Raw genomic sequence first — 144,179 nt, 5'->3', positions numbered from 1 at the left:
CTTTTCACATTGGAAGGTCCATTAACTGTCATTACGAACAATATACGTTCGATATCTGACCCCACAAAACAAAAGTTTACACGCTTCGATACTAGCTAAGACGCTGCAACTAGACTGAGTAATCAGGCAGTGAGCGCGGACGCTTATAAGCGTCGGCCGCACTGGCTCGTGGCTTGTTGTGACGCATATAAACGTCAGCTGCAGCGAAAGTGTTAATGAAGTTCTGACTTCAAATAAGTGTGAAGAGATGTCTTTCATATAAAAGTCCCAGTCTATTTTTCTAGAATTCCTACAGGCCACGGTATGTTTAACACTCATTTCAACCTCAAATTTAACATACGTGTGGTCAGCTAAAGATAGCTCCAATGCCACATGCCACTGTTTGACACAATTACTCATTAGAATGGATTCAAAAGTTATCTCAATTACTTCTTCCCTTCTTATGTTCCTGAACATAGGTTTCCTTCCCCTATTCAGAATCTCCAGGACATCTTCAAGTAAAAATTCAACAACTTACCATGCTCACCTCTGCTGTTGATGTCACTGCTTCCCAACACCAGGTTGTGGCCACTGTCATCACAACCAGCCGACAGCTGTACAATATGCTGTGAACAACTGTCTACAAATCTCCTCACTTCCTGTGAAGGATTCTGTCCTCATAAGGAAGGTAAGCTGAGGCCAATACAATTTCCCTCATGCTCCCTTCCTTACACTGTTCCATCCTAACAGTCATTAAATCACTGGAACAGAAGTCTGTCATTGGCATGAATGAAATTCCATTTTTATCATAAATGAAAGTTCTGGAGTTCTGTAAATTCCTAGCATAAATCAACTCCAATTCTTCTGAGGCTTAAAACTCTCCCTTTGTATAGATACAGTTCTTAGATCAGGCTGAAATCCACCACCTGTCTTTCTAGAAGATGACACTGAGTGACAGTTGCCCCTGTGTTGCAAGTTTTTCTGCAACACTTGCAGCCTTTAACTTGCTGCCACAGCTGCTTGTGATATCTCCAATTAACCTGTCGAGACCTTCTAGTTATGCATCCATACCTTATACTGTACATATAGAAGGTGTTAGGGGTATAAGTGTACATATTGTGATCATTGGTACCCTAATATGTACCCGCTGAAAATGTAATAGTTGTTTTTTTTCTCTGTGTCTAACTGTCTTCTCACAGACATGTTTTCTGCGCAGTTGTAACTGCACCACTAAGTGGACTATGCCTCTCAGTATAAACTAACCATTTTGTGTCATTGCAGCCACACATCAACACACCACCTGCTGCCCAGGGGAAAATAAGCAATAATGGCTTGCTCTTACCAAATGTACTTCGAGATACTAACCAACCTAAAAACATTCTGCTCCTAATCACTAAATTATTAGTCTGCAAATGAGGTAAATATCAAGAAACAGCAAGTTTCTCAACAAACTGGAGTGTCTCAGGGGTCACATTCAGAAAGTGTTGCCCAGTGCATGCCTTCAATTTAGCTACATTCTTAATTGGAGCACTGAACACATCTTTCGGATAACTCCACAGCCGCAGTCAAACAGATTAACATCAGATGATCTGGATGACCAGACTGTAGGGAAAGGATGGCTGATAATCCTAGCATCTCCAAAATCCCTCTGCAGTAGCTGCTTCACTGACTGTGCAATGTGCAGAGGAGTGCCATCTTGCATAAAAATGATCCTTCTGTCACATCCATGCTTCTGAATGATTGGAATGAGATTTGTGTGCAAAAGACTCTCATAGCACTCACCAGTTACAGTACAGGTAATAGGAGCTGCAGGACTCATCTCCTTGAAAAAATACAGCCATATGATAAATGGTGCCATCAACCCACCCCACAGAGTCACCTTTGCAGAATGAAGTGGCACCTGTTGATGTGAGTGCAGATTTTCCATTGCCCATATTCTGCAGTTCTGTGTATTGACAAGTCCTTGGAGATATGGCATGGGCTTCATCTGTTCCACAGCCATTCGTTGTTCATTTCTATGTGATCAAGAAATTGCAGAGCGAACGCTTGTCTTGCTGGCGGCTCAGCAGCAAGCAGCTTCTGAACACTGATGATTTTGTACGGATAGCAAAGCAGGATGTTTCGTACGACTATACCAATTACTCACAGGCATGTCCAATGTTCGGACAGTTCACAATCCACTGCAAGTTTGCACACCACTGCTCGATCTCTCCTGCAATGCTTTGGCCACATCTTCAACAGACATCAGATCAACTACTTTCCTCCCTCTGCCACACTGCACTTCAAAATAACATTTTTTTTTTTCAAATTCTGTAATTATTTTCTCCAGACCCTTAGAAGACATCGAGCCAATGCCTTTTTTCATACCCCTGAGCGCCCAGAACTTCTGCTGGGCTACTGGTGCGCAGTCACCATTCTTGTAAAGAGCTTTATCAACAGTACACGATCCTTCATGGAGACAGTCATGTTGGATATTTTGGGCACAAACTAAGGAACAGCCATATGCGTCTGTTGGTGTGTATATTCTGACACTTACAACGCCATACATTGATCAAATCTTCATTCAATTTTCTTTTGTTCCATGATGTTTTCACCTGCATCAGTGATATGGTATTCAAATTTGATATTCTGAGCAGTGGTTCTTTTTCTACAGTGTTTTGAAACAAAAACTTTTAATAGGAAATACCCTGTACATCTCCTAAAACAGTTTTCAAGTTATGACATTTATTTATCTTTTGTTATTAACAAAAACAGTATTGGAAAATGATCTCTTACTGAAACTGGAAATATAATTCAAAATAAATTATCCAGCATCTTCATGTTACAATACGTCATTTCTATGATTTTTGAAAGCTGTGGAACATAATCAACACAAATTATTTTTTACTATTAGAAGTTACTCCAGTAGGTGAACATTAGTGACAACTGACACCTTCAGTAGTTTCTAAACCAATGAGTATATTAACCTCTTCTTTAGTGCAGAATAATTATAGGTCGTTGTCCTGCAGTCAAAGTGATTTTTGTGCAACTGACAAAGGGCCACCACAATTTTGTCCATGATTTTCTATAAAGAGAAGAGAGAGACAAGAATTGAGTTGCCACTCTGTTACATACTTGTGTATAATACCTTGAAAGGCACTCAGACAACTGAAGAACTATGGTATACTATCATGCCTCATCAGCCCAGTGGCAGCAAGATTTATTATAATTCCACATCAGACAAAAACATACACAGAAAGCATGTCTTGAAGAAACAGACCGGGAAGACAACTGATCAGACTATACCAACTGGTGCAGTCCAGGACACGATCAATTTGTTCATTTTAAATTTATGGTGTTTCATGAAAACCCATCTGATTTTACAAGACCATATCTTCTCCACAAAATAACAACTTTGGTTGCATTTTAACTTATGCATCAAAACTAAGGTGTCCCACGAGAAATGATTAATATTCACGGAGATGACAGGAACACTAATTTTAAGCAGAAACATATGTCCTATTCTGAATGGTTTCTGAGATAGAACACATTTTATGTACATTTGTTTTAGAGCTAGTGGTGTGCACCTGTGTGTCTTACCCACCCAACCTCCTTGACATTTTATTCAAGTCCCACCTACCTCATTGCTTTCAACCTCTTCACTCTGGATATCTTTCTGCCATTAAATTAGCCTGTTATGGTAGATGTGCAGCTGTCCATGGTGTATTGTGAGGGAAGCAGTGCTAGGGATTGCAAGTGTATCAAAGAAATCATTGGTTAACTGTGTTTGTACACATGCTGGCCAAAATATCACACATCCACACTAATGAATACGCAGGTGTGGTGTACATTTACGGCTTCTGCAATGGTAGTGCTCCTGCTGGTGTTGAAGAATACCATCAGCACTTGAATTCCTGATCATAGAGTGTTTACCAGTTTTCTGCATGTTGTGTGAAACAGGTATTCTTCCAAATTCCCATCGTTCTTCTGAAGGCTTAGTTCAACAACCTATGATGGAACAACAAGACATTGTTGAAATGGTGCAGTGTTGTCCTACTTACCAGCACATGGCAACTTTCTGCATGTGTCAGTGTTCATTGTGATCCTTACATGCAGAAAACTTGTACCCTTTCACACACAGCACGTCCACAATTCCACATAGACAACAACGCCACTCAACTCAAATTTTGTCACAGGTTGGATGACAATTGCCATTTGCTTCCATTAATGCTAATCACTGATGCCGTCATGTTTACGCAGAATGAAATCAACAACACACACAATAATCAGCAATGGCCACAGGAAAATCCACACGCTACAGTGGAAATAAATTTCCAGGTTCATTTTTTGCTTAGTGTTTGGTGTGTCATAAACGGCAATATATTGATGGTTCAGTCATTTTAGAAGAGTGAATGACGGAGCATAAATATTTGTATTTTTTGGAAAATTCATTTGCTACACACCTTGAGAATGTTGCTTTGGCAACATGGACTGCAATTTACTTCCAGCATGATGGAGTCCCTCCACATTTTATGTGAGGGAACATCTGAACCACACTTACCCTAATCACAGGTTTGGTCATGGTAGTACAATTAACTGGCCACAAAGATCACCAGACCTTATGCCATTAAATTTTTATTTATGGGGTTGGATGAAATCTGAAGTGTACCATCAAATGGTGAATATTCTATATGAACTACTTGGCTGCATCATGGACACTGCTGCCCTAATTTGGGAGCATACACGGGCACTCAAGACAAGCAATGCAACATGCTCTCCTAAGAGTGGACAAATCCAATGAAGTTATGGTGTGATATTCTAACATTTGTTGTGTGCTGTACAACAGCTGTATTGTGACAGGTACAGTAATGGTTAGAGATGAATGTGTTAAACATACGTATTTATCAATCATTAGTTTGTAAAATGCTTGTTGTACATGTGTAAACCTGACAAGGTATTGCATAATAATGAAAATAAAAACAAACAGTCCTGTTGGAAGAACATCCACAACTGAGCATTACAGCAGAGGTTGAAAATACTGCTTCAATAGTAAATTACTTTATTTTCACGTGACCGGTTTCGAACTGTTATAAGCCCATCCTAAGGTGTCATAGTTGTGCTCTGGTCCCTGGAGTGCCACATGTAACAGGCACCATGTGCAGCATATGAGCACAGAACAGGGAGTCCCTGTTCTGCGCTCATAGGCACCACACCACAGCTACAACACCTGAGGATGGGCTTATAACAGTTCGAAACTGGTCATGTAAAAATAAAGTAATTTACAACTGAAGTGCTATTTTCAACCTCTGCGAAAATAAAAACAATGTACAGTAAACGCGTTCTATCTCGGAAATCATTTGGAATAGGGTAGATGTCCGTATGAAGTTTTCTGCTTCAAATGATCATTCCTGAATATTGACTAATGCTCCTGGGACATCCTCCACAAGTAGATTTTGGAATTTCAATTTGTGAGAGACTCTGTGTCAGATAGGTTAATTCTAAACTCTAGATTTTTATTTTACGGCTCATATCATTTTTGCATAATCTTTCAGTGCTAGTGTCAATACTCATGTGTATTACGATATACTGTGTATTTTCGAACATTTGAGACTGACAGAAAAAAAATTGTACTGTATCAATTAAAAAGTTCATTTATACTTTTTAGAAACTTTTGGTAACAGTATCCTCATTTAAACACATGCTGCCTAATTTTATTGTATATTTATGTGAAAAGAATGTTTATTTTTGAGAATTTCCATACACTTGCAAACGTTTTGTGCTTTGTACAACTTTAGCAGTAGCATCCTTGTTGAAACTGAAACTACATGTGAGATTTTTTGGACTAGACTCATTATCAGAGTTGGGTGTAAACATGTAACTGGATCCTTCTACTGACCACCAGACTCACCCTAAGATGTAAATGAAAAGTTTAGAGAAAACCCCAGTTGGCTAGTAATTAAAAGTTCCCCAATCATACTGTGATCACTGGAGGAGGTGATCAACTGGGATAATTGTAATTTTGTTAGTTATTGGTGTGACAAGACATCCTGTGAAACATTACTACATGCCTTCTCTGAAAACTACCTAAACAAATACTTTGAAACATCACATCTAAAAGCAACAAACAGACCTGACCTCTTTGAAGATATCCACATTGATCATGAGGCAGCTGTAAATATGAACACCACTCAGGGGTTAGGCCTTAGGCCTGTTCCAACTGCTGCCTACTAGACAGTACAAGGAGTGATCTACGATTGTTGGACATGTCATCAGCATATCGCTAATCCCTCCGGCTGTTATTGCTAGTACATAAATCCTAATGATGCCACTGGTCTCACGAGGCTGACTGAAGCCCATTCCAGAGCTCGCCACATCAGAAAAAATCTGAAGGGGTACCAGCAATTAAACCCAAATCTTTCCACAATAGAAGCAGCGACGCTAATCATTCGGCCATGGAGTTGGTCTGAGGCAGTTGTAGCAACAAAAATTACTGAAGTACAAAGGGCAACTGAAACAGCTAGGAAGTTATATATTTTCACCAAAGTAGATAAAACGCCAGTAGGGTCATATGTTGATGAGGAACTTGAAACATTTAGTTCAGGATACTAGCATGTAGAAATATGGCTGAAGTTTAAAAGAATAGTTGACCATGCACTGGATAGAAAGGTAACTAATAGAACAACCCATGGTGGCACAGACCTTCCATGGCCCAGTGTCCTTGAGAAGAAATTCTAAAGAAACAGACTGCAGCATAATAAGTGTAAAACAAAGCATAAGATTATCAATAGAGATGTACTGAATGAAACCCATTTGGGTGTCACAAGGACAATGTGCGAAGCCTTCAACTACCACAGGAGAATATTATCAAGACATCTCTCACAAGACACAGAGAAATTCTTGTCATGTGTAAATGCTGTTAGTGGTACCAAAATTAGTGTCCAGACATTAATAGATGAGACAGAAATTGAAATAAGGGTAGCAAACCAAAAGCATACACACTGAACTCCATTTTCAAATGTTCCTTTACAATGGAAGTACCAAGTGTATTGCCCCAATTTAATTCTTGCACCACTGCAAAGATGAACAATATACATATTAGTTTCAATGATGTGGAGGGGGGAAAAAATGATGAAACCACATAGTTGAGCAAAGCTCCAGTGTCCAATGAAATCACTGTCAGATATTATACTGAATTTGTGGCTGAATTAACACTTTTTTAACCATACTAAATGGTTGATTTCTTGAACACAAAACAATCCCACTGTTGGAAGAAACCACAAGTCACACCTATCTAAACCAAGGGCAGGCAGTAGACACCATCCCTAAAACTCTCATTCAATATTTTTGACATCCATTTGTTGCAGAATCTTAGAACATATTGTGAGCTCATGTCTCATGAGGTATCTTGAAGAGAATAACCTCCTCCATGCCAACCAGTGTGGATACCGAAAAGCTGTTAATAAAAGCAGTAAGGTAGATGCAGTGTTTCTTGGCTTACTAAAGGTATTTGACTCAATACCGCACATACACAAATTATTTGAAGTACTATCGTATGGAATACCAAGCAAGATTGGTAACAGAATTTATGATTTCTTGTTAGGAAGGATGCAGAATATTTTCTTGGATGGAGTGTCATCAAGAGATACTGAAGTAACTTTGTATGTGCCCAGGAAACATTATTGGTACCATTGCTGTTCATGTTGTATATTAATGACCTTGTGGACAATATTAACAGTAACCTCAGAATATCCACAGTGATGTAGTTATCTATAATTGAGTACTGCCTGAGAAAACCTGCACAAATACTCAGGCAGACAATAATAAGATTTCATAGTGGTGCAAAGACTGCCAACTTGCTTTAAATGTTCAGAAATGTAAAATTTTGCACTTCACAAAATAAAAAAAACTTAGTATTCTATGACTACAGTATCAATGAGTCTTAGTTGAAATCAGTCAACTTATACAAATACCTGGGTGTGACAATTTGCAGGGCAATGAAAATCAGTTGGTAGACTGTGATTCATTATAGAACACTAGGGTTGGTTGGTTGGTTTGTGGGATTGAAGGGACCAGACTACAAGGGCCATTGGTCCCGAACACTAGGAAAATGCCATCAGTCTTTAAAGGAGACTACATAAAGAACACTTAAGTGACCCATCCTAGAATAGTTCACTAGTGTGTCTGACCTGCACCAAATATAACAGTGGATATTTAATGTATGCAAGGAAGGACAGCTAGGTTTGTTTGATGAAGGGGAGAGTGTCACAAAGATTATCATGAGTTGGCTACCTACAAAGTTTCAAGAACCAACTTCCAATGATGAATGTAGGAATACACTACAGTCTCCTATGTATCAATTCTGTGGTTATCACGAGGACAAGATTACATTAACTACAGTGCATAGAGAGAGACATTTAAGCAATCATTTCCCCTGCACTCCATAAATGAATGGAACAGAAAAAAAGCCCTAGTCACTGGTATAATGCAAAGTACGTTCCGGCACGCAAGTCACAATTGTTTGCTGAGTATGGATGTAAATTTATGTGATATTCTTTCTGTAGGGTTTGTGAAAGGCTCTGTCTGTGTGACTCTCCTTCCAACAGCTTTGTGTGAACTACAATGTCACATAGCAACAGCTGTGAATGCAGTAACTCGAGACTTGGATGTGAATGTATGGGATGAGTTTGACGTTGGTCTGGGTGTTTGTCGTGCATCTGATGGAGATAAAATTGAACATTTGTGAATGGTAAATGAAAATTTATATCCTAAATGTCACTGAAAAAGTGCCCTAACTTTGGATGGGCACACACACAAAATATTTGGTCTTACAAAATTAGACACTTTTTTTGAAAACAAAAACTTTTTAGTCCCATGCATAAATTACACAGCCTTGAAAACCTTGTGTAACAAAACAAAACTGTCCTTGAATACCTAGGCTTCTTGTATACCTGTAAGTCAAACATTATTATGGACCATTAAAGGATGCAGGATAGGACATACTGTCATCTTCAGGTAATTAATATTAATCAGTTTCACTCCAAGTACTGTAAAGGTCCTGTCTTACACGATTTCTCATTCCCTTCATTCCTTTAAAATGATTTGTGAAGAAGCAGCATTATGGTATGGCACTGATCATGGCAAAAAAGATACTTTATGCACCATGTATATTGCAGAGCTGCTACCAGATGACAAGTTGTATCTCACCAGTGTCATCCTCTAGGCTGGCTATAAAGCTGGTCTAGCTGCCTGTTGTCTGCTGTCAGCCTAAAACGCTTCATGGTTAATAGCATCTATGATCTACAAAGAAATTATTCATTAATACTAAAAGTCATAAAAATGGGCCCAACTTTGTATGTCCTGCTTCTTGGAAACAATTTTATTCTTTCAAATTTGAAAACCGCATCATACAGCTGGGAAAATGTTAGTTCTACTTTTCTCTGAGAGCACTTGCAAATGTATGCAATATCAATGAGCCATAGATACACCTATTATTTTTATTACTACTATTTTTACAACATTGCACATCACATCTAAACAGTTAAGAGAAAAACATAATTTCTTTTCCACAGAATAGGGCAATTATTTTGTTTGCTTTTTTCTTTTTCAGAAAGAAGTTTTCCTTCCGAAGTTTGGAAAACAAATTCTTTCATGACATCGTTAAGATTTATCACCCTGTCTTGATGAAGGTGGCATCCAGACACTGACACTGTCACTGTCACTGTCAATTCGACTTAAATTTTAAGTTGTCACAAAACACTGAATGGCCTCTATGAGGACATTGATATTTGAACCGTCATTACCAGAATGATCAGGCAAATAACTCTCTGAAACAATTCTTTAACCCTACCACACTCAAGGTTTAAGCTGTCTTTCAATAGATGATGCAATACATGATTGTATATCAGTAATTATAGTTCACAGTATTTTCAACTGCACGTGAAGTCTGCTACGTATACTCCAAGCAACTGTTAGAAACATTGTATAGATGGAGAGTTAGTTTGTTGTTGTTGTCTTCAGTCCAGAGACTGGTTTGATGCAGCTCTCCATGCTACTCTATCCTGTGCAAGCTTCATCTCCCAGTACTTACTGCAACCTACATCCTTCTGAATCTGCTTAGTGTATTCATCTCTTGGGCTCCCTCTACGATTTTTACCCCCCACGCTGCCCTCCAATGCAAAATTTGTGATCCCTTGATGCCTCAGAACATGTCCTACCAACCAGTTCCTTCTTCTTGTCAAGTTGTGCCACAAACTCCTCTTCTCCCCATTTCTACTCAATACCTCCTCATTAGTTATGTGATCTACCCATCTAATCTTCAGCATTCTTCTGTAGCACCACATTTCGAAAGCTTCTATTCTCTTCTTGTCTAAACTATTTATCGTCCACTTTTCACTTCCATACATGGCTACACTCCAAACAAATACTTTCAGAAACGACTTACTGATGCTTAAATCTATACTCGATGCTAACAAATTTCTCTTCTTCAGAAACGCTTTCCTTGCCATTGCCATTCTACATTTTATATCCTCTCTACTTTGACCATCATCAGTTATTTTGCTCCCCAAATAGCAAAACTCCTTTACTACTTTCAGTGTCTCATTTCCTAATCTCACTAGACAATTTGACTACATTCCATTATCCTCGTTTTGCTTTTGTTGATGTTCATCTTATAGCCTCATTTCAAGACACTGTCCATTCTGTTCCACTGCTCTTCCAAGTCCTTTGCTGTCTCTGACAGATTTACAATGTCATCGGCAAACCTCAAAGTTTTTATTTCTTCTCCATGGACTTTAATAACTACTCCAAATTTTTCTTTTGTTTCCTTTACTCCTTGCTAAATATACAGCTTGAATAACATCGGGGAGAGGCTGCAACCCTGTCTTACTCCCTTTCCAACCACTGCTTCCCTTTCATGTCCCTCGACTCTTATAACTGCCATCTGGTTTCTGTACAAATTGTAAATAGCCTTTCGCTCCCTGTATTTTACCCCTGCCACCTTTAGAATTTGAAAGAGAGTATTCCAGTCAACATTGTCAACAGCTTTCTCTAAGTCTACAAATGCTAGAAATGTAGTTTTGCCTTTCCTTAATCTATTTTCTAAGATAAGTCGTAGGGTCAGTATTGCCTCACGTGTTCCAACATTTCTGCGGAATCCAAACTGATCTTCGCCGAGGTCGGCTTCCACCAGTTTTTCCATTTGTCTGTAAAGAATTCGCATTAGTATTTTGCAGCTGTGACTTATTAATCTGATAGTTGGGTAATTTTCACATCTGTCAACACCTGCTTTCTTTGGGATTGGAACTATTATATTCTTGTTGAAGTCTGAGGGTATTTCGCCTGTCTCATACATCTTGATCACCAGATGGTAGTTTTGTCAGGACTGGCTCTCCCAAGGCTGTCAGTAGTTCCAATGGAATGTTGTCTACCCCCGGGGCCTTGTTTCGACTCAGGTCTTTCACGGCTCTGCCAAACTCTTCACGTAGTATCATATCTTCCATTTCATCTTCATCTACATCCTCTTCCGTTCCCATAATATTGTCCTCAAGAACCTCGCCTTTGTATAGACCCTCTATATACGCCTTCCACCTTTCTGCTTTCCCTTCTTTGCTTAGATTTGTGTTTCCATCTGAGCTCGTGATATTCATACAAGTGGCTCTCTTTTCTCCTAAGGTCTCTTTAATCTTCCTGTAGGCAGTATCTATCTTACCCCTCGTGAGACAAGCCTCTACATCCTTACATTTGTCCTCTAGCCATCCCCGCTTAGCCATTTTGCACTTCCTGTTAATCTCATTTTTGAGACATTTGTATTCCTTTTTGCCTGCTTCACTTATTGCATTTTTGTATTTTCTCCTTTCATCAATTAAATTCAGTATCTCTTCTGTTACCCAAGGATTTCTACTAGCCCTCGTGTTTTTACCTACTTGATCCTCTGCTGCCTTCACTATTTCATTCCTTAAATCTACCCATTCTTCTTCTATTGTATTTCTTCCCCCATTCCTGTCAATCATTCCCTTACGCTCTCCCTGAAACTCAGTACAACCTCTGGTTCTTTCAGTTTACCCAGGTCCCATCTCCTTAAAGTCCCACCTTTTTGCAGTTTCTTCGGTTTTAATCTACAGTTCATAACCAATAGATTGTGGTCAGAGTCCACATCTATCCCTGGAAATATCTTACAATTTAAAACCTGGTTCCTAAATCTCTGTCTTACCATTATATAATCTATCTGATACCTTCTAGTATCTCCAGGATTCTTCCATGTAAACAACGAGTTTGTTTAGGAAGACATAACAACTATCTCTTCAAAATCAGATAGTGGCTTTAGGTCCTCTTGGCCGAACCCTCAATCAATCTCATTTAAAATGAAAGCAAGAATTTCTGATACCTTTCTAAAATCTTCAATCATGAGCCCATTCTTCACAAACAGATGATGTTTTTGTGCCTCTCAATCTTGCTTTACTTTCCATTGCCATGGTACACTTGGATCTTTCAGATTTTGGTCCCCTAGAACACTCTTTGGATTCCTCTAACAGCATATGAAATGCTTCCTCAGTCCTGAGATTTGCACGTAGTGCTTTTAGAATGCCTACAGAATGTTTCAATCAGACTGCATTAAAATTTGGATTCTGCAGAAATCTGGCCTGTTCTTCACACCATCCAAACACCTCAACAGCAAGTGTCATGTACAAAACAGTCTCTAATTTTTTGAGCCACATATCATAGCCAGGCAGAGATAATCACCTTTCGTGTCTAATTGAGCTATGTGCATTCAATACTTTGGTCACGGTTTTTCTAGATATAGACATAGTTTTCACTGAAACGTTTAAAAGATTTTAACATTACAGGCCCTCAGGCCGGACACAATGGTACCAGTGACTGAACTATCGGATTTAGATTACATCGTCTGCATTTGCAATTCTGTTACTATGTCTTTCACAGTTATGAAGACATTATGCAATTGATCACAGCATCTCGAAACTTCCCCCAGAGCAAGATCGAAACAATCATTTCTGCAGTGGGTGTAAGAGTTCTTGAAGAAAGATTTCTAAATTCTTGTTCTACCCAAACATATTAGCTGCATCATTGAAACAATGGACACGTAGGAACTCCATGATCCTAGTGAGAGTCTTATGAGAATCTTTTTAACAATATTTGACATCATTTGTGCTCTGAACTATCTCAGATTGAATAAACCCAGAAAAAAATCTTTTACTCTGCATGTTTAAGGGTCAATGCAACACACACAGAGATCTTGCTTCCGGCCAGCTATGCCCATCATTGAATCCAATACAATTCTGTAAATTAGAAAACCTTATTTGCTGCACGATGTGTCTGTAGATCACATGGACAATAATTTCCATTATTTTGCCAACCAAGAGTTGCAAGGCTTCAGCCACATCTTCAGTTCTGGTAAATAGGTCTTCCTCACATCTACAAGTATTACGAGGTTTCCAGTGATCATTTCATGTCCTCTCAGTGTTTGCCCTGTCCACCACAGGAGCCTAAGTTAACTGATAATTTCTAGTAATGCGGTTCCAACTTTCTCCTGAGCAGCCAGCAGATGCCACATGGCTCGAGTTATCACAGGTGTATCTTATCTAAGCACTTTTTGTTGAAGGGAGTTACGGGGGGCACTGGCTGAAAAATGGGCTGAAAGGAGGAGGACAGGATAAAATGTAGCTGGAGTTACAAGACATTTAACATAGTTGATAGCTTCAAGGATGTGACTGTTTAATTCAGTCATAACCAAGATTTGCTGTCAAACATGTGAATTTGGGGAAAATAGGAAAAAAGGGGGGGGGGGGGGGGCGGGATCATGGCAATGGCCGGACTTTGAAGTGGACTGGTATAAGTGGCTCCTCCTACACCGGTTGTTACAGCATTGGATCTTAAGGTAGGTTGGCCCTGCTACCCTATACACTCTCGATCTACAATCTAGCTAGGCTCCACAGATGATTTTTAGAAGTGGAGGTGCCGTGTTTTGTCTGCTCGTCGAGATCAGTGAAAGAAGCATTTTAGGATCTTAAATGGTCTGACCATTTTCAGTCTACACAGCATACCATACTTGGTACCTGAAACAATTTTGATTCCAGTTCTCAGAAAAAAATGTGCATTTCTATACTATATTGGTGGAACTGATGTGCCAACTGCTCTATTCTACAGCACTTTCAGGATAGTTTGTTATCCAATCAACAGTGAAAAAAATATTTCACTGTTGTCTGGGCTGTGTGTCTGCCTTACTGTGTGAAAGCCATTTTCAGTATTGCAACCATGAGTAACATCTTCCAGAAATTCTATGACTCCAATATTTATGTGGTAGAAGTTGCCCTAGTTTAAGAATTTCCACAAACGTTTCTTTTACTCTTTATTGGGTGTTTTATAGTGAGCCAAAAAGCTATAACGTTCACTGCAATGGTCTGCATTCTAACCAACACAGCTTCACTCACTTATATTTGGTTACAGAATGACACCATGTGTCACAAAGATCTGGCTAACTTCTACAATTTCTTGAGAACTGTAAATTGATCACACGGTGTCTTGTAGAATTTTGTTTCTAATATTGTTCACTATGTCCTGAACATACAGTCTGTATGTCCAATGTAACTAGCGGAAAAGGGTCCAGTTAGTCATAACTTACCTCTTTTTAAGACTGCTTCACATGAGAAATGGCTGTACATCTACTTATACATGTGTACACTGTGAGCCACTGTATAGTGCATAATAGAAGGTTCTTCATAAAAATATTTGTAACTTTGTTTTATTTCATTACCAAGTGGAATGAGTGAAATATGGCTACCTTAGTATGTGTAACAGATACTCAATCTTCTTTACATTCTCTCTCCACAATATATGACTGAGGCATATGTTCTCTAAATTTACCAAATTTTTCACAACAACAACATTATTGTACCTCCAAAGAAGGCCAAGTTCCAAGATTGTCTTTGCCTCACTTTTGTAGTGCTAAATTGACCCCTTATGATTCTCACAGCACATCTGGATATGTTTGAACTCATTCTATAAAATTTCGGTAGTCCAGCCAGATACATTCCACTACTTCTGATATTTCGGCTGTATACCATCCAGCTATCTTCAGTGCAAGCCAGGTGACTGACATTCCAGCACTGCAGACTGTGCAACTGCACACGCAGTCAAAGATACATAATGTGCCAGAGATGATTGGCAGCAAAGAATTACAACATATGTATGAAATGTGGTTGTTATGTCTACTTTATATGGATTCAAAAGTTATGGAGCAATACCCAGAACAAGTCATATTAACACATATATGTGATTTCCTTTACAAACGCACTGCACTTTTGTAGGACCCTAACAAAATAAAGGCTTATTTTTGCCTTCACATCCACAGCTTTCACATGTTCATCACATTTCATATAGTATCTTAGTACTACCCCTAAATAATTGTACAACTGGAGGAGTTTACCATTTGTCTTGTAATGAGATACTATAAAGTTCTCTCTGTTATTGGCATTGCCTTGCATTTAATGCCATTTATTATAAGAGAACTCCTATTCAGTAAAATAAAGAGAATTATTATCAAACACATTTTCTTTCCTTGGAATCATCCAGTGTTAATACTTTCCTATAGACAACAAATTCACCAGTGGGTAGAGTTGTGCTCTGCCAAAGCTTAGGTTTGGCAACACACACAAATAACATATAAATGGCAAAATTAGCTGTAGTAGTATTGGTAGAGTCATTAGGGAAAGAAACATAAATGAATGTTTGAGGGAGAAACTGTTAGCTGATAACATCTTTCTTTTTGTTTGTTTTACATGTAATTACAACTGCAGATCATTCCATGTTAGTCCATTCTGTGTTTTATATAAACTGCATTTTATAAGTAATAACAATTAGTTGCTCAAGAAACTCTGCACTTTTACAGAACCAGAGCAATTACTTTTGATGCAAGTACAGTTTACATGCATAAACATAAACAATCAGTATAATTATTGTTGTTATTCGTCATCATGTTCAAAGGCAAGAATTTATTGTTATTACTGATAAGTGCAAAAGTAGCTTATAACTAACAGAAACATGTTTTACATACGTTCAGTGAAGTATTGAAGTGATGTCTGACTTTCTTTTATTTCACCTTATTTGAGGAAATTGCATTTGCTAGCACTATATGATAAATCTCTTTTTTTATTATTTTTACTGCAACATCCCTATGTTCCATATTACAAATCAACAATTTTTTAATAAAAGGTTAATTAAACACTGACAATTTCAATTTTGCTATAAATACTATTTATTTTTAAGAAACAGAGAAGAGGATAACTATGTAGAACAAAAATCTTCCATAGCTTACGCAGCCCTTTATATAACCTCATTCAGTTTTTAGATGGTTAACAGCTTCTTGTTTCTAGGTGAATTTAGTGAACTGCTGGTCACATACACAAATAAAGTGAATGAAATTAGGTCTAGGAAAACTACCATAGTCCATGTTTACTTATGATAGTCTCTGGTAGCCTACTGCAGTTTTACAACTCTTCTCAGTGAGCAATTAGAGTGTGCTGTTGAACTCGTCTGATTAATTATGTTGAGGGCATTAGCAGCATTCTTACATGTCCTTGCGGCACATCAAATGCTACTTTTGTTTTTACTGAGAGTCTTCAAGACTTTTTAAAGATATGATTATGTAGATCTTCATTATCAATTATTGGAAATGTGGTACACTTTAGAAAACGTTTCAAATGTCCAAGATGGAATATACCAGTTGATTTGCATGGTTCTGTGTGAGAAATCATCAAGTTGAAACTAGTTCATTAACTTTCAGGGTCTGTCACATTGTGTATTTTAATACATTTCAATTCCCCCCCCCCCCTTCCTCCCCCACATTGGTAGCACTTAACCAGTATCACTCTTGGACACACATGAAAAGTGATATTGATACTGATGTAGGTACTGCCATTGTATGTGTGGAGGGGTGGGGGATGGGGATGGGAAGGAAACTGAACTGTCTAACGAGGAATTTAATATTTTGATTTCCTGTCTTATCTCTTCAGTTTCAAAACTAAGCTGACCAATGAGATACTGGGTGGAAGGCTTGTATGCTTATTGACTAAGTCCAATTCTCCCAATAATTTTCTGATAAATCCTTTACACCAGAATCTGACAAAACAGTTGTAAGCTTTGTGCACAGACCTCCCTGCAGATGCACAAGTTGTCCTTATGGCATATTTTTGCCCCTTACATTCACTTTTGCAGCATGGATAGCACAACACATTTTCAACATTCTCTAAAATGGTACCATTAAACCAATGTCATTATTTCCTGTCTTATAAGCTTACTTGGTGTGTATTTACCTACGTCATGATTTGCGTGTTGCAATTTTGACTATAATTATTCTACATCTGGACTAAATATTAGTGACTGTATTACTTCTACCAAACTATTACATTACTATGAAATAAATCTAGCTTTTTTTTATCTTTTTGTAAATATCTAACATCCAGATTTATTTTACAGATATAAAATCCAAATGCTGAAAATTTTCCTACTTTTTACTTCAGGTTTTAATCAAGTCCAAGTTCCTAGTATCATATGAGAGTGACTTCACCAAGAGTAATGTGTTCGGGGACTTTGCCACCAATACTGCAACAGTTAACAACCGATATTTTAATATTCACTTTCTAAATTAGGTATCTACACAATTTTAATAATTTTTTTCCAAGACTTAAGGTTTTTTTCTGGGCACTTGAGTTCTGCCTAACCTAAGAACAACCTCCAAGCATTCCACACCCACTCTTCCACACCAGTGGCCAGTCATGGAATATAGTGCAGACCTGACTATCCTATCAAGTCACCAACCTGTGTGGATTTGCAGTAGAGCAGCTGACCTGAGCTGATCGCTGCACTCTGCATATGGCATAGCTGCTGGTAGATTGCTCTACAGAGTGGTCACAAATAAGCTAAGGCACAACTGCCGTTCGTGAACATCTGCTGACACTTAAGTGCAGAACAGATAATAGTCGGCAACTCCTAACTTCAGTAACTCTTGTTGCACTCTTCCCCAGCGGGACTCTCCCGTCCTTCGTTAGGGACTTCGAAGACAGTACCAGGGACCCATTTACATAGGTCATCGCCATGTGCTGCAGGCCTTCTTTCTTCCTCCTATGCATCCTTCAAGCACCACGCGTTGCACTATGTGCGGACATATCGTAGGGACTTTCCACTTGCGTAAGGCACATATTAAAACTTGTTTTCTTTTCCAAAAAAAAAGCAAAAGGTGGCAGATCACTCCCTACTTAATAAAATTCCTTGCACTGGGGAGATGTTGGACCACCCTCCCCGGCTGATCCCACCCAATTACCGCAGCAGGGCTGCAGCATAAGCGGCAGAGATGCTGGCTAACCCTGCCAGTGTCTCAGTCGCACTCGCCACATTCCAGGTGGCAGTTGCCTTGAAAGATTGGCAGATCACCGAGCACCAAGAGCTGATCAATTTGCTCGTGGAGGAAGACTTCACACAAAAACATGCACCACATACATAAGCACCTGCTACAAGTACCCTTACACATGCCCTCTTTTATCACCTCCAGTGGCTCAGGCACTGAAAAAGCTAGAGGTGGAGCTGACAGAGAACACACACACACAATACAGAAGAGAAAATGTGGTGGCAGGTCAGTCCATGCCACAAACATCGCAAAGACATACAGACAAGTGAGCCCACAAACTGACAAGACAACTGCCAAGTGCTGTTGCCAACTCCGTCAGCGTCAAGTAGTAACACCAACAACACAGGGAACGACACAAACCTGCGACTGCATCACACCCAAGTACACATGAAGCTACGCAGAACATAAAGCTGACTTCCCACCAGTCATTGTACACAACTACAGAGACCTTAGTCTCCTAAACAAAGAATTTACCAAAAAACACAACCCCACAACATATTATTCAAAACGCAATGGGGTCCATTCCACACTGTATGTGGCGAAGAAGACAGATTATAGGAATCTACTGAACTTTCTGAAAGAAAGAAAATGGAACACTTCACATATAGAACCATATTGGAAAAGGCACAGCAATATGTGATCAAGGTGGCAGATGCTCGAACCCTGACCAAAACAGTACACAATGAACTGGGAATGTATTCACATAAATCAAATGAGTGAGTTTGGCACAGTTAGATCGGTCAAATCACGCAACCTGCTGAAGATGAAGTTATTTCTTATATGGTCGTAAATGTAGAGATCCACAACATGCTGCATCCCCTCCCCCCTGAATTGCTATTGTGAAGGAGACATTACTTACGCCTCAAAAACACCTAAATATCCCAGGATACTGCATCTGTCATACCGACCAACAGATTGCAGGAAGGAAGGGGCACAGCCATCATCATACACAAAGACAAAGGACACACAAACATCAAGTTCCCTGCACTTGAGAGACTAGACTGGAGGCTACAGCCATCAGGGTGAAGTTCAACGGAGCTAACACCACACTGGTATCACTATACAACCCACCTAAAAACAGAGCAACACGTGATATCAGTACAATTTTCAACAGAGCACTGCAAGCAATTGTCACTGGAGATTTAAATGCATAACACACCAACTGGAATTCATGAATACGCACCTCCAACTGCAAGAAACTATACAAACATGTACTACGTCTAAATTACATTATACTGCGACAGGACGTCCCCTCGTACATGCCCGCACTGGCCCAACTCAGGCCATATGTGTTAGACATAGCTCTCATCAAGGGCACCACATACACATTCAACCTGTTGCTGAAAATGATCTAGACTCAGACAACATGCCTGTAATACTTTACATAGAAGAAACACTGTAGGACACTGAGCTACAAGCACACAAATGGACCATGTTCAAGGAAACACTTCATAGTCATATTTCAGACACTCACGAAATTAATAACATACAACAAATTGATGAGGCAGTGGGGGGTCCTTACTGCTGCTGTCCAAGACACAATGTCTTACGCCATTTCAAGCACACCACACCAACAGCACTCGACAGACCTGCCCCAGGAAATCCTGGATCTTATCTCACTGAGGAACCATCTCAGGTGATACTGGCAGCGTCCCTGGCATCTGTTCTATGAACTGTATGTTAACGGACTCCAGGGACTATTACAGGAGAAAATACAAACATTTAGAAATGATCAATGGGGGCAGAAACACACAGGGCTAGATGCCACATGTTCTGGTATATGGAAGCTAGCCAGACACTTCACCAGAGAGAAACATTATATTCCTATTCTACAATGCCCAAATGGCCCTGCATATTCTGCGAAGGGATAGGTAGAGTTTATGGCCACAACACTTGCAGTATCCTTCATGCTGAATCTGCCTCCTTCAGACCCAGTATTCATGCTTTAAACGGACCAGGAGGTTACAAGACTTGCAGCCCAGCCCATGTGCAATTAAACCAGATGTACTAGCACAAACAAAATAACTTGAGCTATCCTGCATTCCAATGCTAAGAAAGCCCCTGGTCCCAATGGCATTCAAAATGTGTCCTCCAGGAATTCACGCATAGAGCCATAGAACACACACATAACTAATGCCACCTTACAACACCAACACTTCCCTGACTTTTGGGAGTCGGCCAAGGTCCTAATGTTCAGGTAGCTAAGAGAAAACCACTTCCATCCACAAAATTACCGATCAATCAGTCTGCTGTGCTCTCTCAGCAACATTGGTGTGAGAGGAATACTAAAACGCATCACTAGGCACTACATCACTAATGACATTATAAGGCCACAGCAATTCGGCTTTGAGAATCACCACCAACACAACAACTCCTCCATGTAGCTGAACATGTAACACATGGCTACAACACAAAGTCAAAGGGGCTGTGTTCTTGGACATCTAAAAAGCTTTTGACCATCTCCGGCACAACAGCCTCATATGCAAACTAAGCCATGCTGGTTTCCCCAATGGGCTCATATGTTTCATACTCTTGTATCTCAAGAACAAATGTTTTAACACTGGCATTCAGACAATCAATCAACACAACACAGTATCCAAGCTGGAGTACCCCAGGGAAGCATACTGGGGTCCATCTTGTTCAACCTCTACATTAGTGATCTCCCTGCTACGCAAAACATAACGTTGGGCACCTAACAGGTGACACGGCCATCCTTGTGCAAGATTGGAAACTGTAAAACATAAATTCACAATTACAGACAGCACTCAGAACTGCCAAGACTTGGTCAGAACAATGGCATATTAAAGTAAACATCGACAAATGTGAAGCAGTTCTGTTCACATGAAGACCAAAACTAGTGCACAAACATCAACATTATATGCAGGTAACTCTATGTGCATGCCAAATACATTTCTGAGAGAAAGTTAGATACTTTGGTGTCTGGCTGGGCTGCAAACTTACATGGAGGGACAACATAGAATACATCCCCAATGGAGTGCACATGAGGCTAAAAAAAACTCTACCCAAGGCTCAACAGGTAAAGCACACTGAATAGGAGGGTATCAAGGTGCATATACATGACAATAATCAGACCACTGATGATGTACACAGCTCCCGTCTGGGGATATGCAGCTCCTACATGCATGCACTGCCTGCAGATCATACAGAAGAAAGTGCTATGCATCATTAGCAACGTTCCACACTACACTCACACCATGAATCTTCACAATGAATACCAGCTTGAAACCCTCAAGGAAGTATTCTAAAAACTCATCATATAACTATGTGGGAACTCTAGACACACTAAAAGTCCTTTCATCCTATCTCTGGGGATCTATGCTCACAACCATAGGTGGATGCATAAATGACCAAAGACACTATCAGCTAGGGTATAACCACTTATGGCAAACACACACACAAGCGACAACATCGGCAAGCCTCTGCATATCAGCAATACTGACTGGATATGCCAGCTACTATCACAACCGACCAACAGCCAACAGCAGGGAAGCCGACAAGCTCATGCACTAACACACAAACAAACCACCAACACTACCCTACACTATGAATCCAGTATATGACCTATCTGACACCAACTGATGATCAACCCAACTGTTACAGGTATGCTGATGCCCATCGAGAAGTCAACACCGTTACCCAGCTGCAGCCACCGAGTAACAATGCCTCACAACAAAGGTATCTGCCTGCATGATACCCACCACTAACTGCCTAACCCTTGCATGACCTGTCACAGATAGAAACCAATCCACTACTGCTTTTACTACCTGACACTACTTTTGCAGAAGTTTTCTCCCTTGTCTCTTGCCTTGGCCTTTTTTTTTTTCCTCTGCCCTTCAAACCACTACCCTTTATCACAGAAGCCACTGCTCATTCATGTAAATCTTCTCAAAGCTTGTTATATGGTACAGAGACTAGGGTAGGTAAAGCAACACTACCACTGAGGATTCAAAATGTGTGAAAAACATATCTGGACTGATGAGCTGTGATACAAGCTAATGACAGTAAAAGTAAATACTACCTCCTTCCCGAAAGAGCACCATTCGGGCAGGTAGTGGAGCTAGTTTGGAGTGGAGAATGTTTAGACATATTTCCAGCAAATGGTACAGGAATCTACTATATGATAATGTGCTGTTGTTTGTTCACACACAACACCCTCCAGGCAACTTTTACTTTTAGCAAGACAGCAGAACAGCCCTGTTTTCATGCACAGTGTTAAAAAGGTTTGATAAGTACTTGAAAGGACATGAGCACACTTGTGTGACCCTCCCCTCCCCCCCCCCCCCCTCCCCATTCCCCACTTTGTCAACTGATTTCAGTCACACTGAGCACAATTGGGATACCATTGTCTTCTAGATGTGCACATCTTGCATGCACCTGACCGCTCTCTCTGTCTGTAGTAACAATCTGAGCAGCCATTGGTAAGAAATTCTCCTCCACATTTTAGGTGTCTCATTGAGTCTCAGTGATTGTGTGCCACCACTGTCATCCAAGCAAGAAAGGATGATCTACAAAAGTAGGTATGCATCTATTATTCAACTGTTAATGAGTGTATCGCTGAAGGCTCTAATGGCTCACCAGATTTTAGACTGTGTTCCTGTAATATATGATCAAAGCAGCCATTTACTAGAAACAGCTTTTTTATATTGTTTAGAAGTGTGAGCAGTATCGTTCGTTAGCTGCACATCTCCATTGCCGACGCTGACACATCTATATGCTGTATGCTACATAAATCACCAATTAGTTTTTCAGAATAGGTAACGGTAGCATATATTTATCATGAAAGTCCTTTCAACACGTACACATTCATTAGAAGTCTTACTAACAAGTCCAATACTACTAGGAAATATTAAGCTATATGTTGTGGAATTCAGCACAAGATGTTATGATCTGCTGAATTCTCATCTGGATAAAAATATCTGAACAATTAGCCCTACCTCACTACATAAACCTCTGATACTGAATTGGATGAAAAACAATATACAATATAATCAGAACAAACACATCAATGGAAACAGTCAATGCACATTTCTTTCCAATATCACATTCCAATGATTAACAAGAAAAGTGTTATGATGCTGATTGTGTCATTTGTGCAAAAGTGACATGAAATCCATTGAAATGTACACAATGGGCTCAGAAAGGAGTGAAGTGGTGAAAGCAGGATTCACTAGAGCATAATGATTATCACTATTCCTTCCAGTGCTATATTTTGCAATAGCGCTGTTGTTCTAAAATTGGCTGGATTCCTACTTACAAATTTCTTCATAAGATAAAGGTGCTATTATATTGTGTGGTGTCTTCTGAACTGTTTAAACAAATGTCTGCAAGATGATGTTTGAAACCCATAGAGTGATTACTTTCTTCTGAGCAATAAATACATTTTGCTTTAGTTTAGAAACATACCACAATATTACACTGAAGGATAGCAATGGATGAAACTATGTAACATTAAGTTGACATACTCATTTCTGTTTTGATGAAGTCAACATTATTATCTGGTAAATGTTGCAGAACCTAGCATTTTGTAAAATCTGAAAGATGATTATCAAGTTTATTTCTCATGAATATGTAGCAGAACATTCTACTCTGGCTAATTACTTACACTATGTTTACTGACTAATGTCTTGTTTCTTTTTGCTTGTTTTCAAAGTTTCACAAAATGTCTTTTCAGAACAGCGGCCAAGTCCATCTGCAGAAAATTATTTATCAAGTTTCACAAAACTGTCATTAACAATTTTCACAAAATAATAATTACTGATCTTCTATGTTAGGCCAAAATGTGCTAACAATAGAACTAGCATCATCAGGAAAAATAACTAATTCTGTCTCTTGTTTCAAATAAGTCAATACGTCATTCACATGCACAAAAATACAGGGGAAATCTTTTTGGAACATCTTTTTAATTTCTTCTAGGTTGAAGAGATGGCCTATCAACAGGTTATTAGGTTTATATAGCATAGCTTTCTGCATCCATTTTCTTAGGTAAGATGTAAATCAATCATTTTGTGCAATTAATACCATAGAAAACACACTTCCCTCGTGCACAAACATTCTGAATAAGACAAACTTCACCTACCAATATACTCTCATTAAAACATTTAGTTCATGGTCAGTAAATGTTTATATAGCTGTCCTGGTAGAATCACCCTTTAAAAATTTAAAATGTAACTTGCTCAGCATTTCACTATCATAAAGGTGGGTAACAACCCTTGAACACATTACCTATGCAGAAAATTCTGTAGTTTTCTGGCTGAAATTTGCATTTAACCTAAAAACAAATGTCTGCTGGAAGCTAACAGCAAGATGCATTCCTCTTCACATTATGGTGTTAGTCCTTCAGTACTCCCTAATAATACATATTCATAATAGTTACCACAGCCATAAAATCTCTCTCACATTTATCTCGCCTTTCAAGTATAGGATAGTGAGTCTCGTATACCCCAATCAGCTGGAACAGCATCAATATGAAATTTTTACAGCTGCCATAGAGTCCATACAGCTGTGTTTCCATGTCTTGCAGTAAAATTGACCTGGGGTCTGTCATGCACCATGAAATTTCCACGAAACTTACATCTGTCTTTCACTAAGTGCTACTATTTGATACATTTCACACCTAACATTAAAATCATAACTGAAAGCTATCAAACACACATGCACATTAACATTACATTCCTGAATATGCTACAGTATTTTCATTATAACATTTAAAAGCTGTGAGCTTATTTAGTTCTAGCAAATAGTCAATCCTTAAATAACATAAGCAGGATTTTATTAAACAGAAAAACATTCACTACGTCTTTCAGGTATACTCCTGTAATCGAGACGATATCATTATTAACGATGATCCATGATCCATCTTCGATTCTCCTTATACTATGTAATACCCCAGATGACTACCTAATTTCAGAGATAAATTATCAGTATTATTCATTGTCAAATATTTTGACATTCCAACCACAAAGACTCCAATAATCAAAATACATTGTTTTCAATAACACTTTTATTGATTAACGAAAAGCTAAAAAATTAAAATGCAACAAGTATTGCTCAATATAACATTAATTCTTTGCACATACATTTCCTGCAACAGCTCAAAGTAACTTACTCTGGACAACTGGGACGTCGGTAATGTTATGAAGAGATTAAATGTAACAGCCCACAGTAACCTTAGTAAAGGTCTAAAAAAAAATTTAAACCCTTAGTACAGACAAAAAAGTTTTTTGCCTAACACACTGGTGATACTGTGATTAGAACCTTTTAAATGCTATAAAAAAGAAAACAATACATTTTATTTCATTTCAACAAAGTTAAAAATCATAACATATCCTGTCACATAAAGAAAACAAACTAAACAATATATGCTCAGTAACTGCATTCAGTCAGCTGAATATATTCATTCATGTTAACTCCTTCCCATATTAATTATAGCTAAGGAAATCACAATTCTCTGCAAGCCTATTATTTCTCAGTGACCGCATAAAGCCTTAAGCACTATATGTGAGGACTACCATATCATTACCAAGAAAGATGGATACTAATCGTGTACCAGAGGAAACTTGTAGTTCACTGTAAACACCATCATCTACGTGCAGCTCCATCTTAATGTTACCTGGAAAGGAAAAAATGTAATTGAACAACAGTCTGCTGATATTCATACACTATGTTATTTCCTTCAAGAGAAAAGAACTGTGAAAGAGAGAGCGGTGAAATACGCTTGACAGGATAATGACTAAAATATTCAGAAATATGAATAGAAACTGTGTTAGAGTGAGTATTTTGAGAGAGAAGAGCAAATACTGTGCAAAATAATTCTGTCTCAAATAGATACAGACTTCTCTTTCTAAGAAAAATTAATTGCTGTAAAACTTGGTTTACCACAATTATGTGAAAAGAATACCTCCAACTAAATGTTTATAAAACAAGACATGATGTTAAACACCACCTATACAGTAGCTAGTATTCTGTAGTACTCACCACTTCAAACAGGAACAACTTTGATGGATTTAAGAAACTAAATTAAGTGCAGCTGAAGTCAAAACAAACAACTCAGTGTATGATCCAAAAGAGGCTATCAGCTCATAGAATATTTAATATTTCACTATGAGAATCATTAACAATGAGTATTCCTGTTCAAATGTGAACCAGGATAAAAATGCTAAAATACACTATTGTCCATAATTAAAGATATGGGACATATAAAAACAGGCAGTAGAAGGGGAAACAGAAAATCAAGGGTAGATATCTTTAGAAGCTTTTCTGTTGTGTTCGTACCACATAAGGTAAGGTCATATTGCCTGCTTTATTTTGAAAAAAGAACTTAAGTATTTTGTATTATCTCTAGCAATATAGCTATGATGGAAATCTCATGGAAAGACACGCCACAGCACATCAGTAGCATGAGCTTTCTAGGCCTGCACATCTCAACCTTGCAACAACACAACCACAATCTCCAAGTACTCTATCAAGTTCCTGAACTGGGCTTCTGGTACATCGCAGGTTGCATGAAATTACCGGTTCCCTTGGCTGTAATTTGAATATTTCCCTCATGTTTTACAGTAAATGGCTTCTGCAATACTGAAAGTAATACAATACATATTTTTGAACTTTCAGTTAAGTAACTGCTGTAAACAACACAAAATTCTTTCCAATTATAGCATCTATTTCATTATTCTTATCATTGCGTAAGTAATGCAAAAAGAATTTTAAATATACTCTGAAGTTTCTATCCAGATGAAATCACAGAAACACATAAATATTTCAGCAGCATACTGTAATAGCATCATCAGTTTATTGGATGCACTGCACGTAAAACACCCGTTTGTTGCCACATAGTATGTTGGTGAAATGTCTTGCAAATTCTACAGTTTCATCTTGTTGAACATTTGAAAACTACTGGCTCTGTGATGACTGCATATTGCTTCCATTTAGATAATGCAATTCTATAAATTGAATTAAAGAAAGAAAAAGTTTCTTTAACTACCATAAGCAGTTATTACATTTTTATGTCAGTAACACACCTGTAATAAAGCAACTTTAAATTGCTTTCCTAACTGATAGGCTGGACATTGATTCATTTCAATTTGATATCTATCCAAAAGCTAGCAAGTTTTAATTTTTGTTAGTAAGTTTTCTTTGTTTTTTGTGTACACCTGTCAACAACTCCATGCTTCTGCTTTTCAATGAGTGGTCTCCTTTGCTCCTAAAGTATTTATATTCCACCAGAACTTCCCTACTGTAATTAAAACTCAACATTTGCTTAAGGTATATTAGGTACAGCAGGATGATGTTACAGCAAGTTTTCAGCCTGCATTGAGAAGATGTTTGCCAAAACTTTAATCACTCTTTGTTAGGTGGTTGGAGAGGGAAATTACTAATATCAAAAGTATCAAAAGTAACAAAATAGAACATGTATCATACAAAATTCATTATGGCAGAATCATCTTGTACTCAGTGAACACTTTCATAAGCCACTGCAATTTATTTACCCCTTTTTTTGTTAAATAATGAAGGAACTTCCTGCACAGGGCTTGCTTTTTCCCCAACAATGCAGCATATTTTAAACTATTAGCCAAATGTGCATCAATGACAGATTTTTCAATGCGCAATTGAGTGCCAAAACTACAGTGAGGTAACTGGAGTAAACAGATATCAAATGTAACATGCTTGTTTCCAAACAACACAAAAGTAACTTTAATTTTTTACTAATAAAATGATATAAGTAATCCAAGGAGTTAAGGTAACTACTGACCCAATAGTTTAATTACAAAGTTGTTGACAGTCACATAACCAAGGGAGAACTTCTGCCTGCTAGCTTTCCGATGCACCTGTTTATGTGCCAACTGATGACTTTGCAATTTGACTATTTGTTGAATTGCTACCTTTATTTCTTAAATTATTTATATCCCATCAAGGATTTTCCATTACCATTTTTAGATTACAAGTTTGCTTACTTTTGTGTGTGCACTTACATAAACATTTTGAACTTAACAATACCATGTATCTTTTGCTTCTTATTGATGTAATTAATGAAATTTTCAAATGCATTTTGATTTTTGTACTGGATTCAATTATGTTTCAAAGTAGCAGCAGATTTTATACTTTTCTGGAACAATATTACAGGTGTTCCTTTTTTATTAATAATATATAGTAAGAGTGAATGTGTGTGTGTGTGCGTGCGTGCGAGATAGAGAGAGAGAGAGAGAGAGAGAGAGAGAGAGAGAGAGAGAGGGGGGGGGGGGGGGAGGGACTTAGAATTTAAGCAGCTCTATTATTTCAGTAATAGGTTTTGCTGTGTCATCTTACTAGTGGATTTATTAAGCTTAACATAGTGACAATATGGCTGTTCTTTGCTGTACATTATTGGGTACTCTAAACAATTACACACTTATTTGACGTATTAGCAGGCATGTGAAACAAATAACCCAAGTTTCCACATTTTGATGACAAAATATGAGAATCTAGCCACTTATCACTGCCGTGATGTTAGCTATATTTTATCTAACTTTAACTACTTCCTAGCCATCAAAACAAAGAAAATCTCTCTTGTACTTAAAACAGATATTTCAGCTACATATAATGTTAGCATTTCACAAATATTTTGAAATATAACGCCTAATGGCAAGCGAAGTGGGACAAATTATTCTCTGTGTAATTATTTACAAAATTCTATACTACATTCTCCTCTTTATTACAACTGTGGCAGATTCTCCTGCTCCACCTCCTCCTACTCCTGTTCTTTCTCCTCCACCTTTTTCCCCATTCATTTAAGGGGTCAGCATCATTATATAGGTTGAAGCAATGTTACTGTAAGTGCATGGCCAGACAACCTTCCTAATGCTACCACTCCACCCAGGACAGAATTTTGTGTATGCAATCTGCCAATGTCTAGAGTAAATCGATGTTCAAGTGTGACAATATTTTTCTAAATGTTTGCTTAGTGTGTGGCTGAGGCAGGATATAGGTGATGTTTATACCAGACTGGTATTCACCAAGTTGGATGTGGGAAACCACACAAAAACCCCTTCCCTGCTGGCCAGCTCACCAGCCCTCATCGTTAATCTGCGAGGCAGATTCGATCTGGGGCAGGTTCACCTCCCTGCACCCTGGAAGCAGTACATTAACTGCTCAGCTATTCAGATGGGTCCATTTGTAGTAGATTAACTGGCAATTTTTTTCCTTTCTTTCTGCTATACTAGGAACAACCTTTTTTACAATAAAATTTTTATAACTGTGTTCACAAGTGCTAAGTGAAGAAAATACACTTTCTTTTTCACTGGCACTCAAAATTTTCTTTGGAAAATGGCAAAATCCTTGAGCAGTTGGAGATCAGTGGTTGACAAACATTTTTAAGTAAGCAAAAAGTAAATATTGTACATTGCTACAAAAAATTCCACCAGACAAGCAATGAAAATTAATATAAAATCAGAAAAAAAAATCAGGGGCAAGTAAGCACATATGTCAAAATCAGCATCCCCCGAAAGTAATACTGCACCTCTAGTACATGTATGTATTATTGAAGAGATTATTGTTGTGACAATCAACATGACAATAGCTAATCCAGAATCTGAGACAGCTGTAGTTCTGTAAATTGTGTATTTCAAATGTATGTAAGGATGTAGATATCGACCTTGTGCATACCCATTACCACCTGTTTACCTGAACCTGAATGTATTACGAGCTGTTTCCTCGTTTTCCACTTCCAGATGAATGTGACGAGCTGTAAAGGAAAGCCATATAGTTTATATTATAGAATCAAAGGTTCGTTTTTCCACTTTGCAATGTATCCACACAGAATTACCTTGAACTTGATCTTGATTTAGCTTTGTGGCTCTTTCCCTCATTTGTGGGAGATCTGGAACGGGAACGTGACTTTGAATGACCCCGCCTCGTTTTTGGACGATTTTCTTTGTCCTTTTTTTGTTGTTCAGAATCAGCATCACTGTCATCACCCCAACCAACTAAGTCATATTTGGACAGATCAGCATCATCCTATAATAGAACAGGACACTTAAAACATTTGAAATATGTAATTTTCATGCAGCCATGGGACAAATGTTAAAGATATGAAAATAAATGGCAAGAAATTAATATGCATTTAATAACCTGCTGATTAGATAATATTTATTAGCTACTAGGTCTTGTTTGTGACCATCATCTAGTAGATACAACACATATAAGCTGGGATGGTTCCTTTATCAAGACCACAGTTGACCATCTGTCCTATCCTAACAAAGCATGTTTTGTACGCTGTGTGTGTGTGTGTGTGTGTGTGTGTGTGTGTGTGTGTGTGTGTGTGTGTGTGTGTGTTTTACACTGACAAATCCTATATGACGAGTGATCCTTGGTTGAATAAAGATAATTAAATAAAATAAATAATTACAGCAAATACTTCCTTAAGATATTCCACAGTGGCAACATATTATCACAAAGTTGACTGCTTCATTGTCATTACGTGTAGTCATATTTATGATAATGACATTTTTTATATAAGCATTACCTATAATTATGAAATATCCTTCCAAGTGATCAGTCATATGAGCAAAACTAGCAGATAATAGACATTATTATGTGAACAATAGCTTTGTGTCACTTATTATGGCATTTTTCAGATACATTCCAGATACAGACCACTGTCTCCATAAAATTTCCCTACTTTATTCCACCACAAATTGCTGTGGCCACACTGAAATTTCCTTTAACAAAAAGGAAACTTCCAGGCACAGTCCCACACAATGTGATCTACATATTCTTGTGTTTCCTTTACAAATATGACACTGTTTAAGAATTATCACATATAACAATTGGTGTACAATTTTTTAATACTGCTATAATTACATTTTATAGAGTTTGTTATATTCACCTTTCACTTTTATACTAAATTTCATTTCTTCAAAATACTTTCAATGGTTTATTATAACTATATTAGGCCTTGCTGGTTGTTTCCCTTGACTGGTCAACAGTTAACAGTGTGCCAACATTAGCATAAAACGCCTTTGACATATTAATCTTCTATTATTTACGCCAACATATATGCATCAACTGACTGACTAAGAAGAGCTATGTTCTTTGCACAGGCAATGAATTGCTGCCTGTTACCTCAAAAAGGGAGTAGCGCTCTTTCATTTCAGCAAAAATTGACATTACAAACAAGTTCCTCTTTGAAACTGTGTGCTGGATTGTGGATCAGAACTGGAACCTTGCCTCTTACCAACATAACCTTCCACTTTTATACACTGACTCCATACTAATTACAACAAAAAGCTAAGCATTTGCAATATCCACAACTATACTTTATTCAGAACAATATTCACGACAGCATTGTGTGTGCAATTTCATCGAACATTCTTGTGATATTAATAAAAAAGGACTGCATTGATGCTAAAATAATAATAATTAATCATTATTAGTGAAATAATTTAATTTTCTGTGAAAATTATACCTCAGACAATACTCATGGAAAAGATAATGGAAATCTTCATCTTTTGTTATCTACGATACTTCTAGAACAATCTTTCTTCTTGTTCGAACTGTTGTAGTGATCCGACGCGATTGATGACTTGTAGAACTGAGGTCGGTAAAAAACTGTATTATGGTGCTAAGTAATATTTGAAAAACAGAGTTTCTGTGTCATTGAAATCAATACATGTGTTTGAACTTTTATTTTAATATGATTCTTGTCCTACATAAATGTTAAGTTTTCTGTTAAGCTACAATGGAGCGCAGCCATTAGCGCCACTGATCTACAGTGCAGATTATTGGTAAAGTTCTCAGTAATGAGTGATTAACATGGAGAAATACTTTTAAATGTTAATGAATACAGTTAACGTGTGCCTCTCAAATCAACAAAGTTCTTCTGAAATTAATGAGATGGATAGCTAAAATGACCATTAATATGTCAGCCTTGGATAGAAAAAGTACACGAAAGGACAAAATCCGCTACAAAGGAAAGAAAAACAACAAAGTGGGAGGGGGGTATGGAGGCAGGGAACATCCCAAAGCCCTCTGGGGCATATAAAGTGGTTAGAGGCTGTTGTTCCTTGTCTGACTGGCAGGTTCTTGGTCATTATGAAAGTCTAGTGACATAGGTCAATAAAATGGTGGAGCACATAAAGTAACACCCTTAGATTAAAATGATGAGAGATGTAGAACTATAAATGAATTGCAAGGTGGGATCAGGCCAATCTACCACCCACAGGCAACCCAAGATACTCTGGGGGTGGGGGCTGAGACTACAGCAGTTGGTGATCAGCTACCCCACTCCCATGGACTGGTAAAGGCCATATTATCCGATCTCAAAATAAGATTGTACAAGCCACACTATTGGATAAGGTGTAAAATCAGATTTGATGGTTTGACATCAATAGGTAATATTGAGGGTAATAAGTCAGCTAGTTCAGTGTTTCCTTTATAGGAGTACAAGTGGGTCTTTTATTTAAATGTGCACCAGTGATATAGGACTACTGGAACTACAATGACGCAGAGTGGCTTGTTTAATAATGTATGCCTGGGTCAGTCTAGGGCAGTCAGTGTGGAGTTGGCAGTGAATTGTAGAATCTTGGCAGGACATTCTGCATGAATACATCCATGCAGTTAGTCAGGTCCTGGTATCTTTCATTATAGGGCACCCATTTTAGTAGCCTCCTTGGCCAAATAATCTGTGAATTTGATTCCTAATATTCTGACTTTGTTAGGGGTACAGATAAATATAATCAGTTTTTTGATATTTTGGAACTCAAATACAAGGTCTTGACTGGATAAAACCAGTACATGTCAGGGGTAGTGATTATGACTTGTAAGCTGCTCACACTGTCACAGAAAATTGCAAAAGACTCGTGTGAGCAGGTACAAATGTATCTAAGAGCTCACAAAATAGACTACTAATTCTGCAATAAAAACACTATGTTACTTCTGTGGTAGTGCATGTTGTTCACTGCCACCTTAGTGTGTGAAGGCATAACATAACCCATTGGCCATTGACACATGACCCATCATAATAGATTTGCAAACATCATGGAATGTTTCACCATAAAAAGACACTCGCTACATCCTTTGGCCCTGAAGGATGGATTTAGACAAAGTTGTGGGGAACAGATCTTCCCAGGGGGGTGTTCACGAGAATGATCATGAGAGAAGGTTCACAGAAATGTCACATATAGCTAAGAGAACTTGGATTGTAGATACACCAGACCAAGGGCATTTCTGTGGAGGTCCCGCCCTTCTATCCAGGAACACCATTTGTGATGGTGGCAACCCTCATTACAAGTCTTTTGGAAGTAGTGCACTAGAAACTACTAGTAACAGGTCAAGATTGGGCTTTCCTTATGGTGCCCTGTAGTTGGCTGGAACTTACAATGAAGAACTGTGACACATGCCGAAGTTTTACAGGTGTAGGGAATGTGAAACTGTAGGGCCCATGGTTTCTGTAAGTTCATTAATTGCTGTTAGGAAAAATGTTACTTTTATTTGTGAGACTCCATTTTTCTGGGTACAGGGGAGATTTTGAGAAGTGTCTACTTGATCACGGGAGGACCAATGAGAGAAAAATTTCCACACAAAAATTGGGAGGACACGTATAAAGCCCCAACCATATATAGTAGCAAGAATAGGGTGCTGTATTACATTTGTTACAATTTGGAGTGAAGAAAAACACTAATACTGAGACGTTAGTAATGAGTGAACATCATTCTGATAGCGGATTTCAAGTGAATTAAGTGGCTGTTGGTATATTGACTCTACCAAAATCCACTTTCATATTTGGTTATACAATTAAACCCTTTGTTAATGCACCTCTGGGGACCCAAATATTTTTTCCTTACACGGAAGTTTTGCGTAGGTATACAAAAACATTGACTCAGAATCATAACCCAAGGATTCATTGTCACCGTTGTTGCCCCCCCCCCCCCCCCCAACAACAACAACAACAACAACAACAACAACAACAACAACAACAACAACCTTACTGTTCCTTAACAAGCATACCACACATCCTTTATAAAGGCATGCTGGAAAGTAATGCCTCTGAATTTTTTATTCTGGACTCAATATCGGCTGAGGTATTACATGTTATGCATATTACTAGGCTGTCTTTATTGCTTCAATGATACAAGTTGTAATCCTTTGGCATTAGAGGGCTCTGAATTGTAGCATGTAACATGGTGGCGTGTAATATGAGTATGTCAGTGTACGAGAAACACTATGTTACAATCAAGTTCCAACCATTGAAAACTGAAAGCATGAATTCAAAGAGTACATCCATGCCTGGAGCACCATCTCCTTCAGCACACAATGACAGACAAATTATAAGCACTGCGACATCTACAACAATCGAACGCCTTGTGTTCACAGTCACTGATAATCCTCCATACTTGGCCCCATCTGATTTTCATCCTTTGCCAAAACTTAAAGAACACCTTCGGGGACTTCATTTTGATAGTGATAAAGTGGTACAGGTAAGATTGTGGCTTCATCAGCAAAGTCAAACATTCTACAGTGAAGGCATCAACAAACTGATCTCCCGTTTGGTGAAATGTATTTGTTGCCACAGTGATTATGTTAAGAAAAAATGAAGATTTTGGATGGTTTGTTTTATTTAAAATGCTTTTAAGAGCTTTGACACAAAAAAATTAGAGACATTACTTTTCAGACTGTCCTCATACATCAATCTTGTGTGTGGAAGTCAGAACTTTGCCATCACAAGAAGCAAAATCCTGGAAATGCACAGTTTCAGGAACACCCGGGATTCTACTCCATTCTTGCTGGACCAATGTTGTCCTCGACAGCAACTGATGTACCACAACCAGCCTTCATGAAACAATTTGACACAGTCTGTTGTTTTATACAACAACAACAACAACAACAAACAACAACAAACAAGCACAGCCTGTAGAATGTCAAGTCATCACTTCCTTACTTTCTAGGAATCGAATTTACTTCTGGACATTTGCTACTCCGTATTTGGCTTTAACAATGTACTATGCCTAGGTCAAGAGGCCTGCAGATAACTTGTGCTGTTTGGTGGAAGGAACACAACATTTACAGCCCTTTGAATGTACAGGCCATCATTCAATAATAAGTACTATTTTTCTTCCTGTTGCACCCCTTTTGGCATCTAAAAGCCTTCTGACATATTCTGGGCAAAGCTGTTGTACTCTTAAGTACAAGGTAGCATTTTTACATTTATAAAACAACTGTGAGTTTTGAATTTTTCTATTACTAGCGGACACAACATTTCACATCACTAGTTACACATAATAGCACAGTCACACTTTCTTTCCTCTGTGACATTTTTCTCGCTGAACAGAATACATTTTGCAGGAAGTAAATTGCGAGAGACACCTGTTTCACCTGAGTTGAAATTGGCTGGGCTTATAACCCTATACCAATTGTGGCAATGTAATTTTCTTCCAACTTTCTATTTCCACAGACTCACAGTCGAAATATTGATGTACTCTCTAAATTCAGCAAGATATTTTTCCAGGCAGTTACCATGTCTTTGTTTACAAATGTTGCCTAACCAAAGGTATTTTGTTAAACAATTTCAGCACATCCCTTAAACCTACAACACCAACCAGTAAATGCAATAAAATTTTATCTTTTCATCTTTCTCTCACTTTCTAGAGCCATTGCTAGAATTACTGGTCCTTTTACAGGAATGGACACATCTACTGAATTAAAACATTTTGCACGTCGGCACTTCTGCCAGCTTTCATTTTCTGGTGTTTCTTTGTCCCTTCACAAGTAATTTGTTCAAGGTATTTACATTTACTAACAAAAACAGAAACATTGCTCCATCAGAGGGCAGTACATCTTATGAAGGAGAGTTACACTTTAAACAGCAAATTCTTTATACAGTATACTCTCTTATGGAAGTTCGGGGGGGACTGGAGTCAAGGATCATTTTACACAGGAAAGCATTTTACGAAGGAAGATTAGGTTTAACGTCCCATCAACATTGAGGTCATTAGAGATGGGGAATGGTCTCAGATAGGGTCAAGGAAGGGGAAGGAAATTGCCCATGCCCTTTCAAAGGAACCATCCCAGCATTTGCCTTGAGTGACCTTAGGATACCACTGAAAACCATAGTCCTCCCGAATGTGGGTCCTGTGTACAAACCACTGGGCCACCCTGATTGGTAAAGCATTTTAGACACAGACATCTTAATAACTGTATAACCTAAATTTTTTATTTAGCGTACATCATCCTCTTCCTCATCATCCTCTTCTTCATCTTCTTCATCACGGTCTACATCCAGTTTTGCTACTCTGCGTGGTTTTTCTGGAATCGACTCTCCATTCTTTTTCTTCTTTTTTCTTCCAAACTGCAAGAACACAACACACAAAATCAAGTCAGAATAAATGAACTTCATTCTATCTTTGATGATGGGGTAATCAGTGACATTAGCTTAGTATTGGCCATGTTCACATGACTTAAGCTATGTTACAGGAGTGAGTCAGAAATCTTTTTCCAAAATACTGTCAGTGATTTTGTGTCTGTATGTACGCTTGCCATACAAGTGAATCCGTAAATGAATGCAAACACACGTATATCCCAATGTTGACACTGTTTTGCCAAACAATTTGTTAAATATGTGAACGATTTTCAGGTATATTCAGTTTATTCTATTTGTCAATCACGGTATAATATATTAGTGTGAATGGTAACCTATTTTCATGCCATAGCATCTATTAAATTTTATGTTATGTAGAAAATCCAATGTGAATATTTCAATGTATCAACAGAAGTTCCTGATGTTACTTACACTCCATAACATACTGTAAAAGAAACAATAATATAATTGTTGATTAAATGTGCGCTTACAACAGCAAATCCAAGCTACTAATAATGTGTGCAGGGTTTTCTCACTCCAGTGACATAACTATGGTCATTTTTACTTTACCATTCTTAATTTCACATACGACAAAGCAAATACACTCCTGGAAATTGAAATAAGAACACCGTGAATTCATTGTCCCAGGAAGGGGAAACTTTATGACACATTCCTGGGGTCAGATACATCACATTATCACACTGACAGAACCACAGGCACATAGACACAGGCAACAGAGCATGCACAATGTCGGCACTAGTACAGTGTATATCCACCTTTCGCAGCAATGCAGGCTGCTATTCTCCCATGGAGACGATCGTAGAGATGCTGGATGTAGTCCTGTGGAACGGCTTGCCATGCCATTCCCACCTGGTGCCTCAGTTGGACCAGCGTTCGTGCTGGACGTGCAGACCGCGTGAGACAACGCTTCATCCAGTCCCAAACATGCTCAATGGGGGACAGATCCGGAGATATTGCTGGCTAGGGTAGTTGACTTACACCTTCTAGAGCACGTTGGGTGGCACGGGATACATGCGGACGTGCATTGTCCTGTTGGAACAGCAAGTTCCCTTGCCGGTCTAGGAATGGTAGAACGATGGGTTCGATGCCGGTTTGGATGTACCGTGCACTATTCAGTGTCCCCTCGACGATCACCAGAGGTGTACGGCCAGTATAGGAGATCGCTCCCTACACCATGATGCCGGGTGTTGGCCCTGTGTGCCTCGGTCGTATGCAGTTCTGATTGTGGCGCTCACCAGCACGGCGCCAAACACGCATACGACCATCATTGGCACCAAGGCAGAAGCGACTCTCATCGCTGAAGACGACACGTCTCCATTCGTCCCTCCATTCACGCCTGTCGTGACACCACTGGAGGCGGGCTGCACGATGTTGGGGCGTGAGCGGAAGACGGCCTAACGGTGTGCGGGACCGTAGCCCAGCTTCATGGAGATGGTTGCGAATGGTCCTCGCCGATACCCCAGGAGCAACAGTGTCCCTAATTTGCTGGGAAGTGGCGGTGCGGTCCCCTACGGCACTGCGTAGGATCCTACGGTCTTGGCGTGCATCCGTGCGTCGCTGCGGTCCGGTCCCAGGTCGACGGGCACGTGCACCTTCTGCCGACCACTGGCAACAACAACGATGTACTGTGGAGACCTCACGCCCCACGTGTTGAGCAATTCGGCTGTACGTCCACCCAGCCTCCCGCATGCCCACTATACGCCCTCGCTCAAAGTCCGTCAACTGCACATACGGTTCACGTCCACGCTGTCGCGGCATGCTACCAGTGTTAAAGACTGCGATGGAGCTCCGTATGCCACGGCAAACTGGCTGACACTGACGGCGGCGGTGCACAAATGTTGCGCAGCTAGCGCCATTCGACGGCCAACACCGTGGTTCCTGGTGTGTCCGCTGTGCCGTGCGTGTGATCATTGCTTGTACAGCCCTCTCGCAGTGTCCGGAGCAAGTATGGTGGGTCTGACACACTGGTGTCAATGTGTTCTTTTTTCCATTTCCAGGAGTGTAAAATCTTCACAAAAAATATAACAAATGAACTAAAAATATTTTGAGTGAGGTACCACATCATAATGTGAAAAACTATACTGGATAAACCAACATTTTGTCTACTGTTTCAGTGACGTACTCCTAAGTTTACTGTCACCAGGCTTTTCGAGTATAGTTCCCCCCCCCCCCCCCCCACCCCATTATGATGAAGTACCATACTCAGAAAACTTTTGTAAACTGACTCTAGCTGTGGAAGCCTATGCAAATATAACATTTTTATGGGGTAATATGTGCTGGCCAAACTGTAATACTTTACGTACAGCAAACATTAAAGTTTCAAATAAACCAAGATAACTGCTACACAAGATACCAATGTATGCTGACGGGGAAGTGTATTTCACTAACTGGGGGGAACAGCCACCTAGCCTCTAAAGTTATTTTAATCACCTTCAATTTATGTACATACACAGCTATTAACATTCTAGTAAAAAAATAAATAAACAGAAAGAGGACCCACACTCAGAATGACATCAAATTTGAACAGAATATTACCAAATAAAGGGGAAACGGTGTGGAAACAAATTTAATGCAAATCTTACCATTAGGTGGCAGTTGTCCAGAATATGCAAAATATAAGACGTGAGGCACTCGTCATGACTGTCTCACTGCCAAAATTGTGTGCTGCTGGTACAGTCCTTTTAAAAGAATGTTGACTGTGGACAAGTAGTTCTGCAGAAGTTTTGGACACACAACAGTATGAAAAATAGTACTGGTCTAATGTCTGTCGGAGAAAATGATGAAATTCAGGAAGACAGGTCTTTTCTAGTGCAATTTAGCAGATGGAGGAAAATAATTGATCCAACATCGGTAGAAGATGTGGCCACAGCACTGCAGCAGGGATCGAGCAATGGTTTGCAGACATGCACTGGAGGAGGAACAGCCTGAACTTTGGATGCGCCTGTGAGCAAGGTGCATAAAATTCTGCAAAACATCCTGTATTGTTAACCATACATAATTACCCATGTTCACGAGTTGCTTCACGTTGACCTGCCACTAAGACAAACATTTATCCTAGAATTTCTTGCTTGCATGGAAGTGAACAATGAATGACCATGCAACATTCTGTAGACAAAGACAATTTTTATCTCAAGAGCCAACACACAGAACTCCAGAATTTGGGCAACAGAAAATCTTTTCGCACATCAGCTGGTGCTGCTTCATTCTGCAAAGGTGACTGTGGTGCGGGCTGACGGCATAGTTTATCGTAGGACCATATTTTTTCGAGGAGATGGGTCCCATAGGTCCAGTGGCCTGTACCGTCACTCGTAACTGTTAAGAGTCTTTAGCACACCAGTGTCATTCCGAACCTTCACAGCATGGCTGTGTGGGCAGGGCCATTTTTATACAAGATGGTGCTCCTCTGCACAATGCACATCCAGCAACGCAGCTGCTGCAAAAGCATTTTGGAAATGCTAGAATTATCAGCCATTATTTCCCTACAGCCTGGCTGTCCAGTTCACCTGATCATAACTGCACGACTTCTGGCTGTGGGTTTATCTGAAAGGTGCTGTGTTCACTGCTCTGATTGCTGAATTGAAGGCACATACTGTGCAACACATTCCAAATGTGACTCCTGAATACACTATGACCTGTTGTAGAACACTGTTTCTTGATTTAAACTTGGGGCAGAAAATGGTGGACAGCACATTGAAAATATCTTGTGCCAGTCTCACGACAATTAAAAACCACTGTCATTGTCGCTTTTTATGTGGGTTTTGGCCTCAGGACAATTAATTAGAGGATTACATTGGACCAGATACCATAGGAATGTCATACAGAAAGGCAGTGACTGTAAATTCTTGGGTCCAATAACCTCATTTCCTTTTTTATTTAATGCAGTGATGGCCTCACTTGTTTGCAGACAATTTTTGTTTGCGTGAGAAGGCACAGACATTGGATGTGAGACAGGAAGGACAGGGAATGAGGTGAAAAATAGGTCTTTGCAGAGAGAGGATGCCAGTGGGTCAGGTGTTGACTTCACGGAAGCGAGGATGCCAGAGTACGGAATGGGTGGCAGCTACCTCCCCTTGCCCAGCAGCCGTAAAGGAGAGCACTGCATTTTCATGTTTTTCAAAGGGCCTTTGTAGATAGCCATCTGACACCGTTTGGAAGAAAACACGGCCTGCACAAATAATGGCTTAGCCTCGTAGGATGCTCTCAGAATTTGGGTAGATTGTGATGTGTTATATCTGGCAGGTTGCCATATGTACAAAAAGCCTCAATATTGGATCACTGTTTTCTGCATTTTTTGCTATTGATGAGAATGTATGGTTTGGCAGTAAAAGGTAGCTGGACTTAAGGATCTACCAAACAGTTGAGACTTCAGAAGACAATGTAGAGTTTGCACCGAGATTTATATGAGCAGACGTAACCAGCATGGATCTCGAGTTATTACAGACACTGATCTGTGTGCACCCTGTGCATGTCAACTACACATGTAGCAGCAGATCACCGCACCTTAGCAGATGAGCAGGGAATGCAATCACAGCAGTAGCAGTGCACCCTTACTTTCAATTGAGAGTTATTCACACGATGGTAGCATTCATCACGGCATTTGTGCGCCATTACAGTGAGCATATATAGTACTGGTGTGTTAGTATTTCCTTGGGCCAAACTGGCATTTCTGTACAAGAACCTGTCTCAGATTCAATCTAGGCTTGTTGAATTTGACAGTTTCGCAGTTAGTCACCTCGTCTACAGTCACTGTTTTCCATGTAGAATTAACAAGCTTTGCAATTCACTTTTTGATTGATATTACCACCAGAAGGGTCTATTTTTCTATTTTGCTGAGTAACAACACTCATCAATTAAAGCCACTAATTCAATTTCAAAGATGCGTGTTTGTAAATCATTGCACATTCTTATAATTCATGCATGTGATTGATGTTTTTAGTGAATAAAACATGGGTTTAAGTGTCTTACTATTTCTATTAGACACCTTTCCATTAAATTAGTAATTCTTTGTGTAAATCTCTACTTTAGGATCTACAGTTTGGGCCATTAAATGTTAGTGTCATGTAATTAAATTATACACATTGAACTCATATTAGCTGTTACGGGCATGGTCCCATTCACAATGTTCTGAGGTAGGATAACTTTCAAAGGTCAGGGATTTTGCAACATTTCCCCTACTTCGATAACATTCCATTCAAACTTGACATCATTCTGAGCTGCGTTTTTTTTTTTTAACAGCATTTCGAAACTTGAACTCTAATTATAATCACCCTAAATATCTCACAAGTGACCCCACTCTGGCTTCACAAAGGTAGCACAATCTGTGGCTAGACAGCTTGTCTGACATAGTGGCAATAAATTATATACACATACCTTCCTCATGAATCGTCCTGTCAATTAGTGAAAACTGTATCAAAATCCATACAGTAGTTTCTAAGATCAGCCTTCACTTATGGACAGAAAATGTGATATGCCAAATGGCTCAGCATGTACATGTCAGGCCAGAAGTCTGAGATCTAGAATTCAACCCTCTGTAGGTCTTATCTTTTTAACATTGAACACTTCTTGCACATCTGGAAATGCTGTACACATGTGGAAAATGCCATGTTAACAAAGGGAATAAATTTCCATTAGGAATTAGTAATCACTGAGAATATTTTATACATAAAACCATCTAGATTGCTTAATATATTTCTTTACTTTTTATGCTGTTTTGTCTACTACCATCATTGGATTAAAACTCAGTACTTCTAAAACATGAACCTTCCTTATTTTGTACATCTCAAGTTTTGATCAGATGACAACAGTAGCTGAAACAGCATACAAAATAAATAAATATATTGAGCGATGTTGTGAGTTTTATTAACAAAAAATGCCTTTTCCACTATGTTTTTAGAGTCAGTAGTGGCACTAGGCAGAAACTTCACATCAGCAATGAATCAGCTTTGCGAGGCCCGTTTCACTTTCCAGTCAGAAAGAAAATTGTTTTTTAGTTTTTAGTTCTGTGACAATGATTTTATATCAGCTGGTCTGCCTCTTTTAACGTTATATCGAAATGATTTATACATGTTAAGCTACATTCCGGTATATGGTACTGTACTAAGAGTAATATATATATTGTATCTCATGTAAGCCCTCCCTCAAACCTGTCATGTTGCATCTTCAAAGGTCTGATGATGGTGCCTTTAGTGTGTAGAAACCGGTCAGCTAGTAAATAGGATTTAAGCGATCTTGGCTTTTGAATTATTTCTGCAACTGAGTGATCGCCCGATAACACACTGTGTGTTCACTGCAAAATAGTTTTTATAAGATCCCAATGCTTCCTTGTTTTGTAAAAAGCATGAACATGATTGATGAAGCCGAAAAATGTTTTAGCTGTTGAAGTGTTAGTGGAAAGTTCCAAAAATGGCATCAGCATGGCATGAACAAAGTTCACTGATTAATACTGAGTATTGTTGTTCTCACACCTATATTAACGTAAACCATATTGGCTCTGCTATCATATCCCTGTCCTCGACAGTTTTGGATGTCTAGGGTATTATTTTCTAGTTCCTTTAAATGGCATTTGTTAAATACTCTCCCATTGTTTCTGTGATGGCAATAAACACAACGAAATGCTCCACTACCTCTACAGTTGAGGAATTACAAAATCTTAATTTTATGATCATTTGTTCCACATGGATCGAATTCCTGGTACAATCTAGCAAAAAGGCATAATATTTTGCTTGTTTGACTGTTTATAATTTCGTTCATAACAGGATTTGGACATTACTGCAATTAATTCATTTCGTTCAGGTTAACAGATTCTCGATGCCCTCTAAACACCAGATTATGCGAAGCGAAGTATTTTATAATATCGATCAATCTTTCAAGCAAATTATACCAATACTTTTGTCATTCCCTACTCAGTCTCTCGTTTTCCTTATCTACTGTTTTTCTGTATTTCATTCCTTTACAGAATTCCATCCATCTAATCATCACACCATGTGTCCTTGACTGTTCATGACACATGCCACAACATCCTTTTACCATCTGTATCTGCAAATACGAAAAAAGTCAACACAGAAAGCAATAAACTTTGTCTTGAGATATGGAGTAAGCTAACAATCTGTGATGTTGCTTTTCACTATTACTCAGTTTCCTAGAAAAATGAAATTTAGTAAAATGTCTTATTTGCATCTTTGGGGTAACTTGGCAGATTTCTCTAGGTTTTGTTGAGGACCATTATGAGTTAAATCAAGACACTATGAATCTGTTTCTGGAAATGCCCACTTTCCCAGATCTAATTCTATAAATGACTCTCTTATATGAATGGTTTACTCTTGATTATCACTTTTGAAGTCCTTATTCTGCTTACAGTCTTGGATCACAGCAGTTTCACCCAACTCTGATGCTGTATAAGAAAAGGTAACAGATTCATTTGATCGTGGAGCAGATTCTGTTTCATAAATTAAAGACATTTGGATAAGAGCTTCATTGGAACCCTCTGGAGCAGTTACACCTTAAGTTTTTTTAAGAAATTTCATCACACTTTAACACATAGCTTGGTTGGATGTACTCGTCTCAGCCTTTCCCTTTTCTTTTTGATGCACCGGATTTCAATTTTCTCCCTATGTCTCTGTCTCTTGAGGGTCCTCCAGACATATTGATCTAAAAGACATTTTGTGCTAAGCACATTGATAAGTACAGTGGGTTCTTAAGGCACTCAATGTCATAGTATAGAGCGAATAGGTTGTGTGATTGTCATACACGGCGGAATATTTTTTTTAATATCCTGTCATGTATGATAGCAGCCAAATAAATTCGCCAAGACTGTATTTGTAAACTGACTTACCATAGTACGCGGTTCCTTTAGTATTTATGACAAACTGGTACAACCACCCCTTCAGAGATAAAAGACTTGTTCACTTATACAGTTCAATAACTTGAAAAATGAGTGAACTGTCACTTGGTAGGATTGGTTTCAGAGAGCTGCCATTACTGGCCAAGGCAGTTCTCCTGCCCGTATTGTCTCTTCCACAGAGCATTGTTCCATTTCCTTGTTATTTGCTCAAAGTGTCAATTCCAGAAAACTGTGCATACCAAGTGGGCTGTCAATATGGTATAAAAAAAGGGCAAGTATTTTCCATTTAACATGCACCTGTCTTTAATATGGCGATCATCTTCCTCTCCAAGTATGTAATTTAATCATTTATTTTACAAATTTTTTTTTTAGCCTGTATGAATGGCTTTATAACAAAACAGTCTTCTTTGAGTTCCATGCATTACTGCAGTCTAGTGCACATGCGCTGATTCATGACAGGTATATCCCGTGATTCATGACAGGTATATCCCGTGTGAAACCTGTAATGTGATAGGTCTACAAGAACCAGCCTGCAGTCCCAAACTTGTACCCTTGGTGTGCTGCCGCATAAGTGTACACCATAACTGCATTTTGTAATGGGGTTGCCAGACGGCTCTACATAAATACTACCACATTAGTACAGAAATAGACAGACAACTAAGTAGCTAAAATTTTAACAGCTTAAATAACTTTTTTTGCGAGGCCCCCACAGGCTTGGGGCTGTCAGCAGTTGCCAACACCTAACGCCACCACTGTTTTAGAGTCCATGTGAAACTGTAGAGCCCACTATAATTGGTTGGAAAGGCAATTTGAAGGTTGGGCAAGGACAGGGGTCATACTACCTTCAAAAGGGCCATGCCTATAAGTATTATTAGTATCCAAACCAACCTCCAGGTGGTGGACAGCTGTACAATACATAAAGCGCAATCTGCCATGTAGATTTGCAAAGTGAAATGCATAGTCTTAAATTTCCTTTCTTAAGTACTATGCACTAAAATGGTTGGAAATTCCTTACATACCTGGCATTTTAAGTACTAAGCAGAGGCTATTTCAGGACATCTATTATGCAGAGGCTATTTCAGGACATTGTAACAAGACAAAATACACCAGCACTTATATGTGCTAAATGTGAAAAAAGATGGTTATCTTTGGATTATAAAGGAAATAAACTTTGTGTAACTGACAAAAAAGACAGTTTGAGATTTTTCCCTATACTTGTGATTCCCCTCGCATGAACCATGGACCTTGCCGTGGTGGTCTGAGTTGTGTACCAGAAAAATGTTTGGTTCTTGAAGGGGGCAGCAGTTTTTCGGTAGCTGCAGGAGCAACTGTCTGGGTGACTGACTGATCTGGACTTGTAATATCAGTCAACATGGTCTTCCTGAGCTGGTACTGTGAATGGTACTTTTCTCGAGGGCCTGTTGCTCTACTATATGGTTAAATGATGATGGAATACTCTAGGGTAAAATACACCAGAGGTAAAATAGTCCCCAATTCAGATCTTGAGTTGGGACCATTCAGGAGGATGTCATCACTAGGAAAAACAAAATTGTAATTCTGCAGAATGGAGTGTGGAATGCTAGATCCCTTAAATCAGGCAGGCAGGTTCAAAAATTTAAATATGGAAATGGATAGGTTGAAGTTATATGTAAGGGCAATTCTGGTCAGGCACGTACACAGAAGTAGGTCTAGTAAAGAATAAGAGAAGCTATCAGCATAGTGAATGCATTAATCTAGCCAAGATAGGCACAAAGCCAATACCCACAGCAGTACAAGTTTATGTGCCAACTAGCTCTGCAGATGAAGGGTGTGAAGAAATGTATTATGAGATAAAAGAAATTATTCAGATAGTTAAGGCAAACAAAAATTCAATTGTGATTGGGGACTGGAATTCGATAGTACAAAGTGGAAGAAAAGGAAACACAGTAGGAGGATACTGATTGGGGGGAAGGGAATGAAAGAGGAAACCACCTGATAGAATTTTGCACAGAGCATAATTTAACCATCATTAACATTTGGTTTAAGAAACCTGAAAGAAAGTTGTATAAATGGAGGGGATTCAGGACCTCAGATGTTAAGTCCCATAGTTCTCAGAGCCATTTGAACCATTTTTGTATAAATGGTGACCTGGGGGCACTGGAAGGTTTCAGATTGATTATATAATGGTAAGACAGAGATTTCAAAACCAGATCTTACACTGTAAGACATTTCCAGGGGCAGATGTGAAATATAGATTAGAACTTAAGAAACTGCAAAAAAAGTAGGAAATTATGGAGATGGGATCTGGATAAGTTTAAAACAAAAACAGGTTGTTCAGTGTTTAAAAGAGCACATTACACAATGATTGACTGAAACAAGGAAAAGGAAAACAGCAGGTGGCAAATGGTAGGCATTTAGAGATGAAGTAGTGAAAGTAACAAGAATTCAATACATAAAAAGACAAGGTAGAGCAAAAAACCTCTGACATCATAGGAGATTCTGGATTTAATTGATGAAAGGAGAAAATATAAAATATAGCAAATGAAGCAAGGGAAAGGGAATACAAACGTCTAAACAACAAGGCAGGAAGTGCCAAATGACTAAGTAGGAATGGCTGGAGGACAAATCTAAGGCTATAGAACCATGAATCACTTGAGTCATTCCATGTCAAATCAATACAGAAAAGTACAATTTTCAACCTGACACTCTTTGATTTGTATAAAATTTGGTGTGTTCACTGCACATGACAAAAGAATTAAATATACAAATTACAGAATTTTAACACAAGTAAGACAAAAGTAATGCCCACTCAAAGTTCTAAAAACATGCGGAAAATTTGACAAGCACTGCTGACAAATATGGCTTAACTTCTGTTCTAATAAAAAAAAGAACAGAGAACCAGGCAATTTTGGAAAGGCCGTGAAACAAGCTTTGCACGGATATCCAATTTTGTCACATTTGAAGAATGTACACAATTAAGGTCAGTGACCTTGACTATCTCAACATGTCACCTCTGAAATCGACGAAAAAAATATATTTGCTTCTCCATGTTACACTATACACCATAGTAAAAAATCAAGTTGAGATGACACTGTGATTAAGAGATATATATTATTAGATACAGAAATGTGCTGCATTAATGCAAAATAAACTGCATTCATACTCCAATAATATCTTGCAAAGCACTGAAAAACATGTTTATTATTAAAAAGGTGGTGCCATAACAATGCACAGAAAGGTAACGATGTAGGCAGGCCAGTATCAAGCTATAAAATACTGGATGGCAGTGTGGCTGTTACATGTACACAGATAGTTGCTGCAAAAGGTGGTGTGTGTTAAAATTATACAAATCTACTTTGAAGACTGAGTTTGAGGAGATCATGTTTTGCTGTAATTCAGTCAGGGAAGATGGACACAACAGATACAAGAAAAATCTACATAAAATGCAAATGTGGATGGTTGATATGATCGGTGGCATAATGACAGACTACAGAATATGTGATAAATGCAGAAAAAATAACTTACGGGCAAGTGCCTGTGACTGACTTAACTACATTGAAACAAGTGGAAACCACAAACCTGCGTAGCTTCTCAGACTAGTCAGACACAAAAATTGCTTTAGATGCATTAAATGGTAGTTTAGTATGTCTTGCCGAGTACCCAGTAAAACAGAAGACTGGGAGTGAAAATGAACGTGCAAAAATATTTCAACAAGTGTCTGAAGTATTACAAAGTAAATACGTAACTATTGTGGAAGAAAATGCAAATATGATACAAATGTTGAATCTGAAATGATAATGCAATTGAAAGGGAAATTCAGTACCAACAACACAAGCAATGAGAAGATCCAAATTCTTACACTTCTTCCAAAATGTTGGAGCATTTGAAGGACTCAAAATGAATTCGGAGCCTCTAACTATTTAGCAAGAGAAGCAAACCAGTTAGTCAAAGAACGTGTTATCTTAGCAACTCCAAATCCAAGACCTAAATGTGCCTTAGGTGAACAAATTATAAATGGTGCCATAGAAATCTACAGACGATGTAAGCTGCTGTTTTTCTGGGAAGAAATATTTTGTTTCTGTCATGGAAAATAGTTCCAGAATTCATAAACAAGAATGACTAATGCTGAGAAACTTGTATCAACAGTATCAGACATTCTAAGATGAACACCCAGGACTCAAGTTGGGAGGGTCCAGATTAAAACAAATCATGCATGATGCAGACAATCAACTTAGCACCTACAAACACTATCTTGCTGGGATCATTTGTAATCCTGCACACTCAAAATTCTATACATTCACATGTGGAAACTGCCCAGGTATATATTCTATCATGACAGACCTGCAAGAGTTGTTTGATGAAAATGGAAATGATAAAACATCTAAACTGTGGACATGTACAGACAAAACAACTCTCCGGCTGTATGTATCATTGGAAAACTTCTTGGAAAACCTCGCAGACAATTAAAAAAGCTTCTGCTGCATTACTTCGTAGCCACCAACAGCCTGAATTTCTACAACATCTGAAAGACACACCTGGAGACAATGAATACATTTCATATGTGACTTTTCAGAACATTATCCATTTGTCCTTCAGGATGAGGTGCAGGGGTTTCATTGGAACAATGCACAGGCATTCACTTGTTGTTCATTATAGACACCCATGAAACCATGCAATCACATTTTTTTTTAAATATCAGAATGCCTTAAATACGACACAGTGAATGGTCATATTTTTCAGCGTCACTTTGTTACCTTCAGGAGACACTATTTCCATGTAACACCCAAATATGTGTAGTACTTCTCAGATGGTACTGCAGCCCAATATAAGAGTTGCAAGAATTTTGCCAACACTACTTTTCATCGGTCTGATTTCAGTGTGTCTGCAGAGTGATATTTCTTTGCCACATCACACGGCAAAGGACCATGTGGTGGTACTGCTAATAATCAAGAAACTTGCTGACCATGCAAGTCTGTAGTGCATCTACACCTTATAACATTACAATAACGTTGATGGTCAGTGGCAGACATCATAGAAGCTCTTTGAAATAATGCAAAGATCCTATTTCCACATGTTGGTTATTTTTGCAGGAAATCAGTATGCTTACATAGTGTATGCAAGCACCACATACCTTACAAGGATTTTCCACAGCATTAAAATACAATAGTTATATTTGTTCAAGAAAAGTGACATTTAGCCATAGAAAATAGTTTTAGAATGCCAGAATGTGGAAAAGTTGCAGAAATCTCTGTTATTTTGGACGGACATCTTTGTGTGTCTGAACGTGGTGGAAGCAGTGCAAGTGGTGAGGGGCCCCATGTTGCTTGGGGTCTTAACCATTGGGGCAGTGCTGGAGTGTGGTGATTTTTATTAGCCCAACCACCTGCATTAAGGGAACAAATATCACATAAAGCTGGTATTGGCAAGATGCTAAGCAAAATCGTCCCTAGATAGAGCCAACAGGTTAACAGAAAACAACAATGAGATTTTTCATAGTGAGTGGGGCTATTTAGTGTTACAAAATGGGGGCGCATGAAGGCAGTGTTGGTTGTGACAAGAAGCAGTGAAGAAGGATTAAACAACGATTTGGTGCTTCAACGGGGGTTTGGCGGCAAATAAAGGAGTGGAAATCACACAGGCGGCAGAGACAAGCAGCAGGAACCATGGGGACAGCAGTAGTGCAGTACAACACAAGACAACGGCAGATACGTCGCGGCAGCAAATTCTGGCACTACGAAGTGCAATAGCGGAGATGAAAACTTCAAAAGTAAAGCAAATCTGCACGTGTGTACTATGTGCAACATTTATAGTCGTGTAGTGCAAACATTTGTGTGTGTTTTCTTTGGTTGTCATAATGAGGGAATCAACAACTGTGAATAATGCTGCAAGTGATGTGTAATCAACAGATGAAAATATTTTTGTTCCAATAGACATTACTGATGTAAATACATTCAAAGAAATTTTGATCCCTCTTGCTCAATTGCAGAAAAGTGTAAATGATGTTCAAAATAGGGTGCAAGCATAAGAAGTGCAATTAAAAACCCAAGGAAGCTAAATGAACAAACAGTCAAAAGAAGTTACGAGTAGTACGAATGAAATAAAAAGCAGTGTACAGTCTGTGGAGGAAAGATTTAATAAGGGGCTGTCAGAAATGGAAGGCAAGTTTAGATTAGAAATAGAAATGAACAGGAATGTGTCAGATTAAATGCAGAGGTAAGGGACAAAATTGTTAAGTTGGATGAAAACTGCACAACTGAAAATTCCAAATTGGAAGGACGGCTGCAAGATGAATTGGAAAGGAATTATATAGGTATAATAGAAAAGGTTAGTGAAGTAAATAGTAAAGTGAGTAAATAAAGCTTGATGTCAGTACTGTGGTATCAAAGAAAATCGAAAAGAGAGTCAAAGGCAGCTAAGATGGAACATGGAAATGTTAGCAACATTGTAAATATGCTGCCCATACATAATGATCAGAATATTTTCCATGTCATCCAGCCAATTTTGTTGCATATTGTAGAGATCAATTTGTGGATGCAATGACTGATTTGCAAAAGATTAAGTTTATGAGAGGGTTATTAGAAGGGGAAGCTTTGTCATGTGCAAACCAAATTCGGAACAATTTTATGACTTCTGAAGACTTTGAGAAGGGATTTTTAAATAAATAGTGGGGAGAGGTAAAACAATCCAGAATCCATTTTTTTTATGGGGCTGTATATAGCCCAGGGGAAGGGAAATATGAGAGATTTTTGTATAGCGGAAAGAAAAATTAGCATTGATCATCATTTCCACTTTAAAGAGGAGACTACCTGATGATGAACAATAGTATCTCATAAATGCTCCAGGAGATGAGGTACACTTATTCCTTGATTATGTTGGGAATATGGATACTGCTTTACCGGTCAGAAACATAAAAAATTTCCATGACAGAAATCATGATAGAAGGAACAAGAGGAATTACAAGGATGACTACAGAAATTCCCACAAAGATTCCACGAATGATGGTAGAAGAAACTCAGGATCAAATGATAGAAGGGATAACAATAGGCCACAATATGATCATGTTGAAGGGACAGTTCGGGGGTCAGCCATATCTCACAACTGGGGAAATGAGTAGATATCCCACCTGAGGCCCAAGCTAGGATAAAGACAAAGAGAGAAAGGCAGTTTAATTCATTTCATATGGAGAGGATTTTGGGTGAAGGTGAATTTTGGGGAGAATTTTTTGAATGTGCTCGATAGAATTGGAAGGGGGAGAGAGAATTCAAAGAAAAGTGTGTCAATGAAAATATAAGCAGTTTTTTTCCCAATGGGCTGAATCAAGTGATGGAACGAATGGTGAAAATACAAATATTTATAATGATGGAAATACTAGTCTGACAATTTTGAGATATCATAGTTCTGTTTGTTCTGATACTGTAGCTGACAATAGAAAAGTTGAGAGTGTGTGTATTAATACTACTGAGCGGCACAGTTGTGTTTCTATGCATGCAGAAGTTGGAAGGGTGGATCCTTTAAGTGCTCATATTCCCCATGCTGGTTCTATATGTGACATTTCAAATGTTGTTGATGGTGATGTGAATTTTGAATCTTGTGTCAAGAAAGTTGCTGCTGATGTATGTGCTTTTGCTGATGTTGATGCTAGTGTAGAGGATGCAGTAAATTGGCAGTGGAAGCAGATTCACCTAATAATATTAATGGTATAAGCAGTATTACTAGAGATCTTTATGAAGCAATTATCACGAGCAATGCCTCAGATACCTATTATAGTAACCAGTAGTGCTGCAGAGGCACATCCTGTATGCAATGTAGATGTTATTGGTGTAAATAGTTCTTCAAGCACAGAAGACAAAATTTATGGTAGACAGGGGGCACTAGCATGTATCTAATGCAAATGCAAATGTAGAGGTAGCAATAAGTAAGTACATGAGTGAAAATAGTAAACAAATTGGAATTTCATCTTTTTGGGTACCAAAGTCAGGGCTAGATGAAATTAGTGAAGAATTTATAAATGTAGTCAGTAGTTTAGAGCAACAAGAAAAGACCAGGCCACCAGCAATGCTAAAGTACAGTGGATAAAAAAAATTCATCACATGGAAAATGAAAAATACGAAATTACTGGCAGCTACTGAGGAACTTCTTGATGAAACTGGGGTGATAGACAGCTATGTTTTGCACTGTGTTGTCAATGCAGCTGGGGGGTACAAATAGTACAGATGTAAATGTGGAAGTAGACTGTGTTAAATTAAAATGTAATATTAGTTCTGGGAGCAGCAATAAGGCAATTAATCACATAGAGGGAGGATTCAATATTACGACAATGGAAGGTGCTATAGATGAATTTCAAAGCATTGAGAATAATCTGCTTGATGAAGAACTTTTTAGAAGTAATAAGGTAGTAAAATTACAACCAGAAATTAGAGTGAGTGTTGGAGGGTTTGAGACTGAAGCACTTCTTGTTTCAAACAGTGAGATTAGTGGGATCTCTGAAATGTTTTATGAACATCTGAAATCCATTTCACAAGTTATGGAATCGCCAGTCATTGGAATGTGGATTATAGGTGCGGCTAGCAGGTTCAGCAAACCTGGTAGGACACAGGTAATGCTGTGATTTAAGATAGGTGACACTGAATTTAGTTACAACTGTACGGTTATTCCAGAACTGTGTATGAATTTTATTATTGGAATGGATTAGATGACCGATTTAGGAGCTGTTCTAGACTGTAAAAGAAATCCGTTAAAGATAGATGAAAGTGGGGCTAATTTAGTAACAGACTAAAACAAATCATCAACAGGGAAAATAATGATAGCATCATTTGTAGTGGACCAAAGGGCAAAAGAAAACAGTGAACAGCAGCAGGGGGGAGGGGAAGCCACAGAGAGCTGAAGAAGACAATGTCAGAGATTAAACACAACATTGATAATAATGAAGGGATAAGTGAAGGACACAGGAAGGACCAGCATGATCTTGTGTGTAAATAACCATTCATGCAGAGACCATACCACAAAGCTGCAGCACTAAGGAAGGCAGCTGAAATTGAACTGGAAAGAATGCTGCAGATAGTGATAATAGAGAGAAGCAATAGTTAATACAATAACCCACTAGTTGTCGTCAAGAAGAGCGATAAACCAGTGAGGCTTGTGTTAGATGCTAGAAAGCTGAATACCATAATCTGTAGGGAAACAGGCCATCCAGAAAATATGGATGATCTGCTCTATCAGTTCCATCATGCCAAAATGATGTCACGTGTGGATCTGACATCTTGTTTCTGGCACATTCCCTTAGCCAATAATAGTAGGCAGAATGCTGCTGTCTTATATGGTGGTTCCTTTTGGTCTTAACGCTTCTGTGACTATTTTTATAAGGGCATTAGATCATGTTTTACATATAGAGCTTTTGAGCAAACTGACATTCTACGTAAATTACACATAGATGGCATCTGTAAACTGGGGAAGTCACTGCCATCTATTGAGGGAAGTGTTAGCTGCCCTTAAAAGGGGAGACATGAAGCTAAAACTAAGCAAGTGTGAGTTTGCCAGGAAGGAAATAGAATTCTTGGGACATGCCCACAGGAAAGATACCAAAGAAAGACAGGATAGAGGCTTTAGCTAAGTGACCAATTCCTTGTAACAAGAAGCAATTCAAGTCCTTTTAGGAATGTGTAATTTCTATTGAAAGTTTATCAGGAACCAGAGTCCAAACTCACCAAACCTAATCAAGTTACTAAAGAAACATGCAACTTGGATGTGGACACAAGATTGCACCAAAGATTTTCAGGAAATAAAGGATAGTTTAAATGGCATTGGAATACTATACCACCTGGATCCAACCCTGTCTTAGTGTTTGCACACTGACAGTAGTGATTATGCTTTGGGAGTGGCACTGTCACGGAAAAAAGTAGTAGGTGGACACGAAGAACAGAGGAGTATAGCTTTTGCATTTAGAACTCTTTCCAAACATGAGCTGAGTTACGGGATCACTGGAAATGAGCTGTTAGCAGTTGTGTGGGCATTCACAAAGTTAAGAAATTATCTACTGGGTCATGATGTGATTGTTTTCACTGGTCATAGAGCATTGAGCTATTTACGTGAATGTAAATTGTTGAACAGCAGATTAATGAGGTGGGCTACATTCCTGCAGCTATTTAATTAAAGCACCCAGTACATAAAGGGAACTGAAAATGTTGGGGCAGATGCTTTCTCAATATTACCAGTGGGAACCAGGGATATGCTAAGGTAGAAAGACAATGGAAATAAAGAATTTGAAATGCTATACATAAAGGGTTTGCCAAGCGAGAAAAATATCAAGAGGAGTATGTAGGGACATGAGAAGATCACAGGATCAGGATACCAAACTACAACAGATAAAGAGGCACCTGGGAACTAGAGAGGAGAAAAATTTGAATAAATATTACAAAATACATAAGGGAATTTTGTTCAGAAGGGCAAACAAAAACAGTGATGAATGGATGTTATGTTGTCCAGAGAACTATGTCAATGACTTAATTCAACAAGTGCACCTGTGCTTTGGACACTACGGACCTCAAAAACGCACTGAAATAATGAAGCAAAATGTTGGGCTGGAAGATGGAAATACATTTTTGTAATAGCAGATGTATTTTGTAAATATATCAAGTTGTATGCAATCAAATGGGCAACCACTAAGACTCTGATTTCCTAGTTCACACAAGAGTATTTTCCTTTGATTAGTGTACCTAAAGCTATTTGAAATGACAATGAATCCCAATTCACTAGTAATGATCAGATTAAGTTTACAGACACTGCAAAGATAAAGCATACAAGAATCTCAGTACATCATCCCTTGAGCAATCTGGCAGAACGATGTATGAGAGAACTGGGACAGCTCTGCAGGACATACTGTAACAATATACAAAGCTCTTGGGTGCAATATCTGCAAGATTTTGAAACTGTAATGAACTGTGCAAAGCACAGCTCAATGGGATTTTCAACATGGGAGGTAGAGTTCAACCAAATCTGACCTCATACCATGTTGATTCCCTGTATAATGAGTTGAGAAGAGTTGGAAACTTTTGTAAGGGAGAACATGGAGAGAAGAGCCATGCAAAGACATGACAGAAAGCTGAATGTGACAGAGATAAGAGTTGGGGATCTGGTGTTGGTGAGGACAAAGGAGAAGTCAAGTGAGCACAACAGACAGACAGACAGACAGACAGGTGTGTGAACTTGATAAAACAAAGAACGCGAGCAACAGCTCCTGGGTCATTCGCTAAAATGGCATCCAGAGACATGGCAGGCCAAGATTAAGACGCAGTGTAGTAAAATCCGGACAGGACATTAAAATTTGGTGGACCGTCAGCAATTGCCCATATGGACAGAACAGCGCCGTCGCAGCCGTCAGAAGATGGCGTAGGCTGAACCGGCAGTGTACAATTCGTAGCCGGGCCAAAATGACCTCCTCCCGCTGAGAAGGACCATAAGTGCAACCCAATCGGCATGCTACAGCGATAAAATGCACCAACAAATGTCCCTGCTACAATCTGATGAAGGGACACAACAAGAAGCCGTCCAAGGCTGGAGGACTGCAGCCTTGGCCGCGGCATCTGCAGCTTCGTTACCAGGGATACCGACATGGCCAGGAACCCACATAAAGCTAACTGGAGACCCGTCGTCCACCAGCTGCTGAAGAGAGCGTTGGATCCGGTACACAAAAGGGTGAACCGGATACGGATCACTGAGGCTCTGGATGGCGCTCAGAGAATCGGAGCAGACGACATAAGCAGAATGTCAGTGGCGGCAGACGTAAAGAACAGCCTGGTAGAGGGCAAACAGCTCAGCTGTGAAGACCGAACTAATGGTCATGTAGCCAGTATTTGAAACTTTGTGCCCCAACAATAAAAGAACACCCGACCCCGTCATTGGTCTTAGAGCCATCTGTATAAATGAAGGTCATATTAATGAACTTCGAACGAAGTTCGACAAAACGGGAGTGGTATACTGAACCGGGGGTAACCTCCTTTGGGAGCGAGCTGAGTTCAAGGTGAATGCGAACCTGAGCCTGGAGCCAAGGTGGCGTGTGGCTCTCGCCCACTCTAAAGGTTGCAGGGAGTGAAAAATCAAGGTGTTTAAGGATGCGACGAAAGCGAACTCCAGGGGGTAGCAGGGCAGAGACATACAACCCGTATTGACGGTCGAGAGAGTCGTCAAAAAAGGAACGATATGATGGGTGGTCGGGCATTGACAGTAGCCGACAGGCATAACGACAAAGCAGTATATCGCGACGGTAGGTGAGTGGCAATTCACTGGCTTCAGCATGAAGACTCTCGACGGGACTAATATAAAACGCTCTGATTGCAAGGTGTAAACCTCGATGATGTATGGAGTTGAGGCGGCGTGAGATGGACGGCCATGCAGAGGAGTATATAAAGCTCCCATAATCCAGGTTGGAGCGGATGATCGACCTATATAGGCGGAGTAGGACGGTTCGATCCGCTCCCCACGACATACCACTGAGAACACGGAGGACATTTAGAGAATGGGAACAACAGGCAGCCAAATATGACACATGTGGAGACCAGCTAAGTTTCCTGTCAAATGTAATACCTAAAATTTTTTTTGTCTCCACGAATGGGAGAGCAACGGGACCGAGTCGTAAGGATGGTGGGAGAAACTCTTTGTAGTGCCAGAAGTTAATACAGACCGTCTTCTCGGCAGAAAAACGGAAGCCATTGGCGACACTCAAGGAGTAAAGACGGTCAAGAGAACGCTGAAGACAGCACTCCAGGAAACATGTACGCTGCGTGCTGCAATAGATGGTAAAATCGTCCACGAAAAGGGAGCCTGATACATCAGCTGGGAGGCAATCCATTATTGGATTGATCGCTATGGCAAAGAGAGTGACGCTCGAAACCGAGCCCTGTGGCACCCCATTCTCCTGGCGAAAGCTATCTGACAGGACAGAACCCACACGTACCCTGAACTGTCGATCCATTAAAAAGGAACGAATAAAAAGAGGGAGGCGACCGCGAAGGCCCCACGTATGCATGGTGCGGAGAATGCCCGCCCTCCAACAGGTGTCGTAAGCCTTCTCCAAATCAAAGAACACAGCCGCAGTCGGGTGCTTCCGCAAGAAGTTATTCATAATGAAGGTCGACAAGATACCCAGATGGTCAACAGCAGAGCGGCGCCTACGAAATCCACATTGTACATTGGTAAGTACGTGTCGAGATTTGAGCAGTCAAACCAAACAAGAGTTAACCATTCGCTCCATCACCTTACAGACACAGCTGGTAAACGAGATGGGTCGATAACTGGAGGGCAAGTGCTTGTCCTTCCCCAGCTTAGGAATCAGTACAACAATAGACTCGCGCCAGCATGCGGGAACATGTCCCTCAATCCAGATGTGATTGTAAGTACGAAGAAGGAAACCTTTACCCGCACGAGAAAGGTTCTTCGGCATCTGAATGTGAATAGAATCAGGACCTGGAGCGGAGGACCATGACCGGGCAAGTGCATTTTCGAGTTCCCGCATGGTGAATGGGGCATTATAACTTTCACGATTTGAGGAGTGGAAGTTAGGTGGCCTAGCCTCCTCTGCCTGTTTTCGGGGGAAGAAGGCAGGGTGGTAATGAGCGGAGCTCGAAACCTCTGCGAAAAAGCGGACGAAGGCATTGGAGACATCCTCAGGAGCCATAAGGACGTCATTCGCGACCGTCAACCCAGAAACTGGTGAGTGGACCTTAGTGCCAGATAGCCGGCGCGGGCTACCCCAGACAACAGAAGAAGGAGTTGAAGTGCTTATGAAAGCAGCCCAGCTGGCTTTCTTGCTTTCTTTAATAATACGACGACACTGCGCACGTAATTGTTTATAACTGATACAACTCGCCACAGTAGGGTGGCGTTTAAAGGTGCGTAAGGCACGTCGACGAGCACGTAAAGCGTCTCTACATGCTGCGGTCCACCAGGGGACCGGTACGCGACGTGGAGAAGAAGTAGTGTGAGGGATGGAATATTATGGAATATTCAGCAGCAGTGAGAATGACTTCCATGAGATGTGTGACCTGACTATCGCAGCTTTGATCCTGAAAGGTCGCCCTGGAAGAGGAGAGCCCCCAGTCTGCTTTGGAGATGTTCCAACTAGTTGAGCACGGAGAAGGGGTATGATGCAGGAGATGGATAACACACGGGAAGTGGTCGCTCGAATATGTATCAGAAAGCGCATACCACTCAAACCGGCGCGCAAGTTGGGTAGTACATACAGAGAGGTCTAAATGGGAATAGGTGTGAGATGTGTCTGAAAGAAAAGTAGGGGCGCCAGTATTGAGGCATACAAGATTGAGCTGGTTGAAAACATCTGCTAACAGGGAGCCCCTTGGAAAGGATGCTGGAGAGGCCCAAAGAGGATGGTGAGCACTGAAGTCTCCAGTTAACAAAAATGGTGCAGGTAGCTGAGCAATAATTTGCAACATGTCTGCCCTGGTAACGGCAGACGAAGATGGAGTGTAAACAGTACAAATGGAAAATGTGAAAGTGGGGAGAGTAATGCAGACGGCAACTGCCTGCAGGCCGGTGTGCAATGTGATAGGGTCATAGTAGATATCATCCCGGACCAGCAACATAACCCTTCCACGAACCGGAATACCTGCCACAGGGGGTAGGTCAAAACGCACAGAGGTGTAGTGTGCCAAGGCAATGTGATCGCATGGGCGTAGCTTCGTTTCCTGGAGGGCAACGACGAGCAGACGGTGCAAGCAGAGCATCCATTTCAAGTCCTCTCGGTTGGAGTGAATGCTGCGAATATTCCAGTGAATAAGTGCCATCGTGAGGAGGAGGAGGAGGAGGAGGAGGAGGAGAAGAAGAAGAAGAAGAAGATGCAAGAAGGGGTCACCTCGAAGGCCGCTGAGGGCCTGGCTTCGAGCGAGCACTGCCGCCGCTAGCAGTAGGCAGGCAGTCATTGTCCATTTGTTCTATAGGTTCATCCGCCATCTTGTTAAGATGGCCGGGAGGGGGAGCTTCCTCCGCTGGTGAACAGCCAGATGTTCGGTTAGCAGCGGTGCGGCCAGGTGAAACGGATGACGGCCTGGGGCGGCAACCACTGGGTGGTGCAGGAGAAAAAATGCGCCATGGCGGGGAAGGAGAACTGTGCTTCCTATGAGCCTTCTTGGAAGGACGTTTTGTGGAAGTATTGGTCGATGGCTGGGAGTTCGAGGTACGTAGGAGGTCTGCACGAGACGGTTCCTTCTTGAAGGCCCGTGCATCTGACTTCTGGGTCTTTGTCTTGGCACAAGCTGATAAAGGTGCTTGTGTCTGAGGGGTGATGGGAGGAAGAGGAGACGTCGACCGGGCGATCTTAGCACTGGCCGAACGGACAACCGTATGTCTGCATGTCTGCACCGCCACCTCCCTGGTAGTCCGAGGAGAGGAGAGGACAGTACTGTATTTCCCCGCTGGGAGCAGCGTGGGCTTCCTACTAGCAAAAAGCTTGCGAGCAGCCGAGGTGGACACTTTCTCTTTGACCCGAATTTCTTGGATACAGCGTTCATCCTTGTAGATGGGACAGTCGCGGGAGGATGCTGCATGGTCACCCTGACAGTTCACACAATGAGGAGACAGAGGTGGACAGTCACCCTCATGGGCATCCCTGCCACAAGGGACACATAGGGGCGAACAGAAATAACCTCGTAGCCCGCTTTGATGCGCGACGGCAGCTGAACACTAGCAAAGGTCAAGAAGAGTGTCCGGGTCGGTACAAGGTCATTGTTGACCTTTTTCATGACCCTGTGGACAGCCGTCATGCCCTGCTCAGTGAGGAAAGACTGAATCTCCTCGTCAGTCACTCTGTCGAGTGATCTAGTATATGCCACACCATGAGACAAATTTAAAGTGCGGTGAGCCTCCACCCGGACAGGGAACATGTACAGGAGTGTGGCCCGAAGCAGTTTTTGTGCCTGAAAGGCACTCTCAGTTTCTAGTAACAAGGTACCGTTACGCAACCTGGTACAAGACTTGACCGATCCGGCTATGGCATCTACACCCTTCTGGATAACGAAAGGGTTGACAGAGGAAAAATCCTTACCGTCCTCAGATCGAGAAACTACGAGGTACTGTGGGGCAGGCGGTAGTACTTTTGTCAGTGGTGGCTGGTCAAGTTTCCGTTTGTGGGCAGAAGTCAAGAGAGAAGAAGAAGAGAAATCCATTGCGGAGGAATGATTGCCAGCGTCTCCGACGGCGTGCTCCTTCCTTGTGGGGACCCTCTCAGAGGGCACTCCCGCCTTAGGTGATTGTTCACACCTCAGGTCACACCTCCCGAGAAATGGACGGAGGGACCAATCGGCATGGTCGGAAGGTGTCAGCTCAGGCAATCACCCCTCCCTGGGCCTGGCCTTTACCAGGGGGTACGTGCATGCCTTACTTGTCTACCCAAGGTGGGGAATTATGCGTTACCCTGTCACCGGCTAGTGCGAATGCGTGGGTTGGCCTTCAGGCATGCACAGGGAGGAAGGAAGAAAAGGAAAAAGAAAGGAGAGAGGGAAAGAAAGGAGAGAGGGAAAGAAAGGACAGACTGTCTCAAACGCCGAGGCGGAGACCAGAGAAGGCAAGGAGAAGAGTAAGAAAGACAGTGAGATGGAGAAGAACAAAGAAAGGAACCAACCAAAGGAAGGAAGAAATCAGAAAAAGTGAACAAACCAAAATGACCGCAAATATAGGTCGTGGAACCGTCCGTCTCTGGACGCAGGCGCTAACTACCCCTTGAGGGGGAGGGACTCCTTTTAGTCACCTCTTACGACAGGCAGGAATACCTCGGGTCTATTCTAACCCCCGGACCCACAGGGGGCGGGGGATGACTTGTGTGTTCGGATGTGGTGTCAATTCTCTCCAGCGACCTGCCAAGGCCTCATTGCTTCCATGCCACAACGTGTCGTGACTTATCTGTGTCAAAGGCGGTTTATACCAACTATTAGATTCATGGTCATAATGTTCTGGCTGATCAAGGCATGTCTACATACATAGTGATTGCATGGAGTCCAACACTAAAAACACAAATTAATGTGCACTAATGAGTGACACACAAATTCATAAATATTATTATAGTAAAGGAATATAAACAAAAATATACTGATCTGTGCACCTACTGCACAGAATTACTCCATTACCTCATCATATTCATCATCTGAGTCCGAACGGCGTACATATTCCACAACGCCACGGTCATTGTAACCTCCCCCATAACCAGTACGTTCTTCAACCTCACCATACTTTGGAGCATTGCACATGTTACACGACTGTCGGCGGGCCCAGTTGACATTCCCACACCTAACAACCATTATAAAATAATCAGAGAAAGAAAAAACAGAAAATATGAACAATTAAAGCAATCTACATGTTCAAGGTCATCATTAAACAGTAATCCACCACCAGCGTAGTCAAAGCTAACAAACTTGAAATATAGCTTCATGACAATTTCAATTTGTTTTCTCTAAGGAAATTTTGAATTCTTACCTGTTTTCACATGGCTAAGCCTTAGACAATGACAGAATTTAAACCATCTATTAATAAGGACATTCCATGACAAGTGGTCTAGGAAGTTCCCACATAACCATCGCGGATTTTGATGAAATTTTGTATGAACATGCGCTCATGTTCCTGATAAATATTGGTAAAGTTTCACAATCACTAATTCAATACTTCTGGAGATAAGAGTCCTTCGCTTGACCATATAGCACAGCTACCAACAGTGCACCCATCAGTTTTGAGCAACTTTGAGACATGATATCTCTGCCAGTATTTTCAAGGAAGAAACAAAACTAGGTCATATTGTACATTTTACATTCTCTTAAGCAGAATAATAAAAAAAGATTTCCTGGGCAATTTTTTTATGGTTACTTTGAAGCAAAGTTGACAGAAAAATTAAATACTTTGAAAAATGTGAAGTTTCACTTTTTATATTTCTGGAAGTAATTGTGGGATCAAACTGAAAAATTGCACAGTAAAATATAAAAATTCGTTCTCCTACTGTTTTCCAATAGTTCACAAACTGCAGGTAAAGTTGACAATTTACCAAAAAATGCTATTTTTGGCCCACTTTTACAAAAAAAGAGACTTCTGTAAACTCTTTTAAATGATTTTCATTAGAAAACATCATGTGCTAAACCACCTAAAAAACTGTATTTGGTTTTGCAATGGGACTGAATAAAGCCCTAAAAATCAACAAGGTGGGAGTGCATTCAAAGCAGGCCCATATTCCGTTGATACTCAAATCTGATATCTTTTATCATGTTCTACGATTGTTTAGCACTCTCTGGGGAAGGAAATACTAAAATGGTCAGGAAGAGAGAAACTTTCAGTAACTCTGGAAACTTTTTTAAAAAAAGAGGTGCCATTTGTCATGACTCATTGGGACATATTTCAGTTTGTTTTTCTGCTACAACTACAAAATCGAACTGATTATAAACTTCACAATGTAGCTGTGCATTACCAAGTCAGTGGAGCTCATGGTAGCAAAATAGCACACATTGTATAAATAGCCTGCAGGTTTTACGCCACTGTCACACTGCATAGTAGTCCGGCTGACTTTTTTTGGAATGGATTCATGTTGTTGTTGTTGTTGTTGTTGTTGTTGTTGTTGTTGTGGTCTTCAGTCCTGAAACTGGTTTGATGCAGCTCTCCATGCTACTCTATCCTGTGCAAGCTTCTTCATCTCCCAGTACCTACTGCAACCTACATCCTTCTGAATCTGCTTAGTGTAGTCATTTCTTGATCTCCCTCTACGATTTTTACCCTCCACGCTGCCCTCCAATACTAAATTGGTGATCCCTTGATGCCTCAGAACATGTCCTACCAACCGATCCCTTCTTCTGGTCAAGTTGTGCCACAAACTTCTCTTCTCCCCAATCCGATTCAATACTTCCTCATTAGTTATGTGATCTACCCATCTAATCTTCAGCATTCTTCTGTAGCACCACATTTCGAAAGCTTCTATTCTCTTCTTATCCAAACTATTTATCGTCCATGATTCACTTCCATACATGGCTACACTCCATACAAATACTTTCAGAAATGACTTCCTGACACTTAAATCTATACTTGATGTTAACAAACCTCTCTCCTTCAGAAACGCTTTTCTTGCCATTGCCAGTCTACATTTTATATCCTCTCTACTTCGACCATCATCAGTTATTTTGCTCCCCAAATAGCAAAACTCCTTTACTACTTTAAGTGTCTCACTTCCTAATCTAATTCCCTCAGCATCACCCGACTTAATTCGACTACATTTCATTATCCTCGTTTTGCTTGTGTTGATGGTCATCTTATATCCTCCTTTCAAGACACTATCCATTCCGTTCAACTGCTCTTCCAAGTCCTTTGCTGTCTGACAGAATTACGATGTCATCGGCGAACCTCAAAGTTTTTATTTCTTCTCCATGGATTTTAATACCTACTCCAAATTTTTCTTTTGTTTCCTTCACTGCTTGCTCAATATACAGATTGAATAACATTGGGGATAGACTACAGCCCTGTCTCACTCCCTTCCCCACCACTGCTTCCCTTTCATGTCCCTCGACTCTTATGACTGCCATCTGGTTTCTGTACAAATTGTAAATAGCCTTTCGCTCCCTGTCACCTTCAGAATATGAAAGAGAGTAGTCCAGTCAACATTGTCAAAAGCTTTCTCTAAGTCTACAAATGCTAGAAACGTAGGTTTGCCCTTCCTTAATCTAGCTTCTAAGATAAGTCGTAGGGTCAGTATTGCCTCACGTGTTCCAACATTTCTACGGAATCCAAACTGATCTTCCCCGAGGTCGGCTTCTACTAGTTTTTCCATTCGTCTGTAAAGAACTCGCGTTAGTATTTTACAGCTGTGACTTATTAAACTGATAGTTCGGTAATTTTCACATCTGTCAACACCTTGTTGTAGGTAATTATTGGTATGCCTTCTTATTGTGTAATGTGATTAATGTGTTAGTTTCATTCCAGTTTAAGGTATAGGGTACTTTGTGTTAGTGTAGCCTGCAGTTTTGATGGAACAGTGTACGGATGAAAAATTGTATAAACATGTTGCTGTGGCCCATGGTTGCTTAACCACTGCTGCTTTATCTGTGAGAAAACCAGCATCCCCCAGTGCCATAGGGGCGCACCTGATAGCTGTAAGACAGCAGCCATGGGAGTGTTTCTTTACAGCAAGTTCTCAAGCCTTATAAGGGTTTCTTTACACAAAATCCCAATCCTGATGATTCATTTCTATTAAGCCTCACAGGCCTAAGTTGAAAAAGGCCTCTTTTACGATAATAAGCATATGTTTATTTCAAACTACTTTATTTTTTACAGGTTGCATAAATTTACTGTAGAATATCTTGAGGGAAAATTATACTGCTGGCCATATGATGTTACTGATGGAAATGTTTTGATAAGAACACAAAAAATTACCTTTTCCAGTTTGATTGCCTCAAATTATTAGAGATTATAAGAGCCACAAAAATGGAAAAGACTTTTTATTGTTTATCCTCATTCAATTTTATTGTTTATAAAATGAATTCTGTACAGCTGAATGTTGTAGAGATGTCTAAAACTAGAAAAAAGATTCTATATTTGCTATAGTTCTGGCTCAGCCGCATTTCCTAGTAATCAAGACTCATTATCTTCCAAAGAGAGTACTCAACAACTATAGAACATGACAAAAGATGTCAGATTCAGATCAAGTACCAGCGGAATGTGTGCCCAATTTTCAATGCACCTTCACTTTGTCGACTTTTATAGGCCCTTATAAGCTTTCATTGCAAAACCAAATCCAGCTCTTAGGTGGTTTAGAACATGGTTTTTCTGATGAAAATGGTTTGAAAGAGTTTGCAGATGACGTTTTTGTAAAAACTGGATAAAAATACTGATTTTTGGTGTTCTTAGGAAAATCATCAAGTTTTCTCAATCTGCAAACGATTGGAAAGCAGTAAGAGAATGAAATTTTATTTTCTACAATCTTTTATTGGTAAGTTATTATGTGCCAATTTTCAAGTTTATCCTGCAATTATTTCCAGAGATATAAAAAGATAAACTTCACATTTTTTCAAGTGTGTATTTTTTGGCTGATTTTGCATCAATTATCCATATGAAAACTGATCGGGAAATCTTTTTTAATATGTGGGGTCCTGCCCACTCGTAGCTTATAGGGTGCCTATAGGATGCTGCGTTCTTGGAATGCTATACAACAATTCAAACAAAATCAAATTAATAGTTTTTATTACAAATAAGAAGAATGACAATACTTAACTTGTATTTACAACGAGTGGGTGCAAGCGATGGGTGACATGCAAGTTAGTGTCCTTTGCTATATACAATGTACATGCAAGCAATTGATATGGATCACGTGTCACTGCTACCTTAACACTCTCTGCTAGGCTGTGCTAACACTGTCCGAATACTGAGCGAATAGTGAGCAGCCACGACTGGCAGGAGCACCGCTTATATTCTCCTCTTGTAGAGGCCACTCCTGTTGTTGTGCGGTCCTAATCAGCGAACCATTAGCCAACGTTGTTTCACCGCCTTCTCTTCTCTTGCGTTATTCATCTACATTCCAATGCTTGTGGTTACACCAGAACATAATATTTCACTTACAAGAGTGCAAAGTTTTGTACAAGATGGCCTAGCCCCCCCCCCCCCCCCTCCCCCTTTTCAAGAAAATGCTGCCGGAGATATTGTGTCTCAAAGTTGCCAAAAATTTACGAATTCACTGTTGGTAGCTGCGCTATGTGGTCAAACAAATAACTATATCTCCAGAAGTATTGAATTGGTGATTGTGAAACTTTACCAATGCTTACTGGGAACATGTGTGAAAGTTCACACACAATTTCAGTAAAATTTGTGGTAGCCATGTGGCACCTTTTTCGAAACTACACCACTTGGCATCCTCGTTATCGTCGTCGTCGTCGTCGTCGTCGTCCAGTCTGAAGCCTGCTTTGACGCAGCTCTCCATGCTAGCCTATCCAGTGCAAGCCTTTTTATCTCTGCATAACTACTGCAACCTGCATACAATTGAACCTATTTACCGTATAGATTCCTTTGTCTTCAACAATTTTTACCCCGACACTTCCCTCCATTACCAAACTGACAATTCCTTGATGTCTCAGAATGGGTCCTACCAATTGCTCCCCTCTTTCACTCAAGTTGTGACATAAGTTTCATTTTCCCCAATTCAATTTGGTGTCACCTCATTAGTTACTTGACATATCCTTCTAAACTTCAATATTTTTCTGTAGCAATACATTTCAAAAAGCTTCTGTTCTCTTCTTGTCTGAAGTACTCACTTCCATATCTCACTTCCACAGGAGGCTACACTCTACACAAATAGCATCAGAAGAGAATTCTTAATACCTAAATTTATATTAGATGATAATTGCTCTTTTTCAGAAATGCTTTTCTTACTATAGCCAGTTTATATCCTCTCTACATTGGCCATCATCAGTTACTTTGTTGTCCAAATAGCCCATCTACTACTTTTACTGTCTCATTTCTTAATCAAACTCCCTCAGCATCGGTCATTTATTTACACTGTAGTTTTGTTGATGTTCATCTTATAACTTCTTCTGATCAGCTGCTCTTCCTAGCACTTTGCTGCTTCTGACAGAATTACATTGTTGCCAGTTAATCTTAAATGTTTATATTTCTTCTCCCTGCACATTAATTCCTTCTCCAAATTTCTCCTTCGCTCCCTCAACATCTTGCTCAATGTACAAACTTAATAACATTGTTGCTGGGATACAACCTTGTCTCAATCCCTCCTCCATCTTTACTTTCCTTTCATATCCTTTGACTCATAATTGCATTCTGCTTTCTATACAAGTTGCAAATAACCTTCTGTTCCTTGTTTTTTATCACTGCTACCTTCTGATTTCCAGAGTGCATTACAGTCAACATTGATTAAAGTTTTCTTTAAATCTACAAATGCTATGAACTTTCTTCTAAGGTATGTCATAGGGTCATTATGGCTTAGTGTGTTCCTACATTTCTGCACGAACCAAATATCTTCCCCAAAGTCTGCTTCTATCAGTTCTTCCATTCCCAGTCTTCTGCAAATAATTTGTCTCAATATTTGGCAAGCATGACTTATTAAACTTATAGTTTGGTAATACACCTGTTCAGAACCAACACGTCTTCTTTGGAATTCGAATTACTACACTCTTCTTGAAATCTGAGGGTATTTCACCTATCTCATATATCTTGCACAACAGATGAGATAGTTTTTTCATGGCTGGTCCTCCCAAGGCTCTTACTGATTATGAAGAAATGATGTCTAGTCATAATGTGTAGTTCATGGGTATCGTTTTAACTTAGATCTTTCGGTGCTCTGTCAAGATCTTTTCATAGTATCGTATCTCCCAGCTCCACTTACTTCATCTCCATTTCTAAATATCTTCCAGTTCATTTCCCTCATATAGCCCTTCCATATACACTACTGGCCATTAAAAATGCTACACCACGAAGATGATGTGCTACAGACGCGAAATTTAACTGACAGGAAGAAGATGCTGTGATATACAAATGATTAGCTTTTCAGAGCATTCAAACAAGGTTGGCACCGGTGGCAAAACCTACAACGTGCTGACATGAGGAAAGTTTCCAACCAATTTCTCATACACAAACAGCAGTTGACCGGTGTTGCCTGGTGAAACGTTGTTGTGATGCCTCGTGTAAGGAGGGGAAATGCATACCATCATGTTTCCAACTTTTATAAAGGTCAGATCGTAGCCTATCGCGATTGCGGTTTATCACGGAATGCCGTGCTGGATCCGAACGGCCTCGTATCACTAGCATTCGAGATGACTATCCGCATGGCTGTAACAGCCACATCTCGATCCCTGATGGGGACGTTTGCAAGACAAAAACCATCTGCACAAACAGTTCGCCGACGTTTGCAGCAGCATGGACTATCTACTCAGAGACCATGGCTGCGGTTACCCTTGATGCTGCATCACAGACAGGAGCGCCTGCGATGGTGTACTCAACAACGAACCCGGGTGCATGAGTGGCAAAACGTCATTTTTTCGGATGAATCCAGGTTCTGATTACAGCAACATGATGGTCGCATCCATGTTTGGCGACATTGCGGTGATCGCACATTGGAAGCGTGTATTTGTCATCGCCATACTGGCATATGACCCAGCGTGATGGTATGGGGTGCCAAAAACACGTCTCTGTCACCTCTTGTTCGCATTGATGGCACTTTTAACAGTGGACGTTACATTTCAGATGTGTTATGACCCATGGTTCACGCTTCATTCGATCCCTGTGACACCCTACACTTCAGCAGGATAATGCACAATCGCATTTGTAGGTCCTGTATGGACCTTTCGGGATACAGAAAATGTTCGGCTACTGCCCTGACCAGCACATTCTCCAGACCTCTCACCAATTGAAAACGTCTGGTCAATGGTGGCTGACAACTGGCTCGTCACAACACGCCAGTCACTATCTTGATTAACTACGGTATCGTGTTGAAGTTGCAAGGGCAGTTGTACCTGTACACACCATCCAAGCTCTGTTTGACTCAATGCCCAGGCGTATCAAGGTCGTTATTACGGCCAGAGATGGTTGTTCTGGGTACTGATTTCTCAGGATCTATGCACCCAAATTGCATGAAAATGTGATCACATGTCAGTTCTAGTATAATACATTTGTCCAATGAATACCCGTTTATCATCTGTATTTCTTCTTGGAGTAGCAATTTTAATGGCCAGTAGCGTATATACCTAGAATAATAAAAGGGCTACACACAGTGATATAATCATGTGCTGGCAAAGGATGCCTTACAACATTTTGTGTCATACAGGACCACAAAAATTGTGTGTATTGTCCCTAATTTGACAAGAGTCTCCCAACAATGCTTTTCCTAAAGCACTAGGTGGTAGTATGTGAACGTGTAGCCTACAGAACAAATACAGTGAATTAAATTCTGGTGGATGTATGTACTGTTCCACTGGAGTTGTTATTCTGTCAATTATCAGCCCAAATTTGTGAAAGTATCATGTATCTTTACGTACAATGAGTAATTTAACTATGTCACAGATGAACTACAAACCACAGTGAATGGGGTCAGTACCTTTGAACTGTAGATGCCCTTGTAACATATAATCAATTTAACATGTTACATTTTCTCACTAATGTTCCCTTCTTTGATTTTTTTGCTCTCTGAGAAGAGATGCTAGGGCCTACACCATAACAGCTCCCACCACTGATGGAACAATTGCTGTGTCACACACAGAAAAAACAATACATCCCAAATTTCTAAGTGCCTATGCTACATTTTCCACAGTTCATCTGGCATACTCAAGTAGTATCATCAAACTGGTGAAATTTAAAGCTTCATGTCATGATCAGTATATAGTGCTGCACCTAAGGTCAGATGAACCATGCTACAAAACAATATTGCAATGCCTGTGTTGTTAAGAAGTATGATGCACTGTTCCTTCAGACATGCATGCATGGTTGAAGGGACACTGCAATATCACATTTATCCACCAATACCAAGCAGCAACTTTCAATTAAAATTCTCTCACCTGTATGGGAATTACATTACGTGTACAAGCACATATTGTGACGCATGGACGGCAAGACATCAATGTTTGGGTCTGGTCAAGGGTCATGCTTGGATAGTTGAAGTGCATAAGGCCACCACTCACAAAATGCAGGAAATCCAGGTTCAAGTCCAGCTCCGGCACCAACTTTTATTGTCACCATTCCATTATATAGCTGATTGGTGTCCATATACACAACTGCAAATACATTTCATGCATGCTACAACAGTGCCTGGATGCCAGATACACACACGGAGAAAATTCTGTGTTCACTTGCTGGCAAAAAATAATTTGTTCAGTTCATCATAATGATCAACATTGTCCTAACAGCCATTTGGCATCCTGTGCTGAATTAAGCACATCTCTGGCCTCAATGATGCATCCATTTTTCTTCCAGTGAGAACTATAATAATACATTTACACCTTGTGTGATCTCTTCACGAGCCCCTAAGCGTGATTCAATAAATACACTGCTGGCCATTAACGTATTTTGTGTATATGATATAGTAGGAAGAAAAAAGATTAAATTTGTATATGATTTGGGGCTATAGAGGATGCAAAATTTATCAAAGAGTTGCCACCAGTGGTAGCACAGCTGGGCATCAGGTTCAACTGAACTTTGATGACAGGTGTGGGTAAGTCGTTCTGTGCTGCCTGAACTATGCCAGAGTTCATCAACCATACTGGCTGGTGACTGGTGGCATAACCGGTCTTTCAACAACCCATGACCAGTGGCTTTCAGTGGGGTAGAGACCTAGAGAACATGCTGACCAAAGCAGCTAACACCCTGTTTATCACAGTACGTCAAGACAGCAGAGGCAATAAATTGTCTTCTGTTATCTCACTAAAGATAACATCACAGAAATCTCGAAGCATTGGCAGTCACTGGCTTTGACATATCAGAAATGTAACTGCCACTGTTCCAATTACCAGCTAAGAGAACTGGGGGTGATCGTGCTGTATACAAAATGCAACCCATTTCATCACATGAAGTGATGGAATCAAATGACGATGAATGCATTATGGCATCTTTTATTCTCCCCAGATGCTCCTCACACAGATATGTCTATTGTGATGCTGTATGCTGGATCTGGATTCATCTGGAAAGATGATATGGTGCCACTCCTGTGTCCAGTGTTGTTGCTACTGGCCACACCACTTTTGCCATAACTCTCCCCTCTGGTGCATGAAGAAAAACCACAACAATGATCACCATGCTGATAGCAGTGATCCCCATATCATCTTATTGACCATGTGGAAACTTAACTTGTGGTAAACAAGTTCGTTAGCTGACTCTAGGTAATGACATAGCTGTGAGATCCTGCACAGCCGAGTGAACAACATTACTGTTCTCTAGAGTGCTAATTGTGTGGGACAGTTGAGATTGTGATGGCACTGAGTATGGCCCTCCTAGACCCATCGACTCTACATTAGCATGACAGTTGCAAGATACTGAACAAGGCAAACAGCAATTTTAAGGAATTATAAATCGAAGTCTCTAAAGGCAATCATACTGTCACAGCCTTTCTCCTTACTGAAGGAGTAACATGATGTCACACAAATAAATCAAAATTGAAATGCAATTTCTGAATGGCATTACTCCTACCTACTTTGTTGGGTTGCACTGTAATACTAACGATTTGCATATCCAGGTATGTAGTACATTTCATGTCAATTTGACATTTGTTGTATACCACCTTTATTGTGTTGAAATTTTAATGGCCAGTGGGATAGAGTGTGTGTGAAGCTGTTTCCAGATGATGATGATGAATATGTATATAGGAAAGAAAACTAGTGAAATGTACAAAGACCAGTATGGTATCAACACTTGGAACATGGTCTCATTTGAGTCAAGGTAAATACATTGCAATGGACTGCATTAATAGGTGGAAAGTTTCACTACAATCTGATTACATAATTAGCTACAAACAACTGGAAAAATTAACATCTGTAAAATTTCTAGGAGCGAAAGTACAGAATAACTAAGTGAAATGATCACATAAAACTAGTTTTTAAAAATCCAGATGCCAGGCTGTAACTCATTTGAAGAATTCTTAGGAAATGTAACACACCTACAAAAGAAATAGCCTCCAAAATCGTTGTTCAACTTCTTCTCCAGCATTGTCTGACAGACGCCATTACAAAGTAGGATTAACAGAAGAAGATCTAAAGAAGAGTGTAGTATTTTATCATGGGTTTGTTTGGTATGTTCAAGTTTGTTATTGACTGTCTCATCGAACTCTAATGGCAAACACTACAGGAGAGACACTGGGCATCACTCAGAATTATTGTTAAAATTCTGACAGCACTTACATTTCAAGAGTTAGGCAAAAATTGTTCCTCCCACATACACATCATGAAATGACAAAAGAAAACAAGAGATATTAAAAGTCATATGGTGACTTCCCGGTAGCAGTTTTTCCTGTGCAACAGATACAAATAACACAGTAAAACATGATGTGTAGGTGGGCTGGAGGGGAGGAATGATTATAGTGTTGTCAAAAGTATCTTCCACCACACACCATAAGGTGGCTTTTGGAGTATTTAAGTTCATTTTATTTTGTATCTTATCCATTAGCATTTTTGTGGTAAGATGCCATTATAGAAAAAGCGGTTTATAATTTTTTTAAGCTGTTAGGCTTATGCTACCAGTTTTGTGTTAATTAGTGTATAATGACCATAGCCACATTTTCAATAATTTTTTCCGTATGTGTGACTACCATGATGTAAAATAATTAATCATTCCAGTAACTATTTCTGATGGCCAGAAATTACTTTTTACCATTACACAAATATACAAGAATTTGGTTGAATTATTACTGCTTGCGTGTTTCATTTATCTCTGTTGAATAAGTCACATTACACAGTATGAAGGAATATGCAACGTTTTCAAATCGGAATTCCCTCTCTCTGTTCAGTTGCCCTATGTTACAGAATTCAGTTTATGATTTTGTACTAAAAGCCATAAATCTTAAAAGATCTAATAAAATCCATTTTTCAGAGTGGGAAAGACAACTGACTGTAAACATAACTTACTTATTACACTGCCAATCATCTGCACTGAAAAGCCCACGGCTCTTCTCTGCAGCAGCTTTACCAATTTCATGGCCTAACTTCTTCTTTTTCAAGCTTTCCACTTTTTCTGCAATGAGATTAACCACAGCAAAAAAATTAGTAACATAAGATTAAAAGTTTGCATTAAAAAAATTCTGAATACAAAGATTCAGTGACCTGCAAAATAACACTGGTGAGAAGAAAAAAAGACAAAAGAAATATATGAGGACAGGACATTAGATCTAGCACTCTGAGTGCAGCATTCTTCAGCACTCCTGTTTAATATATTTATGTCTATATGTAACTGGCAATATTTGATTGAAATATATTAGCAGGTTAATTGAGAATGTGTGGCAATGCAACTTAAGGGGAGGCATGAATGTCCACTTCTCCAGCACAGACTTGCACAGAGGGCTACACTGCCCTCAATCCCCTAATGCTTCCAGAGCCTGTTCACCTGCTGTTTTAAATTGGTGGCATTTTGAAGTACTCTCTCGAGAAAGCTAGTAGTGAGGCAAGAGTGATGTCATAAATGATTACATTAAATCTTTTATAAAGAAACTAAATTACCATGTCACCGTGAACTTGGGATTAATGAAGAAGTGACTCCCTTAATTACATTTCTATGAAATAATGGAACTACTGTTAAAGCCTGAGATTTTAAAACAGACATACATGGGTCATTATTGATGGAATTAGATCTATCAGTTAATAGTATTACAATTAAAATATTTGTACCATTGTCAGCAGTTGTTTTGTATTGTGGTTAGGGTGCCTAACAGAAATGTTACAAAATCCACTAATTACAAATTACATTAGAAAGTTCATGCGGAATGCATAAAAGGTTATTTACATTTATTATTATTATTATTATTATTAAATTTAAATTTAAAATAATATATACATTAGAAAAATAATAAAAACATGTGTAAATGTCATCATGAAGGCTCACACACATCCTCTCACAGTTAAACAAAATTTTGACCACCTCGGTCAGAGAAATTCCCTCAAATTTGAAGATGAAAGCTCCAGTGTCAATCTTGTTGCCCCGTGAGTCTCGACGCACACAATGTATGAAATGGATCCCATGCTTCTCCAACAGCTCATGTTGTTCTTCATCAGTATGTCTTAGAGAAAAGTTATACATTGTACCATGTTTCGACTCTTATCAGGCATTACGGTAATGGGTACATCATTCAGTTTTTTGCAAAGTATCACCTGGCACTGGGTAGGATTCACCATTTTAATTATGATTGAACCACTTCATAATTTACTGAAGGAAGTGATTTCTCAAAATATGTTCAAAGAACACGGACTTAATAGAGAGGAAGGACCCTTCATATGCACAAGTGCAAACCAGCAATTGGAGAGTAAGTTCTGCAAGCCACTTTGTTTCAATTTCTTCCCATAGCATGGACAATGAGGTAAAGTTCCTATGGTCATAATGACCTGCACTGAAGACTTCTGGTCTGCCTACAGAGACAACCAGAGCCACACAGGCACCAGGTGATAGCTTAGGCTCTTTCACATTGACAGACATCTGCCATGATGCTGACTACCCCAAACGATGGCTCTCCCTTTGGGCACCACTCTGCCAGAACAAGGGTCACTTGGCTTGATGACCATGGCCCAGAGGACCCGGACAGGCACCTACTTCTTGCAACCACAAGGAAGTAACAGCCTGGCATCAATAGTGCATTCCCTGCACAGTCTGACGGCTACCACTCTATAGGTACCACACGACCTCCTCAGGGACTGGCTGCTACAGTCAGAATAAGATTACAGCAAATGAAAGGAAGAACAGCTGCAATAGCTTGGGAACCCATGCCCACCAGAGTCCAGAAGCCTTAAGATGAACTCTCAGTTCAGTATGGTGTGGCCCATTCATGACCAGAACGGTACAACTGTTTCCTTCAGAGAGGCTTGGTAAGAAGTATCACATGCCTTTATTGAGGTTGTAGCAGCCCATAGTTCCTTATACCACATATTCAAAATGTGGTGCTTCAGTTGTGATTTCCTAGTATGCCCAGTTGGTTTGGTGTCCAAATGAATGTCATGCTGGTCCCCGCACTGTAGGTTCAAATAAAATGCCTTGTATGTTAAGAGAACAAACTAATTTATTTTTTGTGGCCATCACTACAAAACACAAAGGTCTTGGCTGAGGGAGATCTTATTTAATGCAAGGTTAGACATATGGGTACCAACCCTGACGTATATACATCAAGCATGCACTCTGAGAACACTGCTTGTGAACCTCTCCTGGGCTGTGTACACAAAAATAACTAACCTAGTCACAAATTCTGGATCCATCTGTGTAGGCGAATCAATATTTAGGTTGGCTGGTTGATTGGTTGGTTGGATTAAAAGAAGGGCAAAGGGACCAAATTATGAGGTCGTCAGTCCCTTATGCCGAATAAAAGAATGCCACAAGTGTGAAAATAAAACAAACGACTGGCAACTCAAAATATAATGAAAGGAAAAATCACAAGAACAATGAAAGGCAACAAACATATAAATGGACAAAAGAGGATAAGAAAAACCACAGAAACGCAAGAAACGGGACAAAGAGATTAAAACAACAAAGCATATTACCACAGCTGGCTGACCATGAGAATAAAAAAAGGAGAAGCCAGCCACTCTGCAACACATTAACACCTCCACCCTAGAAGCACTACGGTGGACACAGAGGGACGAAGGACATCCGCTAAAACTTAGATCAAATGATAAAACCCACTCTCATGAATAAAACTTAAACTAAATCAGCTGTGAGGCTTTGTCAGATAAAATTAGCAGCAACAAGTAGGGTAGCCCAAGATTTTGTCGCAGGTCTGTCAAGTGGGGCAGTGCACCAGAATATGGGACACTGTCAACCGGGCGCCACACCGACACTCAAGCATGTCTTCATGGCACAGGCGGTAACTGTGGGTCACTCAGGCATGGCCAATGCGGAGCCAGCAGAGGACAACTGATTCCCTGCGAGAGGCCCACATGGAAGACTTCCGCACATTCATGGTCTCCTTAATAACACGCAGTTTGTTGTGTATACTGTTATGCCATTCCATCTCCCAATGCCAAAAAACCCTAGAGTGTAAGTCAGAACACAGGTGAGGTTCAGAGATGCCCATCTCCAGAAGCGGTTTCCGCATAGCCTGTTTGGTGAGCCCATCGGCAAGTTCGTTGCCTGGGATTCCGATGTGACATGGAGTGCAGAGAAATACCAATGAACGATGGGACTGTTCCAGAGCATCGATGGACTCCTGAATGGACACCACCACAGGATGGCGAGGGTACCACTGGTTGATAGCTTGTAGGCTGCTCAAGGAGTTAGTACACAGGAGAAATGACTCACCTGGGCATAAGTGGATGGGCTCAAGAGCACGAGATATGGCTGCCAGCTCTGCAATGAAAACACTGCAACCATCTGACAAGGAGAGGTGTTCTATATGTCCTACATGAACATCGGCAAAGCCAATGTGACCATCAGCCATTGATCCATTGGTGTAAACCACTTCATGGCCCTTGTACATGTCACCGAGAGGAAGTGCCAGGGGAGAATCGCAGGGTTAACTGAGTGCTTAGGGCCATGTGAAAGGTCCAGGTGACACCCTGGGCTAGGTGTATACCATGAAAGTGTTCATGAATGAACCTCAAGTATAGGTGGTAAAGGCAAGGACTCCAGTTCGGAGAGAAGGGATCGCACACGAATTGCAATTGTAAGCTCTGACGTGGGCCGCCAATGTGGGAGATGAATCACCATGGACGGGAAAAGGAGATTGTAATTCCAATGTGCAGGAGAACCATGAACGTGTACAACGTATCTGGAGAGCAATTGCGCATGCCTAACCTGCAGCAATGGAGGGACTCTGGCCTCCACCAGTACACATCACCATACTACTCCTAAAAGCTCCTGCTGCTAGGCAAACGCCACCGTGGTGCACTGGGGCGAGTAAACGCAATGCTGAGGTGCCACTGAACCATAAACCAGACACCCACAGTCAAGGCGGGATTGAACAAGGGCTCTGTAGAGCTGCACCGGTGTAGAGCTATCTGCACCCCAGTTGGTGTTGCTCAGGCAGCAGGGGGCATTGAGGTGCTGCCAGCACTTCCGCTTAAGCTGACAGAGATGAGGAAGCCAAGTCAATTGGGTGTCAAAAACCAGTCCTAAGAATTAATATGTCTTCAATACAGTGAGTGGACTGTCATTAAGGCAAAGTTCTGGTTCCGGATGAATGGTACGAAGCCGACAGAAGTGCCTAACACACAACTTAGCAGCCGAAAACTGGAAACCGTGGGCTAGAGCCCACGACTGCGCCTTGTGGATGGCTCCCTGTAGGTGCCGCTCAGCAACACCAGTACTGGTGAAGTAGTACGAAATGCAGAAGTTGTCTGCATACAGAGATGGTGAGATGGCCCTACAGCTGCTGCTAGACCATTAGTGCCCACTAAAAATAGACACACACTCCGTACAGAGCCCTGTGGGACCCAATTCTCCTGAATATGTAGCAAAATATGGGAGGCACTAACTTTGACATGAAAAGTATGAAGCGACAGGAAATTCTGGATAAAAATTGGGAGCGGTCCTTGGAGACCCCACTGGTATAAAGGATATGATGTCACCAGGTGCTGTCATACGCTTTTTGTAAGTAAAAAGAGACAGCAACCAGGTGTTGGCGTCTGGAAAAGGCTGTTCAGATGGCAGACTTGAAGGACATTAGATTATCAGTGGTAAAGCGATCCTGTCAGAAGCCCCCGACATGGAGCCAGTACGCCACATGACTCCAGGACCCAACCCAAATGCCGACACACCATACGTTCCAACAGCTCACAAAGAATGTTGGCGAGGCTTATGGGCCAATAGCTATCCACATCAAGTGGGTTTTTACTGCATTTAAGCACCAGAATGATGGTGCTGTCCCGCCATTGTGATGGAAAGATGCCTTCACACAAGATCTGGTTGAAGATGATGAGGAGATGTCGCCTGTAGTCAGATGAGAGATGTTTAATCATCTGACCGTGGATCCAATCTGGCCCAGGAGCTGTGTTGGGGCAATGTGAAAGGGCAATGAGGAGCTCCCACTCTGTAAATGGGCCATTATAGGGTTCACTGTGGCCCGAATGAGAGGACTTTCCTCTCCATCCTCTGTTTGAGGGTGCAAAAGGCTGGGGGGTAGTTCCCAAACAAAGAGGCTCAAGCATAGTGCTCAGCAGTCACGTTTGCATCGGTAGACAACACGCCATTGATATTAATGCCAGAGACACCTGTTGAGGTCTGGTACCCAAGACGACGTCTAATCTTCGTCCAGACTTGGGAAGGTGACATATGGCAATCAATCGTTGAGACATATTCCCAGCATTCCTGGTTGGTTGGTTGGTTTGTCAAATTAAAGGGACCAGACTGCTTCGGTCATCGGTCCCTTTTTCCAGAAATCGAGAACCACCCACAGAGAATAAAAAACGAACAACACAGAAGACGGTATACGATACAGGACAAGAAATACTCAGACAGAGATCAGACAAAACAAATTAAAATCACACAGAGGGTGACAGTGGTTGGCCAACCATAGAGAAAAAAAAAAGGAAAAGCCAACCACCGAGAACACGTTAAAAACTCAGTTTAAAATCAGAGGCCAAAAGCCAGAATAAACACAAAAAAACAGAAACGCTCAGATTAAATGATAAAAACTCCCTGCCCGAATAAAATGCAAAACTAAGCCAGCCATAGCAGGGTCATCTGTTAAAAGGGCAGGGAGCTTGTCACGCAGTGTGAACGTCTGCCTGAGCACAGCTAAAAGCGGACACTCCAATAGAATGTGGACCACAGATAAAACGGAGCCACAACGACAAAGAGGTGGGTCCTCACGGCGCAATAAGTGGCCGTGCGTCAGCAGAATGTGCCCAATGCGCAGCCAGCAGAGGACAACAGACTCCTGGCAGGAGACCCGAATGGACGACCGCCATACAGTCGTCGTCACCTTGATTGGACGCAGTTTGTTTGGCGTGGGCAGATAGCGCCATTCAGTGTCCCAAAGCGACAGAACTTCTAGAGTGGGTTTACTGGTGGCCTGTTTGGCCACGCGGTCAACATTGAAAACCCGAAGCCCGAAGAGAAGCCCTTTGATGCGGACTGCGATGGTACAACCTCTCTGGGGCCGACCTTCTGGTAGATGGACGACCAATTGCGGGAACAGGAGACGATAGTTTGGATGCCCGGGCAAGCTAAAAACATGGGCAGCATAAGCGGCCAGTAAATGTTGGCACCTCAATCGCAGTGGAGGGACACCTGCCTCCACAAGTATGCTGTCCACAGGGCTGGTCCGGAAGGCACCAGTGGCAAGTCGTATCCCGCTGTGTAGTATTGGATCCAGCACCCGCAACACAGATGGGGATGCTGAGCCATAAGCCCGACTCCCATAGTCCAGACGGGACTGGATTAACGCCTGGTAGAGCCATAACAGGGTAGATCGGTCGGCACCCCAGCTGGTGTGGCTCAAGCATCTCATAGCATTTAGATGCCGCCAACACGCCTGTTTAAGCTGCCGAATATGAGGCAGCCAAGTCAATCGGGCATCAAAAACTACACCAAAAAACCTGTGGATCTCCACCACAGCAAGAAGTTCATTGTCAAGATAAAGCCGCGGCTCAGGATGGACTGTTCGGCGCCGGCAGAAATGCATAACGTGGGTCTTGGCAGCCGAAAACTGAAAACCATGCGCTACAGCCCAAGACTGTGCCTTGCGCATTGTGCCCTGTAGCTGACATTCAGCAGCTGCAATGCCAATAGAGCTGTAGTAAAGGCAGAAGTTGTCAGCATACAGGGAAGCGGAGACAGAATTTCCCACGGCCGCAGCAAGCCTGTTAATGGCTATTAAAAACAGGCAGACACTTAAAACAGAACCCTGTGGCACACCATTCTCCTGGACTTGGTAGGAACTATATGAGGCCGCGACGTGCACAAGGAAGGTACGATACGACAGAAAATTGCGGATAAAGATTGGCAGATGGCCCCGAAGACCCCATCCATGAAGCGTAGAAAGGATGTGATGATGCCATGTCGTATCATACACCTTCCTCATGTCGAAAAAGACAGCGACCAGGTGCTGACGGCGGGCAAAGGCAGTACGGATGGCCGACTCCAGGCTCACCAGATTGTCGGCGGCGGAGCACCCCTTACGGAACCCACCCTGAGATGGAGCCAGAAGGCCCAGAGACTCCAGTACCCAATTCAAGCGCCGGGTCACAATCCGTTCAAGCAACTTGCAAAGAACGTTGGTGAGGCTAATGGGACGGTATCTATCCACCTCCAAAGGGTTCTTCCCTGGTTTCAGAATGGGGACAACAATACTTTCCTGCCATTGCGACGGAAACTCACCCTCGACCCAAATACGGTTGTAAAGGTCGAGGAGCCGTCGCTGGCAGTCCACTGAAAGGTGTTTCAGCATCTGACAGTAGATGCTATCTGGCCCAGGAGCGGTATCAGAGCAAGCAGCTAGGGCACTGCGAAATTCCCACTCACTGAATGGAACATTGTACAATTCTGGATGGTGGGTTTGAAACGAAAGGCTCCGACATTCCGTCAGCTCTTAAATGGAGCGGAAGGCCAGGGGGTAATTCGCAGAAGCGGAACTCATTGCAAAATGCTCTGTCAAGCAGTTTGCAATGACGTCGGAGTCAGTACGAACTGCTCCATTCAGTGAGAGCGCAGGGACGCTGACAGGGGTCCGATAGCTGTAGACGCGTCAAATCTTGGCCCAGACCTGAGATGGAGTGACATGGAGGCCAATGGTGGACACATACCGCTCCCAGCACTCCCGCTTGCTTTGGCAGATAAGGAGGCGGGCTCGCGCACGCAGCCATTTGAAGGCGATAACGTGGTCTATGGAGGGATGTTGCATGTGACGCTGGAGTGCCCGCCGGCGATCTTTAATCACTTCAGCGATATCACGCGAGCGCCAAGGCACAGTCTGCCGCCGAGGGGACCCAGAAGAATGGGAAATGGCAGATTCGGCGGCAGTAATGATGCCGGTGGTGACCGATTGAACCACTGCATCAATGTCATCGTTAGAGAGAGGCTCAATAGCAGCAGTGGAGGAGAACAAGTCCCAGTCAGCCTTATTCATAGCCCATCTGCTAGGGCGCCCAGAAGACTGACGCTGTGTCAGTGACAGAAAGATCGGAAAGTGGTCACTACCACACAGTTCGTCATGCACTCTCCATTGGACAGACGGTAAGAGGCTAGGGCTGCAGATCGATGGCGGAGTACGTGCCATGCGCCACGCTGAAGTGTGTGAAGGAACCATTATTTAAAAGCGAAAGATCGAGCTGTGCCAATAAATGCTCAATGGTGGCACCTCGACCTGTCGCCACCGACCCATCCCACAGAGGATTATGGGGGTTGAAGTCGCCCAGTAACAAGAAAGGTGGTGGCAATTGGGCTATCAGCGCAGCCAGGACATGCTGCGCAACATCACCATCTGGTGGAAGGTAAAGACTGCAGACGGTAACAGCCTGTGGCGTCCACACCCGAACAGCGACAGCCTCTAAAGGTGTTTGGAGAGGGACAGACTCGCTGTGAAGAGAGTTAAGGACATATATGCAGACGCCACCAGACACCCTTTCATAAGCTGCCCGGTTCTTATAATAACCCTGATAGCCACGGAGGGCGGGGGTTCGCATTGCTGGAAACCAAGTTTCCTGAAGAACAATGCAGAAGAAAGGGTGAAGGCTGATAAGTTGGCGGAGCTCAACTAGATGTTGGAAGAAACCGCTGCAGTTCCACTGGAGGATGGTATTGTCCATGTCTGAGAAAGGCGTGACGGGACTGGGAAGGCAGATTACACCGCTGTGTCACCTGCCGCCTCTGATTGAGCACCTGTGCTAGCACTATCCATGGTGACTGAAGGACCGGCGAGATCAAGGTGGTCAGCGGACGCCAGAATCTCCACCTCATCCTCAGACGCAGAGCTGGAAGGTTGCGGTGGGATGGCTGCCACTGCAAGTTCCTTGGGCTTAGAGCTCTCCTCCTTGGGTTTCTCACGCCTTTCCTTGGGTTGCACTGGCTGTGAGGGCTTCACCGATCCAGTCTCCGGGACAGAGGAGGATCGTGAAGCCCTACGACCAGCTGATTGTGGGCACTGACGCTACTGTTGGTTGTCAGCCTTCCCGCTGGTGGAAACCTGGGAAGGGAGAGACCCAAGGGACCCCTTGCCAGCATGAGAAGCCGAAGAAGTTGGACACTTCTCCGGCTTAGAAGTGGGGACGGACGTCCCTGATGGGTGGGATGGTGTTGCTCCTGAGGTAGGTGGCATAGGAGCAACCCGGTGGGTAGAGCCCCCCACTGATGAGGGGGCAGGAGGAGTTGTAGTACTCATCGATCCGGCCGCAATTCGAGAAACGGACAAGGCTAGCACAGGTGTTGTAGCAGCGGCGTAGAAAGATGTCATTCTCACAGGATGGAGTCGGGGCTGGAAGATTCGGCAGTCTGGTGGGCAAGGTGAATGGTGCTCCTCACAGTTGACACAGATGGGAGGTGGGGGAACATGGAGTATTGGGATGTGATGGGCGTCCGCAATCTCGACGTGTGAGGCTGGAAGTGCAGCGAGAAGACATATGGCCAAACTTCCAGCACTTAAAGCACCGCATCGGTGGAGGGATATAGGGCTTAACGTCACATCGGTAGACCATCACCTTGACCTTTCCCGGTAATGTATCCCCTTCGAAGGCCAAGATGAAGGCACCGGTAGCAATCTGATTTTCCTTCGGACCCCGATGAACGTGCTGGACGAAATGTACACCTCGGCGCTCTAAATTGGTGCGCAGCTCGTCATCAGACTTCAAAAGAAGATCCCTATGGTAAATAATTCCCTGGACCATATTTTAACTCTTATGGGATGTGATCATAACGGCAACATCCCCCAACTTGTCACAAGCGAGTAACCGTCGTGACTGGACAGAGGATGCCGTTTGTATCAGGACTGACCCAGAGCGCATTTTTGACAAGCCCTCCACCTCCCTAAACTTGTCCTCTAAATGCTCAACGAAGAACTGAGGCTTTGTGGAGAGAAAAGACTCCGCATCAGCTCTCGTACAAACTAAGAATCGGTGCGAATAACTGCTACTGCCATCCTGAGACTTACGTTCCTCCCACGGTGTGGCCAGGGAGGGGAACGTTTTCAGATCGTACTTCTGAGCATTAAATCGAGCCCAAGAACGCTTAGAGACTGATGGCGGCTGGCCACCAGCGAGATACGATGTACCACACTTCATTGCGGGTCATCCGCCCTGATGCCACCTACTCCGACCTAGGGCCCTCCCCACGGGTGCCACCCAGCCACAGCAAGAGCCACCTGGCAGGATGGCCGTTGCAGGAAGTCCCGATACCCCAGGAGGATAGGCATCTACTCCTTTGCATACGTGGGGAGTTAACGGTGCAGGCATCAGTACAGCGATCCCTGTGTTGTCAGTGGGCTACAACCAACAGGGTACAAGGCGGCCCCACCACAACGGACTGGCTACCCTGCTGGATGTTAGGTAACATGTGGTCCATGGTCGTCGTCGGTGCAGAAAGAGGCACTGCACAGTGCAAGGCGCAATCTGCACGCAGAAACGGAGTCATGCCCAAGAGATGGAGAGCGGGCAGGACTGCAATTCAACCGTGTATAAGCTGGCGAAAGGTCTGATCGCAAGATGGACACAATGCACCAAGTAAGGCACCCTTCCCCAATTGGCTCGCTCTTCGGAAAATTTTGAGAGATGGAGATCAAACCCAACAGGGGACCATCACGTAAGGCCGAAAGGTTGGAGACTCCCTGTAGTTGCCTCTTTACGACAGGCAGGAATACCGCGGGCCTATTCTAAGCCCCGAACCCGCAGGGGGACAACATTCCTGCTTCCATCATTTGATAAGTTGGCGAACGCGAGTACAGAGCCGTTTAAAGGCTATGAGGTGCTCCAGGGAAGGGTGCCGCTTACACTGCTGTAGAGCTCGCTGACACTCCTTAATTGCCTCAGCGACTTCCGGCGACCAACAATGGACCGCCTTCGCCGGGGCACCCCAAAGAGCGAGGGACCACATTTACGATTGTTGCAGTCACCTGCTCAACCATCACATCGATGCTACCATGTGGGGAAGAATCAACGGTGACCGCAGAGGTGAAAGTTTCCCAGTATGCCTTGTTGAGAGCCCATCTGGGCAAGCGTCTGTGGGCCTGAAGCCGGGGCAGTAACAGGAAGATGGGGAAATGGTCACTACCATACAGGTTGTCACGTTCTCTCCAGGGGATAGACGGGAAAAGTCCTGGGCTGCATATGGATAAATCAATGGCCAAGTAGCTACCAGGAGCCACACTGAAATGTGTGGCAGCCCCAGTATTTAAGAGGCAGAGGTCGAACCGAGACAGTAAAGTTAAGACATCTCTGCCTCGGCCAGTAAGCATGGTGCCACCCCACTGGAGGAAGATAAACATTGCAGACAGTTATTTCCTGTGTTGTCCTTACTCTGACAGCCACAGCTTCAAGAGGGGTTTGAAGGGCCACAGTTGCACTACAGACCGAATTTAGGACATAAACGCAAACTTCACTTGACACCCGATTATAGTTGCTGGAGTTCCTGTAATATCCCTAATAGCCACGGAGGGCAGCGGTCCACATTGCCAGAAACCAGGTTTCTTGGAGGGCAATGCGGAAAGCAGGTGTGAGGCTTAACAGTTGCCACAGCTCAGCCAAGCAGTGGAAAAAACCACTGCAATTCCACTGGAGGATGACATTGTGAGACGGGGAAGGCATGGAACATTCAATGAGGCAGACTACGCCTCAGGGCCATCTGCTGCCACCGACTTATTGCCTGAGCAGTCTATATCCATTGTGTCCGAGGGTCTACATCTACATCCATACTCCGCAAGCCACCTGACGGTGTCTGGCAGAGGGTACCTTCAGTACCTCTACCGGTTCTCCCTTCTATTTCAGTCTCATATTGTTCGTGGAAAGAAGGATTGTCGGTATGCCTCTGCATGGGCTCTAATCTCTCTGATTTTATCCTTACGGTCTCTTCGCAAGATATACGTAGGAGGGAGCAATATACTGCTTGACTCCTCGGTGAAGGTATGTTCTCGAAACTTCAACAAAAGCCTGTGCCGAGCTACTGAGCGTCTCTCCTGCAGAGTATTCCACTGGAGTTTATCTATCATCTCCATAATGCTTTTGCGATTACTAAATGATTCTGTAACGAAGCACGCTGCTCTCCGTTGGATCTTCTCTATCTCTTCTATCAACCCTATCTGGTACGGCTCCCACACTGCTGAGCAGTGGGCAAACAAGCGTACTGTAACCTACTTCCTTTGTTTTCGGATTGCATTTCCTTAGGATTCTTCCAATGAATCTCAGTCTGCCATCTGCTTCACCGACGATCAACTTTATATGATCATTCCATTTTAAATCACTCCTAATACGTACTCCCAGATAATTTATGGAATTAACTGCTTCCAGTTGCTGACCTGCTATATTGTAGCTAAATGATAAGGGCTCTTTCTATGTATTCGCAGCACGTTACACTTGTCTGCATTGAGATTCAATTGCCATTCCCTGCACCATGCATCAATTCACTGCAGATCCTCCTGCATTTCAGTACAATTTTCCATTGTTACAACCTCTCGAAATACCACAGCATCATCCGCAAAACGCCTCAGTGAACTTTCGATGCCATCCACAAGGTCATTTATGTACATTGTGAATAGCAACAGTCCTATGACACTCCCCTACAGCACATCTGAAATCACTCTTACTTCGGAAGACTTATCTCCATTGAGAATGACATGCTGCGTTATCTAGAAACTCTTCAGTCCAATCACACAATTGGTCTGATAGTCCATATGCTCTTACTTTGTTCATTAAATGACTGTGGGGAACTGTATCGAACGCCTTGCGGAAGTCAAGAAACACGGCATCTACCTGGGAACCAGTGTCTATGGTCCTCTGAGTCTTGTTGGTGAATAGCGCGAGCTGGGTTTCACATGATCGACTTTTTCGAAACCCATGCTGATTCCTACAGAGTAGATTTCTAGTCTCCAGAAAAGTCATTGCACTTGAACATAATATGTGTTCCAAAATTCTACAACTGATAGACGTTAGAGATATAGGTCTATAGATCTGCACATCTGTTCGACGTTCCTTCTTGAAAACGGGGATAATCTGTGCCCTTTTGCAATCCTTTGGAATGGTACGCTCTTCTAGAGACCTACAGTACACCGCTGCAAGAAAGGGGGGTAGGGTAAGTTCCTTTGCGTACTCTGTGTAAAATCGAACTGGTATCCCATCAGGTCCAGCGGCCTTTCCTCTTTTGAGCGATTTTTTTTCTCTATCCCTCTGTAACCTATTTCGATATCTACCATTTTGTCTTCTGTGCAATAATCTAGAGAAGGAACTACAGTGCAGTCTTCCTCTGTGAAACAGCTTTGGAAGAAGACATTTAGTATTTCGACCTTTAGTCTGTCATCCTCTGTTTCAGTACCATTTTGGTCACAGAGTGTCTGGACATTTTGTTTTGATCCTCCTACCGCTTTGACATAGGACCAAAATTTCTTATGATTTTCTGCCAAGTCAGTACATAGAACTTTACTTTCGAATTCATTGAAAGCCTCTCGCATGGCCCTCCTCACACTACATTTCACTTCGCTTAATTTTTGTTTGTCTGCAAGGCTTTCGCTATGTTTATGTTTGCTGTGAAGTTCCCTTTGCTTCCGCAGCAGTTTTCTAACGCAGTTGTTGTACCACAGTGGCTCTTTTCCATCTCTTACGATCTTGCTTGGCACATACTCATCTAACACATTTTGTACGATGGTTTTGAACTTTGTCCACTGATCCTCAACACTATCTGTACTTGAAACAAATCTTTTGTGTTGATCCATCAGGTACTCTGAAATCTTCCTACCTTTTTTAATATTTCTATTTAGGGCTGAAATCATCGATGCAGTAACCACTTTACGATCAATGATTCCCTGTTCTGCGTTAACTGTTTCAGATAGTTCTGATCTGTTAGTCACCAGAAGGTCTAATATGTTATCGACACGAGTCGGTTCTCTGTTTAACTGCTCAAGGTAGTTTTCAGATAATTCACTTAAGAAAATTTCACTTGATTCTTTGTCCCTGCCACCTGTTATAAACGTTTGAGTCTCCCAGTCTACAGCCAGCAAATTAAAATCTCCACCTAGGACTATAACATGGTGGGGAAATCTACTCGAAATATTTTCCAAATTATCCTTCAGGTGCTCAGCCACAACAGCTGCTGAGCCAGGGGGCCTATAGAGACATCCAATTACCTGCCTGAGCCTGCTTTAACCATGACCTTCACCCAAAGTATTTCACATTTTGAATCTCCATCAATTTCCTTCGATAATATTGCACTTTTTATCACTATAAACAAGCCTCCCCCTTCACTGTCCAACCTGTATTTGTGGTGCACATTCCAATCTGAGTTTAGAATTTCATTACTGTTTGCATCTGGTTTCAGGTTCAGCCAACTTTCTGTCCCTAGTACTATGTGGGCATTGTGACCATTTGTTAATGAGAGCAGTTCTGGGACCTTTCTATAGACACTCCTGCAGTTTACTATTAGGAGATTAATATTGTTATTCCCTGTTGTATTTTGCCTACTCCTACCTCGCGTCTCAGGAGGCGTCTTGTCGGGCCTAGGGAAGGAATTCTCTAACCTAAAAAACCCACATCTGCACTCCAAACGTACTCCGCTACCTTTGTAGCCGCTTCCTGCATGTAGTGCACGCCTGACCTATTCAGGGGGACCCTACATTTCTCCACCCAATAGCGGAGGTCAAGAAATTTGCACCCCAGATCTCCACAGAATCATCTGAGTCTCTGGTTCAAGCCTTCCACTCGGCTCCAAACCAGAGGACCGCGATCGGTTCTGGGAACAATACTACAAATAGTTACCTCAGATTCCACCCCGCGAGGAAGGCTTTCCGCCTTTAACAACTCCGCCAACCACCTGTATGAACTGAGGATTACCTCTGAACCCAGACGGCAGGAGTCATTGGTGCCGACATGAGCAACTATTTGCAGTCGGGTGCACCCAGTGCTACCTATCACCGCCGACAGGATCACCTCTACATCTCAGAAGAGACCCCCGGCAAGCAGACAGTGAACTCTGGCCTTCTTCCCCGACCTTCCCGCTATTTCCCTGAGGGGCTCCATCACCCGCCTAACGTTGGAGCTCTCAATCACTAATAAACCCTTCCCCCCATGTGCCTGCTTGGACCTTGCCGAAGGAGCGACCACATGTCCACTCACAGGCAGAGTGGGCGATGCCACATGGCCAGCCTCCACATTGACCCTCCACCTCGTGCGCTGCGAACGCCGCTGAACCCGCCACTCCCCTTGGGGGGAGGGTGGCCCAACCGTGCCCGGTACACGCGAAGATGTCTCGACAGCAGAGACAGTGGGTGAAGCATGTAACACCTGGGGTGTACCATGCGACACACCAGACTCCCCACTGCTGCTACACTCCGAGGCAGAAGCCTGAAGACGGCTGACCGCGGCCATCAACACGTTCAGCTGTTCGCGAACAGTGGCCAGCTCCTCCTGCGTCCGTACAAAGCAGTCACACATCCTATCCATGCTAAGAAATCAATTTACTATAGAGAGTTAATCAACTTTTAACTAGACTGCTAATTCACTAAAGGCGGCTGATAGTTGACTAAACTGTGGTTACTAGACACTACTTGTAGAAAACAGTGAAAATAACACTACCTGTCTCTGGACTGTATTCAAAACAAACACGAAATCTATGGAACGCCATTACTAGCACTCAATAATTAAAGCTTCGGAAGAGGAAGTGACAAGTAAGAAAAATACAGTTCATACTTAAATTAACATAGCTCGCTGCACAGCAGACATGACACAGACGACAGTTACGACGACACTGACACTGAGCTCTAGGTCCTCAGTGGACACTAGCATCTCCACCTCACCCCCAGTCACAGAGCTTTTAGATAGCAGTGGTGTGGGTGCCACTGCAATTTCCTTGGTCTTAGAGGTCTTTGTTTTGGACTTTTCTCGCTGTTCATTGGTTTTCTCTCACTGGGAGGGCTTCACTGATTCAGTCTCCGGGACTGAGAATGATCATGAAGCCCTACGACCAACTGCTTTTGGGCACTTTGGCCACTGGTGGGCATCATCTTTCCCACTAGCAGATACCTGGGGAGGAAGTGACCCAAGGTATCCCTTCCTGGTGAGAGGAGCCAAAGATGATTTACGCTTCTCCGGCTGGGAGGTGGCTGGGCTCACTCTTCAGAAAATTTTGAAGAATAGAGGTCAAACCCTACAGGGCACCATTACATAAAGGCCGAAACATGAGAGACTCCTTTTAGACACCTCTTACAACAGGCACGAATATCTCAGGCCTATTCTTACCCCTGGACCTGCAGGGGTCCCATATTTAGGGTATTCATGGAGTGCTGAAGGGGACAGGTGACTTAGAATTTCATGATCTGTGTATCTTACGACCACATAGCACATTCCAATCATATCCCAATTGTTCTAGGCTGGTTTGTAAACAGTCTGAACTGTTGGTTGTGAAACAAGAGTGGAGTAACATGGGTGGTTCACAATCTGCAAGTATAATCTGTTACGAGTTGCTGGTTTCTTACCCCAATACCCATTTCCATCAGGACACACACACACACACACACACGAGTGTGCACTTGTGCACTTCTGCACATGTAATAAATGCTGTGCTAATTTCAGATAAGATGTTGCTAAGAAATCTGATGCTATTAAATTTCATCATAGTATCTGCATTTAGCTAGCATTTGAGAGGTAACACTGTTAACTTTGTGTCAAATAAAAGGCCTAAAAATCAAACATTTTCAACCCCTTGAAGTAACTAGTTACCTAGTAAATCTCTGGATGAGACTGCACAGTCTTAAGTCAGCAAAAAGGTCATGTGGCAAGTTTTCATAGGACAAAAGGGGTAACCCTGATCCACAGCCCAGTTTTGTGTTTTCCACATGGCTCCATGAAGCTGTCACTGTGGTGTGCAATGATGTGGAACTATAGTGCAGACCAAAGTTCTCCAGATACAGGAATGGTGAAACTATGGGCATCATGGAGGCCACTACACCATTAATTGCAATGGTGTAGACAGTAACACTGAAAACTGAGTCCTGGAGGACTCCATTCTCCTATATAAACTAATTGCTGATGACTGAACCTGCCAGCCCAGAACAGTCAATGGGCTACTAAGTTACGTACAAAAATCTGTAATCAAACATGGAAACCCTGTTTGTTGAAGTTTTAGAATTGCAGCTGGATGACGTTGACTTCCTGCCACGATATTTCTGTTGACAACCATTCTGCCATCTTCAGGTGAGTGTATTGCACTGGAGGCTGTTTCTTTACATTCCTATTTTTATACCAAAAATTGGCATGGAGATACACAAGCAAGAGCAGCTGATACACGAGTGACCTCTGTCAAGTTCAGAGCCCCCCTTCAAATATTGCTCCACCTAGGGTGCAGAGGTGCTTGCATAATGGTGACACTCCATATGTGGTCATTGTCTGAACGTGGGCTCGTGGAGTTAAAATCCAGACGCCAATTTAATAAAATTGTCATAGATGTGTCATTAGTCATAAAATGTTTTCTTCCTGAAGAAAAGAAAGAAGTCACTGTGTCCTGCGCCTTATCCAATTGAAACCCACCGTCACAATTAATAAGATCTTCTGCGAAATGAATTTCCACCAATTTCTTAATAATTGAATCCTAAAAAGATCTCACTGAGGTCAAGAATTCTGTGGCAGAATAATCCAAAGAATATCCCATGAAGACACAGTGTTCAGCTATGGTTTTCTTACTGGGCTGTGAAAACGAGTGTGGCGATGATATTTAACACAACTTTCTTTTACTGTGTTTACTGTCTGACCAATGTAGGCTTTGCCACACTGGCAAGGTATTCCATAGATTCTGGTCCTCTGCAACCCTAGATTGCCCTTTACTGAACCGAGAAGAGCATATGTTTTTGTGGGTGGCCAGAGGATTACTTTGACATGTTTCCTTAGGATTCTGCCTAATTTTGACGAAATATTTCTGACATATGGGAGGAACATCCTGGATGTCAACCACTGCTCCTCTTTTTGGCTCTTGTCAGTGATGACATTTCTTCCTCCTTAAAGTTATGATGATCTGATGTGGAGAATATCCATTACCTCTGAACACAGATTGTAGGTGTTCCAGCTCCTTTACTATGCTATCTATTAGACGCAACATACGTCCAGTGTACTGAAGTTCAAAGGATGCCCATAGTTTGTGATGGGTTGTGACAGCTAGACATCTGCAAATAAAGATCTGTATGTGTGAGCTTACAGTACATGGAATGCCCCAATGATCCATCCAATTTCCAACTGACCAAGGCATCCAGAAAAGACAGATTGCCCTTCTTAACTTCCATCATAAATTGAATACACTCTTGGATCGAACTCAGATGCTGCAAACAGCGTGACGGTTCATCTTCACCGTGGGGGTAATGAAGTTTTTGTGTATGTAAATACTATTTCAAAAACTTTATTGACATAATAGAATACAAAAAGAAATAGTCATATGGTAAACAAAACTTACACAGGCCATAGACAAAATTTAAAGGGAAAACAAGAACAATGAAATGTAGCACCATTCTTGTAAGCTGTATACACTTTGTAAACATATAGCATTGTAGTAAAGAACTTTCAAAATATCTGACAAAAAAATATTTTTACATTTTAACTACAAAAGGTATTATAGTTAGGAAGCCCCAACAGAAAAAGAAATTACTATAGATGCAATATGTTCGCCACTTCCTACTAGACATAAGTACCAATGCAAATGTTATTTTCGCAGGTCACTTGATAATGGCAATAAGCCTTAACAGGCTTGTCATGTAAAATATTTAAGAAACATATTACTGTACTGCAGCTAGTCTTGGAGTATTCATTTTCATTAGGTCTTACAAATCCAATTCATATTCACAACTCAGGTGACTTTATTAATAGACTGAAGTCACTCTGACTCAATCAGTCAGATTTATTAGTAAGCTTTGAGTCTATCTCACTCTTTGCTATTATCCATCTCATCAATTCATTGTCACTCATCAGCAGTAAATTCAAAACCGATATAACAGTGCTACTTCATCAAGCACATTCCTCAACCTACTTTTTATTCAACACTGAATATTTTGAGTAAACTGATGGTAGTGCCATGGGTCATCCTCTACCTTTCTGGTAGTAAACTTTTCTTTTATTGAAGACTCTGGGAAGAGGGCACTTGATTTGACAGAATTAAACCAAAAGTTTTCTACGGCTATGTAAAGAAGAACTGTCACGCTTTTTGCAGCAATTTAATTCAATTCTCAAGAATATCCAATTTACAACTGAAGTAGAGAAGGTTGGCTGGCTGCTGTTTCTAGATGTTTTGCTAAGTCAGAAAGTTGATTGATCATTGGGACATTCCATTTACTGTAAGCCCATACATACACTCCTGTATTTGTAGGCGTCTGGCTGCCACCGTCCATCACAAGCTACGGGGGTCCTTCGAACTTTGGTGCGCCTGGCACATAGTGTGTCTAACAGCCTTGCAAAGGAGTTGAAACACTTTCACTGTGTTCACAAATAATGGACATCCTCCACATTGGGTCAGCACAGCTCTGAAGAGCAAGACATGTGACCACCGACAAGAGAAAGACGAGGAGTGGTTCAAATCTACGGTGTTCCTTCCATATGTTATCAATATTTCATCAAAATTAGGTGAATCCTAAGGAAACAAAGTAATCTTCTGGCCGCCTACAAAGACTTGTTCTCTTCTGAGCTCAGTGAAAGATGATCTGGGATTGCGGAGGGCTGGAAACTACAGAATATCTTCACAGCACGGCAAAGTCTACATTGTTCAGAGAACACACAGAGTATGTGAAAGGTGCATTGAACATTAATGCCACACTCACCTTTCGTAGCCCTCTAAGTCAGCCATAGTCAAGCATGTATCTCCACAGGAAATTCTATAGATTATTCTGCCACAGAAATCCTGGCCTCAGCAAGATCCTTTAAGGATTCAATTATTACAATCACAATCTGATTATGTCTATTTTGTCGCTCTCTGCTAGATAAAATTAAATAGGTTTTTCTAATATTGCAGCAAGCAAAATAAGCAAGACTTTTATTGCACAAATGGTCGTTTTTATGTACTTTGTTTACACAAATAACATGACATAATATAAGTCACGAAGTGCCAATATCAAATGCCTATTAGGTTTACTACAGACAATAGAATCAAGCAACTGCTAGCCGAGGACTGTACAACTGGTCTTCAATAGTTCAGCGCTCTGGCAAAAATTTGTCAAAATTTCATTTTCTTGGATACACCAAGAAGATATTATGTAATCTTTTTTACTTGTCATTCCTGTTAGTCATTTATTTCCACTCTAGTAGACTGAATCTATGGATTTTGTTAGTAATTATAACAATGCTAATTTTTCGCACACCCAGTCAACCACATGAGCAAACAGTATTGACATTCACCCATTCGGGTTTATTCGGCTCAGCTCATATAGCCCTATCTCCTTTTGTCTGCAGGAAAGCTTTTTATTTGTATATGAGATGGCTATTCCCCTGGCAGAAACATCACATATCTATGCATGCATTCAAAAATCAACTTATGAGTCATTCAGAAAATAACTTATAATGTGTTCAAAAACCAACAAGAATGCATTACAAAATCATATGAATAATCAATAGACCAATGTGCACTGAATACAGCAGGTCATCAGCAGTGCATTTGTGAAACAAGTACTTTTTTTTCCTTCAAGAATATGAATTTAGAACCCCTGAAATTCCCACCTGGGGCAGATACCCAGTCTGCAATGATTGAGGAATCAGTATATTTCTGTGCACGGGGAATGGGCTCTCATTGATGATACATAGTGTCCCCAGCACTCCAGATTATTCTTGTTTATTAAAAATTGTACCCTTACTCAATGCACCTTCAACACAACTAAATGTTCCACAGAAGGAATGTATTTGTGTCATCAAAGCACCTGCCAAAGCTCTCCAATAGCTGCAGGTATTTCTTTTTGCCCATCAGTGCACAGGTTTCTCGAGTGGTGGGAGGGCACAATGAATAGAGGATTCTTGCTTCCACAGCATGTACAGTATAATTTTGTCAATAGCATCCTTTATCACTCTTTCGATTTCCTTCTGTTGACTGGTTTCAGATATTGCTTTCGAGGTGAAAGCTTGCCAGTTGGCTTTTCTAAATGATTAGCACGGTCAAATTCTGCTAATCAATAGTTTGGGAAGATAAAGACATGTGTCCAACAGCAAGTTGACTTCTGGAAGTCAGTTGTAGAAGCTATTTCTACTAGTCCTTTTATGTGGAAACATCACCAGCAAGTGTACTTTTGCAAGTTTAATCAACTTCCATTAGCAGTTTCTGCAGGTTCATGGAAACAGTTTCTTGCATCTTGTGTTTAACAGCAGGGTTGTGTCAAGAAGTGAGAAATACATGCAGACCAGTGAAAAAACACAACTTTTTATCAGGAAAGTTGAGTGCTTTCCTATATTGTAGGATGTAAATGGCTAAGTACTATGGGACTTAACATCTGAGGTCATCAGTCCCCTAGACAGAACTACTTAAACCTAACTAACCTAAAGACATCACACGCATCCATGCCCGAGGCAGGATTCGAACCTGCGACGATAGCAGCACTGCAGTTATCGACTGAAGTGCCTAGAACTGCTCGGCCAAAGCAGCCAGCTGTGGGATGTGCATATAGATTTGAAGAATAGGGTTAAAGGTACAATGCACTATAAAATATGGTAGCAGAATTATTTTGATACAATAGATAATCCAATATGTAAAAAAAAAGTTCACAATTTGCAGGCTCTGTATGGGCAATAAATTAATCAAGTGTTTCCTGTAATCTTAAATATGTATGCCGCAGTATCCTTTCCTTTACAGAATCAATTTTTGCCCAAGCAACTTGCACAAGCAAATTTGTGCAAATTTTTATACTAATGTAAATATATCTGCAAGTTCTTGTGGAAGGTACTTGCTAATGGACACACACTGATAAGAAAATGGTCAATGTGGCAATGGGATTGGGGGGAGCTGTTCAGGTTACAGATTGTAATATCTATGGTGGAATACGATCAACATGTGTGATGAAGTGTGAATTCTGGCGGCTCAACTCTGGCTCAGAAATTAATAGCTCTGTTGACTGACCCTTACTGGATGTGGTTTTTGTTGCCAACACATTTTTGTGGGTATTTCAGTCCCCCAGTGGCAAGAAAGGCGGAGACATTAGTTCTACTAGGTCTGCCAGCTTGTGATATGGTATGTTTCTATCTGGGAGAAGTAGATATTAGATACTGTTCCCCTTAATGGACAAATGGACTTGCACTGCCACAGATTCCAATCCATAGGTTAGTGGCACTTGCTCACTGATGGTGTCCGACTGTATCAGTATATAGGGACCTCCAGATGTCTTCTTGCTGTTAGTGTGAATATAACAATAGATGTAGTTATCATCACTTGGGAATTTGATTTCTGAATACCATATCTCGTGTACTGTCATACAGACAGCAGGGTAAGTAGCCATCTGTTAACAGAATTCGGCCAGCTGGAGAGTCTCTTGATGGTACATCAGATTTGGTTTTGTGAATATAGTGAAGGGGAAGGTAGTACAAGTTACGTTAATAGTGGTTTGTGTACAATCTGAGGATGCAGTTCTTCTTCAGTTTTCATAGGCTCAACATCAGGGGTGATTGAGCTGGATTGGCTGGTACTGCCAAATTTAGTTTCATTTTCAATTTTTCCTTCCTGTCCCTGCGAGACTTCTGTTTCTGTGAGCACCTTCCTGTCATGACTTCTGGGATGGAAGATGATTATTTCTTTCTATTACTTGCAGTCTGTGGCTCTTTCAGCCATTGGTTGTTAGTCTGATGATATATTTCATTCTGAAAGGGGGAGAGGGTGACTTGGCATGTGATGCTTGAGGAAAATTAGGTGTGTGTGGTTCCACTAATGATGTCATTGTCACCCATGCTACGAGTTTGAGGTCAAGGGAGGTCGCATCCTCTCATTCAGTTAGACAGCATTCTTTGATGTGCAACTAGAGCAAGGAGTAAAAGCTTTGAGATTTAGTACTCTGTCGTGCTAGGTGCAGATTTTGTCACTATGTCTGCAAAATTTGATGTCATACCAATAAGGTGGGGCCATTCAAATGTTTCTCTTGAATTTCAATACAATATTCGGTATAGTGTTTTATATTCTAGGATCATCATATTATTCTCGAAGTGAAATGGAATGTGATACTGATAAAGCAAAAAAAGAAAAATCTGACAATACGGATAAAATTTGAGTTGCCAATAACTGACAAATAGGCTATAAAATTTCCTAACACACTGCCAATGTCAACTTTGTCTGATTACATATTTTAAATGTATGATAAGTTTAATTTTTTTAAAGATTTTTTCCCTTGTAATGAAAGTACCTTCTATAATGTCATTGATCACCCCTCCTATTGCATTTCTTCTAAGCTATTAAAACAAATGAATTTTACAGAAGAACTTTACACACTTACAAGAAAATAAAATCAAAAAAGACTAAAGAACACTGCAGAAGGCACAAACCATCTGAGTCATAAAAAATGAGCATAAGAAATGACACAAAATGGCTGCTATGCACTTGGGAGAAAACTAGCAGTTTGAGGAAAATTCTCAAACTAATTTCCTCACTGTTGCCAACCGTGTGTGTATGGGTTTTTAGCCACTGCTTAAATAGTGTATTGTTTGTCAGAAACTGAAGAAGCATGATGTACACTGTGTAATGGCCTGCATAATATGATGACCATTTCCAATTTCAGCTACTGCTACTTTCTGTGCTGTCAGGTGTACAGCTCGGATGCTCATTTTTATGAGCACACACATATGATGAATTCTTACTGCTGCTTGAACAGACCCAATTCTCACTCAGTGTTCGAAACTTTGATGCAACAAGCTCAGACATGTCTTACACAAAATTTACATTACAAAATATCTTAACACTGTAAAACAGTGAACTACTGTAGTGTTTCTTACACAGAGATAGATTTTCAATCCACAAAACCAATTCTCCATAAGAACACTATTTTCAAATCCGTGTGTACACTTACCCTTATCGCACCGATTACAGGTGTCCCGCCTCGCAAAGTTAATATTGCCACACCTGAAAAGTTCACACAGAATATAATACACACTTAACAGAAATTCAGAAGAGTAAGACTGCAATGCTTGTACCAATGATAAAGAAAGTACATAAATAGCTGCAAACTACTTCAGGTGGATTACAGCTAAGTGTGTAATACGTCACTGAAGTCGGGGAGCTTCATACAACATTTTGTAGATGCCAGACCACAATTATGTATCCATCTATCAATTTGGATGAACCCTAACTAAAATGCAGACATCACTTTTCACAATTTCAGCAATGTCTCCCAGTAAACTGAATCTTCTCATTCCTTGCAAGAGAACATTAAATAGCATTCACAGCATAGGCCAGATAAAGAGAAATATTCAATACGAGTCATGAGCTTTGACCAGTGACAGGAAATGTGACAAATGCCTTAAACAACATAGCAACTGTAATGCGATATCAGTGGTGCCTTTTTTTCCACTCCTTTCTGTATAATAATTACAGAAAGGTAATCTGAGTGCCCACTGGCTTTCTCCCATGTGCTTACAGTCAGACTGACAGTTCTTGTTAGTTGAAATTTTACACCTTGGAACTGATTTCTTCCAATAAGAGCTCTCAATGTCTTACACAAATTGCCCACTGTTGCCAATGAGCTATAACACATCAATGAACTCATAGCTTAGTGTTTGAATCATGCATAGTAGCTGATACATTCAGTAGCCAGCAGTCTGTATGACTATCATTAATGTCAGTGTACAAGAGCAGGACTACATACTTGCTGTTTGCTGAAGCCATAACTGATGAGATGGACTGCTGATAGTCATAGCAGCAATACTGGAATGACGCATGGAAGATCTCACCCAACAAGTGTTTTTAATTAGACCATGGCATGTGAATACCACAGGGTCACAAGTGTGCAGGGGTCATGAAAAATTACATAAAGGAGTATATATACAGGGATGGAAGCATTTGAAGTTTTAAACAGATGAACAATGTATTATGTGAGAGACACATTTAATCACATACTTCGAAACTAACTTGTTTCTGAGCCAAAAATATTACATGTGACTGACTGACAACAAAATATGGCAATTCACCAGTGTGTGAAAACAATTTTGATTGTAAAAGTGGTAGAATTAAAACGGTTTTGAATTAAGAACTCTCTAGAATTTTCCAAATCATTTTAGGACTAAGAATATAGAATCTTCAACTTAACTGATTATTTGAAATAACTGTCATTCTCAAAAGACTTTCATTTTATTGTTATTAGGTCTTCAATGTATTACCAACATAGATGCTATCAAAGACTGGGCATTGTCTCAAAGTACAATCAAGCATGAGTAATCACACATGATTACTTAAATAATGAATTACCGAGCAGTGCATAGCACGTTATAGTGAATGACGTGTGTGTTGTGCTTTGTTTCCAAGTTGTTTTTAGGTACCTAAATGTGCCTTTAATTGGAGTGTCCGTCATCTGGGATTACTGAAGTGTCCGATTCCACCCGTCCGCTGTGACGCATGACGTCGTCAATATGGCGGAAATGGCTATTCTAAGTGTCCCCAATATGGCGCCTATTATGTCACTACACACACACACGGCAACAAACACAATAATACACATAAATAAGACAATAACATCTTCCCCCTAAAATACAATCAAAATAACAGGACATATGTGGGAAATGGTTTTTTTTTGGGAGGGGACAAGCTAAATATAACAGTTAAAAAGAAACCGCAATCCCAAAACACACAAAAATAATTACAATATCTATAGTAATTGAACACTTCCCTTGACCGGTACAGGTCAACCGCAGCTGACGATACCAAAACACCAAGGCCTACAGCAAAAACTACACAAATTGGAATCAGACAATGCTGATGATACCAAAACACTAGTACCTACATATAAAACTATAAAAAATGGAATCGGTCATTTCCCTTGACCTTTATAGGTCAACCACAACTATTGATATGAAAAAACCAACACCTACAACTTCAAAAAACAAACCCAAAACCACAATACCTCAAAAATTCAAAAGTCAAACATCCCTATGTAAATTGAAAGACATTCAACACACAACAAATACACAGAACATTTCAACAAACCGTCTCAAAAAAACAATTACTTATCACCAACAGATACAAGATGACATCTACAAACACAACCAACTCAAACTCCGCAATGACGACGTCATACACAACACCCTTACGTCATGGGTCAAAGCAGATGGGTGGAATTGGATGCTTCTGTTGAGCCCTGTCATCTTAGGTGAGAGTTTAGAATTTAATGTCCCAGTAACCCTAAGGTTAAAAAAAAACCTAGAGGCAAGAATTCAGCAACAGCCATTTTGCTACCACTAACTTGACATCATCTGCAAGCGCTTTAGACTGAGATTTAAATCGTGCTCTTCCTAGACACTAAATGTTCTAAAACACAGAAGTACATATCCCTGGATTAACATCTACAGTACTATAAGCTCTTATCTCATTGAGAATCCACAAAACACTAATTTGGAATGCAGATTTTAATACTACAATTGGTGCATTTTGAAGACTGACAAAAAATCCAGTGCTGCACCACTAGCATGATTACATATCAACTAAAATGAACAGGATATATGAGAATTTTTATGTAAAAAAAAAAATCAATGTCACAAGAAATCAAGTTAGTATGCGTTAGCCCTCGCTTTTGTGGAAAACTACTTATACACTCTATTATCCAGGCGGATCCTCAGTCATTATAGTTATCGGTTTGTGGGGCGCTCAACTGCACGGTCATCAGCACCCGTACAACATCCCAATTTTTCAAAGTCCACGTTTTACACAATCCCATCTAGCCACCGCCACGAATGATGGTGGTGATGAAATGATGTGGACAAAACAAACACCCAGTCCCCAACCAGAGAAGATCCCTAACCTGGCTGGGAATAGAACCCGGGAGCCCGTGATCCAGAGGTAGCAAAGCTAGCCACTAGACCACGAGCTGCGGATGAATCCTTCAAGCAGATCATCATCTTCGGCTATAGCCTGCTACAGTCACCTCAAAGGAATTAGAGAGAAATTTTTGACAGTAATATCAGTTGCGAAAATGCACGATCACTGAGTGAGGAAAAAAAATGAAAGGAGTAAGCAACCATATCATTTAAAACAACCACCACAGTATTCAATGGTGGTCATTCAGGATTACTTAGAAAAGCTAAATCTGGACGATGATACATAAACTAACTCCACTCTGTCAAATGAAGAAATAGGAGGAAAACACCTTGGTTCACCAGTATTTATGTTTGATGCAGTTAGTTATCCAGTACAGAGGTGATCAGTTACTTTTGGACATACATACATAGTTATGTGTGTGTAGAGCATAAATTTTTTAGTTACATATGTTTCTAAAGACAAAGACGAAAGATACGAGTTTGATACGTGTATGAAGAAGCCGTGTTATTCTATACAGCATACTTTAAGAATTATACTATTCCAACTAGTCAGACTCAATGATCTTAAAATACAGATGTTCGTATTTAGAACATATCTTACACTTCGTTTGACGATATAATAAACAGATCAAGTGTTTTGCATCTGAAAATACCGTTACAGCACAGTGAAGTTACTGAAACAACCCAAATATAAAACAACACAACGTTTGAGTAAAATCGGAATTTACATTTACTAATGAATCTACACAATACCGGTTTCCGGCTCACAACAGAGTACCCGTTGAAGAGATTTGAGTACCACTGGAAATACGCATTTAACACGATTTTAACGTTTCTACGCTCACAAATATTCGTATGTGATGAAACTTAAATTTCAGTATGAGTATTCTCACTTAAGATCCATGATAAAGTATAGTACTGCAAACATTAAGTTTACACACATTTCAAAGAAACAACATTAGGCTAAATGTCAGACCCTCGAGTTGTGAATGGATCTGTATAGGGTAAACACTAATAGGCGATAACTACTGTCCATTGGTGTGTCTTTTACGGATGGATGAACAGATCTCTACGATTTCTTTTCAAAGGTCACACAATGCAACATAGGGTATTTCCTAGATTTGTTTATCCTGCGCTGCGATCTGGAATTTAATCAAGGCACTGATCGGTGTCGAGGTAAACAATCACTATAGAACAAACTGGATGGAGGGGGGGGGGGGGGGGGGAGGGAGAAGAGAGACATGTTTTACCCGCGTCAAAATTAAATGACGAAAGTTCTGCTTGTAAATCAAAGGCGGTGTAAAGTTTGAAATACCAACAAATGAACCATGAATATTAACGATGACAAAAGGCAGAGGGAATAGTTAACACACTACCTCAGTGATATTTGTTTTACTTACTGAGGATCACTGCATATCCAATCACCTTCGCTCATTTTAAATCGACTGTTACCCGATGCCGTGTCCATACTTTGTATCAAATCGTTACGACGGAATAGAAAATTTTAAGATTTTAATTTGTGTTGCTAAATTTAGTTGTATATCAAAGAAATCCCCACTCTTCCGATCCCAAACAATCACCACAAACTTCCATTCCGTGCCCCTTCCACCCACAATTAATGAAACAACGATTAAATCTGGCAACACTGGTTTCATAGATATATTTTTTGGCCCATAGCTGAAATTGCTGTCACAGTACCTTTTTATGATAGTATGTTTTTTGCGTTCGTTGATTTCGATAATTGTATTGTCCTCAATGTATTTTATGTTTTAGATGTAAGAATTACGGAGTAAAACTTAAGATTACTTTTTATTGCAACATCAAATCAGCAGCTTCAATGCAACGGCATTTTCATTTTTCTTCCAGTTTAGTTAAAACTCAGTATTCGTCTAATAGTTTATCACCCGTTTGGCAAAGTAAAAGTGACAACAACCTTTCTTTTTCCCAAACGAGGTAAGGTTAAATTCTCGTTCACATAAGGAAAGCTAATATCGGGGGCAACTCTGATGCAGTGTTGTTGTTCAGATTTAAAGTTATAAATATGCAAACGGCATCAGAGCTTGGTGCAAACATTCATAAATATACTAATTGAGATGTTAATAATTGAGTTCCACTTTACCTATAACATTTTCTTCTAAAGTTTTGAGAAAGCTAACTGAGGAACATTATTATTACGAAGATGGACAAATGTTCTTGAATACTTCACAATTTGTATTCCAAAAGAACACCCCAGTGAGATCTATATTACTAAGTGACTGTCCAGGAACTAAATGCCAGTTGCATGTTGCTAAATTTAGACTATATCAAAGAAATCCCCACTCTTCTGTTCCCAAACAATCACCACAATCTTAAATTCCGTGCCCCTTCCACCCACAATTAATGAAACGACGGTTGAATCTGGCAACACTGGTTTCATAGATATATTTTTTGGCCCACAGCTCAAATTGCTCTCACAGTAGCACTTTATGATAGTTTGTTTTTTGCGTTCGTTGGTTCTGATAATTGTATTGTCGTCAACGTATTTTCTGTTTTATATGTAAGAATTACGGAGTAAAATTTAAACTTGCTTTTTATTGCAACATCAAATCAGCTGCTTCAATGCAACGACATTTTCATTTTTCTTCAAGTTTAGAGAAAACTCAAGATTCGTCTAATGTTTTATCACCCGTTTGGCACAGTAAATGTGACGACAACCTTTCCTTTTCCCAAACGAGGTAGGATTAAATTCTCATTAACATAAGGTAAGCTAATATCGGGGGCAACTCCGATGCTGTGTTTTTGTTCAGATTTAAAGTTATAAACATGCGATCGGCATCAGAGCTTGGTGTAAACATTCATAAATACACTAAATGAGATGTAAATAATTGATTTCCAATTTAGCTATTAAAATATTCTTCTATAGTTTTGCGAAAGGTAACTGAGGATCAATTTTATTACGAGGATGGACAAATGTTCTTGAATACTTCACAAATTGTATTCCAAAAGAACACCCCACTGATATCTATATTACTAAGTGACTATCCAGGAACTAAATGCCAGTTGCATGTTGCTAAATTTAGACGTATATCAAAGATATCCCCACTCTTCTGTTCCCAAACAATCACCACAATCTAACATTCCGTGCCCCTTCCACCCACAACTAATGAAACGACGATTGAATCTGGCAACACTGGTTTCATAGATATATTTTTTGGCCCACAGGTGAAATTGCTCTCACAGTAGCTCTTTATGATAGTATGTTTTTTTGCATTTGTTGGTTCTGATAATTGTATTGTCCTCAACGTATTTTCTGTTTTATATGTAAGAATTAAGGAGTAAAATTTAAACTTGCTTTTTATTGCAACATCAAATCAGCTGCTTCAATGCAACGACATTTTCATTTTTATTCAAGTTTAGAGAAAAATCAAGATTCATCTAATGTTTTATCACCCGTTTGGCACAGTAAATGTGACGACAACCTTTCCTTTTCCCAAACGAGGTACGATTAAATTCACATTAACATACGGAAAGCTAATATCAGGGGCAACCCCGATGCTGTGTTTTTGTTCAGATTTAAAGTTATAAATATGCGATCAGCATCAGAGCTTGGTGCAAACATTCATAAATATACTAAATGAGATGTTAATAATTGATTTCCAATTTAGCTATTAAAATATTCTCCTATAGTTTTGCGAAAGATAACTGAGGAACATTATTATTACGAAGATGGACAAATGTTCTTGAATACTTCACAATTTGTGTTCCATAAGAACACTTCATTGAGATCTATATTACTAAGTGACTATCCAGGAACTAAATGAGAGTTGCATGTTGCTACATTTAGTCGTATATCAAAGAAATCCCCACTCTTCTGTTGCCAAACAATCTCCACAAACTTCCATTCCGTGTCCCTTCCACCCACAATTAATGAAACGACGGTTAAATCTGACAACACTGGTTACATAGATATATTTTTTGGCCCACAGCTGAAATTGCTCTCACAGTACCTTTTTATGATAGTATGTTTTTTGCGTTCGTTGGTTCTGATAGTTGTATTGTCCTTAACATATTTTATGTTTTATATGTAAGAATTATGGAGTAAAATTTAAACTTACTTTTTATTGCAACATCAAATCAGCAGCTTCAATGCAACGACATTTTCATTTCTCTTCAAGTTTAGAGAAAACTCAAGATTTGTCTAATGTTTTATCACTCGTTTGGCACATATTTGTCAAGACAAGCTTTCCTTTTCCCAAACGAGGTAGGTTTAAATTCTCGTTAACATACGGAAAGCTAATATCGGGGGCAACTCCGATGCTGTGTTATTGTTCAGATGTAAAGTTATATATATGCGAACAGCATCAGAGCTCGGTGCAAACATTCATAAATATACTAAATGAGATGTTAATAATTGATTTCCACTTTAGCTATTAAAATATTCTTCTGAAGTTTTGAAAAAGGTAGCTGAGGAACATTTTTATTATGAAGATTTACAAATGTTCTTGAATGCTTCATAATTTGTATTCCATGAGAACACTCCACTGAGATCTATATTACTATGTGACTCTCCAGGAACTAAGTGCCAGTTGCATGTTGCTACATTTAGTCGTATATCAAAGAAATCACCACTCTTCTGTTGCCAAACAATCTCCACAAACTTCCATTCCGTGCCCCTTCCACCCACAATTAATGAAACAACGATTAAATCTGGCAACACTGGTTTCATAGATATATTTTTTGGCCCACAGCTGAAACTGCTCTGACAGTGCTTTTTTATGATAGTATGTTTTTTGCATTCGTTGGTTATGATGATTGTCTTGTTCTCAATGTATTTTATGTTTTATATGTAAGAATTACGGAGTAAAATTTAAGCTCACTTTTTATTGCAACATCAAATCAGCAGCTTCAATGCAACGACATTTTCATTTTTTCTTCAAGTTTAGAGAAAACTCAGCATTTGTCTAATGGTTTATCAATCGTTTGGCACAGTATATGTGACTACAACCTTCCCTTTTCCCAAACGAGGTAGGATTAAATTCTCATTAACATAAGGAAAGCTAATATCGTTGGCAACTCCGCTGCTGTGTTATTGTTCAGATTTAAAGTTATAAATATGCGAACAGCATCAGAGCTCGGTGCAGACATTCATAAATATACTAAATGAGATTTTAATAATTGATTTTCACTTTAGCTATTAAAATATTCTTCTAAAGTTTTGAAAAAGGTAACTGAGGAACATTATTATTATGAAGATTTGCAAATGTTCTTGAATACTTCTTAATTTGTATTCCATGAGAACACTCCACTGAGATCTATATTATTAAGTGACTAATCAGGAAATATATGCCAGTTGCGTGTTGCTAAATTTAGTGGTATATCAAAGAAATCCCTACTCTTCTGTTCCCAAATAATCACTACAAACTTAGATTCCGTGCCCCTTCCACCCACAATTAATGAAACAACGATTAAATCTGGCAACACTGGTTTCATAGATACATTTTTTGGCCCACAGCTGAAATTGCTGTCACAGTACCTGTTTATGATAGTATGTTTTTTGCGTTCATTAGTTACGATAATTGTATTGTCCTAAATGTATTTTATGTTTTATATGTAAGAATTACAGAGTAAAATTTAAGCTTACTTTTTATTGCAACATCAAATCAGGAGCTTCAATGACGCGACACTTTCATTTTTTTTCAAGTTTAGAGAAAACTTAGCATTCGTCTAATGGTTTATCACCTGTTTGGCACAATAAATGTGACGACAACCTTTCTTTTTCCCAAACGAGGTAGGATTAAATTCTTGTTAACATAAGGGAAGCTAATTTCAGGGGCCTCTCCGATGCTGTGTTATTGTTCAGATTTAAAGTTAGAAATATGCGAATGACATTAGAGCTCTGTGCAAACATTCATAATATACTAAATGAGATGTTAATAATTGATTTCCACTTCAGCTATTAAAAAAATACTTCTAAAGTTTTGAAAAAGGTAACTGAGGAAATATATTATTACGAAGATGGACAAATGTTCTTGAATACTTGACAATTTGTATTCCATAAGAACACTTCACTGAGATCCATATTACTAAGAAACTATCCAGGAACTAAATGCCAGTTGCATGTTGCTAAATTTAGTCGTATGTCAAAGAACCCATCGTCTAGGGGTAGCTTCATTGATTCATAATCAAAACGTCTTTGGTCCCCTCTTCGATCCCCACCATTGCCTAAATTTTGATAAATAATCAGCATTGGCAGCCGAAGACTTCTGGCATAAGAAGTCAGCCTCATTCTGCCAATGGCCTTGTCAAAGAGAGCAGAGGAGCGGATAGAGGTTCAGTTTACTCTTTTGTCCTAGGGGTGAGAAATTGCCCCTAAAGGCGGAAGAATCAGCAATGATCAACGACATGAGGATGCAGAAGGCAATGGAAAGCACTGCATTAAAGACACGTAACGTGAATCCACAGGACATGTGGCCTGTAGTTGAAGAAGTGTCATGACGATCTCTCCATGGGCAAAAGATTCCGGAATAGTCCCCCATTCGGATCTCCGGGAGGGGACTGCCAAAGGGGAAGTTACCATGAGAAAAAGATTGAATAATCAACGAAAGGATAATGTTCTACGAGTCGGGGCATGGAATGTCAGAAGCTTGAACGTGGTAGGGAAACTAGATAATCTGAAAAGGGAAATGCAAAGGCTCAATCTAGATATAGTAGGGGTCAGCGAAGTGAAGTGGAAGGAAGACAAGGATTTCTGGTCAGATGAGTATTGGGTAATATCAACACCAGCAGAAAATGGTATAACAGGTGTAGGATTGAAACTTCCTGGCAGATTAAAACTGTGTGCCCGACCGAGACTCGAACTCGGGACCTTTGCCTTTCGCGGGCAAGTGCTCTACCAACTGAGCTACCGAAGCACGACTCACGTCCGGTACTCACAGCTTCACTTCTGCCAGTATCCGTCTCCTACCTTCCAAACTTTACAGAAGCTCTTCTGCGAAACTTGCAGAACTAGCACTCCTGAAAGAAAGGATATTGCGGAGACATGGCTTAGCCACAGCCTGGGGGATGTTTCCAGAATGAGATTTTCACTCTGCAGCGGAGTGTGCGCTGATATGAAACTTCCTGGCAGATTAAAACTGTGTGCCTGACCGAGACACGAACTCGGGACCTTTGCCTTTCGCGGGCAAGTGCTCTACCAACTGAGCTACCGAAGCACGACTCACGTCCGGTACTCACAGCTTCACTTCTGCCAGTATCCGTCTCCTACCTTCCAAACTTTACAGAAGCTCTTCTGCGAAACTTGCAGAACTAGCACTCCTGAAAGAAAGGATATTGCGGAGACATGGCTTAGCCACAGCCTGGGGGATGTTTCCAGAATGAGATTTTCACTCTGCAGCGGAGTGTGCGCTGATATGAAACTTCCTGGCAGATTAAAACTGTGTGCCCGACCGAGGTCCCGAGTTCGAGTCTCGGTCGGGCACACAGTTTTAATCTGCCAGGAAGTTTCATATCAGCGCACACTCCGCTGCAGAGTGAAAATCTCATTCTGGAAACATCCCCCAGGCTGTGGCTAAGCCATGTCTCCGCAATATCCTTTCTTTCAGGAGTGCTAGTTCTGCAAGTTTCGCAGAAGAGCTTCTGTAAAGTTTGGAAGGTAGGAGACGGATACTGGCAGAAGTGAAGCTGTGAGTACCGGACGTGAGTCGTGCTTCGGTAGCTCAGTTGGTAGAGCACTTGCCCGCGAAAGGCAAAGGTCCCGAGTTCGAGTCTCGGTCGGGCACACAGTTTTAATCTGCCAGGAAGTTTCATATCAGCGCACACTCCGCTGCAGAGTGAAAATCTCATTCTGGAAACATCCCCCAGGCTGTGGCTAAGCCATGTCTCCGCAATATCCTTTCTTTCAGGAGTGCTAGTTCTGCAAGTTTCGCAGAAGAGCTTCTGTAAAGTTTGGAAGGTAGGAGACAGATACTGGCAGAAGTGAAGCTGTGAGTACCGGACGTGAGTCGTGCTTCGGTAGCTCAGTTGGTAGAGCACTTGCCCGCGAAAGGCAAAGGTCCCGAGTTCGAGTCTCGGTCGGGCACACAGTTTTAATCTGCCAGGAAGTTTCATATCAGCGCACACTCCGCTGCAGAGTGAAAATCTCATTCTGGAGGTGTAGGATTCTTTATGCATAGGAAGGTAGGGTAGAGGGTGAGTTACTGTGAACAGTTCAGTGACCAGGTTGTTCTAATCAGAATCGACAGCAGACCAACAACGACAATGATAGTTCAGGTATACATGCCGACGTCGCAAGCTGAAGCTGAATAGGTAGAGAAAGTATGAGGATATTGAAAGGGTAATGCAGTATGTAAAGGGGGACGAAAATCTAATAGTCATGGGCGACTGGAATGCAGTTGTAGGGGAAGGAGTAGAAGGAAAGGTTACAGGAGAATATGGGCTTGGGACAAGGAATGAAAGAGGAGAAAGACTACTTGAGTTCTGTAACAAGTTTCAGCTAGTAATAGCGAATACTCTGTTCAAGAATCACAAGAGGAGGAAGTATACTTGGAAAAGGCCGGGAGATACGGGAAGGTTTCAATTAGATTACATCATGGTCAGACAGAGATTCCGAAATGAGATACTGGATTGTAAGGCGTACCCAGGAGCAGATATAGACTCAGATCACAATATAGTAGTGATGAAGAGTAGGCTGAATTTCAAGACATTAGTCAGGAAGAATCAATACACAAAGAAGTGGGATACGGAAGTTCTAAGGAATGACGAGATACGTTTGAAGTTCTCTAATGCTGTAGATACAGCAATAAGGAATAGCGCAGTAGGCAGCGCAGTTGAAGAGGTATGGACATCTCTAGAAAGGGCCATCACAGAAGTTGGGAAGGAAAACATAGGTACAAAGAAGATAGCTGCGAAGAAACCATGGGTAACAGAAGAAATACTTCAGTTGATTGATGAAAGGAGGAAGTACAAACATGTTCTGGGAAAATCAGGAATACAGAAATACAAGTCGCTGAGGAATGAAATAAATAGGAAGTGCAGGGAAGCTAAGACGAAATGGCTGCAGGTAAAATGTGAAGACATCGAAAAAGATATGATTGTCGGAAGGACAGACTCAGCATACAGAAAAGTCAAAACAACCTTTGGTGACATTAAAAGCAACGGTGGTAACATTAAGAGTGCAACGGGAATTCCACTGTTAAATGGAGAGGAGAGAGCAGATAGGTGGAAAGAATACATTGAAAGCCTCTATGAGGGTGAAGATTTGTCTGATGTGATAGAAGAAGAAACAGGAGTCGATTTAGAAGAGATTGGGAACCCAGTATTAGAACCGGAATTTAAAAGAGCTTTGGAGGACTTACGGTCAAATAAGGCAGAAGGGATAGATAACATACCATCAGAATTTCTAAAATCATTAGGGGAAGTGGCAACAAAACGACTATTCACGTTGGTGTGTAGAATATATGAGTCTGGCGACATACCATCTGACTTTCGGAAAAGCATAATCCACACAATTCCAAAGATGGCAAGAGCTGACAAGTGCGCGAATTATCGCGCAATCAGCTTAACAGCTCATGCATATAAGCTGCTTACAAGAATAATATACAGAAGAATGGAAAAGAAAATTGAGAATGCGCTAGGTGACGATCAGTTTGGCTTTACAAGAAGTAAAGGCACGAGAGAGGCAATTCTGACGTTTCGGCTAATAATGGAAGCAAGGCTAAAGAAAAATCAAGACACGTTCATAGGATTTGTCGACCTGGAAAAAGCGTTCGACAATATAAAATTGTGCAAGCTGTCAAGATTCTGAAAAAAGTAGGGGTAAGCTATAGGGAGAGACGGGTCATATACAATATGTACAACAACCAAGAGGGAATAATAAGAGTGGACGATCAAGAATGAAGTGCTCGTATTAAGAAGGGTGTAAGACAAGGCTGTAGCCTTTCGCCCCTGCTCTTTAATATGTACATCGAGGAAGCAATGATGGAAATAAAAGAAAGGTTCAGGAGTGGAATTAAAATACAAGGTGAAAGGATACCAATGATACGATTCGCTGATGACAATGCTATCCTGAGTGAAAGTGAAGAAGAATTAAATGATCTGCTGAACGGAATGAACAGTCTAATGAGTACACAGTATGGTTTGAGAGTAAATCGGAGAAAGACGAAGGTAATGAGAAGTAGTAGAAATGAGAACAGCGAGAAACTTAACATCAGGAGTGATGGTCATGAAGTCAATGAAGTTAAGGAATTCTGCTACCTAGGCAGTAAAATAACCAATGACGGACGGAGCAAGGAGGACATCAATAGCAGACTCGCTATAGCAAAAAATTCGTTTCTGGCCAAGAGAAGTCTACTAACATCAAATACCGGCCTTAATTTGAAGAAGAAATTTCTGAGGATGTATGTCTGGAGTACAGCATTGTTTGGTAGTGAAACATGCACTGTGGAAAAACCAGAACAGAAGAGAATCGAAGCATTTGAGATGTGATGCTATAGATGAATGTTGAAAATTAGGTGGACTGATAAGGTAAGGAAAGAGGAGGTTCTACGAAGAATCGGAGAGGAAAGGAATATGTGGAAAACACTGATAAGGAGAAGGGACAGGATGATAGGACATCTCCTAAGACATGAGGGAATGACTTCCATGTTACTAGAGGGGGCTGTAGAGGGCAAAAACTGTAGAGGAAGACAGAGATTGGAATGCATCAAGCAAATAATTGAGGACGTAGGTTGCAAGTGCTACTCTGAGATGAAGAGGTTAGCACATAAAAAGGAATTCGTGGCGAGCCGCATCAAATCAGTCAGTAAACTGATAACAAAAAAAATCAAATAAATACGCACTCTTCTGTTCCCAAACAATCACCACAAACTTCCATTCCATGCCCCTTCCACCCACAATTAATGAAACAACGATTAAATCTGGCAACACTGGTTTCATAGATATACACTCCTGGAAATGTAAAAAAAGAACACATTGACACCGGTGTGTCAGACCCACCATACTTGCTCCGGACACTGCGAGAGGGCTGTACAAGCAATGATCACACGCACGGCACAGCGGACACACCAGGAACCGCGGTGTTGGCCGACGAATGGCGCTAGCTGCGCAGCATTTGTGCACCGCCGCCGTCAGTGTCAGCCAGTTCGCCGTGGCATACGGAGCTCCATCGCAGTCTTTAACACTGGTAGCATGCCGCGACAGCATGGACGTGAACCGTACGTGCAGTTGACGGACTTTGAGCGAGGGCGTATAGTGGGCATGCGGGAGGCCGGGTGGACGTACCGCCGAATTGCTCAACACGTGGGGCGTGAGGTCTCCACAGTACATCGATGTTGTCGGCGGAAGGTGCACGTGCCCATCGACCTGGGACCGAACCGCAGCGACGCATGGATGCACGCCAAGACCGTAGGATCCTACGCAGTGCCGTAGGGGACCGCACCGCCACTTCCCAGCAAATTAGGGACACTGCTGCTCCTGGGGTATCGGCGAGGACCATTCGCAACCGTCTCCATGAAGCTGGGCTACGATCCCGCACACCGTTAGGCCGTCTTCCGCTCACGCCCCAACATCGTGCAGCCCGCCTCCAGTGGTGTCGCGACAGGCGTGAATGGAGGGACGAATGGAGACGTGTCATCTTCAGCGATGAGAGTCGCTTCTGCCTTGGTGCCAATGATGGTCGTATGCGTGTTTGGCGCCGTGCAGGTGAGCGCCACAATCAGGACTGCATACGACCGAGACACACAGGACCAACACCCGGCATCATGGTGTGGGGAGCGATCTCCTACACTGGCCGTACACTTCTGGTGATCGTCGAGGGGACACTGAATAGTGCACGGTACATCAAAACCGTCATCGAACCCATCGTTCTACCATTCCTAGCAGGCAAGGGAACTTGCTGTTCCAACAGGACAATGCACGTCCGCATGTATCCCGTGCCACCCAACGTGCTCTAGAAGGTGTAAGTCAGCTACCCTGGCCAGCAAGCTCTCCGGGTCTGTCCCCCATTGAGCATGTTTGGGACTGGATGAAGCGTCGTCTCACGCGGTCTGCACGTCCAGCACGAACGCTGGTCCAACTGAGGCGCCAGGTGGAAATGGCATAGCAAGCCGTTCCACAGGACTACATCCAGCATCTCTACGATCCTCTCCATGGGAGAATAGCAGGCTGCATTGCTGCGAAAGGTGGATATACACTGTACTAGTGCCGACATTGTGCATGCTCTGTTGCCTGTGTCTATGTGCCTGTGGTTCTGTCAGTGTGATCATGTGATGTATCTGACCCCAGGAATGTGTCAATAAAGTTTGCCCTTCCTGGGACAATGAATTCACGGTGTTCTTATTTCAATTTCCAGGAGTGTATTTTTTGGCCCACAGCGGAATCTGTCGTCACAGTACCTTTTTATGATAGTATTATTTTTGCGTTTGTTGGTTCTGATAATTATATTGTCCTCAATGTATATTATGTTTTATATGTAAGAATTACGGAGTAAAATTTAAGCTTACTTTTTATTGCAACATCAAATCAGCAGCTTCAATGCAACAACATTTTCATTTTTCTCCAAGTTTAGAGAAAAATCAGCATTCATCTAATGGTTTATCACCTGTTTGGCACAGTAAATATGACAACTTTTCTTTTTCCCAAAGGAGGTAGGATTAAATTCTCGTTAAAATAAGGAAAGTCACTCTGATGCTGTGTTATTGTTCAGATTTAAAGTTATAAATATGCGAACAGCATTAGAGCTCGGTGCAAACATTCATAAATATACTAAATGAGATGTTAGTAATTGATTTTCACTTTAGCTATTGAAATATTCTTCTAAAGTTTTGAAAAAGGTAACTGAGGAAAATTATTATGACGAAGATTGACAAATGTTCTTGAATACTTCACAATTTGTATTCCATATGATCACTCCACTGAGATCTATATTACTAAGTGACTATCCATTAACTAAATGCCAGTTGCATGTTGCCTGTCTAACGGATTCCAGTGGCAGCAAGAAATTAATTTTAAATATTTCACGTAATTATTGGCGGAATTCAAAAATTTAAAATGCCGTCACTGTCTACTCTTTAAGAGCTATGATATTAAAAGTTTAACACGAGGCAAGTATTGCAGTGAAAAACTGTATTTGTCTTGAGGCAGCATAGCTGATGGCATGCAAATACCTGGAGTTTATTCATCTAGTATTTGAGAATGACAGCTCTTAGCGAATGTACCTGCAAAATCAAATCATTGTGTGCTACATAGTTTAAGAGATATGACATCACCGACATTTAGGTGTGTGAAAAACTAGGTTCTGCTTAAAATGGCCCAAAGTAAAACTTTAACATCAGGCATGACGTTTTAATAAATTACTTTACAGAGGCTATTCCTCACACATTTTGCAGACAGTGACTACATATATTACTCAATGGACCTGCCAAATTATATCATTGTACGACACATAGTTCAGAATATATGACATCATAATCACTGAGATGTATGAAAAACTTGCCTTTGCTTAAAATGGAGCGCAATTTACCTAACCTATATTCATCCAGTGTTTTATAGCAATAGTACTGTGTGTATAATTTCAAACCTTTTGTAACCTTTTTCTCATTTACAGACTTAACATCAAGTATTTAACACATTAAATCATTTGTAAAGCAGTCAGACACTTGAAGCTGTTTTATCCAGGTGAGTTCCATTCTTTAAAGAATTGGGGGTCTACTGGTTGCTGTCTAAAGACAAATTCCTATGAACTAAGGCATCTTATTATCTGCATGAAGACAACTCATAGAGCGAATCATAACATTATCTTGGAAAAATTTAAACTCCATGCTACTGACAGAACAGTTATTAAATGATATAATTTATATTCAAACAGCAGGAATTAGAGAGTTGTCATTAGTAGTTTCATTAATTTCTGTCTTTGTTTAGAAGCTGCTGGTGTACCATACACTCCTATATTGGGTCTACTTGTGTTGCTGTTGTGTGTAACCGAAATTCACTCATAAATTGACCAGGCAAAAATTATGTATCATAATGGATGTATCATAATGACGCAATCAAAACTTTTGCTAACAAACAAAATTGTACCAAAAGTTATTGACTGGTATTTTGTGCCTAATCTTATATTTAGCGTAAAAATAACGAAGTAACTACGGTTCTTTGTAAAGCTAGACGTAGCTTCGTTAAAACAGTGGTTTCTGGGGGAAAAGTAATAAATCTCCTACCTACACGACCAAAGTCTCCCTCTTTGGTTTCTGTCTGTATGTTCAGTCTAATCTCAGGAACTACTGGGGGATTTTGAAACAGTTTTACTAATAGATAGACGGAATCTCAATGAAGATTTGTGTGTACACATTTTAAATAATTCATACAAATTGGCTGAACTATGATGAATTAGTCACCTACTGCTGTGAAAACGACGCCATTGCCACCTTGTGATGAGTGGCAGAACTGCTTTCAGTCATCCGTGTGGTTCAGGGTGTATCAAATATTATGCTGATAAGAACAGATTTGGTGGTATAGAGTTAATGTTGAAGTGGTGTGAAGGGAAATGTGAGAACAGGTAGCATATAAAAAGAACCTTGTGCATATTGATAAAAGTTTTCTGTTGTTATGATCACAGTTGTTTACTACTCAATTTAGATTATGCACAAATGTAGACTAAAGTAGCATAGACTCATATCATGAGTGCCATTATTGCTGTGATACCATACGGAACTCCACTTTCAACACACACACATAACAAATGCAGTGACAAAATACAGAGTTTCATGGATACAATGATGCCTTGATATGTAGTCCAACCATGGCGAAGTTTGTAATATCTCTCTAGGAAGCGCCTACAACAACAGGTGCTGAATGCTGTGGTACTACAGTTAACGTACTTGAATCATACGCAGATGAACAGAGATTCAGATTCCCATGTGATCAACTTAGGTTTTTCGAGAGTCCCCTAATGATTTCAGGCCAATTCTAGCATATATCTTTTGAAGAGGGCAGGAACAGATAACATTTGTGCCTTGTTATAACTTTGCTGGTATGTACTGCTTAAATCACTGAATATATATAAAAAATGATGACAATCAGTTACCTAATGCTGTTCTCTGAATTTTGATCATAACTGTAAACTGTGGCCTGTAAACAAAATTAATGTTATGCCAGAACAATCGTCCTTAGTGCTGCCCATGCAAAACTGGGGCAGGCTGTTATTGTATCATATAATCACTCACCACTCATGTAAACGATCAATGTGTTCCCAGGATTATTTGTTTATTAATCAATCTACAGATTCCACAATATAGTCAAACATTCTGGGCATCATTAGCGGAATGTATAAGCAAATTATTTTGTCTCTGACATCTTGAAAAATATAACAGCTTAAAGCCAATTCACACCCAATGGAACAGAATGGAACGTCATGTCAAAACATTACACAGTGCATTTCAAATGGCGGCATTCACACAAGCTGTCACTGGCACAGGGCAGCATAGATTAGAATGGTACATTACAGTCAAAGTTTCTTGGGAAGAAGGTTTTGATGTAGAGATTGGGTTGAACGTGGGGGGAACTGTGTCGTCGTTTGCTACTGTCAGAAGTTAACCTATTTTCACAGCAGTCACTAATGTAGATTTCGTGCTTTTGCATTTACTTAGCTTTTATTTTATTATGCTACTTTGTTTTTGTGACAAATTGATGTGTTCCATGACGATTGGACACTTTTTCCATTGATTGTTCGTCTATGAAAGAGGCCAGGTATCTGAAAGTGAAAATCGACTTTGGTTTTACAATAACTGAAAAGATCTGATTCCTACACTGTGTATCAATAAGAACATAAACGTATGAAGCAATTTTTATTAAATAACCTTTTATTAAGTGAGAAAGTAGGTTCAATTGAAGGAAAAAAAATACAGTTGTTCATGACATTATTTGCTATATAGGAAAAAGGAACATAAGAGATAAGGCTAATAGGTACCATATATTCCCTTATAATATTGTTTCATAAGTTTGTATGTATAAATTTTCTGTAGCAAAAAAATGCCGAAGTTTTGAAATGTTGTTTCACTTCTTAGCAATTTACCATACAAAATTAATCAAGCATATTAATTATGAATTTTGTTTTGGCCATTATTTAAATTTATCATTGCTGGTTTCTTTGTCTCCTTGCATTGTAGATAGTATCTCATAACCTAACTTTCCATCATTTGGTAATGAGCTAAGCAAACTGACGTCATGTTGAATTTCTGTCTACAGTGGCCATTAAGAAAATAGATGACTCAAAGTGACACCCACTACATGAAATCTCTAGGTGGAAAGCACTGTGATTCATCCACTTGACAGCTCTGTTACCACGTATACATTGCAGCAGTGAAGTATGTTAGTACCAGCTAAATGTTCAATGTTCCTGCACAACGTCACATGTTTACATGTGGTTTCAATCTTCTGTGAAGAGGTGCATTGACTTGTGTGCAAGGGCCTATGTGTAGCACTACACTGGTTGGCATGCGCAAAGGACGACAAGACATTCGAAAACAACTGAAATTGTCATATCGAATGTGCTAAAGTTTTTCACTGATCTAGCCAGTGATGAAGAACCAAGTGTGAATATAAATTTGACACAAATTCGTAAAGTGATAGCTAAGGCTTGTGGTACTTTGGAGCTGACTATAGGTCATATTAACAGAGCACTAATATCGGTGGGGTCTACAGATGTGAACATATACTTCAATCTCCAAGAAAGGGATAAAAATGAGATTGGAAATGTATAGCGTTTGACAATTTTAACAGCGAGCTCGTGTGTAGATTTGTACTTGGTTACTACGTCAGAGAAGAGTATCTGACACTTAGAAAAATATAGGGTGATCTATGTGGTAAAATAAATTATATTGCCTCAGAGATTTCCATTCTGTATGGAATGCAGAGACATTGCAGCAGCAAGAGCGAAGTTTTTGCACACAATGCACTTACTGTGAGCTGAGGATAATAGGTCTGTAGAATATTTAGAAGAAACTAGGGTATCACAAAAACAAAGAAGTACCATATATATGACATGTCTGTAAACGAAATGGTGGTTTGAAAGTGCCTACTGGTAGAGGTGGTCGACTTACCATCGTTCTTGTTGTTCATTGAACCTAGGAACCGTACTAGAACCCAAAACTGTTTTTATGGTGGTAAAAGTTCTTGCCATTTCGATCATCATTTGCAAATAGACAGAGAAATTTTTAAGAATTTGTTTATTCGACTGTTGCTGACTTCACACTGGTGACCAACGTCTTGAATGAGGGCTATATCCATCGAGTTGATGAGCAACTACAGATCTTCCTAGTGGACAGAAATGATTATGATGTCATCGAACTTTTCACAGAGGAATTTCGCTCGCGGAGCCCCAGGAAAGCAAGAGGCAGCGATGGAGGCAACAACTACCGGCTGATAAACTTCCGCTGGGAGCCCATTGGGGCTCAGCCGACGTCTTCAACTAGATACTCTGCTCAGGCGGCTACCCTTCAGCATGGAAACACGCTGGAGCTGTGGCCATACTGAAGACCAGCAAAGATCCAAGCCAGATAACCAACTACCAACCCATCGGTCTACTCCTGTCTCTCTCGAAAGTTTTCGAGTGGCTGTACACGAAGAGGCTGATTCAACACATCACCCAGGAGGGGTGTCATTCCTAACAAGCAATTCGGTTTTTGATGCGGCCACTTAACTTCTCTCCAGCTCCTGAGAATGGTAGAGCCGGTGATGAGAGCACCGCCAACAAGGGAATATCTTGGAGCGGTTTTCCTCAATGTGTCCAGCGTCTTTGATTCCATTTGGCACGACCGCCTCGTGTACAGCCTCTTTGTTGTCAGGTGCTGACTTCACATGTGTCCCCCTAAGATCGTACCTATCCAAGCGAACTTTCCACATGAGGGCAGACGATGGTACGTCTACAGATCGGCATATACGTGCAGGAGTGCCTCAGGAGTCGGTACTCGGCCCCTTACCGTACTCCCTGTATGCTGAAGATATACCACGGATGACAAAAGTTGAATTGGTGCTCTACGCCAATAATACAGAGCTGTTTATCCACAGCAGACGTCGGCACATAATGAAACGACGTCACCAGCTCGTGTGTGACACTTCGGGTTCATGGTAGACGAAGTGGCAGTTGAAATTCAATGCAGCGAAGAGCCAGGCAGTGATCTTCACCTGAAGAATGCTGCCGCCAGATCTTCTGTGAGCTGAGAAACTGGGAACACCTATCCTATGGAACAGGGTGGCGAAGTACCTAGGAGTCACTATAGAACAAATACTCTCTAGAGCCCCTCATATTTCTGGCGTCAGAGGCAGTGCCATAGGGCACCTTCAGACTCTACATCTGCTGCTCAACCTATAGTCGATATTTCCACCACAATATGGTGTCACACTGTGCAGAACTCTGGTCTAATCAGTGTTGGAATATGCAGCCATGATGTCGGTAAAGGCCGCAGATTCACTCATCGCAATGTTGCAGAAGGTTCAAAGCCTAGACTTGAAGACCGCTCTGCATTTTTTGAGTGGAAACTGTCCAAGATGATGATGACTCCACTTGTCTGCAGCATGCGGACAGTGGCATCCCCCTCCTGCTGGACAGATTCCAGATCACTGTGACTTCCTTCTATGAGAAGGCAGTACAATCCCGCAACTGGCTTGTCCATGAACTGAGCCATTAATCACATCATAGGGCCACCATGCATTGGCCTGACCTGCCGAGAGAGTAATTATTCCTCGTATCAGACACAGGGAATCGTCACCACATTACCATAGGCCGATTCATAAAAGGGAAGGTTTTGTTTTCTTTCTTCCCCACACGAACAGCATATTTATGCTTACACTGCTCAACATGCCAAGTAAGTAAAGCTCACCAGTGGATCGTCAGGCTCAGCAAAGTGTCCAGACTCGGGGAACAGCTGGTGAAGATGCCAAGATACAAAGTCGAAAAATCGTGTTGGGAAGATGAGGACCACTGGCAGTGCATATGATTCTACGAAAAGACAATGAGTTGCTGAGAAGATCTAAGAAACTATGATGATTTTCGTATTGCATTGCTTACATGTCAAAAAAAATTTATAATTAGAAGTGTTTTGTAAATCAATATAGCATGACATCTCTGTGGACTTAATCCATTTGGTATGAATAAGGTAATGTGAAAGACAGCTTCTGCTTTCAAGTTTTACTTTTCTTTTTCTAGACAATTAAATGCAGTTTTCTCCCACCTTGCAGCATATATCCTGTTCGACCACTAAAAAACGTGGTATAACAAACACGCATCTGGCATGGAATAACAAAACGCAAATGTCAGCTGGACGTCACTGTAAAACGTGGTATAACAAAAACGCATCTGACATGGAATAACAAAATGTAAATGACACCTAAAGGTCTATGGTTAAGTATCAGTATATATAATTAACTACCTGACACAGCGAAATATCTTCCGCCTTAAAGCCAATAAATAATCAGATTTTGGATGTTAAGTTCAATTTATTATTAGGAAATACAAATAAAAAATTAAGTATTTTAATGATTCTTTAATCCTTATGTTTTTTGTGTATAGCTTCCACTCTTCAATTAAGTACTTTGTGATACACGAAATTTTTTGTTTTATTATCAGGTGCAAGAACAAACAATGCAGATGGTCTTCCGACCTGTGAACATGCCACATACACTCCTGGAAATGGAAAAAAGAACACATTGACACCGGTGTGTCAGACCCACCATACTTGCTCCGGACACTGCGAGAGGGCTGTACAAGCAATGATCACACGCAAGACACAGCGGACACACCAGGAACCGCAGTGTTGGCCGTCGAATGGCGCTAGCTGCGCAGCATTTGTGCACCGCCGCCGTCAGTGTCAGCCAGTTTGCCATGGCATACAGAGCTCCGTCGCAGTCTTTAACACTGGTAGCATGCCGCGACAGCATGGACGTGAACCGTATGTGCAGTTGACGGACTTTGAGCGAGGGCGTATAGTGGGCATGCGGGAGGCCGGGTGGACGTACCGCCGAATTGCTCAACACGTGGGGCGTGAGGTCTCCACAGTACATCGATGTTGTCGCCAGTGGTCGGCGGAAGGTACACGTGCCCGTCGACCTGGGACCGGACCGCAGCGACGCACGGATGCACGCCAAGACCGTAGGATCCTACGCAGTGCCGTAGGGGACCGCACCGCCACTTCCCAGCAAATTAGGGACACTGCTGCTCCTGGGGTATCGGCGAGGACCATTCGCAACCGTCTCCATGAAGCTGGGCTATGGTCCCGCACACCGTTAGGCCGTCTTCCGCTCACGCCCCAACATCGTGCAGCCCGCCTCCAGTGGTGTCGCGACAGGCGTGAATGGAGGGACGAATGGAGACATGTCATCTTCAGCGATGAGAGTCGCTTCTGCCTTGGTGCCAATGATGGTCGTATGCGTGTTTGGCGCCGTGCAGGTGAGCGCCACAATCAGGACTGCATACGACCAAGGCACACAGGGCCAACACCCGGCATCATGGTGTGGGGAGCGATCTCCTACACTGGCTGTACACTTCTGGTGATCGTCGAGGGTCACTGAATAGTGCACGGTACATCAAAACCGTCATCGAACCCATCGTTCTACCATTCCTAGCAGGCAAGGGAACTTGCTGTTCCAACAGGACAATGCACGTCCGCATGTATCTCGTGCCACCCAACGTGCTCTAGAAGGTGTAAGTCAACTACCCTCGCCAGCAAGATCTCCGGATCTGTCCCCCATTGAGCATGTTTGGGACTGGATGAAGCGTCGTCTCACGCGGTCTGCACGTCCAGCACGAACGCTGGTCCAACTGAGGCGCCAGGTGGAAATGGCATGGCAAGCCGTTCCACAGGACTACATCCAGCATCTCTACGATCGTCTCCAGGGGAGAATAGCAGCCTGCATTGCTGCGAAAGGTGGATATACACTGTACTAGTGCCGACATTGTGCATGCTCTGTTGCCTGTGTCTATGTGCCTGTGGTTCTGTCAGTGTGATCATGTGATGTATCTGACCCCAGGACTGTGTCAATAAAGTTTCCCCTTCCTGGGACAATGAATTCACGGTGTTCTTATTTCAATTTCCAGGAGTGTATAATTGACCATGTGAAAAACATGTATGTTCCAGATTTAAACCACAGACTTTCAAGGATTGGCCTTGTGATTTGTTAATGGTCATGGCGAATGCAAGATGGATCGGAAATTGAAGTGGTTTAAACTCAAACGGCATATTGGTTGGGATCATCATGATCCTTGGAATGAGAACTTCCTCACCTTCGAATTTTCCTTTGAGTATCGTCGCATATATAACATTGTTCATCAATTTACTTACCACCAAATGCATTCTGTTGCACAGTTTTGGTTGGTTTATGTTTCGAAGGATGACTACTACGGAGCCAACTCTTAGGTATAAGTTGTGTGGTGGTAAGACAGGCACATCCAAGGAGTTTAAAAATTCAGTTGGATAGTTGGTGACTTCATCTTCATTTATTACACAGTCAACAGATTTGAATGAATGCATTTTACCAATGATCCCATTCTGAATTATGTAGTTTAGGTAATCTACATCGTTATTCTTAGTCACTAAAATTGGTTGCTCACTCAACCATTCATTACTTTTGTAGTTAGTAATGATGTTTGGGAATACTTTGCTGATAAGTTCGTCTTTTGATGAGACAAAGTTACATAAATTATGAGGAAATTAAATCAGTCCGCTCGATTCTTCTACAGGTACTCGACCATTACCGATAGTCAGCAATTGCTCAGAGAAATCTTCAGCAGATGTATCACTAAGCAATGCAACTCTCATCTTTGTTGTCAGCTGAAGTTTCTTCACATAGCGCCATAGATTCGATGATTTGAGGCAAGCATTTATTTCGTCTGCAGCCATTGATCTTGGAAGTACTGGCAGTGTTTGGCTGAAATCGCCAGGCAGTAAAACCATTGCTCCTCCAAAACATCTTGAGTCATTGCGGAGATCTTTCAATGTTCGGTTAAGTGCCTCTAATGCACGTTTATGCGCCACAATGCATTCGTCCCAGATGATGATCTTGGATACTGATAAAACTTTGGCCATTTCTGAGTTTTTTGTAATATTACATGTTGGTTCTTCAATAGCTTGAAAATTTAACGCTGGCCGTAGTGGGAGAGCGGTTCTAGGCCCTACAGTCTGGAACCGTACGACTGCTACGATTGCAGTTTCGAATCCTGCCTCGGGCATGGATGTGTGTGATGTCCTTAGTTTAGTTAGGTTTCAGTAGTTCTAAGTTCTAGAGAACTGATGACGTAAGAAGTTAAGTCCCATAGTGCTCAGAGCCATTTGAAGATTTAACGGTAATTTTAGTGCTGAATGAGCCATACGGCATCCTTCTAACGATGTGGCTGCTATTCCAGAAGAAGCAACTGCAACCGCAGTGTTGGATCTCATCGAAAATTATCTACATGTTGATCTAGATTGTTCACTCGACGATTTTGCATTGCTAACCTAGCGGTTTCATGGGCTGTCTCACTTTGCTCTTGTGATTGAGAAGCATGCAGGCCATGTTTTTTTTAGATGCAACGTTTACCAATTTCACTTTTCCAAAATTATGTCGTAGTGTATCATGAAACTGGTATCTGGACAAAGACACTTTCAAACTTCATAAATATACATGACGTAAATCTAACAGGGCCAGTCCATAAGTTCCCCTTGTCATATAAAAGTTCATAAATCAAAAGAGCCACTCTCTGCTTTCCTTTCTGTATACTCTATATATTCTGTGCCCCTACTCCTAAATAACGAGGGGGAGGTTATCACAAAGTACCCTGCCCCTTCAAAGTCGGCGCCTCTTAGTACCGTTTCAGGATAATGTCTGTCATGAATAAGGACACAGAATTACTAACTTAGACATTTTTGGAACGGAGGAGATAGTGATTTGATTGGATTTTCATGAAGACAGCCGTTCTCTGTCAGCTCCAAACACCTGCGCTCCATTTGACCACTCCCAACATTCTATATATCCATATTTGTAAAATTTTTCCTCATGCTCCGAAAGCTTTCCTAAAGATTGTAGCACCAGCCAGGTATGGGTTATAACCGTCGCGATGCAGAAAACTACCTATCACTTTAGTGGGACATATTATGTCCCATCAGCTACGAATGAGTGAACATCAGACACTCTTTAACCAAGATAGTCATTCACTGAATAAAGCATTTTTTTCTGCAGCAGTCGGTTAGATGGTCTAATGTTTTGTTTCGTCTTAAGTAGTTCCACAGAATGAAAGAGGTGTGAATAATCTACATCAGTTGATTGGCTGAATGGAATTGCACCTTTGTTTGCTTGAGTACATAAATCTAATTTGGTGAAATTTATGTTTGTTACCCTCGAAACATGCTTTAAATATTTTAAAGTAGATTTCAAATTGTTGTGATATGAAATTATATTAACTCTTGAGTATTACAGAGGTCAGGACAGAATTCTTCTAAACTCTTTGATAGAAGCAGTGTTGATTGACACCAGACTTCCTCAAGCTTTTCCACGTGCAACCCTCCAGCACTACCCTTACTTAGCGTTTCCACACGCCGAATTTGGAAACACTACTTACACAACTTTACAGGTGGTCACAAGTGAAGTATTGTGGGGAAAAACTTATATCAGCCAAAGTTAATCAGTAGGCTTTAGGTAAAACTCGCTTCTCCCATATTCGCATGTGAGTTAATATGGTTGTGCAGCTTTTAGCTGTGCAGCTTACACTACTGCCTATGAGAAAATGGATCCACTAATGTTGGGCAAAAAATGGGTGTCTATCAGAAACCGTTTAGACATCCAATAAGCTAATAAGGGAACTATCATCCGAGGAAGAAAATCGTTTTCGAATGTAAAATCAATCCTGAATTCCTTTGAGTCACCATTCTGGCTCTACACAAAAATCTAATATTGTTCACGCAAACGAAGCTGACACTTGGCGCATTGGCTGATGGGAGCGACTGCAAAGACATTTCCCATTTACAGCCGCTCCCTCAGCCAGCGTGCCGAGTGTCAACTTTGTTTTCACGTTTAATACAGATATGTGAGGTGCCGCACCACCTCACACTAAATTACAAGTGACATTGCGATATCTGGCAGCTGGAGACACTATCATCACTGCAATACACAAGCCGCATTCTGAAGAGCGTTATTTATAAATTTTTGTGTTAAGTATTTGGATGTCAGCTCACAACACTAAAGATAGAGTGGAAAGTAAAACTTTGTTTTAAGAGTTTTGCTTTGTTTTTATTTTTGGAGTTATCCAACATTCTGATAGATACAGAAATAAAACGTTTTATTAATCAGTACAGTATCTCATTTTGCAACCAAACTTCCTCCTACTGTGCAGAATAGTCATTATTTAATGATTGCACCAATACAGACATTGTTGTATTTATATAAGATTTTAATTAGGGTCAAGAGTAGCTTTAAATTTCTAAAGGCACAAATAAATATTTTATTGCTACTGCACTATAATATTTACACTCAATCACAAAAGCAAAAAATTATTATCATTGTATAGAAATAAAAAATACCCATACAATATTGACTGTTGTGCTGTAATATGAACCTCAACAAGTCCACTCACTCAGTTATAGTATTTTTCGAGTCCCTGAATCACGTCAATCGTTACTGTATGACTTTATTGCAAATAAGTGATTATAAAGAATTGCTCAATTCTAGAATTAGATTTCCATCTCATGGTTTAAGAACACAGTGCCACTTTATGAAGTTTTTACTTGTTTACTGAAGACCAAGCCATTATTTTACCACTAACTATTCATGTGCATAAACAAACCATTCAAGACAAATACTGTCCAACAACAAGAAACAAGGGTAAAATGAGAGCAGCTCTAACTAATGGCAGTTACTGAAGCTCCTATGTGATGGCAGTGGAAATGATATTGTGCAAGAAAGTTAAATGCCTTTTAACTTTTGCAGCTTATGTGTAAGCTGACATGACAGTGTGCAAATAGGATGCTTCCACACGTAAACTGCCTTAGATGAGTGGTGGTGAGGGCATGCCCATTTAAGTAATTCATGCCTGTGGAAATCAAGCTTCAAATAATGATATGTATGTGTCAGTGTAACCCTGGTAAACTGGTTCTTTCAGCTGTCGAATTTTCATTTAGGAGCACATCAAAATATTGCAACTTGGTTTCTTTCTCTGTGTGTATTGGAAACCTGATGATTAGATATGTGTAATTCCTGTGGTCAAAGTGCATCCAGTTAAGTGCTTCAGTTTAAAAAGATGTTGTCTTTACGTCCATAGAAACAAGTTGTATAAAGATGCGCAGAGTTTAAAGCTTTTTCTGGAAAATCTCCTGTTGGAAAATTAGCAATGATTGGCACCAATGGAGATCCAAGGGATATTTCATGTATCATACTTCCCACTGCAGAGAAACTAAGTAATCTTCAAATATGATAGAAGAATTTCGTAATTGCAGCTCTAAAGCAGGAAGTTTAAAGATCTGACGTATCTGTTTTCAGTAAGTCGGTACGTCAAGATGCCATTTCCAGCCTCACAATAATATTGTTCTGAACTAGCTGTATGTCTTTGGTAGCAGGTATGACTGTCAGAGTGAAACATATAATAGTTACAGAGATGGACATAAGGGGACAGTAGCTTGGCACCGTAGAGCAATGTAGTTCTTACACTATTCTTAGTTAAAATTCACTCAGTTTTCTTGTCCCATTAGATTTAAGAGATAACTGAAGCTTTTGATTACTTCCTTTGTTGTTGTTATCAGGAGCCAGATAAAGTGTGTGTTAGGCAGAAAAAGACAGACTTAAGAAACAAAGGAATTACAGACATTAGCTACGAGTGGGCATTGATTTAAGTGAATGGGGAAAGTTGAAGATTTGTGCCAGACCAAGATTCGAACACGGGTCTCCTGCTTACTATCAGATACTCTGAGCACTAAGCCATCAGGACACTGTGGTCATCACATTTCCATGAAATACCCTAGTATGCCTCAACATATCCCCACACTACTACTGTAGTGCCCCTTGTCCATTTCCCTCATTACCTGCAGCATTTCGCCAATTCCTGTGAGGGTTCAAGCCTCGTGTGCATCAGCACTGCAGATATCACTGTCCATCTTCACCTTATTTATTTATATGTTGTGCCTGTTATTTCAGACATGCTCACCAGGCTCGAGCTCTTACGAAAATAGGCGAAATGCCGCGAGTAATGAGGATAATGGCCAAAGGACACTGCAGTAATTGTGTGTGGATAAGTCGAGAATTTGGGGCTGATGAGAAGTGTGCTAGGGTAGTCCATGCAGTTACGATGACAACTGTGTCTGGATGGCTTAGTGGTCAGAGCATCTGCCTAGTAAGCAGGAGACCATGGTTTGAATCCCAGTCCAGTACAAAGTTTCAACTTTCCCCACTGATTTAAATCAATGCCCATTCACAGCTAATGTCTGTATTCCTTTGTGACTTAATTCATAGTCTCTAAATCAGTTGATGTCAAGCTCAGCTTCAAACACAAGTATGGAACTATTTTTGATGCGATAAAAATCTTTCTCCATCCATCGACAAATTTGGTTTATGTCACCAGGAAAACCATTGAGATTAGATTGTGCAACAACTATTTTTGTTAGTACAGGGTCTACACTCTTAGTAGTGTATGGCAGTGCACACTTGGTACTCGGAAAATATAAACTTTATTCCAATGAGATCTGTCTTCTATTACAGATATAAACATAATCTCTGGTAGCAAAGGTAAATTTCTTGTCCTCTGCATGACATCTCCAAGACACAATTTGGTGGAGTGACACATATAAAATACTATGACAGCATGAATGATGACATGTCAGCACATGATGATATTAATGGAGGAAGTCACTGAAAGCTAGATTTATCATTTAAACCTAATGCTGTAAGTGAACTGAGAGATGTTATCGAAACTTAGTATGAAATTTTGTTAGTCTGTAAGTGAGGCACCTAACAGCACTGACCTCACTGTCAATGGGTAGTTAAACTCTTATCTTCCTTGTTTTCTTCAGTAATTTCTGAGGGACCAATTTCATTAAATTTAGCTCCTCTGAAAAATGAAATGATTAATCTTGTGACAACAATCGCCAATCAAAGATTATTATGAGAACTGTAATTGCCAATATCTTTAGACAAACCCTCATTCCCTAGCATTATTTCATAGTATTTATTGTAAATTTCCAGTTATTTTATTGATCAGGAATTCAATAACACTCTCCTGCATTTGTGCTGTGGTCAAAAGATTTTACTGAGTTTTGTTTCTGTAACTCTACCTTGCATTGGCAACCCTGATTGCTATGTTAAGGCTGACTCATGCAAGATGAATATCAGACATCTCTGTCAGATGGTGAAGGAGGGTTCACATTATAGTGGCAGGCACAAAATAGAGGTTGAAGGTCATTCCGTCCACACACAGTGTTGCAATTTTGTAAAAATTTTAAGTTCACTTCTAAGAATTAAAAAAATGGTAGAGAATACTGCTTTACAAAATTGACTAGTTGATGTACTTATAAACTTACTTCCTTATCACAATAAAATTAAAAACCAGTGTAGACTACAGCTGTAATATAAACGTTACTGTTTACTTCAACCAGGAGAAAATATCATAATGTTTCATAGAATCGAGTTGAAAAAAATTAAAAGACTTCCTGAAGGTTTCTGTTGAACTTCAACAGATAGTAAATATACAAAATGTGAAAGAAAAGTCATAAAAATGTAATATGAAGAGGTTTGGCAACAATTTTCAAATATGTTGGTTAAAAGCCAATTCACACAGTCATCATGTCATGGTACCATTACATGAGGGAGTATTCGCGCTGTCCTTCACATCATATCACATCAGTTCACTTGTACCAGTACCAAATGGTGAAAGTAAGGTAATGAGTTAACATCTGTAATACAAAAAGTCTGAGTATGTTCTCAGAACAGAGTAACTAACAATTATGAAATTCACTAATGGCCAAAAAAACTTGATAACGTATGTTCTTGAGCTATTTTTTGTGGAAACGTCCTGAGAAGTGAAATAAAATTTCAAAACATCGACATTTATTGCTAGCGAAAATATGTACAGACAAACACACAAAACAATATTTATAAGGGAAAAAATAGAAACTGTTTACCTCCTCCATATTTTTTCTAATACATAACTAATAACATCATAAAAAGGTGTATTTTTCTACTTCATTGGAACTCTCTTTTTTATTTCAAATGTTCTTTAATGAAAATTGCTATCAACTTGTGTTCTTATTGGAAGCCCATTCTAAATGGGCTAAGCACCAAAAGCCATGTACTGAGATACAACAAAAGCAATACTGCATCATATATGAAATTAGCACACACGTTTTAGAGCATATAAACTGCTAGCAGATCCAGTGAACTCTGTTCCTCCTTAAACAAATAAATAATCAGATTTTGGATGTAAAGTTCAATTTTTTATTAGGAAATACAAATAAAAATTAAGTATTTTAATGATTCTTTATTCTTTACGTTTTTTGGTGCATAGCTTCCACTCTTAAATTAAGTACCTTGTGATACACGATCCAGCGAACTCTGTTTTCCATTTAAACCAATAAAGTTCAATTTTTTATTAGGAAACACTAATAAAAAATTAAGTATTTTGATGATTCTTTATTCTTTACATTTTTTGGTGCATAGCTTCCACTTTTCAATTAAGTGCCATGTGATACATGACATTTTTTTGTTTTATTATCAGGCACAAGAAGAAACAATGCAGATGGTCTTCTGACCTGTGAGCATGCCACATATAACTGACCATGTGAAAAACGTGTATATTCCAGATTTAAACCACAAACTTTCAAGGATTGGCCTTGTGATTTGTTAATGGTCATGGCAAATGCAAGATGGATCGGAAATTGAAGTAGTTTAAACTCAAAAGGCATATTGGTTGGGATCATTGGGGTTCTCCGAATGAGAACTTCCCCACCTTCGAATTTTCCTTTGAGTATCGTCGGGTAAATAAGATTTGTTCATCAATTTACTTACCACAAAGTGCATACTGTTAAACAGTTTTGGTTGGTTTATGTTGTGAAGCATGATTACTATGGAACCGACTCTTAGGTATAAATTGTGTGGTGGTAAGACAGGCACATCCAAGGACTTTAAAAATGCAATTGGATAGTTGGTGGCTTCATCTTCATTTGTTACACAGTCAATAGGTTTGAATGAATGCATTTTACCAATGATCTCATTCTGAATTGTGTAGTTTAGGTCATCTGCACAGTTATTCTTAGCCGCTAAAATTGCTTGCTCACTCAACCATTCATTACTTTTGTAGTTAGTAATCATGTCTGGCAATACTTTGTTGATAAGTTCGTCTTTCGATGAGACAAAGTTACATAAATTATGAGGAAATTAAATCAGTCCGCTCGATTCTTCTACAGGTACTCGACCATTACCGATAGTCAGCAACTGCTCAGAGAAATCTTCAGCAGATGTATCATTAAGCAATGCAACTCTCATCTTTGTTGTCAGCTGAAGTTTCTTCACATAGCGCCATAGATTCGATGATTTGAGGCAAGCATTTATTTCGTCTGCAGCCATTGATCTTGGAAGTACTGGCAGTGTTTGACGGAAATCGTCAGACAGTAAAATCATTGCTCCTCCAAAACATCTCGAGTCATTGCGTAGATCTCTCAATGTTCGGTTAAGTGGGTCTAATGCACGTTTATGTGCCACAGTGCATTCGTCCCAGATGATGATCTTAAATGCTGATAAAACTTTGACCATTTCTGAGTTTTTGTAATATTACATGTTGGTTCTTCAATATCTTGAAGATTTAACGGTAATTTTAATGCTGAATGAGCTGTGCAGCATCCGTCTAACAATGTGGCTGCTATTCCAGAAGAGGCAACTGCAACCGCAATGTTGGATCGCGTCGAAAATTATCTACATGCTGACCTCAGTTGTTCGCTCGACGATTTCGCATTGCCAACTGAGCCATTTCATGGGCTGACTGCCTTTGCTCTTGTGATTGAGAACCACGAATTCTGTTAAGTACCAAAATATTCACCAAAGAGTAAGGTATGGGAGTAGCTGAATGAGTAACGTTTAAGTCAGGCAACACAGGATCTCAAGATCGAAAAAACTTTTTTACTTTTATTTAAGTCCTATATGTGTTTCAAGTGGAAATAATAGTAAACAAATATTGAATAATAAACTTCTAAAGAAAATAACATCATGGGTCACATGAAACAAATTAAAATTTGATAGAGACCTATGATATGATGTATACAGAGTGAACATTAATAAAATCAACAAACTGCAGGGACGTATTCCCTACCGAAAATTGAGGTAAAAAGGTCTTATGAAGATGGGTTCAGAAATGCATCGTTGCCACAGTCGATGGCACTGACGAATGACTGTTCCTCTGACCACATCCCATGTGTTCCTTGTGTGTCGCAAGCCGTGTGAGTGACGAACCGTACTGTAAGCAGCAGATTGGTACGGCATTCATGTCGCAAACAAGCCGAAATGGTGTTTGCATATGGGCAAGCAGATGGAAACGGTCGAGAGGCAGCAGGGATATACCAAAACAAGTGTCCTAACAGACAATAACCACATCAAACAACATTTTGAGCCGTTTTTTGGGCGTTTGTGTGATTATGGGTCCTTTCAGACAGACAAACGTGCAGGGAGGCGGTGGACTGTGCGTACACCAGATTTGTAGGACCAGGTTCTCGAATACACAGAGTTCGCTGCCTCTCTGCACGTTCGTCTGCTTAAAAAAGTCCATGATCACACAAACGTCCAAAAAGGGCGTGATGTGGTTGGTGTCTGTGAGGGTACTCGTTTTGGAATTGCTGGGGGTGCCTCTCGACTGTTACCATCTGCTTGGCCGTATACAAACACCATCTCAACTTGTTCCTGACAAGAATATCAGACCATTTTGCTGCGTACGGTACTCTGTGTCAATCACACAGCCTTATACACACAAGAAACACATGGCATGTGGTCAGAGGAACAGTCATTCGTCAGCGCCACCAACTGTGGCAGCAATGCATTTCCAGACACATGTTCACAGGTCCTTTTTCCTCCATATCAAGACAGAAATCAGCCCCTACAGTTTTTAGGTTTTATTAATGTTCACCCTGTATATATCAATAATACAGTAATACATGAATTTTCACTCTGCAGCGGAGTATGAAATGGAACGTCCTCGCAGATTAAAACCATATCAGCATGCTGGTGCATTTTGTATGCTTGTTGCTCCACGGAATGTAGAAATTAGTGGGCATTGGCAATGAATAGAAAAGATGTAGGACGTCCAGGAACAGATACATTTGCAGTTGACCAGCACATCTGTCTGTACACACAGTCCAGCGTTTGTAATTTTTACTTTCTAGAGTCTACTAGACGACTACTGTCGTTCTTTTCGTATTTGCAGTTGGTGTCTATAGCACTGTTTACTGTAAATAAACGTCAGCTTGAACATATTTTTCTGAAGTAATCGGACAGAAAATACTTCAGATTGTAAAATTTATAGTCTCATGACATATCACACATGCAAATTAACTGTCTAAATTAAGACATTAATATATATTGTGGAGTTCTGTTTTATCTGGCACAATGTGTGTTTTGTGTTTGACTTCGTGGACTTTACATGGAAAACAAATCTTAAAACACCTAAATTTGTAGTCTATGCTCTTGTTGGTTCAGTGATTTGTCTCCTGGAGTAGATTCAAATAAAAAATACGTAGCTACATAAATATGTTTTCCATTCAGTGTGTTGAATTTCGTATACTGTTAGCATAAATAACGCTCGGGAGATTTATTACAAGTCTAGTAAGCATAAAACAGCTCAAAACAAGTTTACTAGTTATTGTCCTTAATTTTGCTTTGGGTTTTTGCCTCATTGCCAGAGATATAACAGCAGAGTTCGCACTCGACTATGTCCATTCGCAGATTGGTAGAAATATGACTGTCTTAAGAGTAGTGACGTTCACCTAGTGGTAGCACTAGCTAGCTCTGGCGTGACGGCAAGAGCCACGATCCCAGAAAATTTAGGATTTAACGTCGAGTTAAGCTTCAGATAACAACGGAGCTACATCGTTTTATAAATATCGTTTTTTCCTTTCAGAAATTTTATTTTACTTCTTAATTTATATTTTCCGGGACTTTGAGCTGATACATCAACCTTACTTCTAACAGAAACAGCTGTTAGGGGACACACGGCGGGAGTCTCAGTTTTCATATCAGAGCTGTAATTTTCATTCATGTTTTCAACCTGAAAACAACACATATGTATTATTTATTCGCATGTCTGGATGAAAAGTCATTAATGGCGATTTACAGCCTTCTTAAACCAATTAGAAACAGCTAGAGGTGCACTGACAGCCGCATTGATAGCTGGCACGGTAGCTAGGCGTGTTCTGTCAGTGGGTTAGTTATTCTCTGAAACAAAACTCCGAGTGAATGGAAGAACCCAAACGGCTGTCATCAGACGTCCGCCCCGAACTAATTCAACAAACAATATAAAACAAAATGAGGTCAACAACAAAAAAAAAAGATTAAGGCAACCGCTCACGATAAGCGGGAAATTCCGGTTCGAATACGCATAGTATAAATTTTCACATGTTACTAATGGGTAGTAACTAACACAGTTGAAGCCAAGATATTCGCAGTCAGCGAATTTATTTCGAATGAACGTAGGTATTACTGTAAAAGAAGACAACAGACTTCATTAAAATGTAATTTATACAATTTTTTGAATTAAACCCAGACCTGTAGGCTCACTCATCGATTAATAAATGACTACTGATAAGTGTCGCAAAGAAGCTTCTGCAAACTTTGTTCTAAATATGAGATGTGTTTCAGCTTTTCCGTTTAATTTCGAAGAAGATTGTTTCGACCGTTTGGTGTGGAATGGTTTCATCATCATTTTCTTCCAGCAATAACTACAACAATAAATCACGATCACTAATTTGAGAAATGTGTGTCTACTTGCACCCACTGTTAATGACTAAGCTGCAAGTCACTTGCATGCTGCACCGATAGGCATCAGACTCAAATAATACTGACTTCTATTTTCTGCACACTTTAGTGAGACGTGGCTTTCCTTTTAACTTTGAAAACAACGTTGACATGTAAGGAATGTTTAGTACACAGCAACATATCACCCAAAAAGAACCAAACATAAAGTAGTCAGCAGCCACATTTTTCACTGCAAACTCTTCAGATTTTATTCTGGAGAGTACTAGGAAATTCAGTATCAGGGTAACTGTGACAAATATCGAAAAAATAGACACTTCATCATCGATCTGTGATATGAAACTATAAGATACGAAAGAAATCAATTTTGTGCACAAATTAGTTTCCTCAGAATTGATACAGTAATGAGGAAAACGCGTAAATGTGAAATGAGTCTATTCTAATATTTTAACGAAAAAAGCAGAAATTCTACCGAAAAACTAACTCCAGGAGTTGATGCAGCTTTGCTTCATTTACTAGCAATATTCTTTACAGTTTAGTGACCTTTTAATGTTTACAGTAAAAAGATTGGAAAACTCATTTTTGAGATGCACTGCTATCAGCTGGTTTGTGGGAATCACTCGTTATTTTCCTGTGTGATCTTTTCTCTTACTGTTGCTCATTATATATTTCTAACTTTAACAGAATATCAAACAAGTGTTTACTTGTAGGTAAGCCAAGCAACTAAAATGCATAATTCATAAAGTGAAAAAAAGGTATCTGTTCGCCTTTGGCTTCAACCACATCTGTTTACTCGGTTTCCATATGGCAAACTTCGAGCATGATGCCTAAATTTTGGCCCTTGGATTGCAGGCGAGTTGCGCTTCTGTATACTCGCTATTCTGTGGTAGAGGCCTGTTTCCCCAATTTCCAAACATGAATTTCCCACCATTCACCCACCGCAATCCCTCTTTCCTTAGTGGGAAATCTCTTAAACTTGCATTTACATGTTGCATAATAGTATGTAATGGTGATATACGAAAAAAGAGCCGATGTGACAAGCTATTGTGAGCTCATCTCTGCTACTGATCTTACCTCTGCACTTGACCAGGATCCCCTGCATCTGTAGTAATCACACACGTTTACTTGTCCTCTGTACAAAGGTATTGTGGGAGCTGAGGCTTATAATCGGTTCATAGTACACCGGGTTTGTCCACCGGCTAGCCACGAGTTCTAACGCGCTGCTTCGCGAGTGGGTCCAGTCCCCGGCACGAGTCCGCCCGGCTGATTAGTGTCGAGGTCCTGTGCTCCGGCCAGTCTCCATCTGCCTCAGCGAATGCAGGCTGGTTCCCCTTATTCCGCCTCAGTTACACTATGTCGGCGATTGCTGAGCAAACAATGTCTCCAGGTATGTGCACACGATAATTACTCTACGACGCAAACATTGGTATGAGACGTTCCGAGGAGGGGGGGGGGGGGGGTCCGCCGAAGCCGAACCACGCAATAACCCTGGGTTCGGTGTGAGTGGGGTGAGTGGACAGCTGTAGCCTGTTGTAGGATTTTGAACCACTGAGTGTTATGGTGGGACGAAGCCTCTATGTCGCTTCTAGCTCCCCGGTTTAACACACAACACACACACACAATACACACTGGGTTTTCGCACAAACTGCACCTTCTACTCCCAGGGAAGTCAGTTTCTTTTTTCTTTCTTCGCAGCAGTCTTCTGTTGGTTTGGTGTGGCTAGCTACGAAGTTCTATCCTATGTTAACTTCTTCATCTCAGAGGAGCACTTGCATCCTACGCCCTCAGTTATTAGTTTGACATATCCAGATCTCTGACTACCATCAACAGCCCCTTCTGGTACCATGGAAGTTATTCCCTGATGTCATAACACACGTCCCGTCATCCTGTCCACATATGTTTGTTTCTTCGAGTCTGTGGGGAACCTCCTGAGTCTTTATCCTATCAGTTAACATAATTTTCAGTATTATTCTGTAGACCCACATCTCAAACACTTCGATTCTCTTCTGTGCCGGTTTTCTCACTGCCCATGATTCAGTACCATACAATGCTGTGCAACAATCGTACATCCTCAGAAATTTCTTCTCCAAATTAAGACCTATGTTTGATACCAGAAGCCTTCTCATAGCCAGGAATGCTCTCTTCACCTGTGCTAGTCTGCTTTTCATGTTGCACCTTGCTAGGTCTGGCGTTGATAATTTTGCTCCCAGGGTAGCAGAATTCCTTAAATTCGTCTACTTCATGATCACCAATTTGGGCGTTAAATTTATCACTATTTTCATTGTGGCTAGTATCATTATACTTACTTTTTGCTGTTTACTCTCTATCCAGAATCTGTACTCATTAGATTGTTCATTTCATTCAACAGATCAAATCATTCTAACTCATTTTCACTGAGGACAGCACTATCATAGCGAATACTATCATTGATATTCTTTAACCCTGAATTTTAATCTCACTGTTGGAATTTTTATTTTATTTTCGTCATTAGGTTGAGCACTAGGGGCGAAAGACTGCATCCCTGTTTTACACCCTTTTTAATCTGAGTAATTCGTTCTTCGTCTTCCATTGTTATTGCTCCCTCTTTGTTCTTGTACATATTGTGTACCACCAGTCTTTCCCTATAGCTTAGTTATATTTTTCTCATCTTACACCATTTTAAACTGTCGACCACTTTTTCTAGATCTACAAACCTTATGAGCGTTTCTTTATTTTTCGTCAGCCTTACTGCCACTAATAAGCACAATGTCAGAACTGCCCATCTGGTGTTTTTAACTTTCCTAAAGCGAAACTGATCATCGTCTAACAGATCATTAATTTTCTTTTCCACTCTTCTGAATGTTATTCTTGACAGCAGATTGGTTCATGAGCTGTTAAGCTCATTGAGCGATAGTTTTCGCACATACCTCACTTTGCTATCTTCAGAATTATGTTGATGATATTTTCTGAAAGTTTGATAGTATGTCACCAGTCTCATAGATTATACATACTGCAAGTTAATGCATGATAACAATTATTGCAGTAAGCTACACTGAAGTACAGCCTGCAGTATTGGAGCTGGAGGCTGTGAAGGAGACCGCATGTTGTATGAATTATATACACCTGCTGCAACTGCAGCATGAGAACGGATCCTGTGTCACTTCAACCGACTGTGTATTCTTGCAACCTATGAACCTAGATAAATGATATTAAATATTATTCAATCATTTTCAAAATCGGTGCACTATATTTTGTTGTTTGGGAGTAGATTGTACGAAAATGTCAACATTGTAACTATCATAGTTTTGGAGATAAAAAATTGCTAAAACAGTAAAAAACCGACACTTTGTGAACTAAATTCAGTTAGGAAATATCATAGTTTGTCTTTTAGTAATATTGGAATCCCAACAAAAATTGTCATCTGTGTGTAATTTTACCACTGTAGCTTATAAAATTACTGTCCTTGAAGTTTGTAGCACTTCACCTGATTGCATAAATAAGTATTAAGTTAAGCTATTTTAACTTGTCAAAATCGGATTTATGTATCATGTGAAGTACTTAATCCAACAAATATATTTGACACCTCAGAACAACACATCCAAATCCTTTAAAATTTATTCTGTAATAATGTTTTTAGGATGTATATTCTTTGTACCTTGTGATAATGTTTTTTCTTCTGCTATACGATTCATGCACCCTATAGTTTCTGACGCCATATTTGTTTACTAAAAATGACAGTATACATGTGACGTGTTGCGACAGTGAAAGGAACCTGTGACCACTGGAAGTACTTTATCTTACTTAGTTAACATTTACTGCTAGACACACATTTAATTTTTTGTCAAAAGAAACCCAACACCATGCTCTGAAATAATGTTTTGTTTTTCCTCTAGACAGTGCCACAAGGTCCTACAAAAAATCGTAACACAAAACACACAAATGTCATACTAGCAAATGTAAATCCACCTGATGATGGAGGTTTAAACCTTTGAAACGCGTCGTGGAGATAAATAAGCAGTGACTAGTAACAGTAAACTTGTTGTTTCATCTAATGTCAATAACAGTCACGGTAAAGCCTGCATTTGAAATTAGCTGTTTCTATAGAGAATGATTAAAAGATGGTTATAAACTCAATAATGAACAAATAAATCAAACTAATTTAAAATTAAATTAAATAACCAACCCTTTTGTGTAAAACATCAAAAACATGAACCAAGTGGCTTTTGTTATTATATTAAATATATAAATGCACATTATATCGATCCAGTTGAATGCAGATGACCAAACTGCCAAAAAAATTCATTGAATGTATGAAAAAAGAAATACAAAGAATTTATTAAGAAGAAAAAGACATAAATTTAATATCAGATAATGAAAAGAGATATATAAATTTTTGTACAGAAATTGAAAATGAGATTTATTGATACCATTAAATTTATGGCTTCAAGACTTGATAAATTTCCTTCAAATTTAAAAAAGAAAGAAATGAAAAATATATAAAAAAATTCCCAGAAAATATTATGAATTTATTAAGTAAAAAAGCCTTCGTCAATATGATTGGTTGGAAAAAATTAGCCAAGAAGATTACAAATGCTAAATTAATTTGGGAAAATTTTAATATAAAAAATTTAGGAAACTATCACGATTTACATATAAATACAGATATTTCTTATAGTTAGGTGATGTTGTCGAAAATTTTAGAAAAACGTGTATAAAAGGTTACGATTTACACCCTTACTGGTATTTTACTAATCTAGGTTTATCTTTATATTCAATGCTAAAAATGTGAGAACAAAACTTGAATTATTAGATGATTATCATATGAAGTTAATGATTGAAAAAGTTATAAGAAGGTTACACCACAATGTTGTAAAAGATATATTAAAGCAAATAATAAACAAATGAAACATAATGATAAAACTACGATACAGATTTTTTAAACATATTTAGGTATGAATAATATATATAGTTGGACTGTAGGTCAGTATTTACCTTATGAACGTTTTGCATTGTTTCTCCAGCTTCGTTTGATTAAAAAAAATTATAATTTTACACTTCTAAAATATGTTATATTATTGAAGTAGATTTAGAAAAACTCAAAAAATTATATTTCGACATAAAAATCTACGTCTTTCCCCCCAAAATAAAGCAATGCCAGGAGCAAAAGAAAAAATTATTAACATCTGTATATAATAAACATAATTACTTTTTTCTTATAGAAACCTTTAACAAAATTTATTTCTAGGGATGAAATTAACAAATATACATAAAGTTTTAAAACTGAAACAATCTCATTGGTTAAAAAGGGATATAGATTTAGATACAGAAACACTTTCCTTCTGCAATAAACATTATTGTGACCTTTATTAGCTCATACTTTTCTTGTGTGACTAAGTTCAAGGATTGCTTTCACATTGTGCTAAGTAAACTTTAATAAAGTAAACAAATGTTTTAAATAAATGAAAAGAAAACGTAAAATAAAAATAGAAAAAACGGATTGTTATTTTTTAAGTTTAATGGCAACATATAAAAAGTCACAAAATGGAAATGGGAAATCCATTTACCACCTTAGTTTTACTACCTCAAAGACCTGCCATAGTGATACTTGTACCACCATAGTTTTAGTCCTAACTCACAAAAATAAAATTACAAAAAACTAAAAATAATCAGTTGATCACAATTCTGAGAGGATAGCCAAAAATGATCTTCTCTGAGTTGCCACAAAAAATGCCTCCTCGAAATGGTTAATGAATACATCAGTACAGGGGAAAACAATGGAAAATATACAAAATATACCGGTAAATGAGTAGAAATAGCAAACCATATAAAAAAACAATTATAATCAAAATTTAGTGGTTATCCATAGTAAGAAAACTAAGATTTTGTTTAATAACCCTATTTATATTGGAATGTGTACAGTTGATTTAGCAGCACAATGTATAATTATCACTATAATGATAAGAAACAAGAAATGGACGAAATATCAATATACTGATAGTTATACCTGTAATATAAAAGCTGAAGATTTCTATGAAGAACTAAAACTAGTGATTGTTAAATTTGATATCAGTGATTATTCAAAAGATAATATTAATAATATACTGCATATTGAGAAGTATATATAATTAGTATATATATATATATATATATATATATATATATATAGTATGCAAACAGAAATATGACTCTAATGGAAATATAGCATAAAAATTTTTTGTTGCAAAAGAAAAACATATATAGTTCCAATGTTGGTGATAATGGAAAGAAAAAAATCAAAAGAAGAAAGGAAATGTGTAGTTAATTGTTTAATGAGGTTATAAAGATGGTTTATTTAACAGTAAAGTAACATAGAACTATGATTTTAATAGAAAGCCTTAGCATGAAAGCTAATATCATGACATTAATAAAATAGCTTTAAGTCCTTGTGATAAAAAAAGATATGCCTTAGAAAATATATACATTAAAACATTATAATATAAATGATTAGTTGCTGTTAGAATTTTCATTTTAAACTTTTAATATTAAATTAAAAATATTAAAATTAAAAATTATTATAAATTTTTTAATAATAAAATAAAAAGTTAAAATAAAAATTATTTGAAATTTTCTTATTTGTGCTGCATTTTAGATAAAAATTTTACATTTACATGAATATTTGTCACTGGATGCTTGATTCTTATAAAAACAACTTGAATATTTAATTTTTTAGCAAATTTATACATTTTTGAATTTATTTTCCCTCAATTTTGAATTTAGATTAGTGTCATTTATTTGGTAATAAAAATTTTTAGTTTTCAGCAGTCAGAACATAGTTTTGAATGTTTTTGTAATAATATTTAGAATATATTTTCCAGACATGCAGAGATTTTGTACTTTACTATATATTGTTTTTATGTTTTTCGTTTAAGAGGGTGTAGACATTATTGTATAGCTACCTTTTGTATATTACTGTGAAGTAAAATTAACGGTTTATTTTAATCCCCACAATTTTTGTAAATCTCAGCTTTGTTTATTTAAAAAAAATTGAATATAAATCAATAAAAACTTAAAGAAATAGTACTATTAGAATAGCCAAATTAAAAACTGAATCAAAATCTTTCCAATCAATTAACAAACAAATTAAAACATAAACTTGTGTTTGAGAGTCATTTACTTTTACTGCAGAAATCCAAAACCCTTCCTTAAAGCAAAAGATGTTGCTGAAATATAAGAATACGGAGACAGAAATCAAATAACTGGAATAAATATTGATGAGGATGATACAGTTATTTATGAAAATCGAAAGGGTGTCTGCCATATATGGCTGAAATGTAATAAAAAATAGAACAGTCGTTAATAAATCAGGTTGCATTCTTTAATTTCATCTCTTAAAAAAGAAGAGATTAAAAAATTAAAAAAACTGAGGTACAAAGACATTTTACGATATTTAAAACAACATGGTGAATATAAAGTTAGAGAAAAAATAATACATTCATACAGAAACTAAAAAGAACATAAAAATTGTAGTTTGCAACTACTTCAAAAAATTGGTTTAAAAAAATGAAGAAATATTTATATTATCATATATAATAGAAAATTTCAGGGAAACAGTTAATATTGCGTCATAGACAATAAAAAGAGAATGATGAAATAAATAGATTAATACCACTCATGCTTTCTCCAAAAAATAACAAAAATTTGAGGCCAACATTTGTAATTTTAAGATTATACGATGATAATTTTATGTGTAATTATTATGGTATTAGAACACAAAGTAACAGACTAGACCACCAATAAAATGAAATTAAAACAACTGATAGTCTTCGTTATTACCCCAACAAAAAACATTTTTGTCAAAGAATATAAGAAAATTTAAGACCTGATTACCATCTAAATTACTGTAATATATTTGATATACCATGACTGTATATTCACGATATAGTTACAGAATGCTTTAGGGTATTCACTTTTAATTTTAATGTTATATACTTCCAAAAATTTATTTTCAATAGTTTTTTACAAAATAATGTAATTGTATGATACCCAACTACTGTAAGAATAATTGCAGCCAAGTAATTTAATAGCATCATAATCATAATTCGATGTTCTAATATTCTTTTACGATATATGTATCTGGAAATTTTGTTTTTTGTGTTTCTAGTTCATAAAAATTTGCTTTAATGTCTTTTAATTCATATGTAATTCGATCTAATTATATGGTTTCTTCATTTTTAAATTTTTTATTGATCAGTTACCTGTGTAGCTTTTTTCAGAAATCCTTTTTATTTGCTGATTTGTACTTTATCTCCTACGTTGGTTTATTATTATACACTGCAAAAACCTTTTTATTTTTTTCATTAACTTCTATGGATACATTTTATTCTTGAATATTTTGGACTATTATACTCTTAAACTAGTTTTTACTAAATCACCTGATTTATAATTACCTTGAAGAGCAAATTTTTTCTGCATTTTCTCTCTTACTGTACTATTAAACCATTCAAAAATTGAATCCTTCAGTTTCCAAAACATTGAGTAATTGTTGATTTTACATTTTTAATAAGTTGTTACGACTTTATTATCAAATTCTTTTCCATTGTAAGATTGTGAATTTCTTGGGTATCTTAGTTTCAAATATTTTTCAAATCAGTCGATCTTTAAGTGGGAGAGCCAATGGAAATTTTGATAAAATATTGAATACAGTCAATATAAATTTATATCCTTTATTCATTTTTGATGTACCTTTCAAACACCCATAATCCATTTCCACTAAATCAGCTTGCCATAAATCTCCTATACCAAATGAAATAGTATTCATTCTTTTAAAATTTTTTCTCATCAATATGTCTACTTCAGTAAATATTTCTTTTTCGAATATCATACATTTGTATCCCAGCGCCTACAAAATGTTGTTAAGAAGCTGAGGTCTATATTTTTACAGACTTTATATATTCATTCAATTCTTTGTCTTCCATTTATTGTTGTTGTTCTATATTGATGATGTGTGTCAGTAAATTCTTTATATTTTGGGGACTAGATACGATGCCTGAAATAACAGGCTTCCCACTATTATGGTTATCCATTAATGTGAGATTAAATTTCACCAAATGTAACTATTGTTACATCTACTTGAACAGTTTGACCTTTATCTTTTCATGTTACAGTTACAAAATTTGATTTATGCAATTTTTCTTATTTTTAGTAGGACTTTTTCGTTAACACTATCATACTCCTTTGACGCAAATCAAAATCATTAAATGATAAATCTTTATCTATATTTTCAGTAACAACTTTTCAGGAAAAATCTTTCTTATACATTATAGATGAAAAGTCAATTATTAGTTTGTCATATACCTTACTTATTAATGCATTAAATTCATCTGAAGCATACTTAAGTGTTCAATTTGATGTCATTTCTCTTTTTATGTTAATCTACTAGAGTTCTATAATAAATTGTATTTATGTTATTGAGATGTGTTAGATTAATTTTGTACTCAGATTTTTTAACAGTTTTATTAAAATTTTTCCATATAATTTTTAGTAACATGGTTATTAAATTGTGTTAAAATATTTGTGTATTCAGCTTTGGTAATATAATTTGATTTAGCTGTTGGTATTTTATTTCCTAGATATATCTTCATGACAGCATGATAGCCACTCAATGCACCAGCAACGTAAGCCATTCCTCCAGCTTTAAACTCAGTATAACTCTTAGCTGTTTAAGAAATAACACCTAATTAATTACTGATTTGTTGTATCATATTTTCTATCTCTTGAACTAATTCATGTTTATTAATTTTTCTATTAGTTTTTGATCCTGTTTCTCCAAGGTATTTTATTAATTTCTGATTCTATTTCTGATTCATGTTTATAATTTTCGATCCTATTTCTATTACATACTCCTTAATTTTTAGTTCTATTTCTACACATATTTCTCATTATATTTCCCCTAAATTTATTTTCTTCTATTTCATGTTTATCAGCTTTTGACTGTAATTCCTTTTCAGTTTTTTCCAATTCCGCATATTTCATTTTTATTTTTTTGGAACAATGTCAATTTATTATATGTAAAACATCAATAAATTTAGCGAAAGCTGAAGCAGTCTGAGGACTATCCCATACTTAGTGGGTAATATTTTTAATACAAGTAAATCCCAATGACCACAAATAAATTGATCAAAACTTTCTACTCTTTCAACAATTTACATCTACATCTACATCTACATTTATACTCCGCAAGCCACCCAACGGTGTGTGGCAGAGGGCACTTTACGTGCCACTGTTATTACCTCCCTTTTCTGTTCCAGTTGAGTATGGTTCGCGGGAAGAATGACTGTCTGAAAGCCTCTGTACGCACTAGAATCTCTCTAATTTTACATTTGTGATCTCCTCAGGAGGCATAAGTAGGGGGGAAGCAATATATTCGATACCTCATCCAGAAACGCACCCTCTCGAAATCTGGCGAGCAAGCTACACCGCAATGCAGAGCGCGTCTCTTGCAGAGTCTGCCACTTGAGTTTGCCAAACATCTCCGTAACGCTATCACGGTTACCAAACAACCCTTTGACGAAATGCGGTACTCTTCTTTGGATCTTCTCTATCTCCTCCGTCAACCCGATCTGGTACAGATCCCACACTGATGAGCAATACTCAAGTATAGGTTGAACGAGTGTTTTGTAAGCCACCTCCTTTGTTGACGGACTACATTTTCTAAGGACTCTCCCAATGAATCTCAACCTGGTACCCGCCTTACCAACAATTAATTTTATACGATCATTCCACTTCAAATCGTTCCACACGCATACTCCCAGATATTTTACAGAAGTAACTGCTACCAGTGTTTGTTCTGCTATCATATAATTATACAATAAAGGATCCTTCTTTCTATGTATTCGCAACATATTACATTTGTCTATGTTAAGAGTCAGTTGCCACTCCCTGCACCAAGTGCCTATACGCTGCATATCTTCCTGCATTTCGCTACAATTTTCTAATGCTGCAACTGCTCTG

The 144,179-nt window shown here is 40.0% G+C and overlaps 1 protein-coding gene across 6 annotated transcripts; it reads right to left on the bottom strand.

Annotated features, from left to right (window-relative positions):
- Positions 1 to 25,376: 25,376 nt before the first annotated feature.
- LOC126299571 (zinc finger Ran-binding domain-containing protein 2) lies at positions 25,377 to 101,921 on the bottom strand. Of its 6 annotated transcripts, none has more exons than XM_049991574.1 (8): positions 101,684 to 101,921; positions 97,328 to 97,380; positions 73,134 to 73,239; positions 61,689 to 61,848; positions 36,588 to 36,710; positions 30,192 to 30,382; positions 30,050 to 30,110; positions 25,377 to 26,003 (listed from the first exon to the last, which is right to left on the bottom strand). In XM_049991574.1, exons 1-7 carry the CDS (start codon positions 101,749 to 101,751, stop codon positions 30,065 to 30,067), a joined length of 747 nt encoding a protein of 248 aa, XP_049847531.1. In that variant the 5' UTR covers positions 101,752 to 101,921; the 3' UTR covers positions 25,377 to 26,003; positions 30,050 to 30,064. The 6 variants fall into 6 exon arrangements, with proteins under 6 accessions (XP_049847531.1, XP_049847532.1, XP_049847529.1 ...); XM_049991575.1 differs by lacking the exon at positions 101,684 to 101,921 and adding an exon at positions 98,123 to 101,668; XM_049991572.1 differs by lacking the exon at positions 101,684 to 101,921 and adding an exon at positions 98,123 to 98,157 and having other exon boundaries at positions 30,032 to 30,110.
- Between the last annotated feature and the right edge of the window lie 42,258 nt (positions 101,922 to 144,179).

Source organism: Schistocerca gregaria, chromosome X (assembly GCF_023897955.1).
Source record: "Schistocerca gregaria isolate iqSchGreg1 chromosome X, iqSchGreg1.2, whole genome shotgun sequence".
NCBI classification, from domain to species: Eukaryota; Metazoa; Arthropoda; class Insecta; order Orthoptera; family Acrididae; genus Schistocerca; species Schistocerca gregaria.
Note: the sequence above shows the minus strand (reverse complement) of the source record. Positions and strands in the feature narration are given on the sequence as shown.

What these genes read in the sequence shown, in the direction of transcription:
- LOC126299571 (XM_049991574.1), bottom strand. Translation starts at nt 101,751, where the DNA reads ATGGACACGGCATCGGGTAACAGTCGATTTAAAATGAGCGAAGGTGAT. An exon ending in CTGTAATCGGTGCGATAAGG is followed by an intron (nt 73,240 to 97,327) that starts GTAAGTGTACAC and finishes ATCTCATTGCAG; the next exon opens with AAAAAGTGGAAAGCTTGAAA. An exon ending in ATGATGAGGAAGAGGATGAT is followed by an intron (nt 30,383 to 36,587) that starts GTACGCTAAATA and finishes GTTCTATTATAG; the next exon opens with GATGATGCTGATCTGTCCAA.